Below are 144179 nucleotides of genomic sequence, written 5' to 3'. Positions count from 1 at the left end.
TGTTATTGATTTCTAAGCTCATGCCATTGTTGTCAGAGAAGACACTTGCCTTCAATCCTCCTGAATTTGCTAAGACTTGTTTTGTGGCCTAACAAATAGTCTATCCTAGAAAATGTTCCATGTGCACTTGAGAAGAATGTGTATTCTGTTGTTGATGAATAGAAAGTTCTGCATGTGTTTGTAGGTTCATTTGATCTATATAGTGTTGTTCAAATCTGTTTCCTTATTGATTCTTTGTCAGGATGATCTATCCATTGTTGAGAGTGGGGTATTAAACTCCCCCACTATTATTGTATTGCTATTTATTTCTCCTTTTAGCTCTATTAGATCTTGCTTGGGTGAATAAATATTTACAATTGTTATATATTTTTGATAGATTGATATCTCTATTATTATATAATGAACTTCTCTGTCTTTTTACCATTTTTAGTTTAAAGTCTATTTTTTCTGTTATAAGTATAGCTATCCCTGCCTTTTTGGGGGACTCAGTGTTACTATTTGCTTAAAATGTCTTTTTCCATTTTTTCGCTTTCAGTCTATGTGTCTCTTTAAGTCTAAAGTGAAACTCTTGTAGGAAACATATGGGTAAATCTTGTTTTTTAGCTATTCAGTCAGTCTGTACCTTTTAATTGGTGAATTTCACCAGTTTAAATTTAAAGTAATTATTGATAGGTAAGGACTTATTGTTGCCATTTTGTTGATTGTTTTCTGTCTTTTTTTTTAAGCATTGTTTCATGTTTCTTATCTGTGTGTGTGTGTGTGTGTGTGTGTGTGTGTGTGTGTTCTGATGTCTTTTGGTATCAATATGCTTTGACTTTTTATTGTGTTCTTTCATGTAATTACTACAGAATATTCCCTTGTGGTTACCATGAGGCTTACATTAAATATTTTAAACATATAACAGCCTATTTTAAACTGGTAATTTCACTTTAATAGGATTTGTAAATATTACAGTTTTACTTCTCCTTACCCTCACATTTTCCGTTATAGCTGTTACAATTTACCTGTTTTTTTTCATGTTGTGTAATTATTAACAGATTATTGTAGTTATAATTATTTTTACTACATCTGTCTTTTTTTGACTTTTAAACTAGAGATGTAAGTGAATTATATAACACTATTACCATATTGCAGAATATAACTAGGACTATATATTTACCATTAGCAGTAATATTGATGATTATTATGGGCAAGCTTTTTCTAAATCACTAAGAGTAGTGAACCATCAGATCATTACATATTTTCTCATTGTATAGGCCACATTCTAAAAACATCAGTTTTCTTCATTTTGAATCGGAAATAAATTTTTTAAAAGCAGAAGAACCAGCACAGGAAGTATTTTGAGAAAATTCTTCAAGGCTTTGTATTTACTTCTCACATCTATAATAAAATGAAAGCATACTATAGTTTTTTTAATCATCATTTCCATTTGGTTTTTTGCAGTACATAAAGTGTGAAGCTAAAAAGACTTGATGTATCCAAATTAATAAAATAAGAAAATTTAGTTCCTCCAGGAAAAAAATTACATTTTTTTTCTCATTTCCAAAATTATTGCCTAAGACTAATGATTCTCCAAATCTGTTCTCTGGACCAGCTGCAGAATTACCTTAGTACTTGTTATAAATGCAAATTCCCTGGTCCCACTCAGACCTATTGAATCAGAAACTCTGAGAGTGGAGCCCATCAATCTGAGTTTGACAAGCTCCTCATGCAATTATGATGCCCACTGAAGTTTCAGAACAACTACCTTGGACTATGGAACTTGAATTAACCAAGATAAAATAGATAGGCCTGAATTTCAGAGTAGTATATTATGAGTTATGAGTACTTGTTCTACAGGTCAACCATTTGCTACATCTTCAGCATAGACTGTGTGGTTATTCCTGTTGCCTGTTTTTGTTGACCCTGCTTTCCTGCTTTTCCTTATAATTCTACTAGCTGAAGCTGCAAAGAGCCCGAGAGAGCATCGATCAGCGACCAGAGTAGCTTATACATGAGTTGCTCCCATTTGAGGAACGTTTACATTCAATTCAAATATCATCCCACTTTATTTTGATTATTAAATACTCCACGACTCATCTCCTTGTTCTGTCTTACCACTTTTTAATCCATTCTCTACATTATAGTCAGTATTATTTTTCTAAAATGAAAATCTGATGATGTCTAGACTCTTAAAAATGGCCACTATTCCCCAAATTTCTTCTATGCAGTAGCCATACTAAATGTTTAGTTTCATATGTTAATTTGAATCCAGTTGTTTCCTCTCTTCTCCTATCAGCGGAACACATGTTATTCTTCCTGCTGGAACACTGGCCCCTGACAGGTGGTCCCCTAACCATCACTCATTCATCCAAGTCTTTGACATGATTTCTTTCAAGAAAACTTAAATGATCGTCCAATCTTTAGATAACACTCTCTGCGGTATCTTGGAGTCTTCCTTATGACACTTTGTTATAGCTTACTTACTTATCTGAAATTCCCAGTGGGTTGGAAAATTAAAGGTATTGTTCATATAGTAATTGCTAAATTTTTCATTCCTACATCTAGCACAGACCCTATACATAATATGTTTTCAATAAACTTTTTTGAGTAAATGAAAGGTTAAATTTAAAATAACATAAAGACAGATGATACAAACAAATAGCAAATTGAAAGTAAATAAGAAATGAACCTTAGAAAAAATAATAAGGTAATATAGAGTCAGGAGTGAAATTTGAACATTAAATTTGTTGTGATAGACATAGGGGCCAGAGAACAGATCTCCTAGGTAAAGTTCCTTTTTCTTACACCATAATAACACTTGAAGCCTTTTCTTTCCATCTTGTGTGAAGTAACTATCTTCTGGCAAAACATTTCAGAGATGCCATTGTCTTATTAAAGGGAAGTCTATATCTCTTAGTGTGTCATAATTTCCCATACCATTAATATGTTCCTCAAACACTAGATTCACAAGGTTTTTAATAGACATTTCATATAAAAATGATCTCTGGTTAAATGAGTTTGGAAGTTACTAGGTTAAATTAAGTTAGGCAGCTTTCCTTAAGTATAGACACATCCAGGACCTTTATTATGCTAATCTACTTTGTAAATCTCTGGAGAAGAAAACAAAATAGTAAGAATTTCTTTGGAATTTTTTTGAGCAACATATTACATAATTAATTGTCAATTTACCAAAACAGTTTAAGAAACATTAGTTTGAAAGTATCAGTAAATTTTTCACTCCAAAAAAGTTGAAGGAAACAAGAGAGGAGATGTTGCAGAAAGATTTCCTCCATTTCTTCAAAAACCAATTGAACAGAATTTTTTTTGAACTACGGAACTTGGTGAGCTCAATAACAGAAAATCTATATATGAAAAGTGACTAAGTTATGTATTTTCAAGGCTACTTAAAATTATGCATTCAATGCGTACAGTATTCAACATGATAAGTATAAGATCTTGATCATTCTATAACTACACACTCTTGTTGAACACAATTCACTGTGTTATATAGATGTTCTGAATTGCAAAGACTACAAAAGCATAACAGTTCAGAGAAAAAGTATAGCAATGTCGGCTGAAATAGACAAGGAAAACATAAAGATACAGGGATCAGGGGGCTGAATTGGCTCTAAGGGAAAATAGTATGGGACCTTTTTGGAGTTTTGGAAGTTGGGATTCAGATTACACTGAACAGTGGAATGAGCAATATTCACTTCCAGCATGAGGCTTTGGGTGTAACTGAGTGGATTCAGTGGGCACCCCTACCCCACATACCCATTTATATTTAGGACTCTCCTAGGAGAAAACGCACTGACACCTTGATCACTGACATTTAAAAGCATAAAACCTGTTTGATTGTCCAGAGTGAAACTAATGGAGTGAAGCTTGCTTTTCCCAAGCTCAAGTTCCTCAAACAGAAACTCACTTCAGCAGGGGAAGCTGGACCGTGAACAACACTTAGTACCAATGTCTAAGTTCACTGAGGAAAGTGACTTTAGGCACATTATACGCTTAATTCCAGCACCTCTCAAAGCAGCCATCCTGGCACTGAGGGAAAATTTACAGACTGACTGTTTCACAGTTTTGTGCCATAAGAAAGTGGCATTAAAAGCTCTTACACATGGGGACATGGAAGTCTTTAGCATGGGACCCCCAATAGCATTTACTTTAGAAGGGCCTAGTGTTTGTGTGCACACATGAGTTCACTCTTCATCACTACTGTTTCCATTGGGGAAATGCTCCTCTTCCATTCAATGTGGTTCTGAGAGGGCCTGTCAATCACACAGTCTCACTGTCACCTAGCCACAGGGCTGGGCCCCAGACCAGGCCGAGCTCATCAGGATAAGCTGGCTCCCTAATCAATGAGTGTGATAGTCCAAGGGGCGGGCATGCGACCCAAGCAGGACCTGTCTGAGTCCTTCATGAGATTAGATATACCACGGGAAAGAGAGAGGCTTTCTTTCTTTTGGTTCATAAACTATGGAGATACTGACCTGAGGCTGACAGCAGTCATCTTTCCTACCATGTGGAAAAGCTTGAATAAGAATAAAATTATCACATAGATGGAAGCAGAGCCCCAAGATAGAGAAACTGAGCCTGACAGCTTTGTTAGAGACCCTGGATTTCCCAGGTGTATGAGTCAATACTTTATTTACTTATTTGCTTACTTAAGACAGATTGAATTTGGTTTCTTTTAGAGAGAGGCTTTTACTAATGGATAGATCATCTTTCTTTTCACAAAAAAAGGAGCAAGGGATGGATGAGGGCACTGTCAGAAGTTTTCATCAGGACCTTGGGGAGGATGGCACTGGGGATGGGGAGAAAGTGACTGATGGTTAGTGAGCCACACACTTGAAGACTCGTTGATGCTTCCAGCAAAGTTAGCAGTGATAGTCGAGGTCCAGTTGTACCACTGGGAAGAACAGTAATAAATCACTGGAAGTGCCACATGGGCCATGGTCAAGTGATGGAGGAAAGGGGTTGGGAAATGGAGTTTGACCTCTAGGAGCTCTATCTGAGGTATTGCTTCCTTGGATTCTGACAAAGATTTCATAGTTCATCACATGCAAATGTTGGAAATTGTTAAAAAGGAGAAATCCTTACAAATACTGGAATCTCTCTAAGCAAGGTTGGTGGAGGCTTATAGCTATTGTGATTTAAGGTACAGTTTTAAGTATAACCTCAGGCTACATATATTAAGGAAGAAGTGAGGAGAAGTCATTCCAGACAAAGGGAAATATTGACAATGAAACTTTGACATATTTATAAGGCTTTGAGAAAGCCAGACTGACAAGACAAGGTGAAATTTTGGAGGGGATTGTGAGAAATAATGCTGAGTAGCTATAGGAAGGCTGGGTTAGGGTGACGATTGTCAGAGTTTCATTTAGGCTTAGTATGAAATAGGAAGAATGAGGAGGGTTTTTATATCACGGAATAATATGAATTTAGAATCATGTGTTTAACATGTTTACAATATCAATACAATCTTACTTCTGGTCTCCAGTTAGTTGAGTTTTCAAATTTCCTTGTACAACCTAAGGTCCTCTTTTTCTTTTTCTAAGGTGTGTCCCTACATTCCATCCTTAACTCCACACTGGATTGTCCCAGAACCAGGGTTCTTATTCAATACAAAGAAGATTAGCTTTGCTTCCAAACCTCAGACAAGAAGAGAGGACTATAAAATCAGATTGGCCCACATCCTCCAGTTTTTGGTCACAGGCATCTCACACAGAGGATGCTTCTCCCTTCCTGCAGAGATGTCCTTGCTGGTCCAGATACCTGCACAGGATACCTTCAACTTGAAGGGTACAGATGTTAGGTAAATATTTTCTCAGACATTGTTTTCCAGAACAGGACACCATACCACAGTGGCTGGGTGTGAACTCACGCTGACTCACAAGGAAGCCAGAGCACAGAGATGTTCTTGGAGGGTAAACTCGAAATTCCACAAGTTCTGCTTCCCAGCAGCTGATCATGAGTAAACTTCACTGCCTTGCTGCACATTGGCTACAAGTTTAGCAAAACCAAATGTTCTTGAGGATGTGAATAAACTGCAGTTTTATAAAATGCTGGTAGGAGTACAAATTGCTACACCCACCTTGAAGAAGTATTTCACATCAAGATGTGAATATGCTTGTACTCAATAATTCCACTCCCTAAGATCTGCTCAAGATGAGCATGTTCATGGCAGTATTGGCAAAAGAAGGGGAAATGATTGCAATGTCCAGCAATGGAGAATGACTGCGTAAATTATGATATCTCACACAGTGGATTAAAATTCAGCCATTAATATAAACGAAGAAGAGCTACACAAGTCAACATGGATAAATCTCACAAACAATGATGAATAACAACAAAGGCCAATCATAGAAAAACACATGCAGTGTGTAGCCATATATCATTTCAAAAATATGAAAAACTAAACAATATATAGATAAAGGGTATGTACATATGTGGTAAATTAACAGAGAAACATAAGAACATGATAAAGATGAACTTTGGGATCCTGGGTACTTCTGGAGGGGAGGACAGCTATGATCAGAGACAGGCACATGAGGGGTTCCAAAGGTATTGTTAACTTTCTATATCACAGAAATCATAAGTATTTGCTTTATTCTTCTTTAAACAACCCATAGGCACGATGTTTTGTGCACACCTGTCTACATACAAACACATACATAATTTTATAATTGATTATTTTAAAGAATCATGTAAGTGGGCTCTGTAGTTATATGAGTGCAAGTCCAGTCAGTAGCCCTTCATGGCTCTCTCTTGACTCCCTTGCTTGCAAAACCCTGGGGAGGTGAAGAACCATTTGCATACGAATCTCAAGGGATTGCCTACAAAGACTAAAATACCAACCTCTTCCTAGCTGTTAGGGACACAGTAGTGAACAATATAGACTAATTACTGCCCTTATAGAGCTTTCAGGCGAGAAAAATTTATTAGAAATTAATCACCTCTCTCTTAAATGTGCTTAATATAAAAGTAAAATAAGGAACAATTTTAAGGCAAATTTAATGTAATCTTAGTCCCCATTCCCACCCCCTCCAGTTTTTACAACTCTATTCAAGTAAAATCCTGAATTACTATTTGAGCTCCCCATTTTACATATATATATATATATATATATATATATATATAGAGAGAGAGAGAGAGAGAGAGAGAGAGAGAGAGAGCGCGCAAAGGGAAGAAAAAAGTCATCATATGATGAAAATTCATGTTGAGCCTTCGATTCTGTTAGTACCCAGTCAGACATCCCTCTTCTGTTACTAGGAGTACGTTGTATCACCATGACATCTAGGTTTTTAATTATTATATTTGCATATTGTGACTTGATGTTCTATGCAAACATGATTCACATCAACTATGAAGTAACATTACCATCTTATTGAGAATATAAGATTTAATGCAGCTGATAAAAATAATGTTGGAAAAATGCTATAACCAAATCCCATTAATAACTAAAGATCTGGTATAATAAGAATGGTTAACAAATAAAGAAAATAATTATGAGTGATAAAAATAGATTATTCAGAGGTGAATCATTAATACAAGTGCTTGAGAAATTTGATAAGCCCTCAAATATATGATTTTCAGAAATACCTCTTTAAGATCATTTCATAAAAGCCAAATATGAAGGCAGTCATACTCACATTTTTTTTTGAAAAATACTATACCAAAAGAGTCAACTTGCTTTGCTGTTTGTTCAACAAATTAGAACAGGATTGAAATGTAGTCTGAATTTTGTTCAACATACATATGTATGATTATAATTTTAAATTTTATTTGTCAAGAAAACAGTCAAACTTGTTTGTTATTATTCATTATGGATTTATCTCCCTATTTTAAAGAAATTTATTTTAAAAGCCTTTTCCATTGTCAATTATTCTCAGATAACAAAGATTTCCTACACCGGTATTCTCCTAGTTTAAACATACATCTAAAAGGCACATTGAAGTTTGGAACCATACTTTCTCAGTAAATGAATTTCTGATTTTAGTTTTAGAAATTGTAGCTCGCTGATTTATCCATGTGCCTGAGATTGTTAAAACACTGAATGTTTCATCATTAATGAGATAGTATCTGGCTCCAAGCCTATGCCCTTGACACCGGAGCAATGCAAACAGTAAGTCTCTGTGGTAGGCTGAATAATGGCTCCCAAAGATATCTGTGTCCCAATCCCTGGAACCTGTGGATGCATTCGTCTCCATGAAGTAAGGAACTTTGCAGTTACGGTTACATTAAGGATCTTAAAACACCTGGATTACCCAGGTGGGCCCAATGTATCACAAGGATGAGAGGCAGGGGGCTCAGAACATTTATAGAAAATGTAAGGATGAAACCCGAGGTCAGAGAGAAGAAATTAGGCTGCAGGTTTTGAAGATGGAGCAAGGTGCCATGGGACAAGGAATGTAGGCAGCCTCCAGAAGCTGAAAAAGGTGAGGAAACAGATTCGTCCCTAGAGCCTCCGGATGACATGTCGTCCTGAGACCCATTTTAGATTTCTGACCTCTAGAACTGTGAGAGAATATATTAGTATTGCTTTAAGCCACTGACTTTGTGGTAATTTGCTACAGCAGCAGGAGGAAACCAATACAGTCTCTTTTGGAATTTTTATGTTTTCTCTTCTGTGGAAAATTCAAGGAAAACTTAGCACTCCCCTGTCCAGTTTCCTTTTAGAAGGAGCTTGGCAAGAAGCAGAGATGTGACTTTCCTTTTCTAACCATTCCTTTTATGGGTCAGTTCAAAAGTGTTTTCCTCCGTGAGGCCTGAAGGCCATCATCCCCTGGCCTCTCAGATCAGGTTGCTTTTATCTGCAGTGACCATAGGTCAATTCTGAAGGTGCAGTGGGATGAAATTTATAAGTATGCTGGGAAAACAGAGATAAAGTGGAACTGTGCTGGGACAGGTGGCCACCCTACTTATATTTCTACTGCTGTGCTCATCTGGTTTTGCCTTCAAATTACAATTAAACACTGACATGGTGTCTCCCATATCTCCTAACTCCTTTGCCAGAGGTAAGAGATAGTCCGCTTTGTCTTTATTCTCCATAATATATTCATCACCATCATCACCATCATCACCATCGCTCCCATGCTCATTATAGTAGCTAAAACTTCCATCATACTTAATATGTGTCCGGCACAGCATGCACATTATGTATAATAATTGACTTCATCCTTGCAACAACTATAGGAGGGTGGCACTAATGTTCTCGTTTTATACTGAAATTATTGAGGCACCGACAGGCTGAGTAACATGCTTAATGTCACACAATGGGAGGCGGCAGGACCAGGATCTGGGTTAACAGTTTGGCTTCTTTGTCACTATTGCCTCCCCAAACAGGACTTTTCACAGAAGGTGTAAATAGCCTTTTGAAAAGTAAAGGACACTTAGGTTCAAACACTTAAAGCCCTAATTAAAAATATTAATGGAAAAAGCATTTAGAAAACAAAAAATAATTTCAATGTAATAATTTTCCTACACAATATGTTGCCCTTAGTCTTTTGGAACCTATATTAAAATTGTTAGAATTGATTGGGGAAATAAGAGTTATGGGAAGGAACATACGCACTTTTATTTATTTTATTTCAAGTTTTATTCAGATGTATGTGATTGATTTCTAGTACTATAAGTTTAAGGTGTACAGCATAATGATTTGACTTACATACATTTTGAAATAATTATTATGATAAGTTTAGTTAACATCCATCATCTCATATTGAAACAAAAAAAAAGAAAAAAAGTTCCTGATGAGAACTCTTAGGATCTACTTTCTTTTCTTAACAACTATCAAATGTACTACACAACAGTGTTAGCTATAGTTATCATGTTGCACATTACAACACTAGTATTGACTTATGTTATAAATGGAAGTGTGTGCCTTTTGACCACCTTCATCTAATTTCCCCTCCCTCCAACCTACCTCTGGTAACCACCGATTTGATTTTTTTCTATAATATTAGTTGGGATTTTTTGTTTGTTCTAAGTTTGTTTGTTCTAAGTTTGTTCTATGTTGAGTAAGAGTAGTGAGAGTGGACACCTTTGTTCCTGATTTTAAAAGAAAAGCTCTCAGCCTTTCATTATTGAGTATGATATTAGCTGTGGGTTTGTCATATACGACTTTTATTATCTTGAGGCTGTTCCTTTTATACTTAATTTGTTAAGAATCTTTATCATGAAGAGATGTTGAACTATGTCAAATGCTTTTTCTACATCTATTGAAATGATCATATAATTTTTTTCTTTTCATTCTATTAATGTAATGTGCCACATTGATTTGCATATGTTGAACCATCTTTGCATCCCTGGGATAAATCCCATTTGATCATGGTAAATGATCTTTTTAATGTGCTACTGAATTCAGTTTGCTAGTACAGTTGGCCCTTGAACAACATGAGTATGAATTGCATGAATCCACTAAAACTCAGATTTTTAAAATATGCATTTAAGTGAAGACACACAGTTCAAACTGACATTGTTCAATGGTCAACTGTATTTTCTTTTTTAAAGGTTCAACTGTATTTCAATCTGCAGTTGTGAATCGACATATTTGGAGGGATGGCTTAAGTTATAACTGGATTTTCGACGGTGCAGATGGTTGGTTTCCCAACCCCCATGCCATTCAAGTGTCAGTTGTATTTTAATGAGAATTTTGGCATCTATATTCATCAGAGATATTGAATTGTAGTTTTCTTGCTTTATCGTATCCTTTTCTGGCTTTGCTACCACGGTAATGGTGGTTTCATAATATGATTTTGGGAGTATTCCCTCCTCTTCAATATATTGGAAAAGTTTGGAAGAATTAATTATTCTTTAAATGTTTGGTAAAATTAATCAGTAAAGCCATCTGATCCTTGACTTTCCTTCATTGAGAGATTTTTGATTACTTATTCAATCTCCTGATCAGTAATTGTTCGAATCTCTATTCCTTCCTGATTCAGTCTTAGTACATGGTATGTTTGTAGAAATGTTTTCATTTATTCTAGGTTGTCCAGTTTCTTGGCATATACCATGTTTGCCCGAAAATCAGACCTACCCAGACAATCAGCTCTAATGCATCCTTTGGAGCAAAAATTAATATAAGACCCGGTCTTATTTTACTACAATATAAGACTGGATCTTATCTAATGTAATATAGTATAAGACCGGGTCTTCTATTAAATTTTGCTCCAAAAGGTGTATTAGAGCTGATTGTCCGGCTAGGTCTTATATTCAGGGAAACACGGTAGTTATTCATAGGAGACTCTTAATAAAATCCTTTCTATTTCTGTGATGTCCTTATAATATCCCCTTTTTTCATTTATAATTTTCTTAATTTGGGTTCTCTCTTTTTTCCCCCCTTAGTTAGCCTAACTAAAGGTTTGTCAATTATATTTATCTTTTGAAAGAACCAACTCTTATTTGGTTAATCTTTTCTATTATTTTCCTGTTCTCAATTTCATTTCTTTTCTCTCTCAGCTTTATTATTTTATTTCTTCTGCTAACTTTCAGCTCAGCTTGGTCTTTTTCTAATTTCTCGTGGCATAGATTTAGGTTTTTTATTTGAGATCTTTCTTGTTTCTTAATGTAGGTATTCATTGCTATAAACTTCCCTCTTAAAACTGCTTTCACTATATCCCATACGTTTGGGTATGATATGTTTCCATTTTTGTTTGTCACAAGATACTTCTATATTTACCTTTAATTTCTTTTTGATCCATTGACAGCTCAGGAAGCATTGTTTAATTTCCATATATTCAGTATTTGTTTTCCACCTGTTACTGATTTCTAGTTATACCATGGTAGTCATAGATGATACATGGTATTATTTCAGTGTTGTGAATTTACTAAGACTTATTATGTGGCCTAACATATGCTTTCTCCTAGAATATGTTCCATGTTTCATGAGCTTGAGAAGAATGCATGTTCTGCTGCTGTCAGATAGCATGTACTGTGTATGTCTGTTAGGTCTATTTGGTCTACAGTGTTAGTGAAATCCACTGCTTCTTTATTGATTGTCTGCATGATCTATCCATTGTTGAGAGTAGGATATTAAAATTCCTAAATATTATTGTAATGCTGTTTATTTCTCTTTTTAGCTCTGTTTCTTTTTGCTTTATATATATTTAATGTTGGGTGCATAAATATTTACAATTGTTATATCTTTTTGATCGATTCATAACTTTATCATTTTTAATGATCTTCTTTATCTCTTTTTACAATTTTTACTTTAGAGAGTCTATCTAGTCGATATAAGTAGAGCAATCCTTACTTTTTTTTTTATCATTTGCTTGAAATATTTTTCAATTCCTTCACTCTCCATCTATGTGTACCTTTAAGACTAAAGCGTCTCTCTTGGAGGCAGCATATCGTTGGATCTCGTTTTTATTCATTCAGCTATTCTATCTCTTTTGATTGGAGAAATTTGAATACATTTATGTAAGAACATCCTATTGCCTATTTGTTAATTGTGTTCTGTTTTGTAGATTATTGCTTATTTCTTATCCTGCTGTCTTATTTATGTTTTCATATTTTTTGGTATCAGTATGCTTTGACTACTTTATCATAATCTTTTTTTGTAATTACTACATGTCTTTCCCTGTGGTTACCCTGAGTCTTAAGTAAAATATTTTAAAATTATAACACCTTATTTTAAACTGATAACTTCAATAGCATTCCTAAACTTTACAATTTTACCTTTTCTCCCCCTCACATTTTAGGTTATTGCTATTATAACTTATGTATTTTTTTATATTGTACCCAATAACAGATTGTTGTAGGTATGGTTATTTTTACTACATTTGTTTTTAACTTTTAAACTAGAGTTGTAAGCAAATTATGCACCACTACTACCATATTACAGAATCTACCTTTGACTATATATTATTACCTGTGATTTTACACTACTTTCTTATGTTGTTATGAAGTTAATTAGCATCATTTTACTTCCACTCAAATAATTTACTTTAGCATTTCTTGTAAGGCATCTCTAGTGATAATTAACTCCCTCACCTTTTGTTTGAAGAACAATTTTGCCAAGTATAGAATTCTTGGTTGCATTTTTTTCTTGCAATATTTTTAACATACGATTCTATTCACTCCTGGCCTAAAAAAAAATTCTGCCAAGAAATCTGCTCATAGTTTTATGGGGATTCCCTTATAAGTAACTTCTATTTTCTCTTGCTGCTTTCAAAATTTTTTGTCTTGACATTTGACAATTTAATTATACTGTGTCTTGGTATAACCTTATTCAGGTTCAACCTATATGGGGTCTTTTGGGCCTCATGGATTTGTATGTCCTTTTATTTCCCCAGTATTGAGATGTTATCAGTCATTATTGCTTTAAATACACTTTCTGTCTCTCTTGTTTTGGAATTCACATAATGAGGATATTGTTTCTTTTGATTGTGTCCCATAAGTCCCATAGACTTTCTTCATTTATTTTTTTTCATTTTGTTCCTCTGACTGGGCAATTTCTAATATCCTGCCTTTGAGGTTACTTGTTCTTTCTTCTGCATGGTCAAAGCTGCTTTTGAAGCTCTCTATTGAGTTTTTCAGTTCAGTCATTATATTGTTCAGTTCTAAGATTTCTGTTTTGTTTTTGATGGCTTGTGTTTTTTTTGTTTGTTTGTTTGTTTTTCTTTTTGGTTTCTATTTCTTTGTTGAGTTTATCTTGCCATGCACATTTTCCTAATTTTGTTTAGTTGTCTGTCTGTGTGTTCTTGTAATTCACTAAACTTCTTTAAGAGGATTTTACTGAATTCTCTGACAGTTCATGGATCTCTGTTTCTTTAGTATCAGTTATTGGAGCTTTATTGGTTTCTTTTGGTCGTGCCATTTTACCTGATTTTTTTGCAGTCTTTTCTTTTAGACTTTACAGGTTCACTTTGGCAGAGATAGTTCTTCATCAGTGAACTCAGTTTGCACTTCAGGATATATCTATTTGTAATGCTCTTGGGCAGGTGGAGCTTCCTATCAGGGTTCACTTTCAGGTAAAGCCACTGTCTGAGCTCTGAGGTTGTTGGGAGGAGGGAGTTGTGAGTGCTAATGTCTGAGAATGGTTGGATAAGATTGCTGCCTTTGTTCCCTGCCCAAGTGAGGCTGTAGGATGCGTCCCACAGTTGCCTGGGTTCAAGGTCATGTTTACTAGGTGCTTGGGACTGGGTATTACACTCAGTAGTAGGCAGGGATATGAATTAGTTTCCCTGCTCTGGATGTGGCAGAACAGGCCCAAAGGCCTGCATGGCTTATTTTTGGGGTACCTGAGTCAGGCAAGACTATGCACTGAATTCCCTGACCAGATGGGGTCACCACTTTTACTCTGCAAATGGGGAAAGCCCCAGGCTGTGCTATCTGTTCAAGTACCACTGTCAGCAGGGATGTTGGATGAGTTACATAGCTTCCTGTGTGTTCTAATTAGGTTCCCTGCTCAGGAGGGCTGTAGGCTGTATTCACCAATGGGCAGGTCTGAAAATTACGTTTTCTCCCTAAGCTAAGAGGAGTAACTGGCTCCAAGACCAGAAAGGCTCTTTAATTGTGGTCTTAACTCAAGCCGACCTGTGACCCAAGTGTCCTGGCAAAACGGGACCACTGGCTTTGCTCTGTGGACAATAAGTTCTGCCTAGCAGATTCTCTGCTTAAATGTTACTGAGCTACACAGATTTCCAGGTGTTTCAGCCAGGCTTTCTAGTCAGGCAGGGCTGAGATCTACAGTTAGCAATGGGCTGAGTTATGACTCAACTGTCCTGTCTGGGTGGGGATACCAGTCTTCAGGACCACAGGATCTTTATCTGAGGACCCAAATCAGACAGACCTGTACCCTGTCAAGTTCCCTAGTCAAACTACACCACCATTTTGGCTTTACCTATGAGCAAAGGTGCTATTTGGGACTACTACTTGGGCATTGCAGGTAGGAACTCAGTCTATCAATATCCAAGTGCTGGTTGTTGCAAGCCCCTCTCCTCTCCTCCATTACAATCAGATTCCCCGTGGTAAAGCCCTGTAGTTCCCCTACAATCTCTCTGAGGAAAGATCAGAAGTGGGGCTGCGAAGAAGAGCTGGATGTGTACTCTGGTTTTTGTTTTCCACCAGAGGAACCGTACGCTCAGGGGAGACCTCTCAGCATGGTGCTGCACTGGCCTGGGGGAGAGGCAATGCCATCAGCACGTAGCTGCTCCTCTTATCTTTCTAGCACAGTCTTTCTTGTTCTCTGTGGTACAGGGGGGTGCTTTAGCACCACCTCCGTGTTCCAGGATCTTCTCAGTGCTCTCTTTTCCATGAATAGTTATTAGTTGTTCTTGTGAGGGAGAGCATAGTTGGGAGTGACCTCTGTCACAATCTTGGTGACATCACTCCTGAATTTTTAATTTGCTTTTTGATTAGAGATTAACCACAATGTCCATTAAGTAGAGCCAGAAGCTGTATTTTCCTTAAGAGGTCAAATGCTTCCCAACTGTCCTTGACAATAACTACACAGAAAGGACATTTTTGCCAAAGGCTTAAGGAAAAGAGGGATAATATTTAATTTAAAAATAATGGAACATTTATATGACTTACTAAATGAATTTTTTTTACCACATTTGAGACAAACCGTGTTGAGAAAGATCCCTTGGTTGGGACTGACAGCCAAGAATGTGAAGTCTTCTGCTGCTTAGTCAGCAGAATAACAATTGATTTTGATTATCGGCACACTTATGCCAAGAAAATTCAGGCCTGAAAGATAGAGTTGGAATCTAAGAAATCAGGTTGCATGATTAAGACAGCTTCTTCTCCATGTAAAAGTACTACTCCAATGTGAACTATGACGTATTAGAGTAAAGGTGGGTGCATTCTACTGATTTAGTGATATGAGTGGTAGAAACAGGTAGAATTACTGGAATGAAGATAGGACTTGTATTAGCATTAGTATGATGATTTGATTTAAAAAAAATTGATTCCTTCAAATATTAGATTGTTTGATGTAAAAATACATGGATATAAATATACATGAATCTTAATGCCTTCATTGGACACATAATCATTCAATCAAATGATAATTAAGTCAATAAAACCTAGTCTTTGTCTTCTTTATTGTTAAAACTTAAATCAGCTTTAATAATTTAGGCTCTTCCAAACTTACAAAAGAAACTAGCCATATTTCTAAAATGTGTCTTGATAATTTCAACTACAAATTGTCTTTATAATTTAATTATAAATGAAATTACTAACTTATCCCAAAATAGTTAACTTCTATGTAGTGCACATTGTGCCAAGCAGAAAATCATCATATTTGTCATGGAACAATTTTTATATGTACATATATTCTAATGAGAAGCAGAGCTTGATATGTACATATAAAATAGCCTTTCTCAGATTGATAATATTAAACTAATGAACTCAAATCCTTAGGGAATCTAGAAAGCTTAAATTATACAGATAAACAGATGTGATTTTATTAAAATTTAAAGAACAGATGTGATTTTATTGCTGTCTTCTGCCTTTATCAAAAAACAAAATATAAATTTAAGGCCTTGGAATATTTGATATGTTATCCTGACTCAGTCCTGCAGGATATAAAATTCCTGTCCTCCTCCACAGCTCCGGAAGCTACCCTTTCCGAAAAAAGTTTGGAAGCTTCTTTAACGCATGACTGTGCTCAGCCCAGTCCTGTGGGAGGGATGGAGGAAGAAAGGAATTTGGCTGGAGGAATTGAAACACATTAAAAAACAAAACACAACACAATAACATTGAAACAACAACAACTAATCTTGTGATTTGGATAAAGAACACTAACAAGATAGTTTGTAAACCAGGGCTTAGCAATTTTCCAGTACCCTGGTGGATCAACTCCTATTCCATGTATTGGAACTAAAAATAAAAATACAACTAATTAAAAAACTCAGTTTTAGAGCATGTATTTTAAAGAGTGTATTGCTTTCTTTTATTACAGCTGACGTATTTGAAGTAAGAATGAAATAGCCTCCTCCCCGCCCTCCGCCCCTCCCCCCCACACTCACACACAGTAAAGGCCATATTACGTCAAACCAAAGTATAGATTTTTGGAACTGGCACAGTCTTCAAATGTTAGCTTTTTATCCATGGTATCTGCTTCTCTAAAACTTGGGAACTCTTCCATGGAATGCAAATAGAGCTGTGGGGGGGGGGAAATGTTTTGCTTTTCAAATAGAAACATAATGCAAGATGCTTGAATATTTTATATATTCCAGTAGTTACAATGTAAGAAGACACACGTGAAATTTTAATGATGTATTTAGTTTAACTCAATATATCCCAAATGTTAGTTTAACACGTACATTCTTTTTGTGTATAAGTCTTTGAATTCCTGTGTGCATTTTACACTTGCTTGCAGCCCATGTCAGTTTGGACTAGCTGCATTTCAAGTGCTCTGAAGTCACATAGGGGTAGGGGCTGCTGTGGTAGCTCAGCTCTAGTGTTTGCAGAACAGAGGGTTAACACACATCGGCTTCTTTACTGCAGGATTTTCCTACCCACTGACATGCTCTTATCCACTGACACACTTATTAACTTCTGCTTAGGCAACACCATTTGGGACATGCTGAGCTACACCAGGTGGCACTCTTATGTACAACTTTAAGTCACTGGATTTTGAAGACATGGCTAACAAATGATTTATAGTCCTGGAGTTTACTACCATCTCTGCCCCTAACTAGGTAGTCAACATACAATGGATATTTAACCTTTCTTAATTTGTCTTCTTATCTGAAAAATGGAACTTTTACTGATAACGTTGCAGGACAGCTCTGATTACTAAATGAGAGCAGTAGAAAGCACCATGAGAGGTGTCTGGCACATAATAGGCACTCAGTAAATGTATTATATGTACATTTTCTCTTTATATTTATGATATTAGAAGGGACAGTTTATCTGCAATAAGAGATCTGACAATTACGTTTGTGAACTTGCCACCATGCGCTTACATTGGCAGTTCTGTACAAATAGCTCGGTAAAATTTCTTTCTTTTTTTACTTAAAGTTTACTGGGGTGATGGTTGTTAGTAAAACTACATAGGCTTCAGGTGTACAATTCTGTGATACATCTTCTATATGTCACATTGTGTGTTTACCACCCAGAGTCAGTTCTTCCACCACCATGTATTTGATCCCTTTTACCCTCATCTACCAACCCACTACCCTCTGGTAACCACTAAACTATTGTCTGTGTCTATGCGTTTTTGTTTCTTCATTTGTTTGTCTTGTTCCTTTGTTATTTTCCATTTTATACCCCACATATCAGTGAAATCATACAGTTCTCGACTTTTTCTGACTTATTTCGCTTAGCGTTATAATCTCAAGATCTATCCATGTTGTCGCAAATGGCACGATTTCATCTTTTCTCATGGCAGAATAGTATTCCATTGTGTATATATACCACAACTTCTTTATCCAATTATCTATCAAAGGACACTGATTGTTTCCATGTCTTGGCCACCGTAAATAAAGCTGCACATATATCTTTACAGATAAAAGTTTTCAGATTTTTTGGGTAGATACCTAAGAGAGGGATTGTTGGGTCATATGGTAATTCTATTTTTAATTTCTTGAGGAATCTCCACACGACCTTCCATAGTGGCTGCACCATCTGCATTGCCACCAACAGTGTATGGGGGTTCACTTTTCTCCACAGCCTCTCCAACACTTGTTACCATTTGTGTTGTTGATGATAGCCATTCTAACTGGTGTGAGGTGATATCTTATTTGGATTTCTGGTTTTTATTTGCATTTCTCTGATGATTAGTGATGTTGAACATTTTTTTTCATATGTCTATTGGCCATTTGTACGTCCTCTTTGGAGAAATGTATATTCAGGTTTCATAACCTTGGTATAGCAGTGTCTCACAGCTGTGTTCGTGTAGATGTATGGCGGTGTCTTGCTGAGTGGTGTTCATTAATGTTGTTTTGTGTTTTTGTGTGCCGTCACGAGAATGTCTGAGCTTGAATTAGAGCAATAAGTAAACATTACATTTCTTGTTAAAAACTTGGCAGGAGTGGAAGTGAAATCAGGAACATGTTAGTCCAAGTTTATGGGGATAATGCCAGAAGAAAATGGCAGTGTACAAATGGATTAAACATTTTTCTGAGGGGAGAGAACACATCACTAATGAAGAGAGATCAGAGTGGCCAAAATGAGCAAAACTGACAAAGACATTGCAAAAATTTGTTGAATTGTTTGTCAAAATCATTGGCTGACTGTGAGAAGCATAGCAGACAAAATAAATATCAACAGAGAAACAGGAAAATCTTAACCGAAAATCTTGACATGAGAAAGGCATGTGCAAAAATGGTCCTGAGGAAGCTCACTGATGAACAAAAGCAAAGGAGAGTCAAAGTTTCCAAGACTTTTCAGAGAAGCATGACTATGCTTTGGGCCGTGTTATCACTGGTGATGAAACATGGGTGTACCAATACGACCCTGAAACAAAGCGTCAAAGTGTACAATGGAAGTCAGCCAATTCTCCATGACCAAAAAAGTTTTGTCAGTCCAAATCAAGTGTCAAAACGGTGTTGCTAACCTTTTTTGATATCAGAGGGATTATTCATTATGAATTTGTACCAACTGGACAAACAGTTAACCAAGTTTACTATTTGGAAGTGCTGAAAAGACTGCGTGAAAAAGTTAGACAACCTGAACTTTTCACCAACAATTCATGGTTCTTGCATCACGACAATGCACCAGCTCACACAACACTGTCTGTGAGGGAGTTTTTAGCCAGTAAACAAATAACTGTATTTGAACACCCTCCCCACGCACCAGATCTGGCCCCCGATGACTTTTTTCTTTACTCAAAGATAAAGGAAATATTGAAAGGAAGACATTTTGATGACATTCAGGACATTAAGGGTAATGCAAAGACAGCCCTGGTGGCCATTCCAGAAAAAGTTCCAAAATTGCTTTGAAGGGTGGACTGGGTGCTGGCGTTGGTTCATAGCTTCCCAAGGGGAGTACTTCAAAGGTGGCCGTAGTTATATTCAACAATGAGGTATGTAGCCCTTTTTTGAGGATGAGTTCGCGAACTTAATTGAGGATGAGTTTGCAAACTTAATTGTCAGACATTGTATATTTGAAATTATATATGATTTTCTGGTTTTGAATGAATCCTACATTAGCAAAACTTTTCAAGTAACTAAATTTAGAACTATGTCATTTTAAATCTTCACATAGAAGCCTTAGGTTCAGGAGGTCATAGGTGGCAGTCTCAGAGGGAGGAAAGGGCACTTTATACTGTCTCTACATTTTTTCTCCACCTTGAGTCAGAAAAACTTTTTAATTATTAGTCTTTAGATGAGCTTCCCTTTCAAGAAAAAAACACAGTTAAAATTAATTGGTATATAAAAATGGAGTGAAATGTATGTCTAAGCCTGCAAAAAGTTCTATTTATTAAAGGTCAATTGCCTTGTGAAGTAGGTTACTATGAGAAATGGTGACTTATACTGACAGGTACTAATGCTTGTAAAAAAGGAAAACATGTTATAATCCAGTCGACAGCTACAAAACAAGTCCTGCATAAATAAGATAAATGAATTTGTTCCTGTGACGGTCTGCATTCTGCAAGCTACAGAACTGGTAATTCAGTACTATTAATTTTTTGCTTAAATGAATATATTTTTATTCATAGAAAAAGAGAATTTTAAAGCTGAAAGGACCTCAGAGAGCTATTCCCTTTTCCATTTATATTTTTATTGAGATATAATTGACATATTTTTGTTTCATCAATACAACATATTCAATATTGGTATATATTCAAAAATGATCACAGTTTGAGGTGTTACCAAAAAATATGATGAATGTTTAAATTTAAAAAAATAAAATTACAGTAAAAGCACATTGCCATTAATCCCTGTCAATATACTCCCCCTCACTCCGAAGACACTTATCCCATCTTTCTTGCCACTTTCTGAAGCAGTTCTGGAAGTCCTCTTTTGTGTCTTTACTTCATCCTCCATCATGACAATGCTCCATGTCACACATTGCTTCTGGTGTGGCAATTTCTGTCAATAAAAACATTACAGTGTGTCCTCATCCACCTTATTCACCAGATCTGGTATCATGTGCTTCTGGCTCTTCCCCAAGGTCAAAATGACCATGAAAGGTAAATGTTTTGAATCAATTCAGGACATAAGGCAGCCATGACAGCACAACTGAAAACACAAAAAAAGACTTCCAGAACTGCTTCAGAAAGTGGCAAGAACGATGGCATAAGTGTGTTCACAGTGAGAGGGAGTATTTTGAGGGGGATTCATGGCAATGTGTCTTTTACTGTAATACATTTTTTAAAAAACATTCATCACATATTTGATCACAACTCGTTAAGTGTAGTTAACATACATACATATTTTTTTCTCATGAGAACTTTCAAGATTTACTCTTAGCAGCTTTCAAATATGCTATACAGTATAATTAACTATAGTCACCATGCTGCACATTGCATTCCCAAGACTTATTTTATAACTGCAAGTCTGTACCTTTTGACTACCTTCACCCATTTCGCCCAATCCCCATCCCCAACCTCTGGCAATCACCGATTTGTTCTCTTTATGAGCTTATTTTGTTTTTTAAGATTCCGTATACAAGTGAGATCATATGGTATTTGTTTTTCTCTGACTTATTTCACTTAGGATAATGCCCTAAAGGTCGATCTATGTTGCCATAAATGGAAGGATTTCCTTCTTCTTCTGTATTACTGCATATAGAATATAGAAGTAATTACTGCATGTATTACTTTACTGCATATATATATATATATGTATGCCCAGGGGTGCCAAAAAATGTATAAGTGGACACAAGCAGTTTGCCATAATCAGAAGTGTCTGGATGCTGATGGTCACCACTTTGAGCACCTCTTGTAACTGCAGAAGTCAAACCTGACTTATTCATCTTTTGTTATCGGTATATATTATTAAAATTTTAATAAGTTTTCCTTTCTTAAAATATGTATACATTTTTTTGGCACCCTCTGTGTATCATGTTCTTTATCCATTCATCCATTTATGGACACTTAGGTTGATCCATGTCTTGGCTATTGCAAATAGTACTGCAATAAATATGAGGGTGCAGAGTTGTTGTTTCCTTCAGACATATTCCCAGGAGTGATTTTACTGGATCATAATCATACAAGTTTGAATTTTTTGAGGAACCACATTTTTTTCCATAGTGGCTGCACCAATTTACATTTCCACTAAGAGTGCACAAGGGTTCCTTTCTCTCTGCTTCCTTGCCGACACTTACTGTCTTTTTGATAATAACTATTCTAACAGGTGTGAGGTGATAGCTCATTGTGGTTTTGATTTGCATTTACCTGATTAGTGATGTTGAAAATCTTTTTCATACAAATGTACCTGTCAGCCATTTGTATGTCCTCTTTGGAAAAATGTCCACTCAGATTCTCTGCCCATTTTTAAACCACGTTGTTTTCTTTTGCTATTGATTTGTGTGAGTTCTTTATACTTTTTGGATATTAACCCCTTAGCAGATATATGATTGTCAAATATGTTCTCCCATTCCGTAGGTTGCTTTTTCATTTTGTTGAAGGTTTCCTTTGCTGGGCAGAAGACTTTCTGGTTTTACCTACTTATTTTTGGTCTTGTTGCCTTTGTTTTTGGTGTGAAATCCAAAAAATCACCAAGACTGATTCTAGGAGTTTACCACCTATGTTTCTTCTAGTTTTATGGTTTCAGGTCTTATGTTCAAGTGTTTAATCCATTTTGAATTAATTTTTGTTTATGGTGTAAGATAGTGGTCCAGTTTTTGCAACAGCATTTATTGAAGAGACAGCCCTTTCCCCATTGTAAAATAATTGGTCATATACGCATGGATTTATTTCTGGGCTCTTTACTCTGTTCCATTGATCTCCATGTCTGTTTTTATGCTGATACCATACTGTTTCGATTACTGTAGCGTTGTAATACAGTTTGAAATCAACGAGCAGGCCACCTCATTTCGTTCTTATGTAGTTTTACAGTTGACCCTGAACAATTCGGGGATTAGAGGTGCTGACACCACCGCAATTGAAAATCCACATAAATTTTGACTCCCCAACAACTTGACTAAGAGCCTATTGTTGATCAGAAGCCTTACTGAGAACATAAACAGCTGATTGACATATATTTGCATGTTATATATTATATACTGTATTCTTACAATAAGGTTAGAGAATAGAAAATGTTATTAAATTGTAAGGAAAATACATTTACAGTCTTTATTGGAAAAAATCCACATATGGTGGACATGTACACTTCAAACACATGTTATTCAAGGGTCAACTGTAATCTAAAAATGTATTATGGTTCAGATAAAGTCAGAAGGTGAAACGGGGGGTAGACTACGTACTCATTTTCTGGAAATAAGGCAGCATTCTTTGGAGTTCTCAGACATGAAGTCAGAAGTCATTGGTTTGAAAACTTGATTTGATCTTTCTCGTTAATTATCCTCAATGGGCTTCTTTTCATCTCACAGTTACTGTTGGCTTTCAGTAAGAACATATGACCTTCATATGAGATTAAGAGATTAAATCTGAATAATTAAGTATAAAATGAGTTTTTCAGAGGGTATGGAAATGAAGGGAATCATAGACATCAAAACAGCTTTAGGAACGTTAGGAATGGGGTCGGGACAATGACTGGTTCTGTTCGGGTCCCTTGCCCAGTGACAGAGGAGGACTGGTGAGGCCGAGCCTATGGCCAGGGAGGTGAGAAATGTGACTGGCATTCCTACCAGAACCATGCGGTTCCCAAAAGGGCAGACTGAAGGACAAATGCCAGTTGAATTTACGCAAGATACCACAAAGTACTAATAAAAATGGTGACAATGGACACTTCCTCCCACGTTCTGGGCATTGTTTTAAGCGTATCTCAGGTAGTATAACGCTTGGAGGAAAGCCCCCAGCTTTGCACAAAGCACTGTTAGGATGTAGTGTGGGAGAGGAGTGGGAATGTAGTGAAGTAGGCTCAGATGAACGGGAGTCTACGTTATTAGGTTGCTGCAAAAGTCATTGAGGTTTAAAAGGTTAAAAATAATTGCAAAAACTGCAATGACTTTTGTACCAACCTAATAATTTTATTGAGAAAGAGCCAATGCAGGTCAATGCACAGAGAAAACAGCCACAATTCTGTATTAGGATAACTAACCTGGATTAGAGAAGGGAGAAATGGGGGGTTGGGTGGGGAATATCATCAATAAGTCATTTCAAGTGAAAGTTAAGCAAAGACCTGAATTCAGTAAGTGGTCCTGGGATAGAAAGGAAAAATAAAACAGAAAAAGAAAACCGTAGGTGAGGCACTGGACAAGTAGAATTGTTAAGAAATGGTGGTTTATTAGAGATGGGTGAGGACTAAGGAGAGTTGTAAATGGCTAGAAAGCTCCCTACTGAGGGATTAAATGAATGATGGCACTGAGTGGCTACAATGGCAGTCAGGGGATTAGAACCGATTTAAAGGGAGAACGATGATGAATTTGGTTTTGGGCATTCTGGGTTGGAGCAGTGATAAATTCTCAGCAGGAGATACCAAGTAGGAAATTCCAAATGTGACACCATATCTGATGAGAAAACTTGGGACAGGGAACACTCCATCTTCTACAGTAGATGAAACTGAAATGAGACAGCACAGGTAAAGAAGAAATGAACATACTATAGACTGATACTTAAATCCTAATGCAAAATGTGTTTAGCCAACAGGTTTGTAAAATTTTAAAAATGTAAATTTATTGGTATTTATTAGTAACACAATTACACAGAATAAAGTTCAGAAATTCATCAATGATGATAACCAATATGTGCTTCTTTGTGGCTTTTAAATCCGTATTTCTTATGATTCAAATTTATTCTTATAGTTGAATTTCATACATACCTTTACAATATGGATATTACAGGTCTTCAATTGGTAAAATTAATGAAAACATATCCTTCATGAAAGGCACATAAATAATCTAAACTAACACATTTAAGAAATTTTGATAATTTTGAATTTCTTTACATTACAAAGAAAAGCAAATCCCCCAAATGAAACAGATATAAATGTCGTTTGTGTTTACCCACCCACACATATAGACATACAGTAACAAATACACGTCAACAAAATTCAACAAATGACAGCACGTAGCTAAACTTAAAAACTACTTACCCACGAAGCTTACTGAAAGGCTAACTTTTTCAAGATGAGTGAAAAAGGCAAGTAGGGTGAGGAGTTTTGATTAAACAAGGTCACAAGACACATCGTGAATAATCAAAGAAAAATGACTATCGAAGTTCAGTATCTAGCTGATATGTAACACTTATTTGTGCATACATAACAATCACTGACTTTATTAAATACTATTACTAATTTTCTAAGTGTAATTGCCTGTTTCATTCTCAGAAATAGTATAATTTAAAAAGAAATTTAAACTCAAGAAAGTGGAGGAAAGTTGAATAATGTAAGGGAAAAAAGTAATTTAATATAGTGTGATAATTAAATTTGAGACTAGTTACACAAATTAAAAGCTTGCATTATATCAGGAGCAGAATAAAGATCTTTCTTGTTATCTTCCAAACAAAGAGCTATCATATATGCTAGGTACAAGGGATTTCCCAAAGGAAATACACAAATGAATGTCTCCAAATTCATTATGCTGACATATTTTTTTATCCCTAAAATCTCTCACCACCCACCTAAACTTAGTTATAAATAAAACGGCAGTTATTTAAAATATATAAAAATTAATCTGGCATCACCTTTAAGGTAATGCATGAATACCATCCAAATATTAAAATTCAAAGTGAAAAGAAACCAACTGAATAAAAATTAAGTATAGTAAGTATAAGATAGTATATCCTCAAAATATGAAAATTTAGTTTAACCAAATCTAATGTAGAATCAGATCAACATGCACACTTAAAAGAAAACATGAAATGCACACAAGTTTAAATAACTGATTTGAAGGCAGGAATCCTCTTTTTAAACATTAAATTTGAAAAACAAATCATGTTATTAAAATAATCTGTGCAATGTTTGTACAAATAACATTTTTATGATTACAAGTATACATATAATCAAGACAAGGGCTGCAATGTGTCCTAATATTAATTACTGTACTTAAAAATTTACAGGACATGAACATAAATAAAGCTGTTTGAAACTGGCACACATGGTAATAGTCTGTCATTCAGTACAAAGTACTTAGTATATCTGTTATTTCCAAAATCATCACACTAGAATTGTAAGTTGCCACTCTTAAAACCTAAAATAAAAGTAATGTGGAAAAGTAAAGTTATAAATACATGTATACATACATTTGCATATTTACACTTACGCAGAAATCATCAATACACTAGAGCCTAGCTTTAACACTGTCCTGGTTTCACACTACCGGACCACCTTTCACATTTAAGAAAGGTCCTTCTGTTAATTTTCAGTCAAAAAAACAAAACAGAACAACTTTGGTCAGGTCCCAGATACATTTGCCGTATGCTACATTCTGTGTTGCTGCAAGACTCTAGTTTAGGGAGATCCACATATAAGTACTCATTTGGTTTGAAAATGCATTTTCCCATTAACTGCAAAATTCAGAAGAGACCACAATCTTTTAGATTATTTTTTATGATGACATCTGTTACAGCATCAAAAACAAACTGCACATTCTTAGTATCTGTGGCACATGTGAAGTGGGTGTATATTTCCTTTGTGTCCTTTCTTTTATTGAGATCTTCAAACTGACACTGAATATATGCAGCTGCCTCTTCATATGTGTTTGAGCCTGAGATGGGAAACGGAAAGAAACATAAGGAAAAAAGTTAAAATGAGTATATAGCTAAGCAGAGTAAACCTTAAAATACTGAAATCATCTTCATACATGTAAAATACGTGGACTCTGTAATTGTAGTTTCCCGTCTAGAATGAGAGAAACTATTTCTTCTAAATGAAAAATACCCAATGTTTTTCTCTATATGTATCTCTGTGTCTATTTGTTTTGCTGGATGGATGGGAGAGAAGGTGAAGGAATTAGAAAGTACAAATTGCTAGTCACAAAATAGTCACGGGGATATGAAATACAGTATGAGGAATATAATTGATAATGTTGTAAAGATTATGTAGGGTGTCAGATGGGTATTGGACTTATCAGGGGGACCACTTCATGGACTAGATGTGTAGATGCCTGACCACTGTGCTGTACACCTGAAGCTGATGTAGAGTAATACTGAATGTCAACTACAATTATATACATATATAGTCACAGGATGCAAAGTACAGCATAGGGAAGATAGTCAATGGTATTGCAACAGCTATACACGATGTCAGAAGGGTAGTAGACTTGGGGGAGAGGGGTTATCACTTTGTGAGGGGTGTAAATAATAAAAGAGAGAGTAATAGAAAATATTAATCACATTTGTCAGGAAAAAAAAAGAAAAATACCCAATGTTAACTAATTTTAATGACTATAAGTTACCCTTAAAAAAACTCCCCAAACCAAAAAATATGGTATTTCATATAATCTTTGTTTTTGCCTCCGTCTCCCAAAGTCTTTTTTCCTCTCCTTCGTACTTCACATCCCAGCACTGACCCACTCAGCTCTCTGACGGTGTGGCATGGTATTTCAGTTCTAGACTAGCCATCAAAAAATGCTGGCTGAATACTGATCTGTATTTTTCATTTGTTTTCCTATATGCACATTAATTAGCATTTCTCACTCATTTTTATTAGAAAATTGTACAAGCGTTTAAAATGTGGTTTATCGGCTATGAGGTTACAAACAAGTGAATGTCACGCTCCTGCTTTCAGGGAACTGACTAAAGACTTCTGAGTACAAACACTCCAGAAATTGTCTGGCACTATCTAAAAATAATCGTGCGCATACTCTGTGACCCAGTAATTCAGTTTCTAGATGTGCCCTTGACAGAACTATATACATTTGTTCACCAGAAAACAATTAAGACTCTTAACAGCAGAACTTCTAGTTGTGGAAATAATCCAGCTCAATAAATTCCGGTATATTCATGAAACAAGCTGTTCTACAGTAATGAGAATCAAAGTACCATGGCTACACACAATAACACGGGTAAGTTTAATAAACATACTGATGAACAAATAAAGGCAGATACAAAGAGTATATACTGTATATTCAGCTGATGTTTAGAAAACAGAGAAGTGTGAGAAAGTTAATCAATGAGGATAAGTCCTAATAATATTTACTGTGTGAGTGTATGTGAGGGGTTTGGTCAGTCAGACTGGGAGGGCCACGATGGAACATCTGAGAACCTGGAAATATCCTACTTCTTGACCTGAGGGGTGAATATATCAGTATTTTCACTTTTAAAAATTCAATCAGATTTATATTTGTGTTTTTTTGTGTATGTATATATATTATATATATATACATATATAATACTTCAATCAAATGTTCATTTGAAAAAATGGGTAAATCCCTCTTTTGCAGTAATGACACAAAATCATTTGTCTGGCTTCCAGGTCCTCTAATACTCAGCCTATTGAGTACAGCTGCTCCGAGACCCTCTATTCTACATGTGAGACTCATTCCATGTCATGAGGACGCAATATACAAACTGCCACCTATGATAGAGCAGTGCTAAGCTAGCCCTCCATTCAGCTCACTGGTTGTTTTCATATGGTGGCTACTGCAAATAATGCTGCAATAAATGTGAGGGTGCAGGTATCAGTTTTAGTCAGTGTTTTTGTTTTCTTCAGATAAATACGCAGAGGTGGACTTGCTAGGTCATATAGTACGTTTTTAATTTTTGAGAACACTTACATTGTTTCTACAGTGGAGTCACCAAAATTACTATTCCCACCAGCAGTGCACAAGGGTTCTCTTTTCCCCACATCCTCCCCAACACTTGTTATTTGTCTTTTTGATAATAGCCATTCTAGCAGGTGTGAAGGGATACCTCATTGTGGTATTGATTTGTATTTCCCTTATGTTTAGTGACATTGAGCGTGGACCTGATGTTTACGTGGACCTGATGGCTATTTGTATGTCTTCCTGGGACAATGTCTACTTAGATCCCCTGCCCATTTTGTAATTGAGTTTAGGTTTTTTTTGCGATTGAGTTGTATGAGCTCTTTACATGTTTTGAATATTAACCTCTTAGCAGATATACGGTTTACAAATATTTTCTCCCATTCGGGATGTTGCCTTTTCATTTTGTTGATGGTTTCCTTTGCTGCGCAGAAGACTTTTAGTTTAATATAGTCCTAGTTGTTTCCTTTGGTTTTGTTGCCTTTGCTTTTGGTGTCATTCCAAATAGTCATCCACAAGACAGTTTTCAAGGCGCTTACCACCTATGTTTTCTTCTAGGAATTTATGGTTTCAGGTCTTTATGTTCAAGTCTTTAAAATTAACTCCATTTTGAGTTAATTTTGTGTATGGTGTAAGATAGTGGTCCAGTTTTCTTTTGAATATGGCTGCCCAGTTTTTCCAACAGTATTTATTGAAGAGACAACCCTTTCTCCACTGTATATTCTTGACTCCTTTGTCATAAATTGACTGTATATGCATGAATTTATTTCTGAACTCTCTATTCTGTTCCACTGATTTATGTATCCATTGTATGACAATACCATACTGTTTTGATTACTATAGCACTATAATATATTTGAAACCAGGGAGCATGATGTCTCCAGCTTTGTTCTTTCTCAAGGTTGCTTTTAGCTATTTGAAGTCTCTTGTAGTTCCATACAAATTTTAGGATTATTCTTTCTGTGAAAAATGTCATTGGAATTTTGATAGAATTACACTGACTCTAGATTGTTTTGGGTAGCATGGGCATTTTAACAGCATCTTTCCTTTATTTGTTCTTCTTTAATGTCTTTCATCAGTGTCTCACAGTTTTCAGTGTAGAAGTTTTTCACCTCCTTGGTTAAATTTATTCCTAGGCATTTTGTTCTTATTGATGCAATTGTAACTGGGACTGTTTTCTAGATTTCTCTGATAGTTCATTACAGTGTATAGAAATACAACAAGGTGAAGGAACCAAGATGGTACAGTAGGTAAACACTGTTTACCATCTCTCACAACCACATCAAAATTACAACTAATCTACAAAACAACCGTTATCGAGAATCGCCTACAACCAAGCTCAACTGAAGCCTTTCAACTAAGGACGTGCAGAAGAAGCCACCTCCAGACTGGTAGGAAGGTCAGAGATGTAGAACGGGCTGGTCCCACACTTTCGTGTGACCATTAAAGGTCGGGAGGGCTATTTTGACTGTGGGGGTCCCTCCCCATCCCTTAGAAGGGCAAGAGATCCCAGCCCTACTCCAGCCCAGGGTTCCAGTGCTGGGGAGACAAATCCCCATAATTTCTGGCTGTGGAGAGTGTAACTGAGACTGAGTACAGCTGTATTCACAGGCGCTCCTCTTAAAGAGACTGTGCATGGGCTTACCCACCAACGGATTCATTCACTCTGAGCTCCAATGCTGGGGCAACAGCTGGAAAGGAGGCAGGGACAGATGGTGGGGAATTTAGTAGTCTGGCTTGGGACGGGGGCTGGAGACGCCACTTTCTCCTGGATGGAGGAAATGGTGGAGGTCGTTGTTTCTTTGTTGAGCCCTCCCCCTTCCCTGTGTGTAGACGCAGACAGCTGCCATATCTGAATCGTGCCCCCCCCCCATTAGTTTGCCCCACCCTGGCGATTTGAGACCAGGCCCTGCCCTCCTTTCGGGTACACACCGCTTCCAGCAGCTTTTTCATGCAGACCGTCTGCCTTGGCTTAAGCTGCAAACTTTCCTAAGGTCTCTCAAAGGTTTGCAGAACCCAGACAAGCAGCATCTGGCTTGAGCGTATCCTGTACCTCTGGCTCAGCAGCCCTAAGCTGGCACTAATAGCAGCCGGCCTTGGTTTGCAGCTTGGCCTCTCAAAGCGCTTTCAAGCACAGCACGGGTGGCAGCCATCTGTGGATTTCTTTCTGGCTCCCGTTGGGTGGCCCCAGGTGCGGTACAGGCTTTGGCTGAAGTAGACCTACAGCGGACCCCCTCCAATGTGATCATGGGGCTGGCATCCCCAGTGGCAGGCTTCAAAAGGAGCTGGAGCCATAGGGTCAGCCCCTATACTACTATTCCACTGTAGTCAAGGCCAGTCCTCACAACCAGTGAGCCTAAGGGTCAGTCCCTCACATGGATACGCAGTTATCAACCAAGGCTCAACTACAAGAGGAGGGCACACACAACCCACACAAGAGACACACCTGGAGTGTGTGTCTGGCTCAGGTGACCAGAAAGACTGCGCCACTGAAACCCACAGCACATCTACTACATAAGACCACTCTACTAAGACTGGAAGACATAGCAGCCCTACCTCATACATAGGAACAAGCACAGGGAGGCAGACAAAATGGGGAGACAAACAAACATGTCCCAATTTAAAGAACAGAACAAAGCTCCAGAAAAAGAACTAAGCAAAACAGAGATAAGCAATCTATCAGATGCAGAGTTCCAAACAATGGTCATAAGAATGCTCAATGATCTCAGGGAGAACTTCAACAGAGAGATAGGAAGCATAAAAATAGAGATGAAAACCATAAAAAAGAACGAGTCAGACATAAAGGGTACAATAACAGAAATGAAGAATATATTACTGGGAATAAACAGATTAGATGAGCATAGGATCCAATCAGCAAAGTAGAAGATAAGGTAGCAGAAAACACCCAACCAGAACAGCAAAAAGAAAAAAGAATCCAAAAGAATTGAGGAGAGTTTAAGGGGCCTCTGGGACAATATCAAGCATACCAACATCTGCATCATAGGGGTACCAGAAAGAGAAGAGAAAGAGCAAGAAATTGAAAACCTATTTAAAGAAATAATGACAGAAAACTTCCCTAACCTGGTCAAGGGAATACATTCAAGCCCAGGAAGCACAGAGAGTCCCAAACAAGACGAACCAAAAGAGGCCAACACCAAGACACATCATAGTTAAAATGCCAAAGGTTAAATACAGAAAGAGAATCTTAAAAGCAGCAAGAGCAAGGCAGTTAGTTACCTACAAGGGAGCCCCCATACGACTGTCAGCTGATTTCTTAACAGAAACTTTGCAGGCCAGGACTGGCAGGAAATATTTAAAGTGATGAAAAGCGATGACATTCAACCAAGATTGCTCTATCCAGCAAGTCTGTCATTTAGAATTGAAGGACAGATAAAGAGCTTCCCAGATAAGAAAAAGCTGAAGGAGTTAATCACCACCAAACCAGCATTACAAGGAATCTTAGAGGATATTAGCGTGTCAGTGGGTAGGAAAATTCCTGCAGTAAAGAAACTTATGTGTTGTAAAGATCATGTAAGGTGCCAGATGGGCACTGAACTTATCAGAGGGATCACATCATAGACTGTGTAGATGCTGACCAATGTGTTATACACCTGAAGCGGGAAGTAGAATAATACTGAATGAATGTCAACTATAACTAAATATATAAGTATATATAGTAACATGATGTGGAATACAACATAGGGAAGACAGTCAATGGTATTGTAACAGCTATATAAGATGTCAGAGTGGTAGTAGCTTGGGGGGTGGGTTATCACTTTATGAGGGGTTTAAATGTCTATTATGTTGCTTTGTACTCTTGAAACTAATAAAAAAAGGAAAAAAAATGCAACAAATTTTCGTATATTAATTTTGTACCCTGCAACTTTACTGAATTAGTTTAGCAGTTCTGTGGTAGAGTCGTTAGGATGTCCTATATATAATATGTCATCTTTAAATGATGACAATTTTTCTTCTTCCTTTCCAATTTGGATGTCTTTTCTTTTTCTTGTCTAATTTCTAATATCGGCTAGGACTTCCAATACTATGTTGAATAAAAGTAGTGAGAGTTAGATTCCTGATCTTAGAGGAAAAGCTTTCAGCTTTTCACTATTATGATGTTAGTTCTCAGCTTGTCATATATAGCCTACTATATTGAGTGTTTATCATAAATGCGTGCTAAATTTTGTCAAATTATTTTCGTCAAATGCTTTTCTGCATCTATTAAAATGATATTTATATCCCACATTTTATTAAGGTGGTGTACCACACTGATTTTCAGATATTAAACCATCCTTATCCCTGGAATAAATCCCACTTGATCATGGTATATGATCCTTTTAATGTATGTGTTGTTAAATTCGATTTGCTAATATTTTGTTAAGAATTTTTCTATTTGTGTTCTTCAGGGATATTGGCTTGTAATTTTCTTTTTTTATGATATCCGTATTTGGTTTTGGTATCAGCATAACGCTGGCCTTGTAAAATGAGTTTGGAAGTGTTCTGTCCTCTTCTATTTTGGAAGAGTTTCAGAAGAACTGGATCAATTCTTTAAATGTTTGGAAAATTCACCAGTGAGGCCATCTGGTCATGAACTTTTATTTTTTTGGGAGGTTTTTGATTATTGATTCAATCTTTTCACTAGTAACAAGTCTGTTCAGATTCTCTATGGCTTCATGATTCAGTCTTGGTAGGCTATACATTTCTAGGAATTTATCCATTTTCTCTAGGTTGTCAAAACACATTTCAACTCTTTTACACATAAAATGTTACTTTTTTTATTAAATCATAATAAGGTTGGTGCTCTGAAATTCTAAAGCAATAAACACTGTGTTCACACAGAAGCTAATGCAACCTCTATATTAAAAATATATTTGGGGAAAATAGCTATCACTGAGTGCATAGCTCAATTTCTTGTATATGTTCTATCTAATTATATTACCTAATCCCAAGAGCAACAAGATACATAAATAAACTAATGAGCACATTTCTCAATCTGATTTTGTCTTAAGAAGAGAATAGCAAGGATGGGGGTGGGGTGAGATGTGACAGATATTTCCCAACACATGAGAGAACTGTCCTAAATAAAGGTTAAGTATAGATGATAACCTGGTTCAAGAATAGAGATTTGGAAAAAAAAAAAAAAGAATAGCAATTTGAGAAGAAAAGTATCAAGGGTTTAGTTTGAGTTTCAGGTGCTGAAGAGCAAGTACACGTTCAATAAGTAGCTGGAAATGTAAGCTTGATGTTCTAGCGAGAAATCAGAATTGACAGCAGAATGTAACATGGTGAGAATAAATATGACTCTGAAAGGACAGAGTGCTTGCTAAGATTATAGGACTGCAGATGGAATGTGGTGAACTGCCAAAGTTTAAAGAAAAGGAGAATATAAGAACAGGCAGAGGTAGGAAATAAACTGAATGGTTGGAGACTATGTAGGGTTCTTTTATATAAAGCAACAGCCACAGGAATTAAGAGTTGAGGCTGAAGCAAGAGGCAACTCAATCAATAATTAGGGCATGCAGTGAAGATTAAATTATAATCTTAACACCAGGAATGTGAAATAATTATATGATACTCTCTTTGTTCAAAGATTCTGAAATCAGGGATTCCTATTAACTTGAAACATAAGGAAAATTCTGGTACACACTAAATACCTGGCAAAGAAAGAGCTAACAAGTATATTCTTGCTTGCTCTGAAATCCTTGTAGGTATGTGATATTTATAGAATCATTTGGGTACTCTAGTAATATTCACACAAAATGGCTCTTTCATAATAGAAAATGACAGAAATAAACTGAAAGACAGATGAAAGTAAAGGCAAAACTGAATCGCCTTGAGTCTGGATAACTTCAATTTTAGAATTAGAACTATAAATAATTTTATTCGTAATAAGCACTAAAAATATTCCTGAATAAGGTGACTTAGGATACTACGACTTTCAAAAACAAAACAAAAGTTTTAAAATAAGCAATGGCGTGAAATTATTTTTAACTGGCATATAACTTTGCAGTACACAAAAAGGGCTGTAATGAGTAGTGTGAGTATATTTATTGAAGGATCTCCCTCACCCCCGGGTTCCCATAAGAATTTAATTAAATGTAGTCTGGTTGTTAATGGTCTAGGTGCAGGACTGAGAAAGACTCAGGTCTGGATTTGGACTCTGTTACTTCATTAAGCCCCGATGTTCTCACTAATATGAGTGCGAAATAAGAGCACTGATGTCACAGGGTTGTTTTAACATCACATCTGAAAAGGCAGTAAATACTCATTGTACAATTCACTCAATACAAGAATGACTGAAGTTTTGTTTATAATGAAACAAATTTTGGGGACTTTTTTTAAACAGGAAGGAAAGAGTGAGGGCAACTTCTGTCAAATTAGCTAAATTAACCAAACTCCTCAGAATATTTAGATTTAGAGATCATATAAACGAGTGGTAGTCAAACTCTCTCTCTTTTTCAGGTACAGAATTTTCTTCATTAAAATAAAATCTTTTTCAGAAATCCAATATGTAAAACAGATGAAAGCTAAGTTACTCTGCTTTAATGAGAAGTTGTGTGAGTGTGTGTGGGGGGTGGATACGTATGTACCTCTGTTCCTGGTACCCATTTTCAATAGCAGCTCAGGCGCTGCTCCGTTTTAGCCCAACTTATGATTTTACAGATGGGATACTGAGACCCAGGTAATTTAATTGCCCTGTTTAAGATCAAAGAGTTCATTATGGAGAAACCAGGACTGCATCTCAGGTCTCCTTTTCTCACCGCAAACCATTTTCCACAGTAATAAAATTAAAGTACCACTAATAGTCCCATTACCAAAGTTTGGATTTCCTGCGAAACCTTCCCCGACTCCCCTGAGTTGTTAGCTAATTCGCAAATTCTTTCTTGATATTTTTCCCCTTCCATGTTCATGTTCCTCTGTAGAGGCTTGTTATACACTGCTACTATTTGGTTACGAGTACATCTGTCTCTGAGATTAGAACAGCGATATGTCTTATTTATTGCGCATCACACAATACTTGACACGAGATCTGATAACCAGATGAAGAAATCAGCATTTTAAGTTTATGAAGACTTGGAGTCAGCACAGAAAATTATTCAACAGCTTTTCCATAAAATGAATGCTATTTTGAATAATCGAATCCAAACCTCAATTAACGACTTGTGCCTGAATGTAGTCCGATCAGTAATTTCTCTTATGGTAAGAATTACTAAGCTAAGGGATTCAAATCAACAACTGAAATCTTGCCTTACGGGAACATTCACTTAGAAATATGTGACTTGACAAGTTATCTACAGAAAGTAAAATACCTGCATATTCTGGATAGCATATAGTGAGAGGGCTCTTTTTGATTTTTTCTTCGAAGAGATCCTTCTTATTTAGAAAAAGTATAATAGATGTATCCGTAAACCATTTGTTGTTACATATGCTGTCGAACAACTTCATGCTTTCATGCATTCGGTTCTACAACAGAAAAGAATACAACCAATTTGTCATAATGGCAAGGATTTTGAGAACTATAACTTTTAAAACATAACAACTGTTGTAACAAAACAGAGCTTAGTCAGATGAAAAACAGATAACATACCACAAGAGTACATTTCTGGCATACTTGCATTTTAGGCGAGACTAAGTGTCTACATCACTCATTACTCTTTGCATTCAACCGGTACTAGCTCAGTGTCCACTATGTGTCACTGCCTGGGACTATCCTGGGGAGGACCTTGCAATCTAGGGAGGCCAAGTGTGAACATTTGAAAGGATCTCATTACAGAGTTAACTCTAACTGAAGTTTCCATTAGAAGTAGAGGTTTTTGAAAGTTAATAAATTAAACGGAGCAAGCTGAAACACAATTAGCCCAACACCCTAAATACAAAGTTATGTTAGGGAAGGAAACCTCCAATCCTGTTTCCTGCCCTTCCAGTATCCATGGTTTAAAAAAGGGCACAGATGTATGCTAGAGTACCAAAATGAGACAAATGAATGTATGATGGTGCATTGCATCTATTGCACTATAACTGTATATTCCTGATTAAAAAACAAAAAAACCTGACATTTCTATGTTTTCCATAGTTTGTATTGAAGTTAATTTAAAATGAAAGTTTTAAATTTCGACTTAAAAATATTTCCTTCAGATTAATGATGTACAGGAATGCATCTGAAAATTACATGGCAATCACAAAACATGACATGGATCAAAGATTACGAAGCTGGCAGAAGCAATAAGTTAAGAAAAAGAAGCCATGGACTATTATGGAACTAACTTTATTTTAATTCAGAACATAGATACTACCAGATATAGAAAACGCACAGTTAAGCGCACATAGGATCCATCTGTGTTTCTTTAGTATACTTATGTTTTAGTATGGAAACAGAAAAGCTGAAGAGCCCAAACTTTCAAATAATTCAGACATTAGCAAGAATTTCTCAAGAATTTTTCTCAGAAATATTCTTGGCAATGTCTTCGGCTCCTCATATTTCATGCTCCATCTTTAATTAAAAGTGGTTCTACTTGCCATTTCTTCATCTTCAGCCAGGACCAGGTCATAGTCACTCAACGCCACACAGAAAATGATGGCGGTCACTCCTTCGAAGCAATGAATCCATTTCTTGCGCTCAGATCTCTGTCCTCCCACATCAAACATTCTGTAGAGAAAAGTAATGAGTTTGAAATCACATTAAATGCCCAAATGCTCTGAGGAGTTCTACAGTATCAACAAGATGCTCCAAACTACCAGGGAGATGTGAGATGGGAAGAAAGGAAAAAAGGACTTTATGGAATGAAAATAATGTCAGAAATTGTTTTTCACAAATGGAAAAAAGTCTGGTTTTTTAAAATGTTTGATTATAGGGAGAGTATTTCAAAGCAAAACCCACAAACCCAAAATACCTTCAAAAACAACACCTGCAATAACGCATGAGAACTAAGTAGAACTGAATATTAAAACGAATACAAATGGACTGCACTATGTGTAAACACTGAGAAATCACATGAAGCAACCAGGAAATGCAGCGAGAGTAGAGTATATTCAATTTGCCAATGTCATGAAACATTAGGGTCAGAGGATATGGTCCCCTCTTCCCACTATAAAATGTTGTTTTCTCTCAGAGGCAATAGAAAGGACTTTGATGTGAAGGGGAAACTATTCCAGGTAACAAAAAGCTGAGCAAGCAAGTCATATTCAGATAGGGACCAACAGGTTGCCTAAATTAAAAAGTAAAATCACAGTATAAAAGAAAATGTGAGAAATGAAATATAAGACAAATGGGTGGCCCTAATGAACAGTCTTATTTTAGAGTGAAAAATACTCAATGTTTATGCGATATACAACAGTAGACCATTGTAGGTTAGTGTACAGTGTAGTAACACAATTAACAAGTAGAAACACAATGACCTTTCCTCTTTTTCTTGTAAGAGTTTATTAAGTTAAGCAAAAGTTGAAATTTAGAGTCCATTATGCAACCTAGAAATAACCACTTATATAATGGAAACACTATGCAAACTGGTACATTTTTAAAGGCTCCATTTATCTAGATGGTGCACTAATTAAAACAGTACTTATTTAATTCTTAGGCAGCAAAAAGAATTTTCCCTGTAGAGTAGTATTGGCCTATAAACCAAATCTGAGGCCATCAACTAGTATGTTCACTTTTATCATCATTTCAGTGATGGCTTAGCTAGTAAATTGTTCATTACATTTAAGAATACCACATAACAAAATGATTCTACCACAGAATAAAAAGAGTAAGACACTAAAAGGACAGCTGGTAATAAAAATCAAACAAGAAAATACATTAAAATGATTACATATATGTTAAATTGCCAAGGAACACAATTTGAAAAGAACTTTACCAGAGAGATATTTTAGGTAACGTCTCTGATCGAACATCACATACATCCTGACCACTCAATGTAAGATAACCAAGCCCACCTTGTCCCACATTTTCCCTCTGTACTAGTTTGATGTGTTGATTTGACTGGGCTATCATATGTAGTTATGTAATCAAACGTGAATCTAGGTGCTATTGTGAACGTACTTCAGAGTTGTGATTCAGAGTATAATCAGCTGACTTTCAGTAAAGGAGAATATTCTTGATAACCTGGGGGGACTTCAATCAGTTGAAAGGACTTAAGAGCAGAAACAGAAGTTTCCCAGAGGGGAAAGAAATTCTGCCTCAAGACCGAAGCATCAGTTTCCGTCAGAGCTTGCCCTACAAACCGTGACCTGTCAGCCCCCATAGTCATGTAAGCCAATTCCTTGAAATAAACAGAACCTTCTGGAGAACGCTGACTGATAACAAATTTTAGTACCCAGACTGGGGTCCTGGTGTAACAAATACCTAAAGACGTGGAGGTGGCTTTGGAACTGGGTAATAGGTAAAGACTGGAAGAAGCTTGAGTTACTTGACAGAAAAAGCCCAGATTGCCATGAAATGATGGTTGGTTAGAAACATGGACATTACAGGTGATTTTGGAGAGACTGAGATGGAAGTGAAGCTGCTGCAATCTTAGAGAATACATACATCATCATGAACACAATGTTGGGAGAGAGATGAATGTTCGATATTTTTATGAGATCTCAGAAGGAAATGAGAACCATGTTTTTGGACACTGGAAGAAAGGCAATTCTTTTTTAAGTGGCATAAACTTTGCCTAATGATGTTCCCCTGCCGGGTGTCAGGCAGCACTTATACGAGAACTTAATATTCAGCTGAGGAAGTTTCCAAGCATAGTGTGAAAGGTACAGCCTTGTTTCTCCCTGCTGCTATCAGAAAATGCAAGAGGAAAGGGATAAACTGAGGAATGAACTATAAAGCAAAGAGGAACAAGACGCACACTGGGAGGAGGAATGTGACAAAGACCAAAAAGTGGCATGACATGGCTACAAGCCAAGGAGACACGGACTGCCAACACCACAGAAGCTGGCAGAGGTAAGGGAGGGAGGATGCTTCCCTGGAGCCCAGAAGGAGCACAGCCTGGCGGACATATAATTTCTAACTTCTAGCCTCCAGAACTTCCAAAGAATAAATTTCTGTTGTTTTATGCCACCTAGTCTGTGGTAATTTGTTATAGCAGCTTTATTTTTCACTATACTAATTATCATCCCCTGAATATTAAATATTTATTTATTTCACCACACACATACACAATGTAAAGATACAAACTTTGTTTATTTGGTCACTTTATATCCCCTACACTGGACATTAACAAGCATTTAATAAATATTTGTTGACTGAATAAATGAACTGTATCTACAGAATATTTTAAAACACTTTCAAACAATAACAGACTAACTTTACCATGTAAAAGATCTCTATCAGTTATGGTGTGGGAATGTTAAATATTGAGCTTTAACTTGATAATTAAGTAATTTGACAGCAGAAAAAGAAATCTCTTCAATTTACTGGACTTAGAAATGTGTGAGGGTCATTCATATATTGGTCATAAACAAATGAACTTTTCATCTAAGCCAGTGCTTCTCAAACTTCAGTGACTACCAGAGCCACCAGGTGAGTGAAGGAGATGCTGCTGATGTGGGGACCGTACTCTGTGACTCAGTGGTCTACTTCATAAGCCAGGAGCGAAAGTGACTAAGAACCAATACTGCAAATGACTGGACTGTGCACAGAGCATTATTCATTGTTTCACACATGTTAGTTATCTTCCAATTCTGAACATTATTTTAAAAAATTAACCTAAAACAGCACAAAATTATATATTCTCCTTCATATGAAAAGATGAGACTTTTGACTTGCATCCAATAGGGAGTGATTTTGAGTTCTCTTAGGGGTTTCTTTTTTAAAGGGAGTGAGGCAAGGTGGAAGGGGATACTACTGGAAATCAAGAGATGTGCTGACTTATCCTCAGACTATCGTCTGATACCACCAAGACTGATTAGTATAAAGTTAGTTGACTATATATGGAAATTAACCCCATAAATATGATATTGCACTCCAAAACCTATTATACTTTCATATTACCTATAGAAAAGAAATATAAGTGTCTTGTATTATGATAATTTTACAATAGAAGGGACACTATGATTCTATATTCAGCGAAAACTATCATAGTAAAATAAAACTTGATTCTTTAAAGCAAAATAATCCACATAGACACTTTCCACAAATGCCTACTCACAGAGGTAATAAGATATAGTCTTAAAGTATAATTTATTGCTTCACTTTGAATTTAATTCCAATCATACCACAAAATAAGTGAAATTGAAATTTTACATCACCAGTTAAAAATCAGACAATGAATTATAACACAAAACACAAAAAATGATAAACACACTCAAGAGTTCCCAGTAGAATTATTCAAAACACATTTCTGCCCTAATTCTTCTGAGGCTCATTTAACATATAAAAAGCAAATCTGGAACCATATGTTTGCAATGATAGTAATTTAAAATAATTCAAATCCAAAATAAGACAAAGTTTATCTGAAGTTCCTGACAAACCTACATTTATCTTTAAGTCAGCAAGCAAAAACAGTTACCTAAATACATACTGTGAAATGCTACCTCACCCGAGGAGACTAAACAGAGCAAGTTAAGTGGGCTTCCTGAAGGCATCACGTGAGAGACCACTTTACTGAATCCCAGTACTTGCCTGATGTGGAAATGACACCTCGAGAAACCTAGACTGGCAGTGAAAAGGACCCTCTGGAAGTGAATGTTTAACGTGAAACTAACCAGACTGAAAGTGAATTTTACATAGATTGCCTTAAGCAAAAATGGCCGAGTTAGCATTTACCACTGCCATTTCTCACCATTTACAGAGCTCTCAAGTCTACACATTTCCTTTATAGGCAGTAACTCATTTTATATTTAAACCTCTGTGAAGGGCAAGATGGTAACACTCTCTGTTAAGAATCTTCACTGAGTTTGCCCACTTACCTAATAGCGACCTAGGTCTGGAAGCCTTACTAGCTTTCCCCAACAGCATACATTTTTTCAAGCTCTGCAGTCAGAATAAAACCTGAACATAACAATTTACTGAACGTATCTGAAAAATTACTGAACAGTTATCTGAACATAACAATTACGTTTGCTATAGAATATGGTCTTAAAGCAAGGTAAATAAAAAGCAAAACATCAGAATCTAAGGAGCACTAGGTTAAAATACAAACAAACCTTAAAGCCTCATTCTAACAGTGAACTTCCTTATAATTAAATCACTTCATAATTTTCTCAAATAAGACAACAGATTTCAAATAACAATATTTTAATATTCTTTAGTCATTTAATATTCTAAAAGTAGTAAGCAGACCAAGTGAAGGTAAATTATTTCAATAAGAGAGAATGACAGCAACAACAACAAAAAACGTCCACTGATAGCTTAAAAAATAGTGAAAACAGAAAAAAGAAAATTAAAAGCAGGTGAAAAACCACACCATGTATTAAAGCACAAAGTTATATGGTCATATAAACTAACTATAATCTGTATCTCTGTTTAAAAAGCAGGGCGATGTTTGTTTTTTGGAGGGAAGCTACTATGGAAATTGAAATTAAATTTCAGTTTTCTGGAAAACTCAATGATATAAACCACTGAATGTGGGATAAATTAGTGACAAATGACAATAATAAATGTATTTAAAATACCTACGAAGGGAATTAGAGGTATAGTTGCATATATTTAACTGTGCTTCCCACATTCATAATTGTTAAGCTTCTTTATGACATAAGCTGATGCTTATTTGTTTTTGTTGATATTTGACTAGGAACCTTTTTTGAAGATGCTTTCAGAACTTCTGTTTTATTATCTTTACTGTTTCAGAGCATTAGAGTTAACTGGAGCAAGGTCTGGCAGTTTTTTGCATACATTGAAAATTGTTATTTATTGGAAAAAGAAAAAGGTAGTTCTGTAAATCTGAATGTACTGCTTATCTGAACTTCCCTGAGCCTGATTCACTATAAAATGAGCAAATGGGACAAAATGAACTCCAAGATACCTTCATTCTGAAAGCTACTGCACTTCAGTGCTTCCCTGATCCGACCTCAGGAAGTTAATAATCAGTACACTCTACATTAAATGAACTTTTTTCATCAGTTTGCATGAATAAAAATTTTCATGACAAACTTTAAAAAGGTACCTTTCTTTTAAAATAGGTCCATAAATAGGAAATGTCCTATCAATAAAACTCTCTTTCTACTTAAAAATGGATGCAATATTGCAGCAGTATTTTCTATTTAGAAATAAAAGCCAAAAACTATTTTATGTCAATCGCTGTGAAAAATATAGGCAAAATGAATTTGCATGGCTATTTTTCCTTAAATAAAGATATAAATATTACTCCTAAGAATGTTTCTTGCCCTCTTTCACCCAAAAGATTCTTTTGTCCAATTATCTGAGACAATTTTTTTGTAATTCTAACTCTAAATTTCTTTAAACTTTTATTATTATGCTGTTTTTCCTACACAACGTGTTTTATATGTAAATTTATAAATCATATGCTTTGAAGCTACTCACTTAAAATGAAGATCTTTGAAAGTAAAATGGGTTTCAACAATTCCTGTAGTTTTCACTCTGGTTCTGAGAACATCTTGTTGAGTTGGGATGTAATTTGGTTGTGCTATTCTGTCCAAGTCATTCAAATAGCTGAAAAACAAAACAACAATATGCTAACAGTTAATATAGCCAATAAAGATCACTTAAATTAAAGAGTAAGACATTCTGAGGCATGCAATATTCCAAGTTACTGGAAGTTTTTACCGTTTTGCGTAATGATATAATACAACCAATTTAAGTTTATATCTTACACAAATCCCACTGAAATGAAAATATTTATACTTCTGTAACCACAAAAGTATTCTACCATTTTAAAAATGGTATGTGATTTGTTTCTTAAGGACAGTAGTAATGCTCGTTGTTGGGAAAGAAAACTGATTGAGAATAACTTCTTTAAAAACACCCAAAATAACTGTACACCATGTGTTTGTTTCTTAAACTTCTTTACTTCACCTTTTTTTTTTTTTTTTTGATGTAGCACTGTGTTTATGTTCCAGACATTATTACTCTTTTGTTGGGGATTTAGATATTCTCAGTTTTTGAGAAGGTAGTGAGGAAACCTCTGCCCAAAGGCTGAATGGGATTGTTATTCCTTTTCAACCAGCTGTAAGTTACATACAGGAAACACTACACATGATCCTTTACTCTGCATTTTACTGACTCTCTAAATGAATATTTATATTTTCCTTCTCAATGGTTTTTATCACTCATTCATCACTCTGCCGATGATGCCAAACGTGCTGCGATATAAAAATGTGGTGGTGCCATACCGTGCAATGATGTTGTGTAACTCTGTGTCATCAAGAGGAGAGTCCATAATGGTACAGGAAGTCGAGGTATGGAGAGATTAATGTGAACCTGAGCAGTTAAAGATTCATGGATAGTGAGGGGTGTAAACAGAAATGTGAACGATGGGATAGAAAAAGGAATGTCATTCTCACTGGAACAAGCAGTGACACGGGATGGAGGCAGGAACAGTCACATCTTGTTTCTCAGAGAAGCACCAACTATTGCAACTTTAATTGACGTTTTCTCTGAAACTGTTCCTTAGCCATTTAGAATGAGGTTCTTGCAAACAAAAAGGGCTCAATAAATATTTGATTTGTTGAGAATGGAGCTGGAAAACTATCCAAGCACTGAATCAATAACCCAAAATATTTTAGACAGGTAAGTATAAGTATCTGCTGTTGACACACAAGAATATACAGAGAGATAATACCTTGAGTTATCTGTATTGTACTTACTGAATTACAAAGAATGTTATTATCTTATTATTGCATTGGTAATAATTCCCCAGTATTTTTAATTACACATACAAAACGTTATACCTTATTATAAGAAAATCTGATTTAATAAACTAAACAGGCCATGCCAAGATTTTACTAACTGTCCCTACGTAATAACTACTTTTATTTAAAATATGCTCTGGTTACTCATAAATACATTTCTTTGCTTAAAACTGCTATGGCTCTAATAGATTCTAAAAATAATGCACATTTATGTTTCAACGGGACAAAAAAGAAAAACAGGCATTGTGGAAAATTCCAATTGTTTTAAACGATCAGAAATTTAAAGTGTAAATTGGTGGTTGGACAGTCTTAATGGGCAACTTGGCAGCACCCCCAACTCCAGTCAAGAACTCAGAAATCAAAATGCCCTGGAACCACTACGGAGAAAGAGTTCTATGATTTCCTTCATTCTTGAAAAATGGCTCCACTATTTCCATCTTAAGGTCAGAACTACTAACAATGAAATAATGAGGAGCTAAAGGGATGTATTTTTCTCCATGTATTTCCAAAAACTGCACAGGAGAGAGGATATTGGTCAGCAGACGGAGGGGGGCCAGGAAGTCCCCCCACATGGGGAAACAAATTTCAATCTACTGTCCCTGAGACGTATTCCTTAATTATTGAAATAGCTCCTCTTGCTGGAGGAGCTCATAAAATACATTATGAGTTCATAAGAGGGAAGCAAGGACCTACTCGGTGAGTCAAGGAATATTTCCTAGTAGAAGTAATGACGCCAGATGGAGAGATGGGCTACATATTCAATAAGAAGATGTTATGTATAAATACATAAACTACGTATGTAACAATATATATGGTTTTACTTGGAAAACATTAAAAATACAGATTAAATAATACAGTGTTATAAAAACTGCTATGAGTTATACAGTAGCGTGTGTTATTTAGTCATTCACACTAAATCATTCATGTCATACATACCGAGTACTCTGATGTACAACAAATGACATGCCATATGATAATCACTCAGTATGGCCCCTGAGGCCAGGTTTTTTACTGTGGCAAAGTGTGTGCATTTACTAGACCTCGAACAAACTTGAAAAGTAAACTGGGTGAACAGCACATTTTAAGACCAATTAATGCTACTCATATTATATTTGACATATCTGAGTATGTGTACCAAATTATGGAAACAAATACTTAGTTTTTTAAAAATTCTGTATAGATCACCAAGCAGAAACTCCCCGATTAGGTTTTATCACAACTTGCTTTACAAACTCTCTAGACCACTGTCTGGAAAATCAGGGCAGATTTTTCACCCGAAAAACTATACGTAGATATCTGCAAACAATGTCTAATGCAAGAGAGCATACAAATTGACAATTTGCAAGTGTAGAGCTATTTTACTCAGTGAGAAAATGTCCTGGGCTCACCATGTGCTCCTTCAAAAGGGGTGCACGTCATTCCAAGTATTTGTCACTGGACAGGTAACTCTTCTCAGGAACCATTAGTATAATGAAAAGAACCCAAATTACTCACACTCACTTTTGGGCCAGTCCCAGGCAAACTAGAAATACACCCCCATTCAGCACGAACTTTGGGAAGTTCCAAGTACTTTCTTGGAAAATACTGTTAACAGTCCCATGCTGCACGTTTCAATTAGAGTTACATAAGCATGACTCTCTTGAGACACTTTTGAACACAAAGAAAATAACAACATTGCTCTCTACCAACACACACACAAAAAGACAAAGTTTTCAAATACTGTCATCCTGAATATCCTGAGTTGTACAAGAATGTGTCAGCCGACTCTGCAATAAAATTGACTTGGAGGTATATTTGACTTGCAAGTAATTATTCATGGTAGTTTAGTTCTGAAGTTATGATTACTTACTATGCTGCAGAATCATTCAGCTGATACTCTCGGGATCTGTTGAAACAAGCTTGCACACCACTATCTCTCCACAATCTCTTTATAACTCCAGCAAGTTCTGCAGTCATAAAACCTTCTTCAGCAGCTCCGGCGAGCACAAAGAGTTGGCGGGCATCATCCTGAACATTCAAAGGCCATGTTTTAAAAAAGTAAAAAGACACAGACAATAGTTTAGTGGTTGCCAGAGGGTAAGGGGGGCGGGGGGTGGGGGTGGGAGATGAGGGTAAGGGGGATCGAATATATGGTGATGGAAGGAGAACTGACTCTGGGTGATGAACACACAATGGGATTTATAGATGATGTAATACAGAATTGTACACCTGAAATCTATGTAACAATTGTAACCCCAATAAATTTAATTAAAAAAAAAAAAGTACGAAGCTGGGTATTACAGATATGAAAAAGTGCAACAGCGAGATTCCCTTATGTTTTTTTATTAGTGCCATAACTTTTATTTCTCTAAAGCACCACTTTAAAAGGTTGGTTGACCCAAAAGAGCATCATCTTAAATCATGAGTATGTGTTGTGGGTTTTGTAATAGCTATCAAGGCGCTGGAAGAATTACATTTAGAGATTCTAAGGGGACATACAAACCAACTATTTACTGACTGACTGTTGTACGCTGAAGATGATCACCTTTGAGAAAACAGAAGGGAAGTGTATGCCTTGCCCCTCCCTTCCAAAAATTTTTCTAAGAAACACATTAACACCGTTAGTGATTACTTGAAGATAGAATCTAATTAAATGTTAGCTTTCTGATAGTCTTTATAGAAGCAAAATAAGTTCAGAGATGGGAGAAATCAATAAACAAGAATAGTTTCACAGAATGATCTGACATTTTCAGATCACTTTAAAATGTGTATAGTGTGTAAACCCCTTATCTGCAGTTTCCCCTTCTGCAGTTTCAGTTACCCGTGGTCAACTACGTCCCAAAAATATTAAATTTCCCCATCCATCGCCATCGTCTGCTGCTGACATCCACCCATGACACGGCCCTAGCTCAGTGATCCAGGATCACCCCTATCAGAGGATGCGCCTTCTGACAAACATCAAAAGGTCAGTGGTAGCCTAACGCTACGTCACTATGCCTACGTCATTCAGCTCATTTCATCTCAGCACATAGGCATTATATCATTTCACATTACCACAAAAAGGGTGAGTAGAGTACAGTAAGATTTTGAGAGCGAGAGAGAGAGAGAGAGAGAGAGAAAGAGAGAGACCACATTCACATAACTTTTATTATAATTGTTCTGTGCTATTATTAATTATTGGTATTAAGCTCTAACTGTGCCTAATTTGTAAGTTAAACTTTATCCTAGGTATGGATGTATAAGAAAAAATATAGTATATAAGATTTGATACTATCCTTGATTTCAAGTATCCACTGGGGGTCTTGGAACATATCCTCCACGGATAAGGGTGGAGACTGTACATTGAAATCAATGGGCCAGGAGGTAGAGGCAAGTGTTTGTTAATGCAGGTATAGGAAACAAAATAAGCGCGGCTTTGGAATAGAAATAACCATGATGCATTCAGAAGACTGCATGCCCAAAAATTTAAATAATACTGTATATAAAATTAATTAAATTTTCCCTAACTTTATAGGCTACAGATATTTACAGCTCTGATCCACAGGTCATCAACCACTCTAAGTCAGTGCTGTCGAAAAGAAATGTAACATGAGCCACTGATGAAATTCTAAATTTTCTAATAGCCACATTTCAAAATGTGAAAAGGTGAATTTAATTTGACATATTTTATTTAGCCTATTCACATAAAATATCATTTCAACATGTTATCAATGTAAAATAATTAATGAGACATTTGATTATTTCTTTTTCATACATAAACTTTGAAATCTGGTGTTTATTGTATACAAACAACACATCTCAATTCAGACGAGACACATTTCAGATACCCAGTAGCTACATGTGAGTAGCAGCTGCAGTCCTGGATAACACAACTCTAGTCCCTAGGTAATAACAGTCAAAAACATGGGAGATATGAGGGTGCTGTCTTCACAGAGATTCTCTTTAGCCTGACCCTTGTAGCTTTGTAAACTGGGTGGATAATCTCTAACTTTTCTCAAGGGACATTTTCCCAACATATTATAGTAGATGTTTATAAAGCGATGGCACACATTAGGATAAGGTATACAGAAGAGAAGCATTCGGTGACAGGCTAGCAGAGGGCACAAGCTAACAATATAAATTAATTCTGCTGCCAATTTGTAAGACATTTTCTTTTCAGATGAAACCATCTGAAATATAATTAAGTCTCCCAGCATGAGAACATATGTTCCCCTTTTTAGGAAGTCACATGAGAATTGCAGGCAAGCAAATAACACATGTACAATATCCTTAATAAATCCCAACATAACATGATTTCAAGTCATTCTTAGTACCATTTACCTAATTCCAGTAAATATTCACTTTTCCAAATAATTACCTATACATGAAAAATTTCTAAATTTGGTCATTTTTATTAAACAACATCAAACGTGATCTTCTCCATCCATTAAAAATACTTTTCACTCAGGGAGTTTTCGTCTTGTTCTTTTGTTGTTTTTGGTTTATATACCACATATCAGTGAAATCACATGGTTCGCTGCTTTTTCTGTCTGACTTATTTCGCTCAGTATTACTCTCTCAAGATCCATCCATGTTGTCACAAATGTTCCTATATCATCTTTTCTAATACTCAGGGAGTTTTCAAATGAGCTTTCATTATATTTGTTCAATTGCAATAAAAGTTCTTGATAGAAAAGACTAATATCCTTTGGTATGGGTCACAAGATCACACTGTCTTCACATTTTCTAGGAAGGAGCCTGAAGAAAAGACATGAGAAACTTTGGAAGCTGTATTTATAAACTGTACTCTCTATGACATTAAAAAATGTCTCCTCTTCAAGAAATGTAAAATAGTCTCTTTCTCTCGAAAAACTAATTGGAATATTCATTTCCATGTCATTAGCAGGACATTCAGATGTCTACAGATGAGCATTAAGGTAATACATTTAAGCAGGAAGGTATTTTAGAAATTATTCTCCCTAATTTTTGGTTTTGTATAAAAAGAATCCAAGGCACAGAGAGGTTAAGCATCTTATGTAAAGTTCCCCGGCTAACTAGTCACCCAATCACACATATATGTCAGTCAACAATTAGTAACCACTGCCTCAGACAGGATAAATTTAAAAATTGCAGAATGAAAACAATGATCCTAAAAGTATGTTACTTAGGAACATTTAGAAAGATAAACATGAGTGTGCCAAAACAGTATGACACAGGGTAGAAAAAGAATAGGGATTACTGAAAAAAGACTGGAGTTTAGTCAGAAGGGCTACAAATTAGTAAACCAGTTTAAAGGAACACTTGTGATGTTACAAAGAAAGGAATGTTATTTGCAAGGCAATTACTTTTGAGTAGCAAGGAAAATCCTTGGAAGTAGCCAAGTTAATATGTTTTCAAATTACTAAGATCTAAATGGTTTAAAGAATGTAAGTTCCAGTTCATATAACTGTGTGCTTTGAGAACTCTGAAAGGAGATAAAAATGCTAAGGTGTCAAGAGACACATAATATGGCCTCTTTTCCCACTGACGGTCAAGGAACACTTGACATACTCTATTTATTTAGTGACAGCACATTCTACTTGAAGCTGTCACCACTTTATGAGAATTCAGAAGCGTCTGGCCAATATGGGAAAGAGAAGACTTTGAGGGATCATAATGGCTGTTTCCTGTCATAAAAGTCAAGACAGAGCAGACTTTGTGTTAAGGAACAGAGCAGAAAAAGGAGAATTCTTAGGGCAAAAGATATCAGACTTCATTTCCATAAGAACATTTTTAACAATTAAAACCATCTAAATAAAAGGGAGGACGAGTGAGAGATTGCAGTTCTTAGTACAGGCTACAATTATTATTTACTGGGAGATAGCAGACAGATTTATGAAGGAGATTAAGAGCTTAAACAGAAAACCAGAAAGCCCTTTTACAACAGAGACTAAAAAATGTGATAAAGGAGTCTTAAAACTAGAGACACCTATGAATTTTTGGCCCCAGGGATGATATTGATGTCATGGCTCGTGTATGTATGTATAGAGATCTTTGGTTTCAATGGTTTAGCTCAATTATTTCATTAATAACATTAGCCAACAATACTGAACACCACATATGAGAACTATTTATATATTTAATCAAAAACATTTCTAGAGCATATAAACACTCGTATAAATTTAAGACAGCTACACTGCTTTCATCAAAGTTAGTGTACCCTTAAAGCAGGGGTGTCAAAACTGCGGCCCGGGGGCCAACTGCGGCCCGCAATCCATTGTTAATTGGCCCGCAGCAAATTCCAAAAATATATTTAGTTTACTTAAATAAACCAGGTGAAGCAATACGTACTTCACTTCGAGTGAGTGGCCCGGCTGTTTGTGTATTTTACCGCATATGCCCTTGGTAAAAAACATTGAAAAAAGTTTGGACACCCCTGCCTTAAAGAAATCCTGAGAACTTTGGTGGAGTCCTCTGTCCCATGGCTCATGGTGCCTGCCAATCCCAAACGTTAAAGAACTGCTCTGCTCTGAATAAGAAATACATAAATGTGAAATATTTTTCTCTAAAAACACAAATGTAATCAAAATAAAAGTGACTGAGGCAAGGAAACAGGAAGTCATTTTTCCTTTTCCCATAGCTCTGCTTTTTAAAAGGAGGAAAAAGCCTAATAATAAAATAATCTAATTTTAACTACATTGCAGACAGCAAAAATTTCGACTAAATTGCAGTGAGCATGAGCTTCACTATGTCAAGAAGGGAAATAGTGATACATGCGTGACTCAAATATAACTTTTATGCATATACTTATGAATCTTATAAATGTATATATTTTCATTTTCAAGTTAATAAAATAAAAAATGTTTAAGCGTTTTTTGTATGGACAATAGACCCTGTTGTCAAAAGCGATACAGAAACATGGGACAATCAATACATGAGTTGAGGGAAATAGAAAAATACTGTTCTGGAGGAACATATTATATTCCAAATGAAGGTTAATATCACTTTGCCACATACATCTATCAAAATATTTCTCGGACTCAAAAACAATATAATCCCATAACCTTATTTTAGTTTTCAACCATAAACCACAATACAAAACCAATTCAACATTCATCTCAAAAAATGACAAGTAGAAATAACTAGGAACATTTTTAAAAAGAATACTGGAGAAGGAGGGCTAAAATTATCAGATATTAAAAGCCTGTGATATGTAGAACAGTCTGGTATGAATGCAGATCAACAGGAAAAAGATCTTAAGTCTGAACTTATTATATAAAGGTGGCAAGGTAAATTAAACGATTAGATAGCCCTCTGAAGAGGAAGCAAATAATGTAGATTATTACTCCACGCATACAAAATAAGTAAATTTCAGAGGGATTAAAGAACAAACACAAGAAACAATGTTAAAATTCACTCCCCTAAAATACTTTTAAAATGGCAAGAGTATTTGGTAAATCTTTGGTTGAGAGAAGATTTTCTAAGTTTAAACATAGTGGAAGACATAATGGGGTAAGATGTAAAAATGGAAACCAATGATTAAAGGCAACAAAATGTGAGAGAACATTTATATAACTGGACAAAGGGTTACTACATACTGGTATGTACATAAAAACAAGCAAACAGATAATGGATACAGCAAGACTCCAACAGGTAAATAAGGGATAAAACAGCCCACCAACATAGAGAAACAAAAATATAGTCAATAAAGATGAAAAACTGTACAATTGCACTAAAACTGAATATGCAAATTAAATTAAAATAAAATTTACTAATAAATTTACTAATAAATTAAGTCAGTATTTTTTGGCTACCCAGAGTGCTAAAAAAAACTGCTGCTTGTAAGGTAAATTGATACAACCTTCCTCAAAAGCAATCTGGAAAATCTGGCAGACAGACATAAACTAATGGAATCAATTACAAAATTAAAGGAACAGAATAGTGGCCATTATTCAGGAGCATGGTGAGGCTTGGAGGAGAAAAGGAGTTTAAATCAATTCAAGGCAACAATTCAAGAGACACAAATAACACTTCCAGGTGGGTGAAGATATAAATCTAAAGAAATAAAACTATAAATATTCTAGAAAAATAAGAGTAGTTTAAAAAATAATTGTAAGTTGAAGATATCTTTCTAACAAGACAAACACAGAAGTCAGAGTTCGGTAACTAGAAAAATACTATTCAAAAAATAAAGGAACTATATTAAGCAAAAATATTTGCAAAATATAAAAACATCCCTAATATTTAAAGAGACACACTGTGAACAGGACAAGTAATTTAACAGAATTGAGTGAAATATACTGAGGAGTGCACAAAAATACAAAAAGCTAAAACATTCTCCAATTCATTACAAATCAGGAGAATATAAAACTAAAACAGAAAAAAAAAGAATATTTTTCACTTGTGAGAGATTGAAAATTAAAATGTTAGTATCTACTTTGGTGAGATTCTCGTAGACACTGGTGCAGTTGCTAGAAAAATTATTCGCATCACTTTTCTTCTGAAAAGCAAATCTGAGGTACTTATCAAAATTAAATATCTGGTTACCCTTCAACTCAAGGAAGATACATCCAGGAATTGGTACTTAAAAAACAGAAATATATTCACCCTTTGACTATATTGTTTATTACTCGTAGAATGCTTTTTCCTTGTTTTTGTCTAGAAAATTGTTACACGTTTCATTACCAAGCTCCAATGTCCCTTCCTCATGTTCAGGCCATGTTTAATTCATCTTTGTATTCTTTAGCACAATTCCAAGAGCCTCCTAGTATTTTAAAGCTTATGTAGAGGCAAAGCAACCCAAGCCACAGAGTAGACTGATCAAAACCAATGTGGGAGCATAAAGACTTTTGCATGAAGGAATTAGTAACAATGGCTAAAGCAAACAGAAGTTAATAGGCTGATTACTAGGGTACAGCTAGAGAGAGTCTGAAAACAGTAAAAGATTACAGTGAGGGCAGTTGTTCCCCATCAGTCCTGAAACTAAGTCCAAATTATGTTTTTAAAAAAGCAAAAGGTGGCAAAATTCCTTGAGAAATATGAAAAAGAAAAAATAATTCATAAAAACCTGCTTGTACCTTTCATTACCTCCTAAAATGGAGGCTACAAAACCTTTTTCTCTAATCACATATAGGATATGAATGCAGAATACTGTATGTGAATTTGATAAAAGGTTTAAATTACCATAATTGGAATTGGTGTAAAGCACAATTTATATCAATTCTTTCTCTTTTTTCTAAGGGTGGTTCTCTTCTGTGTAAGACTAAGAGCTCAAAAAGCATTTGTTGAATGAATAAATTATAAGTAAGTTACAAACTGAATGGATAGTAGATAGGCAAAAGATGTCTAGATATGATGAAATCTTGTTTCAGAAATGACAATTTAAAAAGAATGTTATGAATTATCATTAGAAATGATCTTGAAATCTATTTGAAAACTTGAACTCATTATATTAAGCTGTTAAACCCTTGTTTAAAAGTAAAAGCTTAAAAAAAAAAAGTAAAAGCTTAAGCAAATTAATATAGCCCTGTAACATATAAAGAAATGTTAGAGTAACTTACAAAAAATAAACCGGGTTTATTTTAGATTTCTCCAATGTATATTTTCTAATGTGGCCTTCATTCATTTTTTTTTTTTTTAAACATTATTAAGCATGAATTGAGGCTCCATTAAAAAAAAAAAATCAAGCAAATACTAAGGTGACAAAAAGGAAAAGTTACAGTTTCTAGACAAAACTCTTCACAGTATTAGTAAAGAGGCAGCACACACACACATTGAATACATAAAAATACAAAGGAATTATAAAAAAGGGGTATTAGAAACAATACATCTACTGAGTATAAAAAGAATAAAAAGTAAGTGGGAGATTCGGTTAAAGGTTTCTGGGAAGGTTAAGTTTTACAATAGTTATTAAACACAGAATCAATGAAGAAAAAACTACACACACAAAATAAAACTTACACAGATTAAGCAAGCAAACAGAAGCTGGGTGGAAAAAAGAAAAGCGTCATATGGACTAGGCCAGGGCTGCTTCCAATCAAAACCTAGAGCAAGTTATTGGGCCACATAAGTAAACCCTGGTTCCCACTAACTGTGTGGCAATCTTTTGATCACGGAATCTCCTGGGTTCCAGGTTTTTGGCTGGCAAAATAGAGGATAGAACTAGCTTATCTCCTAAGGTTCTTGTCCCTTTCGCACTGAAATTCTGATCTGTGTTTCTGAATAGCCAACATGTTTCTATTCTAAAGACATGCAAACTTTTATTCTGTTCTCATTATATGAGATGAGACTGCTTTGTACTCCGCTTTTCAGCATTCTAAATTACGAAAAATTTTGAAGCGTGTTAATGTAAGGTAGTTTACTAAACTCAGTAGTACTGACTAAAAATTGGCATGGAGATAGGGGGGACCCCAATAGCACATATTATATAGAAAATATTGCAATGGTTATTGAGTTGTCCAAATCATCTGATGGATAAGCAAAGTATTCTAGCTATAAAGAGAAGATTACACAATCCTGTGTATGATTTCACTCACTTCTAAAGCTTCTGACTCACTTCATTCACTATCTTTTTCAGTCATTTTATAAGATGGCCCTGAGATAGCTGATATATCTATGTCATGTAGTATGGTATGATCAGGCAAGTTATTCTTTTTTACTCATCAGGCTGTTCCCAAAAATTCGATAACTTACCGCCCGAGCTGAGTCACCGAAGTCGATCTTCAACCTCCCCATGGCCCTAATGATGGCGATAATGGACTGAATGGTGTTACTGTAGACAACTGCTTTGTACTGTTTACATTCCTCTTCTGAATAACCAGCTTCGTGAATAATTCTACCGAGACAAAAAGGAGAAAGAGAACACTTACTTCCTCTTATGGAAGGATATACTTAAAGAACAAATTTAATGTCCTACATCTACTTACTTCATTTGTTTCACAATTGTACTTTTCCCAGATTCACCAGCACCTAAAAAAAAAAAAAAAGCAAAATAGTATATAATAAGGGATTGCTAACTTCCTTACATGTATATCCAACTCCCACCACACACACACGTACACACTTTATTTCTCTCTCTCTCTTACGTTGAATTTTGTTTTATATCAAAACTATCTTTTTTGTCTTCCAAACATAGAAAAATTCTCAAACATAAGTTCCATCTGTTTATTACTTCATAATACTTAAATCCAATAAATAAAACTCAACTGAAAAAATGCTTTCATTGTTGTTTGTGTATATTCTCCAAAACATTAAAAATATCAATATTCTGTAACTTGAAACACTATAAATTAGTTTTACTCAATATTTTGCTTCTGACTGGAAGATGCTTTAACCGTTTGGCCAGTTATCATAATTTAGTATTTGCCTCTTGTAAAGTTGATGGCAGTAGTGATAAGACACATAAAAATAATTTAGAATATTATATGTTAAAATAGCCACATCGCCTGTAATGCATGTTCACTCACCATTATTAAACTGACACATAGGCAACACGATCAGCTAGCACCAGGAGGCAATGGTATGCAGGACAGAAAGATCTCCCCTTATGTTTTTCTAATGTTTTTCTAGCTTCCCTGTCATCCAAGTGACAGAAATCCATTCTCAAAGCTCTCCTTCACACTCTACATAGACAGGGTCTTCTCACATTATGCCATCGTAACATGAAAATATCACTAATGAAACGGCCTTTTACAAAGTAGAGCCCTTTGATCTTTCACACTTAACAACAGCTACTATCTTTACATAAATTTGATCAATTATTCGTCTGGCTCCTGCTACTTGGCAGATATTGAGAACATCTGTGTATAGGACATGAAACAAGCAAGATTTGACATTTGGCTTCACATTGTCTTTGGCCAGAGCTGGAGATCATGGATGTATTTATTGCTGTTTGACAGGGCTCAGGACTTTTATTACCTGGGCCCATCTTCCCATTTTCCCAGAGCCATTCCTACAGTACTTTATGCTCCCAGCATTAGTGAACTTAACAGTTCCAAGAACACCTACTGCTGATCACGCCACAAATCTTCACATACCGTTTCCTTTGCAAAAATGTAATTTGCTCTACTTCCTCTTGCCACCCTGGTGATCCTCCATCAACCACCACTTATCTCCATCAACATTTCCTGACCCACTGCCCACGTGATCCTTGTTGCCTCTGACTTTGCACATTTCAATTTGAATTCTCAGAAGTTAACTTGCAACAGACATACAGTTAACCAACCAGAAATGTACTTGAATTTATTTAAGCTATTCATGACTGATACGATTAGATGGCAAACTTCTGAGCTTCAGTCCCTTTGCACCTTTCCTCCTCTAGCTACACACATCCAAATCATCAGAAGCATCTGAGAACAGGTCATAGCTAAATGTCCTACTTGAAAATGGGGGGTGGGGGACAGGGGATAATGCTTAAATTTTACTTATGACTTGATATTCAAGAAAATTTCCCCAGACATCGGCACATTAAGTAGAAAAGCAGGAGCTGAACAAACAATGAGAACATTCTTCATTTACAGACAGCCTTTGAATCTTTCAGGGTGTCTGCCAATAAAAGCAATTCCAAGATAAACAACCCATTATTTGTTAATCAACAACAGCACACTTGGCTTTGTGAAAAGCCTAACTGTAGGCATCATGGCTCACACATTCCTCTGATTCCAGAGGTCCACCCAAGCAACACACCCTACGCAGCATCCAGCAGGGCTATCTTCAAGAACCCCTGCATTTCTCTAGCACTGCAGACTGGGTCTGCAGCAGCCTGCTGTGAAGATGGGGCATTCTAAATCCCAGCATCCACACTCAGAGGCACCGTAAGAGTCAATGAACAGCCACCCATGGTCCATTCTACTAGTGAAACAACTCAAAGGCCCAGAGAAGGCTCACACGATGCAAGCTAGTAAGGTCTGAGAGCCATACAAGGGCAAAAATCAGAAATCATGAATATCATTCTTACCAGTTAAACTATGTATACACAGGTAAGAATTTTAAAATCTTAATGACAAAGTTTTTTTTTCTCCCGATGTTAGACATGAACTTTAAATTCTAATTCACTTCATATCTCTTAAAATAACTGGTGGCATGGGACACTTAGTTACTTTGCAATGAGCATCTCGTCAATGGCTTGTGGATCAAAAAATCCTGAAATCTGTTTAACGTTAAAGAGTGGGGAAGGCTTTCTTACTAATTGAATTTCAACCTAATTTCTTACTAGTCACAAGATACTCTGAGGAATACATACCGTAGAGGGAGAAATGTTGAAAAAAAGAAATCTTTCAAAGCTTAGTAATTTATGTAATTGGTTTTCAATTCTCACTTCCATGTAGACAGTCCTAATAGAAAAATTACAAATGTTGCACCGTTATGGTTCCAACATTCTAAATATCGATATTCTTTCCACATAGGTGTACAGAGAAGAGTTAAAGGGTGTTCTCTACAAATCAAGTCTGCACAGACATGTTTGAGAGACTGGCAGGAAGCAGTATCATAAAAACAACAACAACAACAACAAAACCTCAAAGTTAGTGGAGGGGCAGGGAAGGGAGAAAAGGGTTCATTTTCCTTACAGTACTCAGCTAGGCAGCTACAGCTTTTCACCTAAATTCAGAGGCGGGATTAAAACGGTAGGAGCACCCTCTTTCAAGAAGAAACAAAGAATATATAACATGTATTGGTCAGGAAAGATCAAAGTGCGTGACCACTGCTTGGTCACAAGGCCAGGCTGGTCAAGGTGACTCAGTGGCCTGTAAAGTAATTGCCAACAAGCTGGTCACTGTGAAATGAGTGAGACTTTAGGGCAGTATAACTCCCAAAGAGCCAAGAACGCGTGGAGTGTGGTCAGGGTAGGCCCTTAACTATAAAGACACGGGTGGGGTCACTGAGGGGGTCCCCTCAGGCTTCTCTCTAAGGAGGAAGAGGCTGATAGAAAATTGCATCTCTGAGAGCAAACATTTAGCCCAACAGATGTATGAAGTGGAGCTCAGCATCTGATGAGAAGGCACCGCACAGAAGGTGGAAGGGCAAAGGAGAATTCCACAATAACAGGGAGCAAGCACTTGTATGCAGTTTGAGGTCTCATGGACCCGGAAATGGAAATTTCATTATACTCAGACAAGGGGTGGATACTAAAAAGGTAAAGTAACCCTCGGCTAGGTTCTACTTCCTTGAAAATAATTATGCAAGTTACCATTATAAAAATGTTAATCAAATCCTACCTGCTCCTGATTTTGTTGAGAAACAGTATAGGAAATTTCAAGTTTTAACTGCTGGCAAAGTTTAAAATTAAAAAAAAAGAAAACTTATGATTTTAGGAAATACACTGTTTTTCTCTAAGAAGATTCTTTTTCTAATTTGCTGTTTAGGGTCATATTTATACCATTTAATGCCTGGCTTCAGGGCTGTAAACTGCCCAAATTCACAGGCTGCTCGGCAGCTATTAAAATGCTGATTTAGTCAAGTTATCTTATGCTAAATTCCTGACACTACTACTCTATATTTAAGAAATCCTACTTTTTATGTAGAATTTAACAGTTTAAAATTTTTACATTGAATAAAACTAAATTACAATTTAAATTGGAATAAAACCAAATTACAAGTGCATTTATAGTCACTTCTGATTACAGTAGAGCTACTGTAAGATTAACAAGATCAAGATCTTTATATTTAAGACAGAAGCAAATAAAGAGAGTGTAAGGGCAAATATAAATTAAAAATAAGAGGCTTAATTATCCCTGTTGAAAGGAAAAGATTTCCCTCCCCTTTTTCTTAGAGCATTTATTTGAGAAAAATTACAATTGTATGTATTTTCTCACTCTCTTTGAAATATATGTGTGTTCCACACTTTTGGAAACTATTTAATTTTAAATAGGCCTTTATTTATTTATTTTTTTGGTCAGATTTATGACCCAGGATGTCTTTCTAGAGGACGTGGGAGCCATTTCTTTGAAATGTAAATATCACTGAACAAAATATTTTACAAAGTTTTTTTATATATATATATATATATATATATATATATATATATATATAATATATATATATATATATTTACAAAATAATCACTTCGGATACAGTGATCCACCCCCCTCCCACGCCAAAAGAATGAGATCTAGGCACCAATGAAATCTGGCCTTTTATGTGAACGCTATGAAGGAAAACCACAGCACTGAAAGGATGATGTGAAAGCTGGCCCACAGAAGCCACTTTCCATGATAATATCATGGAAGAAACCACTGAAAGAGGGGCCAAAAGAGGGAAGCAGCCCTGAGAGACTGAGAAAGCCAGGCTTAGAGAATCCTTAGGACACCCCTTGAGCGTTGCGATGAAGTCCTACTTAGGGAGAACACTTACAATTTGCCATCCTAATCGGAACACTTCTGAGAGTTAAAGCATAAACCAGGCACAAGCATAAACCAGGATTGACCTGGGCAAAGCAGGAAATAAATATATCACTCTAGCCATAATCGAAGACAATTTCACCTTGACGTCCAAGCTATGAGAGCCAGGTGTGAGCCTGCTTTCTGTGACATGGATCCAAAAAGAGTTTGGACTAACCCTGGGCCAAGTAGTATTACTTTAATTATCTTGAGCTAATGAGGGAAAAACAAAGGAGGTTAATGATGCATTTAGACTAAGAGAAGGTCAAATGATAATTACTGTATGCTTTACAAAAGGAAGTTACAGAACTTTAGAGAAAAGATTGGGAAAATTAGACATTATATAGCACACTGTAGAGGAGGTATGCTTGATCCAAAAAGATCATTCTGCAAGTGCAATTTATTGTGGCTAATGTATCATTATTTATCATACTAAATTAGTATTTTTACTTTTTAAGTCTATATATATATAAATTTATAAAATTGTTGTTTTAAAGTTCATATACGTCTTATACACATAAGGAAATGATGCTCCCAATGACAGTTATATACATTTATGAAAATAATTTAGAATCACACAAGGGGACAGTGTTCTCCTTCATAAGGGAACCAAACCATACATTGCTTTGCCTAAAATTCAAGTCCAATTGTTCTCATGTTTTTTTTGCTCAGCTTGTTACAGTTAATGACTAGTAAATAATTAACATACACAAACTTTGTCAACTTTTCCTATATAGACCTACAGTTAGTTCTCCATAGGGCTCTTTCACATTTCTGAACATGTGTGAGCAAAGGCACTGATTGCCTTTTGTCTCAACCATCTTTTTCAAGGATGTTTATATAGAGAACAGTCTTAGAAGGCAGTGTCTCCAATTGGAGCAGAGGGCAGGTCTGTTTACTGTCCAGTATATTCAAGATAATGTATCCTGTGGGACAAAGGTCAAGCAGGCTTACTGCACATTATGAAAAAAAAACTGGGGAATCCCTAAGTTCAGGGTTCCTCTATTGCAACATAATCCACTGCTTGTGTAGCCATCACCTGGCTCCCTTAGGGTAGCAGGTAAATCACCATAAATGCTGATGCTCTAGCAACTGCAACTGTAATAAAGTTCTTTTTGTTTCTGAACCAAGAATCTCATGTCTTCTTCCAGCAACCATGAAACTGCGGTAGATTAACTTGCTAGCTTGTAAACAGAGTACAGCCTTAGACATTGAACAGTTCTTTCATGCTCTTTTGCTCAATTTATAATTAATTCCTAAATTTCTGGCAACTACAGACACTTCCAGCCATTGTTCCTAAACCTGTACTTAATCTTTTTTTTTTCTTCCCCCAAATGGCAGCTCAAGGTTTGTCCAATAAATCCAAAGAAAGAGAACAGTGGTTCTCAAAGTATGATCTGAGGGCCAGGAATAGCAGCAACACTTAAAATATTCTCAGGTCCCATCCAGAATTTACTGAATCAGAAACACTGGGAGTAGGACCCAGCAATCTGTGCTCTAACAATCCCTCCAAGGGATTCTGATGCAAGCCACAGCTTGAGATAGAAGATCAACTCCTTTTTTTGTTGATTAGTGATCAGAATAATTACTCATTTAGGTGTTGGCTGGCTATAAAAAATATATCACTTTTATGAAATAATTATATTTCCCTCCTCTCCCCAAAAAGTGAGACAAGTAACATTGTTTTACATTTCTACAAATAGAATATTAAAAGGAAGCTGGATTCTCATATCTACTTCTGCCTTTAATATGGTGCAATGTATTACTTTGGTTGAAATATATGAACAAATCTATTTTAACATAATTATGTAATTAGGGAAGCAAGAGCATTTCAATAGCATTTTCAGATAACTGTGGATAGTCTTAATTCTATAACACAATTTTAAAAGACTAGCTAAAAGTTTGGTTATAATGCATTTTATATTAACCTTTTATACTCTGATACTTTAAAATCAAATAGTCTTTTACTTGGAATGGATCCTTAACCCATGTCTGATCTAGAAATTAGTTCACTGATTGCTACAGAATTGAATATTGAAGCAATTTAAATATACAAAAAAATGCCTTTTAATATTATCCATAATTTCATCAGAAGTCACTTTAGGTCTTGGGAAGATGTCGAGCTCTGGTGTTAGAGACAAGTTTTCTAAACTTCAAATTTCTCTGTGTATGAGCAAAAGCACAAATTTTATTATTGGCAACAAATACTGTTAGCTGTTTTCCTTAAAGTGACAGACTAACTCTGTCAAATCCCCAACTTGAACTAATCATAATTTATCATTCTTTCACGTAAAAATGGAATTCCAGGAAAAGAGCAACTATTCAATTCACAACTCAATCACACCATTGCTTTTCTTCAAGCTAACCAACACGCTTCGGGACACACAGAAGTATTTTGGATGTATTTCCCATTTGGTCACACAGAATATTGAAGAATTGTGTACCTAATGATCCAGATGTAATAAAAATAACGACTGATGACTTCTGAGTTTTTTATCGCAAGTGCACAGCAGCGAATACAATGACGACTAGTACAATTGGGTGCTGCTGACTTGACTCAGCAGTTTGACCCATTATCACTGGGGTACAATCAGAGTGAACAACAGAAAAGGCAAACAATGTCATTGTATTATTATGACAATGGTCTCAGGGACCTCCAGGGTCTATGGGTCACTCCTAGAACTGCTGATTTAATGTCTTTCTCACACACTGGAGTATAAGCTATGAGGGAAGTATCACCATGATATATCCCCAAAGCTTAGTCCTATACTTAGCACTTAGCAGGAGAGCAATAAACATGTATTCACTGGCTGGATGACAGGGAGGGAGGACAAACCATGAAAAAACAAAGAAAATGTTTAAGTGAATATTTATAGGAACTGGGGAAGAAGGAGACTTTTTCAAAAGACCACGAAAAATAAAGAAAAAGTATGGTGGAAGCTTGTGATTGCCCATAAAACAGGTTCTCCCTTCTACTGTAGTAAGAGTGGTGGTTGGCAACATGGCAGCTAGAGACTACGTTTCTCGTCCTCCTGTGCTGCTAGGAGTAAGCCACATTACCACTTTTCTCACCAATGCCATGTGATGTGTGTGTAAAAAGAAAACACAGCCAAGGATTCTCTCTCCCCTGATCCTTCCTATGAACTGGAAAACGGGAGAGCCTACGGTCTTCTTCCAACAATGCACAGGGCACAGTGGGGTAATGAGAAGGCAGACACTTGCTCCCAGAATGCCCAGGTGAGGCACAGCAACCCAGCACTACCTAGCCTTAGATTTGTTGCACAGGAGAAATAAACATCTATCTTCTGAGGCCATGATCAGGTTAGGTTTCTTGGACACAGAGCTTGGCCATTATGTTGACAAATTTTTGAAAAAGTTGTCTAGATTAAAATATACAAACATATAAACATACAGATATATAAACGAAACAATCTCTAAAGTGCCAAAACGTAACAAAGTGGAAAGGCAAACTACAGAAGAGGGAAGACTATTAGCAATTAATGAGTATCAAAGTGTAGATTTAATTCATAATGAAGTAACATTAATTGACAAGAAAAATACCAATATTCTAAATGGTAAAAGACACAAACAATTTATAGAGAAAAAACAAACATATATAGTATTTTAAAACTATCCATACAAATACAGTTGTTTCTCAGTATCCATGGGGGAATGGTTCCAGGACCCCATTTCAGACACCAAAACCCGAAGACGCTGAAGTCCCCCATATAAAATGGCCTAATATTTCCATATGACTTGTATTTGCATACAGGCTACCGCAGAGTAAGCCCATACATCACTTCATTTGCATGGATTCAACATAGTGCTCAGCACATGGCAAATTCAAGTTTTGCTTTTTGGAACTTTCTTGGATTTGTTTTTCCAAATATTTTTCATCCACGGTTGGTTCTCTGTGAATGCAAAACCTATAGATACGAAGGGCTGACTGTATACATATATTCATGCAGAAAAACCTAACAAGTACAAAGAAATACACTGAAAATTAAGTGTTCATATCTGAGTAATGCAATTTTATTCCTCAAAAATTTCTGTAATTTCCAAATTTTTACATTGTACATAAGTCTGCATCAACATTATGCAATTCATTTAGAAAAATTTGGTCATAACTTTCCAATGATTAAAGCTGAATAAAGCCATCTTTAATCTCGTTTCCTTCAACTCATGTTCCTATCTCATTACTCATGCACATAAATCTCACATTCCAAACACAACAAATTAGTTTTACTCCGAAAAGTTTCATGACAGTTCTTGCCTAATTCCTTCCCCCTACTTTCTCCAAAGTGGAGCCCCTTATCAACATGGGCACTAGAAAGGACCACACATATGTAGGCAGGGGAGTACCTGGGGTTCAGCTTTCCTAACCAAAGCCCTTCCAATTTTCAGGGAGTGTGGAGACTGAGAGGACAGACACTGGGCCTCCTACTTGGCCCAATACAGCAGGTGGAACCACCACCAGGATCATAACCCCAGAGACGTAGGTGAGAGACTGTGAGGTCTGCACTTAGAGGCAACTCCCGTAGGCGGGCTCTGAGCAAGCCCTGCGTTCTACACCAGACAGACACTTCAGTGGTGCTGCCAGGAGCACCCAGGTGGGAACCAATGCCCTGAAGGTCAGAGGAGGCACACAGCGCACATCACATCTAAGAGACTAGACTCCGTCCTTGCTACAGTGTGTTTCAGTAAGTCACTGTTCCCCACACCAATTAAGGAGAACAGCAGGAGGGAAGGATGGCAAATGATGAAACATTTTTATCTGAATGCTATATAACTGGACTATTTAAATGATCAGATTGGACTAAATAAAGCTTTGGCAATATTTTGTAATTCAGAACATTTTGTAATTTTTCCCTACTAATCAGCAGGTAGGGGTTCAGCAGGAGGTCGGTTGATTTTAGGCTAAATTAAAAACAGTGTAAAATAACTCTTGTAACCTTCACTATTAACACATAAGCAATGAAGCAATGACTTCGAACTATATTTAGAAAGAGATGGATATTATACTTTCCCCTATCAAACAAGTTTTACATACTACCCTATTTCCCCGAAAATAAGACCTAGCCAGACAATCAGCTCCAATGCGTCTTTTGGAGCAAAAATTAATATAAAACCTGGTCTTATATAAGACCGGGTATATATAATATAATATAATTAATATAATATAATATAATATAATATAATATAATATAATATAATATAATATAATATATTAGACCTGGTCTTATAAGTATAGTAAAATAAGACCGGGTATTATATTATATTATTATTATATTATATTATATTAGACCCAGTGTTATAATAAAATAAGACCAGGTCTTATATTAATTTTTGCTCCAAAAGACGCATCAGAGCTGAAATGTCCGGCTAGGTTTATTTTCAGGGAAACACGGTATCTCTATTACCTGCTCTGAGGAATTATCATACCAGCCTTGGAAGACCACGTGTTGCAAACCTGATGTGAGCTAATATTATTCTCGCACCACTTTAAACATTTCCTTTCAGTAAGTAGTCCAATGCATATACAGGAAATCTCACCGACTGAATGAAACAAAGTTCTTCAACAGCCCCTCTTTTATTTTCACCGACTCATATTAAATCAATTCTGTGCAACGCGACACTTTCGGCGTATACAACTATACATGTACCTGAACAGTTTTAATTAGATTCTGATTCAGGCAATGAAAGTAATTTAAACAAGAGAGAAAGAATGCTATCTCTCCGTCACACAGCAGTCTCAGTGTGAGCCGTCCGGGGGTAACGGTCAACTTGAAAATGTCAGGGATCCAAGCGCTTTCATCTTGCTGCTCTGCCATCTTCAGGACATGGCTTCCAACTCAGGTGTAGACATCTACTGGGATCCCACCTGTACATGAGCCTGGCAGTCAGTGGGAAGGAGAATAAGTTTGGGAGGTGGAGGAATGTGCTTTCCTTTTAAGGGTACAACACAGGAGTGGCAACCATCGTTTCCACTCACATCCCCATAAGCAGAATCTGGCCTCCCGGCCTCACCTGGCTACAGTAAAGCTCAGATAGAGTCACTAGCTGTGTGGCTATGTGTCCACATAGGTACCGAGGGACACTGGACACTGGGGTATAACCAGAAGTCTCTGCTGTACTCCATAGCCTATTCTTTCCTTCCCTTTGCTGTCTGTTCCACCTTTGAGTAAAACAAAACAAAAACAACAACAACAAAAAATTGTTAATGAAATATTATGCCAATCAACGTATACAAAATAAAAAAGTTGGGTTTTTTTTTTTTTTTTTTTTCATTTTTATTTTTTACTCCAGACAACTAAGTTAGATGTCTTGGAAAGACTCAATAAAGCAAGCTGCTAAAAATGACTATTGAATTAGGTAAGTGTAAGACATTATTAAATAGAGGAGAAAATGATTTAAAATCTGAAAGGATTATTCAGATTTCATTGCAGATATCTTTCAATTCTCTCTTGAAAGAAACAGAAACTAAAATTAAGGGGATAATTTTGAATATGCAAAAATGACAACTCTGAATTAATTAATCATGCTAAAAAAATGGCAAGGATCCTATATCAAAAGATTGCTGAATAAAGTATACTTACATATTTTTCAACTAAAAGAAAATATTCAAGGTATTTTTGTCTTTTTTTTTTTTTTTTAGGATTTCCCCTTAAGGCAAGTAGTTTTTAACGATAAATTCTGATCCCATCTATACAGAGGAAACTTCTCCAGGCACAACAACATACTCAAGATATATTTAACGTTCCAATTTTTATGCTCCTCCCCAAACTACTTTCTAAAATGTTTAAATTTGTATCAGCTCTTCATTGCAAATTTCTTACCATGGCATTCAAAGGATTTTAGGTTTGGACCCAAATGCCTTTTATCTCACCTCTTTTACATACCTGCAATCATTCTCTAGCTATATAAACCTTCAAAATAATCTATCTAATCACACAGCCAGAATGCTGGCATCTTTGTGTCAACCATTACATTAGACAATCAAGTCAAGGTTAAAACATGGGTCCTGATTCTAGGAAGTTATATCCAGAATATAAGGAGAGAATCAAGGAAATGAACCATCACAACATTTTTTCTTTTATTCAAAAAATATCTATGAAGTACCCACTGTTTAGCAGGCACAACACTACACACTAAGGACAGAACGAGTGGGAGGAAGAGTTGTGGTCTCTGGTCTCATGAGTGGGAGGAACAGGTGTCAGGAAACACTTCAGATTGGGTGGGAAGGAAAGGCTACTGCAAAGAAGTGATTAATACACGCAGACAGTTTACTTAACATGCTACTAACTCATGTTCCTATCTCATTACTGCATTAGTAATGAGGTGCATTAAAAGCACCTAGTAATTCACCGGAAGAACTAAATTAGAAGAAAGTGACAGTAAAAGATTACAGAAAAGCTAATACAAACAAAATGTGCACAAGTACATGTAATTCCCAAGTACAAGAACTACAGCCCTGTTACACTTTGAATAGGTCCACTAACGTCTAAAATACCTTCCTGAACTATTCTTCTAGGAAGGACACTGATAAGTGGGAGCCCGGCATAGCGGACTATAAACTACTGTACTGCATTTGAACAAAGGCCGAAGAAGGGAGGAATGCTAAGGAGAGAAAAAGGCTAGGAGAAAATATAATGTCTAATAAATAGCTGAAGAGCACTGTCACATGGGAAGAGAACATACACTGTGTGACGCTCAAGAAGGCTGAATTAAGATCAATAACAGAAATTACATAGAAGCAAATTAGGCTCAGTAAAAGGAAAAATGTATCCATAATCTGATGCCAGAATCTATAAAACATCATCTGTCAATAGGATTGTTATACCCACCCCCCCACTCCCGTTCTCTACTCTAGGAGGCATACATATATAGTTTCACTAGATGTCATTTTACATCACTAAGATGTAAGTTAAAAAAAAAAATGGGGCAATTCCCCATTTCCCACAGTTAACAATACTTTGACATACAATTAACATTGTGTTAATAGGACAGATCTCATATTAGGTGTTCTTACCACAATAAAGTGTTGGGTGGGAGGGTGGCATGGAGGAAAAGAAGAAAGAAGGGAGAAAGGGGATGAGGAGGGAGGGAGGAAATGGGGCAAATACAGAACTCTGGATTACACTACTGAAAATTGTTAAAGTTATTTCTACTACCCTAATTCATGAGTTGTGTTAAAATGTAGGTTTCCTATAAGCAACAATAATAAAAGACAACACTGAATTCATACATTCTAAACACAGCCAGTTTCTGCAAAGGGTCAAAGTCCCAGGAAAATAAAAGACAAGTCTTCACTGCTTTTTCTCATCAGTTCTCTCCACCAAACAAGAGTGCATCTGAAAATGATAAATAAAACGGCGGCTTTAACTAAATCCCTGCATTTCTTCATGCAAATTTACACACAGAAACTTAAAAGTTCATAAAAAAAGAAATTAGGAAAAAAATTCCTGAATAAATATCCAGTAAATTGATTTTTTACAAGGAAATAGGAATTATTTATCAAAACCCAGGATAAATAATGCACCAAATCCCTCATGATTGGCCAGGACATGATAAAGTGGGCTGGCCAGTACTGGCACACCAATCAGAAAAGGTTTGTGTAAGCAAGAGGCCATCCATCAGAAGTTATTTAAAATTCAATCTGAGGACCTGGAAGAGGAGGACTTATTTGGTCCTAATTTGAACACTTTAGTTTCTACTTGAACCATTGCTCCAGGACTATGGAACCAGAAATAGTAAACTTCTTAAATGCCAACTGGATTTTTTTTTCAAACTATCTTTATGAAAGCACTACTATACTCACTATAAGATGTGCTAATTTCACTGATGTTCAATGTGAAAAATGTATTATTTTAGAGTTAATGAAATATATGTCCCCTTAATTCACCCTCACTAATGGATCTAAATGCCAGGTTAGGGCTTCCATTAGAGATTTAATATACTTACGTTTTAAGAGTTAGTGAGACTTAAAAAGCAACTCAGTACTAATCATCATTAGGGAAATGCAAACCAAAACAACAAAAAAGATACTGTACTTCACACCTATTAGGATAGCTAAAATCAAAATATCAGATCATAAAGGGTACAGGGTTTCTTTTGAAGGTAATAAAAATGTTCTAAAATTCATTATAGGAATGGCTGCACTATAGTGTGAATATACTAAAAATCATTGAATTGTACACTTTAAATAGACAAATGCTATGGTTGGTGAATTTCACCTCAATGAAATTCTTTTAAAAAGATAATAAAAGTTTAGTGATCAATAATTATAATTAAAATTTAAGAATAATATAATAAAGGCCTGATTACAGATATTCCATTTACCTCCTTCCCATGAAATAAATTGTCCTGAAACTTTAACATTTGATTCCTTGCTTAGATAAGACCAAACCTGTTCTTTTTTAAATAAACACTAACATTTACTGAGTGTCTACAATGTGCCACAACTTTTTGCTTGCTTTTTTTTTTTTGACGTTCAATATTTTATATTAATTTCAGGAGTACAGCATAGTTATTAGACAATTAGGTAATTTACGAAGTGATCCCCCTGACTAGTCTAGTACCCACCTGGCACCATACATAGTAAGACCAAACCTTTTCTTACTGAGGTTCTAAAATGGAACCTTCATTGTAGCTCCCTTCTACTGTGTAGCATTTCTGACTACACAGTTTGCTGAAAACTAGTGATTTTATCTAAAACAGAAGTCCAAAGAGTTTATACCTAGCAGACAGGTGAGGATTGTTATAAGAGAATAATATATTTCTACTAGTTTTGTGGAATTCTAGTACTAGTAAAATAGTTCCTCAGGAGGAAATTTTTGCCAGTAGGTCTTTGGACTTGCAAAAGTTAAAAGAATTTAGGCCATTCACACAGTCAATTTAGAGCTTCATTAAAGAGGAGCCAAGAGGGCTACCATATTGGCAAGTGGATAGAAAAAGTCACCCCTAGTGCTAGATGTAAGACGTGGAACCTTACGAAAATTGTTATCGCTCCAGTCATGATTCTTGCTCCCTATTTTAAATCCGGTAATATTTTACAAGAGGAAAATTACCATTTTTTAAAATTCTGACAAATAGTGAAAATAAAATTAAAAGAATCAGGAAAAGAACTATAGAAAGAGGGTAATGATAAAACTATTATTTAAAATGGGTAAGATGAAACCAATATAAACCAATACAGAATAAGGATAGAACAAGCAACAATAAGGAAACAAAAATAAAGCACAAGAACTGGCAACATAGGAAATACACAAACCTTCAAACATAAAAAAATAGTCAATTGGACTCATTACCATACTAGCCAAACCAGTACGGTAAACCATACAAATGGTGTGAGAGTGTGAGTACACTCACATACTGTTACTCAGAGTAGAACTGTTACAACCTTTCAGAGGGCAACGGACAATGTATTTCAAAAGCCTTAAAAATACCCTAAATCCAAAACACTATGACTTTTTTAGAGCTCTATCATAAAACATTTATACATTTTAACAGTACAAAAACAGTATAGTCAATGTAAATGTCCAGTAATAGGGAGTTCACTAAACAAATTATAAGATAGCCATATAACTATATTTTCATGTAAGTTTTAAAATTATGATGCTCTCCAGGAGCCAACACAGAAAAGTTTACAGGATACCTTATGCGAGAAAAAGCAGGCTATGAAAGTGTATGGACAGATGAAATGCATATGCATGGATATACACATATACAATCAATTAGATCTGGAAGGATATGCACCAAACTATTATTCCTTGAGGACAGGATTATGAGTGTTTTTCATTTTCTAATTATATATCATTTTTGGTAAATTTTTTCTATAATAATAACATATTTATACTAAAATAATAATAATCTTACAATGGAAAAACAGCTTTCAAACCAAGTAAATAACATATCAAATGGGCAGGTGCAAAAAGAGATGACATATGATGGTTAAAAACTGGAAAAACAGAAAAAGCAAAGTAATATTTAAGAATAAAAATGACTGTATAACAGAAATTAGAAAATAAGTAGACAATATTAAAAATGTAGAAGGAAAAAACGTTATATGTAAAAGGAGATTTAAGACTTAATAGTAAGATAGCTAGGGCTATGAACAACAGTTTTGAAAGTGAGAAGTTAAAAATCTAGTATCATAAATTAGATATCCACATGCAAAAAATAAAGTCGGACCCTTATCTTACACCATATACAAAAATTAACTCAAAATGGATCAAAGGCCTAAACATAAGGGATATAATATGAAACTAGTACAAGAAAACACAAGGGGAAAGCTTCATGGCACTGGATTTGGCAATGTTTTCTTGGATCTGACACCAAAAGCACAAACAACAAAAGAAAAAAAGTTAAACTGGGCTTCATCAGAATTTAAAACTGTGTATCAAAAGATACTAAAAAGAAAATGAAAAGTCAACCCACAGAATGGGAGAAAATATTTTCAAATTATGTATCTAATAAGGAATTAACATCCAGATATATACAGAACTCCTACACGCAACAATAAAGACAAGCCAATTAAACATGGACATAGGACTTGAATAAACATTTCTCAAAAGAAGATACACAAATGGCCAATAAGCATATGAAAACATGCTCAACGCCACTAATCCTTAGGGAAATGCAAATCAAAACTGCCCGACATTACCACCTCACACCCACTGGGATGGCTACTATGAAAAAGACCATAAGTAACAGGTGTTGGGAAGGATGTGGAGAAATAGAAACCCTTGTACACTATTGACGGGAATATGAAATGGTGCAGCCACTACTGAAAACAGTATAGCAGTTTAAATATTCTAAAATATAAGAATTAAAAATAGAATTACCATATGATCCAGCAATTCCACTTCTGGGTTTACAACCGAAAGAACTGAAAGCAGTCTCAAAGAGATATTTATACACACATGTGCACAGCAATATTATTTACAGTAGCCAAAAGATGGAAACTGAAATGTGGACGAATGGATGAATGGATAAGCAAACTGGTATATAGATACAATAGAATATTATTCAGCCATAAAAGGGAAATTCTGGTACATGAGATGTGAATGGACCTTGACGACAGTATGCTAAGTGAAACAAACCAGACAAAAAGACAAATATTGTATGATTCCACTTAGGAGATACACAGAATAGTCAAACTCAGAGACATAAAGTAGAATGGTGGTTATCAGAGGCTAGAAATTGGGAGTTACTGTTTAATGTAATGGTACAGAGTTTCAGTTTGAGATGATGTGACACTTCCAATGACAGACAGTGGTGATGGTTGGACAATAAAGTGAATGTACTTAATGCCACTGCGTTACTTAAAATGGTTACACTTAAAAATGGTTCATTTTAAGTTATGTATATTTTACAATAAAAAAACAAAAGTGTATCCGGCATTTGTATGTATAGGAGCTTTGTTTCTAATAAACAGCACAGTAATCTTAAAATCCAGTAAATTAGTGAAAGGGGTTAAACATACAACTAGAAATGTCTTAGAGCACCTTTCACCTGCATAGGTTCGTGTAAGTTTTTTGACCTAAGGTAGAGCCTAGGGCCCCAAGTCGCTGGTCAAGTTCTGCTGGAGTGGGCACAGGGCCGTGATTCTAAAAAAGGATGGTGCCGCTCCATGGGCAGTGTAATGGAAATGTATGAGAACATATTTGGCTGTTGGAGTGGCTGGGTGGATTACCACAACATACGAAGCGACCCCATCAATGATGCATTGTGCTGTGTCCTGCACAATTTTCTAATGACCCTCTAGACACTCCTGTTGTTAAAAAAAAATGTTCATAATCTGAGTCTAGAACCAATTCTCATTTCCCATATAAACACAAAGACCTTTTGCGTGGCTTTAACATATACTGAGTTTCCCCAGGAATGCAACTACTACTACATAAGTGGAGAGAAGAATATATCTTCATCAGTCAGAAATTTCAGAAAAGATGAGCTTCATTTCTGACAATCACATTCTCAGTGGCATAGCTACTGCCATTGGCACGTGTAGCAAACTACAATGATTCTACAAGTAGAAATAAGTATCTGACTTTTATAATGACTTTTAGTTGAGCATTTACATACTGAAAAACAAATTACTTTCTTTTATTTCCTCTTAATGCATTACAGTTAAGGTGCTATATTGATTGCTTCTTTAATAAGTACATAAAGATAGGTTATTATCTACAAATTTTGTTTGTATATTATGGGGCACATTAAAATTATTTGCTACCAAATGGGGCATTGGGTCTGATAAGAATGGGAACCGTCGCTCTAAGGCAAGTAAAATATGGACCTTTTCCTTTTACAAACCCGACTCCATCTTCAATTCAGAAACCCAGACCTCCTCCTCAAACACAGAAAAGAGAAGCTAACTCCATTTGTCTTTGCTGATCATTACAGACATTTCCCACAGAACGCAAAGCATTCAAGAAAGAATTTTCTTCTCTTCCTCCCATCCATCCAAGTACAGTGCTCAGAGGCGGGATACCCACTAGCCAAAGACATGGAATGACAAGATCATCCTGAAATTAACTGTAAGGCTGGACAAGCACCACCTCCAAGTTTCTTTCCAACTCCAAGAAGCCTATGCAACTATCAATGGTTCTCAGGTGACTTTAGATTATGGAACATCCCAGTAAACAGCAACCCATTAACCCTCTCACACTCACTGGTTGTTTACAATGCCATCGACCTCACTGGCTCTCACAGGCAACATAAAGCTCCAGGTGATTTACCCCAATGGTCACATGCACCTGTCACAATAACCTTTATGGGCCTTGTCAAACTATAAACCTGAAGACTAAGAGTTAAAGAGCACCTGGAACCTGCGGAGGAACTGTAGCAAGTCACTTTTAAGAACCACAGGTATATTTCATGGAGCGTTATTTTCATCCCTAGCCAATGAAATTAGGAATAGTGGGGGAAAAAATAAAATTGAAAATAATTTCATATGTATTACTGTCAAACCTCCCACATAGTTTAAAAGGACTAAAACTAAATTATAATATGCAGAGTTAAAAAAACAAAAGTAGAATGAAAACTCAACATAAGTAATCATAAAGTCAACTTAGAATATTAAATGAATATAAATATGCAAATATTCACAATGGGATTATCTGTAAGACTCTTCACTTTCTCCAACAGTGCTCTATACAAAATCATTTATAGTAAAGCAAATGTAAAATGTATCTCTAACGATATGATTATCTATTTTGCAAAAAGAGAAATGATGTGAATAGCACCCTGCACTCTCAAAAAAAAATTTGGAAGTCTGTTTTTCCCAACGAGCAAGTTGTTATCCAACTACATTTTCTGAAAGATTTGCATTTCTATGATCATGCTTTTATCATAATTACTTGTTTCTCATGTAAGTATGAGAGTTCCCCTCAGAGCAAGAGATAATACTTTCATTTTTACCTGCTCAGTGCCTAGCATATCTAGCGAACAATAGCAAGCACCATGTTTTTGTTAATGCACAAAAACAACTACCTTTATAGTTCTTACTATGTGATAAGCACTATGCTAAGCATTTCGCATTCATTTTTTCCATCAATCTTAATAAGCGTTGTGTCATTACCATGTTATACAATAAATGGTAAAACTGAGGCTTAACAAAGATTAAACAAGTTGCCCAAGGTCACACCATTTGTAATCAGAGATCCAGGAGTCACAGGTTTTATATTAATTTCAGTAAATTAACTACTTCTCAGTAAAGTACAAAATAATGAAGGTCAAAGGGGATGAGACACTGCCCAAGGGGTGCAGTAAGTCTTATGAAGACATTTTACATATTTACCTTAATTTTTTTTTATATCTATGATTTATTTCCAAATCAAAAAAAAAAAAAAATTAGGTATGAGATTCCCAAATAGCATTTGTTCTTTTGAGATAGATAACATGAACTGCTTGATAATACTCTACTTTTTAAAAAGTACTATAGTGAAAAATACCTGCAGTTATAGAATAATTTAGCTAAAAGAACTAGTAATGAAATATTTAAAAGAGAAAGCAAAAATAAATGCATGACATATTCAATTTCACAACAGACAGAAAAAATGCTCTGCCAAAACTATTAAAGCAAATTAAAAATAAAGATTGCCATTAAAAAGAATTTATCAAGTATCTCCTGCTATTTAAATTACTGAGATAGTATACAAAGTATCCATGTTATGTATAAACACACAGAGTTTTATTTTTTAGACACAGTAGTACACTAACCTGCACAGTCACTTTTCCATTAGCACATTCATGATGGAATGTTAACAGCACTTTAAATCACAGAAAGAGAAGGCATACGAATGACTCTAATACAACAGATCTGTAGATGTGGAAGTGAGACTTGTGAAAAGACAGAATTACTTAGCAAGAAAGGACTTGCAAAGGTCATCTAGTCGCTTTGTCAGCCTTTGGGAGCACTATAAGACTACGCCATTACTGAGATGAAAATGTTATTTTTAGACTTTAGAGGGAGGAAAAAAATCCAACTTCCTCTATAAAGCCATTCCAGAGACAAACAATATTTAGAATCATAAAATTCCTATTTATACTCAATACAAATCCTCAAATAGTTCAGCTTAAATCCATTTCCTTTTGTTTGGTCTCTGTGGAATGTGCAAAACAGTTGATGATTACAATACATCCTCACATATAAAGTCTTCCGCTTTCTCTTTTTTGGGGGACAAATACACCATCTTTAGCTTTGCATAGGCTTTATTTTCTAACCTATTATAAATCCTTTCCTCTGATGCCTCTCAATTACTCTTATAAGGCCAAGTGAAAAAGCAGGTGGTACGCTAATGCTCTGAAATGTCAACCAGCTAGTAAGTCATCATTCTTGTTTCTCCAATTGACGGTATTTTTGTAAAGTCATCCAATGAAAGCTGAACAATCATGGAGAATGTTAGAGAAGAGATGGGCAAGGAGGAGTGGGAAAATCAGGTAAGCATAAAATCAATTCCTGACAATTTTGAAGACACCTCATTTAAAGGTAAATTGTAAACACTCAGAAAAGAAATCACTAGCATGAGTAAGTACAATAGATTCACTAAAAAAGGTCCGTCTGGTTTTGGTAAGATTATTAGACAGGGAAAAAAGCATAACTATACCTGAGACCTACAGTAGCTTAATCTCAGCAAGGCTTTAACAATATATCCCATGATATTCTTGTGCTCAATACAAGAACACAATGCTAGACTAGCTCATTTAGGTGGGTTCCTATCTGGTACCTATTAAAAGAATGATTAATGAATTACTATGAGTGTGAATAATGTGCTACAAAATGCATACTTTAATCAGAGGGTGGACAAAAAGACAGAAGGAAAACCACTATCTCTAAATATATCAAAACTCAATAATAATGAGCTAGAACAAATTATCTTCACATACGTTCAAATGGACATAAACTACAGAACTTAGATTCAAAATGTCCATTTCTCAGTATGTTATTGGTTTGTCCTAAACAGATACATAATGAATTTCAGTGGAATAAACTGCCAACAGCGAAGTTTGCTAAACACAAAACAGAGTGATGGAGAATCTACCCTAAACAGACTCTATTACTGGAGGACATGTAGAGTTCAAGCAAAGTCTAAGTACTTGCTGTTGTGCAAATACAGCTGGGTTTCTTCCTAATAGTTATGGACACACACACAGAGGGACCCAAGGAAGCAAAGGTGTCTGGGGTGTAATGTGATAAAGATGATTACAGAACTACAACTATTTAGCCTAAATTAAAGAGCGAGGGGTTCTACTGTCCAAACACCTAAAACATTTTTAGATGCTCTGTAAAAGAGAACTGACACATCCAGAGGAAAATGCATACAAGGGCCACAGAGACAAATGCAACTGAAATGTGTCCGCCTCCCTCGGGTGGTCTCAACGAGGCAGCACTGAGTCTCCCTTAAAGCTGTAGTCAGTACTTTGGCCAATCCCTAAAATAAATCCAGCTTCACAATTTTGTTTTTAAAAGTCTCATGAACATTTTAGGGGAAGACAAGGAATAAGATTCACAGCACACCATGCATACTAGAAACGTAACACTATTACCCCCACACATCCATTTTTTCTTCCCGCTTCTCTTCACTGAAAGTCACCTCAATGCTCTTCTATTCTGTTCTTAATGGTGTCTTAAAAACGATCAACCATACTCAGCTACACTAACTCCTAGTATGTAGCTGAATAAGGAACATTTATCATTTCTCCCAGGTATTTTAAACATCTCTCCCCCAACCTCTAGGAGCTGTTCGAAGTATTCCTTCAATCCAAGAAAGGTTTCTTTTTAGGTGGCGAGATTTCCCACTGCTAGTGAAATGGTAGCTACAAGAGTAAAACCTCTTTGAAAACACGAACCTGCTGAAAATTCCACTGATTTTGCTTGTGCAGCACCAACTCTGGAAGAAATATGTAGCACAGTTCTTCTGCTGATGTTATATTAACCTGAACATATAGATGTGTACCCTTAGTCTGAGATGCTGAGAAGAACACCGTGATTTCCAGTCAAGATGTTGGAGTAGATAAATGCTGTGCGTGCTTCCTCTCGTGATGACATCAAAACTACAAGTAAACTACAGAACAGCCATCATTGAGAACTGCCTGAAATCTACGTGAACCGAAGCCCTACAACTACAGACATACAGAAGAAGCCACCTCGAGACTGGTAGGAGGAGGGGCAGAGATGGGATGGGCTTGTTCCACACCCATGTGTGGTGGTTAAAACTCAGGCTCCACATCGGGCTCCCCAGTCCAGGGTTCCAGTGCTGGGGAGAGAAGTCCCCATAATTTCTGGTCGTGAAAACCAGTGGAGACTGTGGCTGAGTGAGACTAGTGAGGCCACAGCTCCAGGCGATGTTCCTCTTAAAGGGCCAACGCACAGATTTACTCGCTGTCAGATTAACTCGCTGTCAGATTCACTCGCTCTGAGCCCCAGCACTGGGGCAGTAGCTTCAAAGGGACATACAGAGAGGAACTAAATTGTCTGTCTTCAGAGCGAGGTCTGGAGGAGCAGCTTTATCCTAGACAACAATGCTGGCAGAAAGTATCATTCCTTTGTTGAGCCCTCCCCCAATCCAGCTGCATGTGCAGACTCAGGAGGCCTCCAAATCTGAGTCTCCATCAACATAGCAACTAATACCATTTGTCTGCCCCACCAGGGTGAATCCTGAGACCCCACCCCACCCAACTTTCGGGTACACCCAAGCCACTTCCAGTGGCTTTTCCATACAAAAAGCCTGTCTTGACTCATGCTGCAGACTTTCCTAAACTCTCTCAAATGTTCACAAAACCCAAACGAGCAGCATCCGGCTTTAGCGTCTCCCACACCTCTTGCTGAGTAGCCCCAAAGCCCGGCACTAGTGACAGCCAACCTCAGTTCACAGCTTGGCCTCTTGAGGCACCTCTTGAAGCCCAGCTCAGGTAGCAGCCATCTGTGATTGCTTTGTAGCTCATGCCAGGTGGCCGCAGGCAGGGCACAGGCTGTGGCTGAACTTGGCCTGCTGTGAGGCCCATCCCAGGAGGCCCCAGGGCTGGCTAACCCCGTGGCCAGCTTTGTATGAAGCCAGAGCACCACTCGGCCACCTCCAAGGACAATGTACCCAAATGGCAGGCACCAGAGCCCTGCTCAAGTGAATCCTGCTCTATAGTGCCAGCCCCTGCACAACAGCTTCTCCACTGTAGTCACAGCCAGTCCTCACAACCAAACAGCCCGAAGGTCAATCTCTCCCACTGATGTGCAAATGGCACCTGGGCTCAATTACAACAGGAGGGTACACACAACCCACACAAAGGACGCACCTGGCTCAGGTGACCAGGAAGACTGTACCACTGGGAGCCACAGGATACCTATTATACAAGACCACTCTACTATGACCGGGAGGCAAAGCAGCCCTACCCAATACATAGAAACAAAAACAGAGAGGCAGCCAAAATGGGGAGACAAAGAAACATGTCCCAAATAAACATGTCCCATGCAAGGACAAAGATCCAGAAAAAGAAGTAAAATGGAGACAAGCAATCTACCAGATGCAGAGTTCAAAACCCTGGTTATAAGGATGCTCAATGATCTCACTCAGTGAGAACTTCAACAAAGAGAGAGAAAACATAAAATTGGAGTTAGAAAACATAAAAAAAGAACAAGTCAAAAATAAAGAGTAACTTTTTCTTACCTTTTTTTAATGGTTGTTCAAATCTATACATAACGTATTGCTCTTAAGACCTAACTTGAAACTTCACAGGAAGTCTTAAGCCAGCAGTCCCAAAGCAGTGACACTCCCTAGTGTCAGAATCCTGACATGCGTTCAGAGAAACTGCTGTCAAGGCAATAAAAGGCTTAGAGTTTTCTGGCATTATTGTTCCCCATTGTCTGTGTCAATCAGTTCACCCCTGCCAGATTCTGCATGGTCACCCCCCACTGCAGAAGGTAGTTCCCTGTGCGTGAAAGTAAAAAACTTAAACGCTGGGGCCTTCTGGGATGCAGTATCCCTGGGGAGAGCACTCTGTTCAACACTGCAGTGAGGCACTTGGAGTTTTGGTGAGTGTGCAGAGGCTTTTACTCCTGGGCTCACATCACCATCTAGAAACTAAGACTGTGGTTGAGACTTGCTGTAGGAGATGAAACCAGTTCCTCGTTTTCTGTCTTGGTGGGTTGGACTCTGTACTGTGCAGCCTTAGGACACTGAGCTGAGTCCTGCTTGTCTTTTGGGAAGACAGGACTTGCGTGAACACTTATTTCTGCATTTCATCTTTCATATGAAGCTGTGCACATGCTTTGTCTCCAGGTGAGATGTTTCTCCCCCTCTGCTTTGTAGGCTTTTGCTAAACAGACGTCTGGAGGGCCTGTCTCCTGGCTAGTCTCTTTCTCATTCTGTAACAGGGGCTCATTGAATCTTTCTGTAGAAATGCATAATAACCAACTAATTGTCCCGTATGTGGTTTTGAAAAGGGTGGAGTAGGACGGGGTTGGAAGTGGGTGTGGATAGTAAGTTACTGGAATGCTGACCCCTGTTCAGACTCTAGAACCCCTTCTCTTCCCTAATGGGGCTTGGGCACCTTCCTTCCTGCTTCACACACAACTCTTGGGGGCCCAGGTCAGTGACCACCAGCCTGTGGCACCCGGGATCAGGGATGCGCTCTGTGAGCTTTCCTGGACAGTACTGGAAAGGGGAATGCTATTTATTTTTATATTGTGTGTGTTTTGTCATGGTCTGCTGAGTCCCTGTTTCACTTAGAGCGAAGCTTACCTCAATACTTAATTTGATATTGTGTGTTGGATAACTTTAAAAGAACTTTTTAAAAAGCTTTTTGATCCTTGGAGGTCTGTATTTTATTTCCATATGAACTGGTTATTTTGTATAAAGTACGTTCTTAAAATAGCAATAAATAAATAAATAAATAAATAACAAATGAAAAATACATTAGAGGCAATCAACCGATTAGATGAAGCAGAAGATAGAATCAGCAATTTAAAAGATAAGGTAGCAGAAACCGAAGAAGAAACAAGAATCCAAAAGAATCAGAATAATTTAAGGGGCCTCTGGGACAATATCAAGTCTGATAACATTCACATCATAAGGGTACCAAAAGAGAAGACAGACAACAAGGAATTGAAAACCTACTTGAAGAAATAATGACAGAAAACTTCACTAACCTGGTGAAGGAAATATTCAAGCCCAGGAAGCACAGCGAGTCCCAAACAAGATGAACCCTAAGAAGCCCACACCAAGACACATTATAATTAAAATGCCACGGGTTAAAGACAAAGAGAGAATCTTAAAAGCAGCAAGATAAAAATAGTTACTTAGAAGGGAGTGCCCATAATACAGTCAGCTGATTACTCAACAGAAACTTTGTGGATCAGAAGGGACTGGCAGTAAACATTCAAAGTGATGAGAAGCAAGGACCTACAACCAAGCTTACTCTCCCCAGCAAAGATATCATTTAAAATTGAAGGAAGGATAAAGAGCTTCACAGACAATAAAACACTAAAGGAGTTCACCACCACCAAACCAGTATTACAAGGAATCTTAGAGGGACTTATTTAAGACAAAAAAAAAAAAAAAAAAAAAAAACCATAAAAAATATGAATGATAAAATAGCAATAACTACTTGTCTATCACCAATTACTTTAAATGTAAATGTATTACTGCTCCAATCAAAAGATAAGGTGGCTGAATGGATAAGAAAACAAGACCCTTTCATATGCTGCCTACAACAGACTCAAGATCAAAAGACACACACAGGCTGAAAGTAAAGGAATGGGAAAAAGATATTTCATTAAATGAAAATTTAAAAAAGAAAAAAGAAAAAAATGTTGGGGTAGCAATACTTATACCAGACAAAATAAGACTTTAAAACCAAGGTTATAACGAGAAAAGAAAAGGACCCAGTAATCACACTTCTGAATATTTATCTGAAGAAATCTAAAATGTTTCTTTGAAGGGACGTGTACATCCACTTGTTCATTGCAGCATTGTTTACAGGGGCCAAGATGTGAAGGCAGCCTGGGTGTCTGTCTATGGATGAATGGATAAAGAGGTGGTGGGAAATATATACAATGGAATATTGCTCAGCCATGGAAGGGAATGGGTTCTTGTCATCTGTGGTGGCATGGATGGACCTGGGGATATTGTGCTGAATGGTGTCAGATAGAGAAAAGGAGATACAGTGTGATTTCACTTATATGTGGAACTTAAAGAACAAAATAAACTAAACGTAAAAGAAGTATCTGTTTACTCATATATAAAATGAATATAATAATACAAACTTCCTCATTGAGTTGCTAGAGGATTTAATAAGATACCTTAAAAAGCCAGGCAAACTCCCTGGCACATTAGCAGACACTCAATAACTATTAATGAAAGAAGCTACTTATAGGTCCCTTAGGATACTGCCTGGCAAATGGTAAGCATTATATAAGTATCTGTAAATACATAAAACAACTGAGCACCTTTCCAGTGACTTTTAACCATGCTATACAATTCCATGATCCAGTGGGAATGTCACAGAGACAATTTCAGCTTTTTTGACAGGATGGACTAAGGGACACCAAAAATCTCTTTTGACTCAACTTCCTATCAGTTTATAACTCAGAGTATTTTGGGTTGTGGAGCTTACACTTTAGAAACAAACACAGCCTGCCTTCACAAATACTAATAGTATAGATTAATCTGTATTTTTAAATTTAATAAGAACCAGAGTTTATACTGCAGAGCCATAATGCACTTCTAAAAACATGACATTTAAAGAAATTCTTTCTTGTTGACACAAACATACTAAGGAGTGGAAAATTTCACTAGCATGCCTAGTGGTAAACAGTTGACATTCTTAAACTCTCATTCTCTAAATCAATGTCTTCTAACACATTGTTCTTTTATCATCAAAGCTGTACTCCATTAACTTCTCAAATACTTCTCAAAACCACATTCTGTTGCTGATTTAAGATCTAATTTCCTTCTCTTCATAAACTAATCTCCAACTAAGTAAATATGTGTCTTCATAATGTAGCCACAGTTTCTTCCAACACTCATGCACCTGACCAGTAAAACAATACCTAACAAGCTTGTGAGAATTAAATGAGGTATTAATGCAACATTACTTATTAACTGCAAAGTACTATACATGAACGAGCTTCTCCCAAACTGGATCCTTGGAACACTAATATTATGAAGAACGCCAAAAGTGTTCCGTGACTATCAGCCTACATAAGGTGTGTACTAGCCTTTCTTTTTGAGGATACACAATGCAGATTACCATCAAAGGTGTCCTACTTTAAAAAAAGTCTACTAACATTAACTCAGCGCTTCTTAGATGGAATTAACTGGGGAGCCATTTTGCTTGATTTTTGGAAATCCAGTTCTGGAGAAAACTGGAAGATACCCTATTGCACAATATCAACTATTATGTTAGCTATCAAATTATTTCTCCTGAAAAATAGTATTACTAAATGGAAAGACTATAAAAATGTACTTCCTGCCTTCATTAGGACATATTCAAATTGTTTTACTAAGACATAATCTTTAAGAGATTTTCACATTGCTCTCAAAAATATTTGCTATAACAATTCAAGGTAATATTATTCTTTTTAAAAGTATTAACTGGTAAAATCACTCCAGGTAATACATTGGTAAATAACTTGAAGTCTTTGATTTGCAAATGGATAGCAGAAATATTTATTTTCAAAATATAATGAGAATTTTTTTTTTTTTTTTTATAATGAGAATTTTTGAAGGCTATAACCAAAAGGGGCTGGAAGCTGTCTGATCAACTTCCAAACTCCAACTTTGTACTGAGTTTCTCCTGAACATTTAACTTATTCCATGATGGGAATACCAGGATAAATCCTACGTATATGCAAACCACCTCTCTAAAACACAATGTCCAGCACAGTAGTTCTTGTCTTACAGAAAAACAGACTTTTATTTTTTAACTTGAAAAAGTTCTTACAAGATCACCTGGTTCATTCCTCTCATTTTTCTTAATCAAACTGAGGTCCAGGGAACTACAGAGAGGTTGGGCTCTGTGTACTGTTGTGTTTTAATCTACACTTTGCTGACTGCCACATGCTCACATCATAAACCATCCTAATGTTTCCCCAATTTTAAAGAAAAACGGTCTGCAGTGAGCTAACCTAAAAAAGGGGGCTAGCTATAATTTGTAAAAGTCACTTGTGGGGTGTTGGAGGGACCATTTAAAAGAGAAGCAGTCATCTTCCAGAGGCCACAGGGAATATCTGCTCGATAGAACTGTGTCTAAGCACAGATCTATGACGCAAAGCAACAGAAGGGATTCATTTATGTACTGACGGTTAATAAGTGATCCAACCAATCCAGGGAGGTCAACATTAGCTATCACATAATGAGCACCCGACAGTGCCCAGCACCTGCCACATTTCCTCCAAACAGTCCCCATGAGACAGATGTTTTCTGCCCATTTCACTGATGTGGAGATTCAGTTCCCCAGAAATTCAGAAGAGTGCCATGGTCATCCCACCAGTTAAAGTGTTGAAATTGAGATTCAAACAAAATTCTGCCATATCAAGAGTACCGTGTTTCCCCGAAAATAAGAGCTAGCTGGACCATCAGCTCTGATGTGTCTTTTGAAGCAAAAATTTATAAGACCTGTTCTTATTTTAATATAAGACTGGGTCTTATATAATAATAATACGATATGATAGGATATAATACTGGGTCTTACATTAATTTTTGCTCCAAAAACTGCATTAGAACTGATGGACCAGGTAGGTCTTATTTTCAGGGAAACACGGTAGGATCTTGGGGTGGCTGGATGGCTCAGTTGGTTAGAATGGGAGCTCTTAACAAGGTTGCGGGTTCGAATCCCACAGGGGCCAGTGAACTGCGCCTTCCGCAATTAGATTGAAAACAACGGCTTGAGCTTGGAGCTGAGCCTCCGGTGGGCGGCCAGTTGGCTCAGTGCTTAGAGTGCGGTGCTCGTAACACCAAGTTCGCCGGTTCGAGTCCCACATGGGCGAGTGATCAGCACCCTCCACAACTAGATTGAAAACAAGGACTTGACTTGGAGCTGAGCTGTGCCCCTCACAACCAGATTGAAGAAAAAAAAAGACAACTTGACATGGAACCTGATGGGTCCTGGAAAAACACACTGTTCCCCAATACCCACCCCCCAAATAAAAAGACTACGATCTTTTAGCACAGAAAAGTGAAACAGAGAAAATCTACACAGAGATAACCACAACAAAGATTCTTAGCCATCCAAATAGGAAATAAAGTGTATTTCAAAACATTAACAGCTGAAAAAGACGACTGTAACTAGAAATGTCTTAAGTGTCTGCTATGGAACACCCACTGAGCATACCGCTTGAACTTTGAGCTGTAGTCATCCAGGATTTAGGTTTTTCTAGACATTTAAAAGACAGTATTTTTAAAAAATAGGGGGTGAGGAGGAGTCAATCTACACAGTCTGGATCAAAATCAAAGGACCAGCCTCAGAGCTATGGTTCTTAGCACGGTGTCCATCAATCAAGCCCACCCGGGCCAGAACAGGGCTCCAGGGCACTGCAATAAAAAAGTAAGTAAAACCTAAAAAGAACTGTTTCACAAAAGCCCCTGTGGAACAGAGAGGACAAGGCACCAGAAATGGTGCCAGCAGCTGTGACCGAGGACAGTACCCTAAACTTGACATGGGAAACATCACAAGAGACTCAGTGAGGCCACAAGCCAGGCACAGCGAACTCACACCTGGGCGCCGGCCTCCCAGCACGTCCGGGGCGAGCAGTGACTGAAGCTAGGCCACCTCCGACCTCAACAGCTTCAGAAGACATCACACTGTGCCACAACAAGAGTGGAGGAAAAGGATGGAGTCCATGTGAAAGCCAAGAGCAAACACAGCTTGGAGATTCCCCCTAACAGATCCCAAGATGGACTTGGAGCAATTCGAAAAGGATGCATTCCTGAGGGTGACAAGAGTAGCCTGGTGCACAGTGAGAAAATAATGTTTCACCATTTGCACTGTTACATTTTATTTAATGGTCACACTCTTTGATACAGCAAAAATTAACTACATATCCAGAAACATTGTTAAATATTGATTTACTTATTTATATACTTAAGCATACTAATTAAGTGTGAAACACCTCAGTAAGAGTTTCAGAAAGAAACGATTTAATTTCAGTACTCAAAAGTCCTCCTTTAGAAATAAGTGTACTGTTAGATACTTGGGGAACAGTTTCACCTTACAGAAGGAGCCCTTAAATCTCTCACTCACCATTAGATCCAAGGGATAAGAACCTCCTCTTTCCTGGTCTTCTTCCAACAGGATGCATGACAGATGATAAGCAAACAGTAAGTGCTTACTGAATGCAACCAATGTATTTAAGACGGGAAAATGGGAGAATTGTGTGAATGAACCTGGCATCCTCCACAGCTAAGGCCTGCTCCAACAGCTCTTTTAAATGTCACCAGGAAGAGAGGCAGACTTGCCTTTTCATATGTACATTAGCTTCCTAATAGTCTGCTCAGTGACACACCAAATTTTTTTTCCTTAAACATCTACGTGCATAACTGTTATCATTCTTTCAGGAATGCCATTGCTACTTAAAATTTCAAAACCTCAATTATAATCACTGATCTTTAATAATAAAGACACCAGCCTACTCACTGACTTTGACACCTAAATGACTAAGAGAACAAAGTCTTGAAAACTAGACTACAGAAAATGTATTTAAAGAAAGTAATCACATAGTTTTTGTTTAACCATGATGAAATCATTTGATTTCAGAATAAAAACAACACACCTAAAACCAAATTCTGAAATCACTAGTCTTTGAGTATTAGACCTAACACACCAAAAAAACCCAAAACAAAACATTTTTATGTGTTATACATGTCTGATAGAAGTGTAGAATTTGAAACTGATAGTAATACTGTCAAAGAAAATTTTGTTTCCTTTTTTCAAGAAAAAACCATTTATGATTAAAATATAAAAACACACACAAAATAATCCATACATTTCATTAATATCAACTCTGAATGGTTTTTCCTTATTAATGTAAGGAGACTTTATTAAAAGCATTTAACTTTTACTAAGCTCAATAATTCGAAGTTGCATATTCCCACTTACTGAGTCAATAATTTAGTTCGAAATACAACATTTATAGACAATCCACTTAAAAATGAATTCAAGAGCAAGCTGAAAGGCAATCAAGAATAACAAATATATTATTTTATTTTTTCCATAACATGTAAAAAGGTATTTTTAGTGCAATAATGTTTCTCATTAAAGATGAAACTATATTTTATAAAAATAACCTACTTTTCAAAATATTATATCTGTAACCTAGCAAATTGCAAATCCAAGTCTTTCACAATTAGACCCACATATAATTCTGGAGCACAGCCCAGAAAGCTATTGCTGGGGCCAAAGCTCTAGTTACAATCATCAAAATCATTCTAAGTTCTTGCAACATGGAGAAAATACCATTTTCAAGAGATAGTTATACTTTCTCTTAAATGTAAAATGTACCCATCATTTACTTTACTATAAATAAAGAAAACAATCCTAAAAGTGATTTAATAACTGAGCTGTTATTTGTCAACCATGAACCTAAATAAAGTTCCTCTAGTAAAGAATATAAATTATGTAGAAGCTTGTTTATCCAAGAAGTACCCAACAAAAAATAAAAGCTGCAGATAACTTCAGTCTAGAATTAATGTATACACAAGAGTTCACAGAATTGGGATCTATCACCCTATCCCCGCCACTCTTTCCAGGGCAAACTTCCAAGAGTTTGGGGAAGATTAAAGCTTTATTTTCAAGTTCTTCTGCACCAAGTTCAATCCTAGTTTATCATAACTGCATCAAGTACAAAATTCACCAAATTCGCAGAGGTTTAAAAACACACCCTTAGCAAAACATTTACAATCCAGAACTCAATTAATTAATACAAGACATTATAACCATATACAACAATTAAAATAAATGTGCACCTCCCTACTTTTCTTTAAAAAATCAGTTTAGTAAGTATATAAACCTGATTTCCACAGTGACTTATGTAAGCTAACCACCTGAAATATTTCTAGAAATTACACTAAAAGAAACAAAGTAGAAGTCACAAAAGTTAAAATTAAGAAAGCTAGACAATCTTCTAAATGCACGACAGAAAAGGATTACTTTCAGTTCATTAAAAACTGTTTCCTCTCCTTGGCCATGCACAAATAAATGATGTAGCTCTTTTTCAGGGCTTCTGGAGTAAAGTATCTAGGGCCATATTTCAGAATATTTAAGACCGTCAAGAAATATGATTCCTCAAAATAAGCTGACCAAAAACACTCCTTTGTATATTTACAATATTTTAGCATTTTGGTAGGAACGAGCATCCTATCCCAGGCACCTCTGATTTGTTTATTAATCATGTTTTTCTTATACAGTACCAGAGCAAAAATACCCCCAAATATATTACTGAATAACCTGTAGAAATGGAAATGGTTTTAATTCCAATTCAATAATTAGACATCACTGTTCAAATACATTTATAAAGTTATTAATACAAGCATTAATTATAGCTTACAAATTTTTACGATATACATTTATAACCCAAATTAGGGTTGTTAAACCACGTACTATGTCTATATCAAAGGAAAAAAGAATGTAAAGTTAAAATGAATCTTTTGCTTCTTGAAGAGTACATTAGACATGACAAGCTTGATTAATTCAATCTGTGCCCTTCATCAGGCAGAGCAGCCATGTCAATGACAGGGGTAGATTTTACATTGTATAATATTCTTTCAAAATTACTATTTCAGTTACCTTGGTGAATGGGAAAGTCACTGATGTAGAAAAAAGTCTTTCTAAAATATAACAGTGTACGTTATTCCTTTGGTAAATATAGCATAGCAAGTATAATTAACTCTTCAAAGATTTTGGATATTTAATTGCATCAGTTTTTTTTAAATAATTTTATTTGAAATACTTCAGCCCTAGACATAACAGATGTAAGAGGTGTGAGAACGAATCTATACTAACCCCAGATTATATCCTGAAGTTGATCTCTCCTACTCATTGTTTTAAAAACACAAAACACTCTTTTAATGTATATGTGTGTGATTTGGTCTCCCCTAAATCCAGTTAAAATACCTAATTATGTATATCAGTTAATATTAGTGTTTAAGTTATTCTTTCAACATAAGATATAATTGTTAATTAATTTATTCAACCAATATTTACTGAATGTATACTCTTTACCAGGCCCTGTCCTCCTAATAGGGAAAATTTCACAAATGCAAAAGCCCAAGTGAAATAACGTAAGGCTAGACCCTTACTTTTTAGATCCAAGCGTAAGAAGGTACTGACAGGCAGTATATACACCAAGAGGGTTAAGAACCTGGAATTAGATGAGGAGATATACAAGATCCAGCCTGGCCACTTCCTAGTCGTAGATCCTTGAGTAAATTACGTACCTAAGTCTTAATTTCCTACTTTGTAACATGAGGTTAATATTACCTTCCTTAGTTCTAGAAAATTTAAGGAAATTGGGTCCATGAAAAAGAAATGGTAAAGGTAATGAAAGGAGAAAGAACAGCATATATAAAAGGAGAGAAATCAACTCAAAATAAACAGATTGACCTAGTCTTCCTGCTTGTGCCCTTGAGTAGCTAAAAGGCTGAATGGTTGACAGCTCTGAACCTGAAACTGCCTAGTAAGTTCAAATCCCACCTCCCGCATTTATCTTTCCCATAATGTTCCCTTTTGTTTTATTTTGCCACTAATCTCCTTGAGGGCAGGGTCCATGTTTGATGCATATTTGGACCCACCTACTTGACACAGCCCATAGCAGATAATAGCTCATTTAATACTTATTGAATGATAGCTCCATTTAGGTCCAGATATATATATATATATTTTTTTTTTCTACATGTAAAATCAAGCTACTTGGTGGGAACACTATTGAGCCTTATGATTCATATTACACACGACGCCTCAATGACGCATTTATTCCAATGAAGATGGGAACACCACAGGAATGAGGGTTTTGCAAGAATTCAATTAGAGAAAGGGGAGGAGAGAATTGAGACATCTTATGGCATTTGGCTGTGTAGGCATACCAAATGCAAAGGCAGTCTATACCTGATTTATATTACAATCAGCACAGAGCAAGACATGTTAATGAAAACTATAGCTTGTAGTTTTGTTTGTCATTTTTTGGCTTTGTGGTTGCTTAGGAGTAAGAAATGTATGATTTTTAGACCTAATTATGTGTTTGCATAATTATATATATGTAAGTGATACTGTAATATATTTAAATCAATATTAGGAATTTATAAGAATTGTTTTCTCTTTATTAAGGATCCAGGTATTATTCAATTTTGATAAAAACTGTCCCAAAGTCTGCTCATAAACATACATGGGCAGGGCTGGAAATAAGACTGGAAGGGTATTCCTGGAAAGAGAAAGGGCATGAGCACCACAATAGGAAAGCCCCGGAAGTACTGAGAGCTGTCAAGGGACAGTCACGGGAAACACAGAAGGACAGGGTGGAAGCCCAACCAGAGGCTCTTGAAGAGCATGTTAACAAACAGAGATACTCTGAACTTAATTGGAACTACCGCAGATTTCTGAGCAGTTACTGGTAAGATCAAAAGTGTCATTCAGGAGGATGAATTTAGAATGAAGAGGAGAAAGTGTGCAGGTCAGACCACGTAGGAGGGAACTACAGTAGATAACGTGAACACTGAAAGAAGAGGATGATGGACAAGGCAAAGGAAATGAGAGTAAGCAAAGCTTGGAAAATGACGGGATGTGAAAGCACAAAAAAAGAATATCCCAAATTGACATGGATTAGCCTACAACAGCAAAACTTGTTTACTTATGAAATAGTTCAGTCTTACAAAAATATCTAGAAAATGAGAGAATAAACATCTGTGTACCCAGCACCCTGGTTAAGAATTCAAACACTAAACACCCTGATATTTCTCTCCCTCACCCACTTCTCTCTCTGTCCCGTCTCAGAATTAACCAGCACTGTGAATTCGATGTTTACCCTCCCCATGCATTTCTTTATACTTTTGCTCTATATGTTTGTACCTATAAACATATGGCATAGCTTGAAGATTTTTTTAACACATTTTTTGCGGGAAACGAGTAAACTCGTCATATCATTTTGGAACCGGCAAAAATTTTGCAAAGTAAATAAATAGAGACCTCTTTTTAAACTAAAACACTGAAAGTTTCATAGAAAAATATCAAATAGATCGAAAGATATGAATATTTTACAGAAAGTCTAATTTTGGCGAGAAAATGTCAAAAAAGCCCCGCGTTACGATGCGATTTGGCGGGAAAATGCCCGCTTACAAAGTGTTAACTTTATATGAATATGTCATAGAGCATATTCTGCGAAGTGCATATTAAACCACATGGTCACTGAGATTTACCGTACATTCACTTTCTCTGTGTAATATTTCATTTGTATAGTTGTATATAGCATTTCATTTTTAATCTATACTCTTATTTATTCTCTCCTGATGATGAATGATTTAGATTTCCAAATTTTGCTATTACTAGTAATTCTGCAGGAAACATCTTGCTTGGTACAAGTGCAACACTTTCTCTAGAGTTTGAACCTAGAAGTGGGATTGCTGGGTCCAAAGGATGTGTATCTTTACCAGATATGGACAAAACATTACTCAAAACGGTTCTACCAACTGATGCTCCCACCGCTAGTGTATTAAAGTTGTCCAAGTCAGAAATTCGGTATTGTCTGATTCTGATAAGTGTGAAATGGTATCTCATTTATTTCGCACTTCCATGACAATTGGTGGTATATGGTATACGGTACACTTTCTGCCCTACTTGTTATGGTGCATATGTCATCAATGTTAACATGAATTAATCAACCTTGTTGATTATAGTCTGCATTTTTTTCCTCTGGTTTAAGAAATTCGTCTCTAATTCTGACAAAAACGTTCTTAGGTTGTATATCCTGAAAGCATGTATAATTAAGTGAATATAAAAATATTATTCGTTAAAATCACTCAAGGCATAGTTATATAAGCCAACAAGTAAAGCTGTGTGTCAAAAAGTAACTAAATCAAGAAACACAGAAGCGGGGGAAAATATACACAAGAAGGCAAAGTATTACAGGACAAGTTCTGATGAATCTCAAAATGGACCAGATTAATTTCTTTAGAATAGAAAGTCCTTATACTACCCTTTAGCAAATCCAAGATTGCAGATTAGAATAACAATGTGAAGCCACTTTACCCATCAGTTCAGTAAACATAATTACAAGAACACTGGATGCTAATGAGAATGAGGTGAAAGAGCAGCCTCAGTACCACCTGAACATTTGAGGAAAGCAAGCTATCTGTACCCATAAGCTTTAAAACACTTCAAACCTTTAACCCAGTAATTTAAGCAAATAATCAGAATACAGGCAGTGGCAAATGCATAAAATATGATCATCGTAGCATAATATATAATTCTAAAACTGGAAGATCTCAATTTTCAACATCAGTGTGACCAATAACTTATGGCACACCTATAAAGTGGATTACTATATAATCACTAAACTTGTGATTTACAGGAAATGTTTAATAACAGGTAAACATTTAAGCCAAAAAAAAAGTGCAGTTACATACATACACAGTATCATGTCAACTACTCAAAATGCATAGAGAAAAGAAACTCAAAGGTTTATTTTCCCAAACGTCCAAAGTGCATAGATAATACTTTAAAATCAGAGCATCAACACTTGAAAATAATTAAATACTACAACAAAAGAGAGCAATACCTATAGGTTCTTCCTATGCCCCATTTAACTAAGGATATTCAAGTCAAACTAAGATATTAACGCCAGTAATTCTTGGATCAGTCTCAAGATTGAACAACCCAAAACATATGGGACAATGAACACGTACATCATCACGAACAGAGTAGTTTTAAAAAGCCACTTCTTTGTTTAAAAGGCAGTAAACTATTTTCTGATCCAGGATATATAAGGGATTTGAAAGTGGCATCAGACTTTAAAAAAACAGCCTGACAGCCCTTTCCTAGGCTTTTCTGAGGAGCAGGCTCAGCGACCCTACGCTATTCTCCAATCACAGCTGTCCCAACCAGAGAGGACTGAATACTTGAGCAAAAGGTAGCCCAATTTTCACCTGACAACGACCCAGGACTCCATAGCTTGGAGCAAAAGTTGAGACGGGCAGTCGGATTTGTCTGATTTTGAAAAACTAAAGAGCTTAAGGTAGTGAGTGGCATGTCAGCTTCAGGTTTCCGCGGAGCCTTCTGTGTACTGCCCTCTTGGCTACAGCCAGCTTGCGGAGCGTGGCTTCCTAGCATGGAAAGAGCCCTCCCTAAAAACAGAAGTGCTCTGCGCACATTTACTGTTATTTACCATATCTACTAGCACAGAAGCCAATTCATTAAGAGAATGACATATAAACAATAAATATAAAATTAGCAAAACAGAGATAGCTAGATGGAAGGAAAACACTTTGTGAATATTTTATGCCTAAGAAGGTTGCAGAATGTGTCACTTACGAAGTCTCTACATGGAAGTTGTAACAGTAGATTGCATTAAAGTAGGAAACAATCTTGGATCTATACTCTATGATCCATTATTAGAAGAAATATATTCAGATGATTGCTATACGAACAGAAATGCTCTGACTGAATGCTTCAATTTCAGGAACACACATATCAAGGTTTAGAAACTCAGAGTACACTAAATCTTAAAAATGTAGCAAATGTAAATGACACATACATTATCAAAAACCAACCTTTCTTCAATCACAGACTACAGGTATTGGAAAAAATGACAAGTATGTTACACCTCTATATTGTTCCTCAAAATGTTTTATCAAATAAGCTGGCTATCTTGGTTGAAAATTTACCCAAATATTAATTAAAACTATCATAAATCTAAATATCTAATCTTAACTGTCAAACATACTATTATGTCAAATGATTTCTAGAATATAATTCTAAAAATATTAAAGTTCAGCTCTCAACCTATTCCCCTGTGTATATGGATTCACTGTAGAAATTCCTCATGGCATTTTGTACCTTTATTCAGAAAAACTTAAATTGCTTATATGACAGATTCATTCTGATGCTTGATTTTCTAATGTTTTGTTCTTGTTGTTTTAAATAACATGTGTGCACTGATGAACAAAAACATCCAAAAACACTTAATCTAATTCAAAATCTACGCCAAGTCTCTGAATTATAAAGCCTTAGTCTTACTGACTGATTCTCCAAAGGTAGCCACTATTAAGAGTCTGTTAACAGTTTTGTATTTCTCAGAATCACTGTCTTTATATTAGTTACTTTTACATTAGAGCTTAAGTTATTTCAGATGTGACTACCAGGGACCACATTTCTCGGCTGGTGACTTTTTAGGATATTCGTCCTGAAACACTAAGCATCTGCACGTGCAGAGCCTAAGCTACTGCACAGCTCATTATTTATTCTTTGCTCTGAAAGTTTTTGAACAGCTCTTGGCAAAAAGCAATAAAATTCAACCTAACATATAAAATGCAATCATCCAAAACAAAGTTAAAATGATCTACTACAAAGGCATACTAAGACAAATGGGAGAGAGAAATAAAATCCAGAACCAATTTTTTGTACTTAAACTTATAACTAAACAAGCCAAAATAACCATATTGCTTTTATCTAATGCTTAAAAAGGGTTTTTTCCTATTTGAATTAATATCAGTTTCCCAAAGATTGTTCCATTCCCAAATAATGCAGGCCATAGGGCTGGAATTCTACAAATATTTGTTGAATGAATTTACACATTTCATAAGAAACAGATGTCACAACTCACTTAAAGTAAGCCCAAGCAGCTAATGATACTATGATGGAAGCAGAAAGTAAAGAACATTTATGCTGTATTTAATCACAAAAGTATTTCATACTGTGAAATGGTTTTTAATAGTGTATCATTTAATTTGCTGCATTTTCAAGGTTTAGTGTACTATACGTTTCTAAACCTTAATATGTGTGTGCCTCACACTGAACCATTCAATCAAAGCATTTCTGTTCTTACAGTAATCTTCTGAATATATTTCTTCTGCTAATAATGGATTATAGACTATATATCCAAGATTGTTTCATACTTTAATGCAATCTACTGTTACAACTTTAGTCTAGACTTTGTAAATGACACAAACTATTGCATATTTTGTAGGTACTTGTCAGTAAATAGTTACGTGAAGGACAGTTTTCTAAGATCAGAATTCCCTTTAAAGGCAACAGAAATTCTGCTGTATGTGCATATAAATTAGGAGAACTGAGGTTATATAAAAATAGCATCATCAATTATTTCAAGTCCAATGATTGTAAACTTTCTAAGAGTTTGCAATCACTTTTTATTTATTTCTGACAAAGGAATTTCATCATGAACATTACCAGATGAAAATGTTCATAAAAACATTATTATAAGGTCACACTGAACCTGATCTGAATAATCGTATCTTCAAAAGAAGAAATGCACTTTAAAAACTCTCGCTACATACACAGGTGATCGATCAATAATCAAAGTTTGATCACTCTCCAGGAAGCACGTTTCCATGCAAGATAATGAAATAGTTTAACGCACTATAAACAAGATTCCAGATGAACATTTAAGTTGTTTATATAATAATGTGCTAGGCATTACATACGTGAACGTGTAAAACATAACGAGTGCTTACTTCATACAAGGCACTGTTTTGAATATTTTATCAATAAGATTATGGGAGGCTTCATGAATATAGCAAAGATGAGATACGTCTTGAAAAATGCTCACGAAATGGATGAACGGGAAAGACCCAGGAAGATCACCTAGTCCAGAGCTCTGCCGCTGGCATATGGACCGGCCTGTGGGTCAGCAGCAAGGGCATCCCCTGGGAGCCTGAGAAATGCAGAACCTCAGGCCCACCCAGACCTACTGAATGAGAAACTCCATTTAAAAAGATTACAACTTATTCCTGTGCGTATGAACATTTAAGAGCTGCTTTAGGAAAATGAGGTGAGGACATGTGGAGTAGCAAGAACATACAATAAGGACAATTATGAAAACAATGTAACTTCAGAGCAGAAATGTAAAGATAACAGAGAATGCAATGCAAGGAATATTTTGAAAATTCATGTTTTTTTTTAATCCTCTGCATTTACATCAATAATGGGAAAAGAGGCAGATAGGGTGCATTAGTGCCATACAGATAAAAATGGACGAGTACAGAGGCTTACTTTCCTGGTATCACATGGTCAGCCCGTAAATCTGGCAGCCACAGAGTAATCAGTGGTCCAGCAGAAGCTGCAGAAGGCAGATGGGGATAAGGCAGGCAGGGAGACATCCCTCTCCTGATCTCCTCTTCTGGACGATGCTTCAGAGGTGAATGGCATGCCAGGGAAAATGAAGAGATTGCTAAAGGCAGAGGGTCCTATTTGGGATCCTGGGAGAATTGGTGGAACGGTGTGGTTAAGCGGAGGGAACACCTGAGCTCCTCTCTCCCCAGCACCCTGGCACCACCGCAGAATGGATGCAACATATAATAATTTTCCATTTGCTGGAGGTGACCGGAGAAGGCAGAACACTCAAGATAGCTAAGAGCTTGGCTGCCACATACTGTCTCTTCAGCAAAGGGCTGCCAGGGAAAACAGAGACTGGGAAGTCCATAGCATCCATGAGAGACAAAAAAAGGGTCAAGACAGTAAGAGACATGGTCCTTCATGGACCAAGAAGGATACTCACACTTAAGCAGTAGATGCCAGCAGGCAAGAAAGTAGCTGGCTGCCAGGGAAAAGGCACGATGGAAGTCAGTGAGGATGCCCAGAACACGACTGGGAGACCCTCCCCCGCCACACACACACACACACACACACACACACACACACACACACACCATATGAGCAAAGATTGGAAGGCGGCAAAAAATTGCACAGGAACAGAAGGAAACAGTTACGTTCAGTGTCACTGGATGATAAAACATGAGGCAGGAAAATAAGTAAAATACTTAGAAAATGAAGTCACTGGAGATTATGACAATTGTGTGTGAAGGCAAGTAAGTCAAGGATGGGTGGTGCCACCAACTAAGAAAGAGAAAACATGAAGGAGCAAGTGGTTGAAGAAGGGGGTGAGAGATGATGCCTTCAGTTTTGGAATAGTGTGTTAGTTAAGGTAAGTTAGAAATAAACGTACCCTCCACCCTCAACCCTCAAGACTGAAAGGAAAACTGCAGTTGACTTAGGGTGGGCAGAATTCCCTCAGACAATGTGCTGGTTAGTATATGCTCACAAGAAAAAGTTACAAGAGACACAATCTACCTACCATGAGACACAGTCAAGTAGCAGTACCCCAAAGACCTCAAATAATAAATTTTTCACAAAAAGACTGTGCAATAAGTATGGTATGATGAAAGTGAGTTTTGGTAAAACCTAGAAAATATAAAAATAAACAATTTTTAAAAGAAAAATTAGAAATACTTTCTAGAAGTAAAAATGTCACCATTAATTAAAAACTCAATATATTAGGGACGGCCCGGTGGCTCAGGCGGTTAGAGCTCTATGCTCCTAACTCCGAAGGCTGCCGGTTCGATTCCCACATGGGCCAGTGGGCTGTCAACCACAAGGTTGTCAGTTCGATTCCTCGAGTCCCGCAAGGGATGGTGGGCAGCGCCCCCTGCAACTAACATTGAATACGGCACCTTGAGCTGAGCTGAGCTGAGCTCCCAGATGGCTCAGTTGGTTGGAGTCCACAAGGTTGCTGGTTCGACTCCCGCAAGGGATGGTGGGTTGCGTCCCCTGCAACTAGAAAACGGCAACTGGACCTGGAGCTGAGCTGCGCCCTCCCCAACTAAGACTGAAAGGACAACAACTTGAAGCTGAACAGAACCCTCCAAAACTAAGATTGAAAGGACAACAACTTGACTTGGAAAAAAGTCCTGGAAGTACACACTGTTCCCCAATAAAGTCCTGTTCCCCTTCCCCAATAAAATCTTAAAAAAAAAACAAACACCTCAATATATTAAAGCCAGATTAGGTTTTCACTAAATAGAGAAAGTGAACTATAAGCTATGTAAGTAGCATGAAAAGACAAGGAAATAAAAAACTGGAGAGAGGTTTAAAGATATGTATGTTAGAAGGAGAAGCCCGCCCTAATTATAAAAAGAAACTCCAGAAGACAGAGAACAGCCACAAGATATTATCTCTGCAAAAAAATAATTTGGTGTGGGTTACATGAGTGTATATTTCTCAATACATCTATATCATTGAAAAAGTCCAAATTTTTAAAATAAAAGGCAATTTAAAGAGTGAAAAGTGGAAAAATAAAAATGGGAACACAAACTAGTATTTTTAGAAGTTTAGCTGAAAAAACGGAAAGATTAACAATTATTTAAGGAGAGTATGAACAGTTTTGCTTGGATTTTATTATTGGTAATGCCAGGCACTACTTAATGTTTATGGACCAGGACACAAGAGTCTTTAAAGAAGTGAAGGTGGTAAAGAGAACCAGGGTGGGCGGAAAGGTCCTGGAGGCAAGAGGCTGAATGAGGGGAGCAAGTACTCAGTGCTGGCCTTGAACTTGGGGAGCACCATCCGGCAACTTTGCTGACTAGCATCACGACTTTTTGCAATCACGACACATCCCATGCACACATTTCTGGATCTGGTTGCTGATGACATTGCTGTGCTCAGTTTGTGTGAACTTGGTGGATCAATTTTAAATTGAATAGAAATAAACGTAATTCTTGAAATTAGATTACCTGCAGAACTACTGATAAGAAGGCAATTTTCTTCTAACTCTTATTATATTGATTTTAAGTGCAGTTTACTTACAGGTTTAACGCCTGTTAAATACCTAGGAAGGCTGTCGTCAAATAAAAGGCCACGTGTCAAACAAGAAAATATGTAATACAGATAAGTAAATTTACTTATTTAAAATAATTCTGGACTGGTCCTTAAAAAGGCAAGGTAAACAGAAGGAATTCCAGGTAATTCAGGTCTAAGTCTTCAGGGAGTCCTTTGAAAATTATTAAGTCCTTTGAATATTATTACAGATGGAGTGCTTTGCAGTTTCTATGTCAAGGTTACTGCTCCTTTTCTAGAGATGCTGCTTCTCTCTTACAAGTAAATTCATGGTAATTCTGGAGTTTTATTAGGAATCTCTTTGAGTCATCAGTACAGGGAATTTCAAAAGGTTTTAAAGTTTGTGGAAAGTAATCATAAATTCCCTTGAGAAATGGCACATTCATTTCAATCAACTCAAATAATGTTTCATAATTTACATACCAGCTTTGTTTTAATTTCAAGAAAGATAAAAGGAAAGTTTGCAGGAAATGACTGCATTTATTCTAAAAATGAGTAATGAAATGGAGAGAAAATTACTTTTAAATCATCTGTGAAGTTTTTCAGTTACTTAAAATTCACTCTCTCTAGAATTCCTACCACAGCACACATATTTAGCTGGTCTATTCCCAGTGGGGACAGTGTTAACAGAAATCCAACTGGTATGAGGAAGCTATGGTGGGATCAGAAACTAGAAATTAAGATTGATTTTGTATTTCTTGAAGACTTTGCTATGTACACTCTTTGCTAAGAAGAGCCAACAAAAGGATTTAATATCTATGACCATAAATGGATCAAATCACAAGGAGGCAGAGAAGGAGGGCTCACCCCAAAGAGCCTCTAAAGTATTTATAATAACAGCTTATATTTGTTAAGAACTTACGTGCCATGTCCTGTTTCTAAGTACTACAGATGCATTAAATTCCTTTGTCCCCCAGCCCTATGAGGTAGGCACATTATCCGACATGTATAGAAAAGAAAACTGAAACTTAACACATTGCGTACGGCGGGGTTTAAATCCCTCGTGAAAATTCTCGTGATCCGTATGCAACGTGTTAAAGAACTGGGATAAGATGACCAAGGTCTCAAGGAAAACATTTTATTGCCAGAGTTCTGGGTCAACAGCTTTTCCCAAACTGGAGAGTCTCTCTACAGAGCTAAATAAATCTTGGAGGAATAAAATTCCTTATACATAGAGAATGTAAGAAAACTAAATTCATAGATAGCCAAGTCTCTTCTAAATTGTAAGTTACTATACAGTAAGAATTTACAGCCAATCAGGGTCGAAAAGTAAGCTCAGAAACACATGAAGGAAACGGAACGATTTCTAACCACCTCTGAGAGGCGTGCTCCCACCCCCCTCAATTCACAAGATCAACAACTGAGACCCCAATATTAGAGGTCCCTTCCCAGTATCTATTAAAATACCACGTCTTCCCTCTTTGCCAATAGGAGGAATTATTTTTGTGTATATATCTTGTTGCCCTAAGTAGCTTGTAAATTCTCTTAAGGTTTTCATAAACCTAAGGCATAACCTGACACTAAGAATACAGAACACCCTTTGCAAATATCACCAATGGTAATTCTCACCACATAAGGACAAGCAAGACATAAACAAACACTGTGGTGAGCTTCTGAGCACGCTGCGGGCTCCCAAAAGCCAAATTTACCATCACATCATCATCCCATGGGACAGATAACTGTGAGAATATATTTAATGCCTCCTTCTGTTACCATTTGCATTTTAAGAAAGCAATCTAATAACATGGAGTAGCACTGTAACAATCTTGTTGAAAACAAAGTGTCCAGAATATTGAAATATAAAAGTGACATTTCACTCTATCATTTAATTTACCAAGACTCACAATATTTTTCTGATCATGCAACAGAATTTAGGCCCCCCAAATTAATTCCATTTTTTTTTTTTTTTTTTTTTTTTTAGAAAAAAAATGTGTTAGGAATAATGTTGATCTTAGTTACTCTAACCAGCAAGATATAAAAGAGATACACTGGGATACATTGGGCCAGAATTCACTAAAATTACCCAAGGCACACGGGAAACTTTTATCCTTTGAAGGCCTACTAGTCAAAATTAATGCACATTCACTGAACCTGTCATTCATCTAATCAACGTTTATGAAAGGACAACTATGTACTACCCCAGTAAGTGATAAACAAGTCAGACAGATTCATGCTGAGATGGAGCCAACTCCACAGACGCAACAGACAATAAAAATGTAAAGGAACAAGATTTCAAAATGGTGTAATTATGAAGGGAGAGGAAGGAAGACTAATTCAGACTGGATGGTCAGGAAAAACTTCACTGAAGACAAAGAACAGTCTTATTCTTTCACACTACGTCTCAAGTGAAAAACACATCACGAATTCAATGTGAAGCATCAGAAACTGGTAATTTTGCTGTTAGCATGATGGTCACAAAAATTACAAAGGATTGAAGAATACAAAATTGCAGTCATTACGCATTCCCTAAAGTTACCCATGAGATATTAATAAGGATATCTGCAAATGGGATGCTACTAAAACAAACATTAAAAAATATATGTATGTGGAAATGGCTTTGGAATTATACAATGGACGAAAGAATTTTGAGGAGCAGGAGAAAATGCCTAGAATGCCTTGATACACTTTTGGAAATACAGATGTTAACGTCTCTCCTAGTGAGAGCTCAGAAGGAATTGAGAAACATGGTAGAGAAAATATATATGATCTTAGGAAATATCTAAATTGTCATGAACAGACTGGGAATAGATATGCGAACTTTGAATGTACTACTGGTGAGGGCTTGGATGGAAAGGAGGAACATGTGATTAGCAACCAGAGGAAAGATGATCCTTGTATACAGAGGCAGAAAGTTTAAGTGAATTAAGTCCTTCAGTTGTTTAAATGAAGAGATTTCCAAGAAAACTGTAGGTGTGACCTGTTTTTTTATGCCGGTTATAGTAAAATGGGAGAGCAAAAAGATAAATTAAGAGAGAACAAAAATGAAAAGAATGCTGTTAAATCACCATAATTCTACAGACAAGAAAGAGGCTAACAAAATGACTCAGCTGCAAACATGTGCTACCTTTCATTAAAAAGAAAGGATGACTCCCAGGGTGGAGTCCACGGCCCAGAAAGTGGGGCAGAGTCACAGAGGCTTATTCCCAGGCCTTGAAACCTAATGTAGTTTGGAAAGAACATGAGACTAATGACTCCTTGTTCCTTTCCACTTTCTCCCTTTTTGAACCGAAATGTCTATAACTGCCTGTCCCATCATTCTATTCTAGGAGCAGATAACATGTTTCCTAGTTCCATTGGGTTGCAGATAAAGAAGAATTTTGCCCCAGTATGGATTACACCCAGAATCTCACCCATAACTGAGTAAGATCATGAGAGTTGGATGAGATTTTGGGCTTTGACTTGATGCTGTAATGGGTTAAAACTTTTGGAGACATTGATACTAGGTAAATGAATTTTCCTTGCAGGATGGACATGAATCTTTGGGAACCACAGGGCAGATTGTGGTAGGCAGAATAATAGTCCCCAAACATGCCCGTGTCCCAATCCCTGGAACCTGTGAACATGTCACACTACATGGCATAAGGAACTTTGCAGATGTGATCAGAGATAAGGATCTTGAGCTGAGACTTATTCTGGATTATCTAGGTGGGCCCAATGTCATCACAGAGTCCTTGTAAGTGAAAGGGAGGCAGGAGAGTGTGCTACATGAGAAAGAGTCCATCAGCCATTGCAGGCTCTGAAGATGGAGAAAGGTGCCATGAGCCCATGAGAGCTGGCAGCCTCCAGATAGAAGTTGGAAAAGGCAAAGGAAGGGATTCTCCTCTAGGACCTCCAGAAGAAACTATCCCCTGCTGACATCCTCATTTGACCCTGCGAAACCCTTTCTGGACTTCTGGCCTCCAGAAAGGTAAAAAAAAAAAAAAAAATTATATATATATAGCATTGTTTTGAGTCGCTAAGTTGTCATAAGAAGCATTCATTTAAAAAATATCTCTGCCCTATTTCTGTTAAGGTTTTCAACTAGTATTTTACCAGATATGAGAGAAAGCAGCCCAATAAGCACAAGATTAGGTGCAACCGACCTTACTTCATTAGGCTCAAATGCCATCTGGGATCTGAGCTTCACCAATGTCACACTCTGGGAAGTCACACATTGGGTAACTACATTCCACAACATGTGACCAAGAAATATGTGACCTAGAAATGTGACAAATACATTCAGGTCCTCCCATGTGAATTTGTGGTATCTTGAATTTTCCAAAGCAGAGAGATGTGTAACAAAAGAAAAATTAAGATTGTGGTTGGGTATTTAATTTTTAAAAAATTACAGCAATCTTTTTCAGGTTTAAAAATATTATCTCCTACTAACTCCTATAAAATAGGCATTATATTCTCTAAGCTCTTCTACTAAATCCTATAATATTGGCATTATATTTCCTATCATGGATAAATTTAGCAAAGCTCACGCTCTGTATTTACATGTAAAAGAGACCAAAATAAAGATCAGAATGTGAGATGTGTCCTAACAAAAAACAGTTTCAAGGAATAGCACTATAACGGCAACAAAGCACACTCTTCCAATGAAACAGCCATTGTCATTTTCTCTAATTCATCTAATTTATCATATAATAGAATGACTGTTAAAAGTTCTCATAAATATGGAAAAAGAAATTTTAAACCAAACAATTTGCATTTAGATACCATGCACTTATTTTGGGCCATAATAACACTATTACCATTCCTTTTTTGTTTACGTTGTTTGGGTAGCTATTTATTCCCATTGACACTGAAAAAGACAAATAATAAAGTTTATATTCTAGGTAAGTCCTAATTCTACACAAGGTATTACCACAATTAAGAACCAATGATGCAAAGTAAATGGGTTGTTAGGGATACAGGATGACTTATAAAGACTCTGCCCCTAACATGCTCACACTAGTGGGGGAAGCAGGCAGTAAGACTAAGCAACACCAGAGTCCAAATCTGCTTTACCATATGCCAACTGTTACTATTTGGAGGAGGAGAGCGCCCTGAGGAAAACAGTGTAAGGACAGAGGGATGCCAGGTCTAGAAAAAAGTTTTTATTCTGTAGGCCATGGAGAAATCAACAAAGGTTTCGGAGCAAAGAATTATCATGGTACCTATGGTTGAAAGAACAGCTGGAAGCAAAGAGCAGCAGCAGGACAGCCAACCTGGAATGAAGCTGCCAAGCAGACAAGAAGTTGGAATTGTAAATGTGAGAATGAAAAACAGACGATACAAAAAAAAATCAACCCTCTTAAAACATACTTTAATACCACCTGTAGCTTCTATCAAAGGAATTGCTAATACAAGATGGTGAGTGAGCAAGAAGCACATAACCCATGTTGAAATCCTAGGTTCATTTATTCAAGAAAAACAGGCTTTCTGACATCTAAGATCCTGAGCCAATTCTAAGGAAATAGCTCAAGTAATGCAAAACCCAAAATCCCTGCAATTCCAGAATTTCTCAACCAAGGAAGTCATAGGGCAAGTATAAAGGGAGCAAAAAAAGATTAATGATGTAGCTTCTCAAACAGCTGGTTGGTGGCAGTAATGGAAAAATATTTACCAAGCAAAAGAAATCTAATCCCTCATCTCACTTTCACTCCACCTATAATATTTAAACCAAGCTAAAGAAGGAGATAAGGGTGTCGATTTTTATTTGGGTTTTCTTGTGAGGATGAGTGGAATGCAGGGAAGGATAATGAGCTAGAGTGAAAGAAAAGTTCAAAGCTTTAGAGTGAAATGACTTAGGAAGAATTAATTCATGAGATTTTACTCATTAACTCCTTACATCTTTGAAAATTATAATATCATATTTAATAAGTACCCATATGTATGATATAGTCTCACTGAATCAACAGGCTAGGCCTCATGATACTTTCCTTAGAAGGATGATAAATTGTAACATCCTCAAAGATATAACAATGAAAAAATGTTTTCACCTGAGGGAATTAGCCATGCATAATGGAAAGAAAACTTTCCTTTTTAAAATAAGTTTCTCTATTTACTACTGTTTTCCTAATGCTAAAATCTAAAAACTAAACCTAAAGCCCTGAAACACCCAAACCCTGACCTAATTTCCTTTAGGTCAATGATTACATTAGGTCCTTTCTTTTTAAAGGCCTAATTCACTGGATAGGAAAATACCTCAGACTGAAAAAAAAAAAAAAAAGTTATCATAGACACCGTGTACCAAAATCTTTTTACTAATAATGTGCATCTTGTACCTGAATCTCTGAACTCAGATGTCTAAAAACATAATAGGTCTTAAGAAAAAATGTAATATGATGAATTACTTAATCCACTGTCTTATATGCACTTTGGAGGCACTGTGCCTTAAATAAATTTTTTAAAAAAAATCATCTGATGAGAAAAACAATGAAGAGGAAGAAGACCTAATGTAAATGGAATTGACATTGGTTGTGCGTTACCTAGAGACCATTTTATATTTCTAGTTGATTCAATTGCTGTGTTTTGTAGGGAATGATTTTATTGAGCTGCTTAAACATCCAAAAAAAAAAGAACCAAAGGTCAACACTTCACTGCTAAAGTCAAAAAATAAATGTTTTCAAACATTCCAAGGATTAAGATTTATGAAATAAGTAAGCCAGCATTCTGTTTATAGGAACTAGGGTGTTGGAACTGGGCAAAAGGGTAGAGTAAGACAGATAAAGAGGGGAGGAAGAAGAGTGCTGGGCCAACAAGACAAAATTTCTGTAGAAAAGAGATGTAGGAAAAAACAAAAAGACTAAAGGTAGAAAAGACAGCTGAAGGAATTCTCTTACCTACAGATTTTAAAAACCATTCTGAAATATTTCTAATGTCACTGGTATGGAGAATCAAAAAATCCGTTATTTCTTCTGAAAATCCCTGCTCTGCTACACCTCTCACAACTCTCGCTATTGTTAGCTGTAGAGATGCAACTTTTGGTTCTACATTACACATTCAACTTTATTTAATTGTTAATCTAGAACAGTGGTTCTAGGCCTGAGGTTAATTTTTGCTCCCAGGTGGCTTTTGGGGGACTATCTGGAGAAATTTCCGAGAGTTACAGGTTAAAGGGGGCTGCTACTGGCATCTAACCAGGTAGAGGCCAAATATACTGCTGAACAACCAACAACGCACAAGACAACGTGCGCATCAAAGAATTATCCTGCCCAACATGCTAATAGTGCTAAGGCTGAGAAACAGTGATCTCTTCTGAATATGAGGAAAAGCCTACTCCTTGGACCTGTATCCTAGTCATCTCTCTCTGACATACATGGAATTAAAGCACAGACCACCACCAGAGGACTTATTTTTCAATTGCTTTAAACATGGTAGATGGCTGGTTCAAACTACAACACACTGAAATGATATTATCAGGAATGCAGAAATGCAAGAACTTTTTAATCCTCCTTTTGTTTCATTTCTGTCAAGCACAGCACATTCAATTCATAAAAGGAGAACCTACATGTTTCCATACCAAGGTGTTTCTCTTCTGCGCTCAATGTACTAAAACATACACTGACCTTGGCAAAATAAAGTATTTCTCATGAATATATAAACTTAGTAAACGGCATTAAGAAAGATTTACGTTGGGAGTGAGGATGAAGAAAGCCACCCAGGTCTTTAAAATGCAAAGTTATTTCACAGTTTGCTTGCAAATGACTCAGAGCATTATTACTTTTAGTCATGCCAAGTTTGCTGCTTCTAAGCCTACAAGTAATAGAGAGAGAAAAAAAAACACCATATTTCCTGCAGTCATTAAACCAATGAAACAGAAGCTTACTGAAAACAGATTTGTGCCGTATTTCTTTTTTATTATAACTGTTACAAAAATAAAAGCAATAGCTCGGAGTGCAAATGAAGATTCTGAGAAACCTTTCATCTACCTAAATACCTACAGCGTGTGCGGGGGGGGGGGGGATACGGGGGGGGGGGCGGGGGACAAGCAAACAAAAGGAAAACCTAACTCAGACATCTACAAATCTTTCGCTGTCAATATTTTCCTAATGTACCCCTCAGTCAACACCCTGGCTTTCTCTTTCTGTTATCTCCCTTGAAACAACCGGAAAAGACCTCCACACAGCGTTTCACCAAGAGCACAATACTAAGAACAAATAAAAAGCCTTGGCGTCGTACCCAGAAAATCTCCTTCATCAGAAACCATGGCAGCGGAGAGAGAACCCCGTTGTCCGGCGCAACCCTTTCGTACCTTCACATCGGTTTTGACCGCTCGAGTTCTCTTACTAGAGCAAACGTTACCCAACTTTGATGGTTTCCCGGTCCCCACAGTAACAAGAATCAAGCATGCAGCGTAGTAGCCTACCTACCTCTTCACGCAAATGTCATCAGGTAAATGTTACCAGTGTTCCATCAACACTGAGTCGCCACAGGAAGTTAACAGGAAAGACATTTCAATCCCACAGAGGCCCCACAAAAGGTGCACTGATTTCACAAAATGTGGCACTCTTGACGTGGGAAAACGCCAACCGCGACACGACACCATGTGCGAAGGGTTTCGGGGTGGGAGGTGCTTTTATTTTCTCGTCACGAAGGCCCCTTTATCTTTATAAAGCTAAGCTAACTTCAATGAAAAAGGGGCTCCTCAAGCTCCGCTCCTCGGCTCCCCGCGGGGTCCACACCAAGGCACGCGCGGGAAGCTCCCGCGCCACGGCCGGCGAGTTCTCACCGGCCAGGAGGCGGGAGAGAGGCAGCCGCCCCCGCTCCGCACCTCCCAGACAAGCTCCCGCTGGGGAACCATCCTGGGCGCTCGGAGACGCGCCCTCGGCCGCTGTGACACGTCCCCTCCCGGGTTCCGAGCGCCGAGGGGCCCGCAGCGTCCCCCGCCGCGCGCCGCGCCCAGCCCGCCCGCCCGACCCCCGGGGCCGCGGGGCGCCCCGCCGCCCTCACCGAGCAGCAGCAGCTTGACCTCGCGCGCCGCCTTCTCGCCATCCTCGCGGAGGTTCCGGTCAATCATCTTACTCCGCTCCACCGCCGCCTTGTCCTCGGCGCTCAGCGTGCAGCCCATGGTGCCAGGAGCGAGAGCCTGCCGCCGCTCCCTTCAAGTCCGGCGCGCTGTCTCGAAACACAGGTGAAAGCTTTCTCTCCCGACGCCGGCCACAACACTCCCACCCACTTCCTAAACCGAGCGAGGAAAGCGAAGGAGCAAACAGCGCCGCGCGGCTCTTCCCCACGGCCGGGTTCCGCTGCTGGCGTCCCTCAGCGCCCCCGAAGTCCCGGTTTTGAGGCTCTGGGCACAGCGGCTGCCACCCTCTCACCCGTAGTCGCGCTGCAGCCTGGAGAAGCCCGGCAGAGCTCGGCGTCCTCGCGCCGCCGCGGCCCCGCCTCTGCCCGCCCCTCCCGCCACCGCGGGACCACTCCCAGAGCGCGCTCCCGCGCACGCACGTGCCCTCGGACAGCGCCCCCTCCGACGGGCGCGCGCGCTCCCGCGGGTCCGCTGACTCCCGCGCCGCGTCGCTCGGTGGTCACCGCCGCGCGCGCCCCGTGGCAGAGCCCGCGGAACCTCAAACTGTCCACGAGCTCCCCTACCTCGCTCCCTCCGCGGGAGTGGGATAATTTCTGCCCGTTTACTCACGCCCCGGGATCTGTGCGGACCCGCTTGCCTCTTCGGGTTTATGGGTGGGAGAGCTGCCAAAGTTTGGTAGCCGAAAAAAAGCTCGTCTTGGGCGTTTGAGCATGCCCAGCTCCGGCAGCCACGCAAAGGTTCTCGAAATGTAAACCTCTGTCGGCTGGCCTTCAGGACTGTGGGAAATAGAGGGAGCTGGGAAGGGAATGGAGCCGTGGCGGAAACAGAAAGCAGAGATGGTTAACACTGGGAATCAGGAGAGTGGAGAGAGGATAGGAGGTCACTTCCTTCAGTTTGTCTTTCCTTCGTTCTGTTATCCCTCCCCTTCCATCATTCCCTCCTTCCATCCTCACATTGCACAGGCAGAGAACATTTTGAAGGATTTCCTCATAACCTGAGAAAATGTGAGGCAAAGTATCAAAGAGTATATTTTAAAATGACAAGGGGAATAAAACACCTACGCAAATAAATCTGCCCTACACCATAACCACCCACTTCTAGGGTGTCCTGTAAATTTCCAAGCCAAGTTTTGAACCAATACTTATGAATATGTTAATAAATCATAAGCCACTGGGGATGTCATTTCTTTTTGTAGGCCTTAGCTTCCTCGCCCATAAAATGATACGGCGTTGATCCACGCTATTGCTCCACCCTTTTAGCTCTAACTGGTTTGGGGAGAAGCTTCTGAGGTTGCAGATGCATTTCACCCAACAGCAAATGAATAAGCTGTAGGTTTAAGGTCTGGTTCCTGTCAGTTGCACTACACCTTTCCATTACCGTCATAGCAGAGAATGTTGGTTGATAATAAGATGGGGCTGGTAGTAAAGAAAAACATTTTCTTTGATGTGTTAAAAATTAGAAACTTGCTCTTTGGTTCCCATCTGGAACTCTTGTTTTCTAAAAACAATTAGTAAAAACTGTTTCCACGAAGGTAAGGCTGAGCTGATGCTACAGCAAGTATAGCTTTAGAGTGAGTCACATAAGCCAGGCCTGTGGCTTGCAGAAATTGCCAGTTTCCTCTTCATTGGACATGTCCTTTCCTGTTCTACAAAAGTCAAACCTGCTGGGCTCTAGAGATGCAACTGCAAGAACTGCCTCAACTTTTCCTATGACCTTCTGTAATGTAACAACAAAAGGAGCAAGCCTAAAATTGTACTTAATCACCTTCTACCCTCTTTTTATTGCTTGGCCATCTAAATGTTGGCGTTCATCAGAAACTCTGGACTTAAACTTGAGTGAATTTACAACATAGTCCTTGTGTATCAGCCATATTGGATTATCTGTTATTGTGAGTCTTTCCTATAAGCTTCAAGGCGTGGAGAGTGTGGGACCAACAATTGTGGGAAAAGAGGAAGTAATCATGACCGAGTACTTATTGGTAAATGACTACAAAACTTGTACTTTGGAGAAAAGAAGGTGTAACAGAATTATACACATTACCCCTCTCCTTTGAGAAACTTGTCAAGTAGGTGAGGAGTTAAAATATAATACATGGGTGAATAAGAACTGAAAAGTAGCTTTAGATGAGAAGATGCAGTGTATGCAGTGAACAGTATGGGGAGAAATTCCAAGAGAAGAAAGTTTTTAAAAAAACTTTTGAAGGAAGCCATGACTGGGGATTGGTGGGGAGTTTCCAAGGGGTATGTGTACGTCAGCTCACAATGCCATAACAAAATACCATAGACTGTGTCGCTTAAACAATAGGAATTTAGTTCTCACCATTCTGGAGGCTGGGAAGACCAAGATCAAAGTACTAGCCCATTCAGTTTTCCGGTGAGGATGCTCTTTCTGGCTTGCAGATGACTGACTACCTTCTTGCTGTGCCTTCACATGTAGAAAGAAAGAGCTCTAGTATGTCTTCCTCTTATTATAAGGACACTAATCTCATTATGGGGAGAGGGGCTCACCTTCATAACCTCACCCAAACCTAATTACCACCCAAAGGCCCCACTTCCAAATACCATCATATTGGGGTTAGGGCTTTGACACATGAGCTTGGCAAGGGAACACAAACATTTAGTCCGTAACGGTACTTTTCGTTCGCGAGGAAAAAACAGCTAAAAGGGTTAATATGCAAAGTGCATGTTGGAGAAAGCAATTGTTTTATAATTGAAATGAAGCTTAGCTGTGAAGAATGGTAGGAAGCCTAGGACAAAGTTGGAAGGTAGCTTTAAATATTAAGGTGAAGAGTTGGACTTTATAAAATGGGAAGAAAATGTTCCTTTCATTCTCCTGAGTTGGGTAATAGGTGTTTAAAAAAGAATCTCTTACCCAACAAAACAAATGAGTTACCAGCAAGTGGATTATGTTAGTAACCCAGATATGAGGTGTAAGAGTCATTCAAATTAATAATTTACATAATTATGATGTTTGCAAAATGTGATTTAACAACCTTGTCAAAGAGGTGGAGCAGATATTTATAACTCATCTGTTTTCCAGAGAGTGAAACTGAAATACAGAGGTTAAAGCAACCTACTTCAGATTACTGTTTGATTCTCTTCTGCACGTCATGTTTTAAACAACTATATTGAAATATAATTCATATACTGTATAATTTATTCATTTAAAGTATACAATTCAGTGGCTTTGGTATATTTACAGAGCTGTGCAACCATCATGACAATCAATTCTAGAACACTTCATCACCCCAAAAAGAAGCCCCATACGCCACAGTCATTATCCCCCAATCTCTCCAGGACATCCACCACCCCCCAAGTCCTAGGCAACCACTAATCTACTTTGTGTCTGTTTAGATTTCCATTTTGGAAATTTTATATAAAAGGAAACATAGTATGTGATCTTTTGTGACTGGCTTCTTTCACTTGGCATAATGTTTTCAAGGTTCATCCATATTGTAGCTTGTATCAATACTTCAGTTCTTTTTTATTGCTGAATAATACTGAGCGTCATATGCTAGAGAGTTAGGGACATATGTTAAATCACAAACTGGGACACATTCAGCTCAGAGCATCCAGTACTTAAAGTAACTCCAAACTGAGTCATGAGAAATAATTGAAGAAACTGGGGATATTTAATATAGGAATTAGAAGCTACAAAGTGACATGACAGATATTTCCAAATGACTGAAGAGACATCCTAAATCAGAGGGATTAGACATTTTCTGTCTGGATTCAAGGTGGTAGATTTAGAAGTGTTGGAAGATAGCTATAGCCAACAAATTTTTCCTTGATGTGAGGAAAAACAGTGTATAATCCACCCCACCCTCCCCACCCCCAACCCCGCCCCAAAGAGAATAGGGAACTTCAGAAACATAGTCATTCTTGACTAAGATGTAAAAATCTGGACTGGATGATCACATATTGGGAATGATCTAGAGATAGGTGAACTTTCAGGATCCCTTCCAACCTTGAGATTCTATTATATATTATTCAGAAGTTCATGGAATTAGTCTCAGACCAGACCTGAGATAAAAATTCAGAAACTTCTTCTGGCCTTCAATTTTATCCCTACAAGTAAAAGCCAGAAAGAAGTGTGTACCTGAGATGTGTTGGCTTGGTGTGTTGATGGATTAGTGCAGGGAAAGGAGGAACAATAGAAGAAGACAGAGTGAGGACAACATGTCAGAGAGAAAGAGAGCGAGAGAGATTATCAGAAGGGAAGTGTGTATTTTCAGCTGGCTCAGTTGGGAGCAGATGTGGCATGTGGACACCTGTCTGTTACCTACATTGAGGTTTCTGTTTTCTAAATCAGGAGAGAGTTTGGTTTGGAGAGAGGACAGGAATAATTAGAAGAATAGAGAGGCTAGCATGGCATCTTTACCCTTCTATAGTTATAGCTATAAGGGCCCCAAACCAAAACCATTTTGTGAGATTGTGGGTGAAGGTTAAAAAAAAAGCCCACTGAATTATTACTGAGAGATATTATAAGGCAAGCAGCACTCTTTGAGTGTGCAGGTTACAACATTGTGGGACTGAGATAAGGTAGAGGTCATGGTCTCAGCATTAAACTACCACCAACCCCCAACCCGGACACCAGAGCACTGACTGATTGAAATCATCTAGAGACAGAGCTTTGGATATGGCCACCCGCATTCTCCTGAAGGGCAATGCACCTTTGGCAATACTCAGTCTTCCTCAAGTAGCTTCATAGTGCCCAGGACAAAAGGTAACTGGAAAAGAAGAAGAAAAACATGGAGGATATGAGGCAGTGGCTTCAACCAACAGACTGGTTTGTGAGCACATGTGACTTCGATGCCATCTTGGGGGGCTCTCGGAAATATTTGGAGAACATTTTTAGGAGGCTTAATTTCCCGCTGATGCAGGTAAGTCTTGAAGTCATTGATGGAGCCAGGGGGCATTGAGGAATATAACAGAATGTAAGTAAAGGAGGTAGAGGTTTAAGAAAAAAAGGGTAATATATGATTTCAAATACATCAAAAAATATCCCCACAGACAAGTATAAAGAAAACGAGAACTGGCAATAGCAGTATGGTGGAAGAAGCTCTAGGCAGGTAGTCAGATAACCTTAGACCCATTCAAAGCTCTGTTTTCACCCACCTGTCACTGTCTTTGAAAGCAACTTAACATCTATAAATTGCAGTAACCCTATCTATAAAGCTGAGTGTGTTCAATTAGACTGTCCACAAGGTCCTAATAATTCTGAATTCCTATGAGTCTATCAAGGAACCCAAAGGTCAGTTTGACTGAAGTGTGATAGTGAAGATGAGAGTGGTAACTGATAAGAGAGGTGAGGGCTGCAAGGCGGGCGGGGGCCACATCCTACAGAGCTGTGCAGACCCTTCTGTGATAGTCAGAATTTATGCTCATTTTATTCTAAATTGGAGTTTGTAAACCTCAGTTTCTTCTCCAAAACTGGATATATCATCAAACATGTTGCAATGATTAAATAACATTACGCATCACACAGTTCCTGGCATATCGTGTGCTCATATTTTTGTGACTTCTGCCTTGTCTTTTCATGGTTCTCAATCTTCCTACTTTTCTTTTTGTGAATAAACTGAAGAAGTAAGGCATACCTTTTTTCTTCCTCTCCCATATTTGTTTGACTACCAAAATTTCAAAAATCCTAACAAAGGATTATGCAAACCTTGGCCCAAGCTTGAAGCATGTTTTTCTCTCACTGTAGCTTTCTGTGTAAGCTGTGAAACTGACATGTGTCTCTTGTTCATCTCAGCAGGAACTACAACAGAAGGACTGATCCAGGATAGGGGGTAGAAGCCAGGCCAAAGGGATTCAGGGAAACACTGAGTACTTTCCTGCGTTAATTACAGCTGTTAGCAATATTGTTCCAAATAATGGTAGTAATGAGTTTAGCAAGCATCTGTTAACTATCAAGACCTTGTCAGGCTATGTATAGAGGAGGTGCTAAAAGGGGCAGAATATGTTTTATATTAAGGTCTTAAGAACTCTTCATAAGAGTTCAAGGTTATCAAATGGGGGGAAATCACATATGAGGAGATTTAAGACGTGAAATGATCTGGATTTTCCATATACCCAACCACAGAAGCATGCAAAATGGAGAGTCAATCAGTCAAATGATGAAGACCAGATCCTACATCTCCTGTGAGAGAAGTGAGGGGGTAAAATACATGCATCAGCAGAAAATCTTTGGTCACATTTCCTTTGCCTGGCCCATTATTCTCAGCTCACTGTTACTCTCCCCCTAACATCCAGGAAGATAAATTAAATAATTTGAGTAGTCCAGAGGCCTAGACATGGAATGGGTTCCAATATACTGATTTCCATTTCTCGGCAGGCTCCCAGAGTCCACGCTCTCCTTACATATCCTGCTTCTAATCTCCACAGGGTAGGCAGATGTCGGCAGGGACTCTGCAGAGATTCTTTCTTCCATTTGATGCACTAGGGTGGGTCAGTGGGCTCATGACCTGCCCAGGGTACACTGTTTCCACAGGCAAGTCTGATCTTACTAAACTGAACCACTAACAATTGCTTTTTCAACAACAAAAAGTTCATTCTGAGAACAGTAGTTGAACAGTTCATCTTCCATAAGATTATTGAGACTCCTTTTTAACATCAAGTAGCTGATTAGAGGACATTTTGGATAGCATAGGAAAACACTGAAAAGGAAAATGTAGCCATAGAAGTACTGTGAATGCAGTGTGCTTAGTGTTCATTTTGATAGTGATTTTATTGTCCTGAATTTATAGACAAGTAGAAATGTGATGTGGCTGTTATTTTTCTTTTTATTGGGATATAATTCATGTATAAAATTCAACATTTTAAAGTGTACAATTCAGTGATTTTTAATATAGTTGTAAGATTGTACAACCACTACCACTAATCCCAGGACATTTTTATCACTCCACAAAGAAACGCCAATCCTTTAGCAGTCATTCCCGGCTCCCCATTCACGCCAGCCTTTGGCAACCACTAATCTACTTTCTGCCTTTATGGACTTAAACCTATTCTAGGCATTTTATATCAATAGAATCATACTGTATGTGGCCTTTTGTGTCTGGCTTCTTTCATTCAGCATTGTTTTTAAGCTTCATGCATATTGCAGCCTGTATCAGTACTTCATTTCTTTTTATTGTTGAATAATATTATTCCCTTGTACGGATATGCCACATTTGTTTTTCGATTCATTGGGTGGTGGACATTTGGATTGTTTCCCATTTGGTACTATTGTAAATAGAGCTGATATGAACATTTGTGTACAAGTATTTGTCTGAAAACCTGTTTTCATTTATCTTGGGCACATACCTGAGAGTAGAACTGATGGGTCACATGGTAACTTGCTGTGTAACTGCCAAGTTATCTTCAAAGCGGCTGCACCATTACATTCCCACCAGCAGTGTATGGGGTTGATAGGGTTCATTTTGGATTCTTAACTATTCATTTCTGCTGCTTACACCAGATCAGACTTTGTGTGACACTGCAATTTCAGAGTACAAAAAAAGAAATCAAGAACACTTGTGAATTGCATGGTTCTCCACTACACTTTAGTTTTTTTCTCTCACAGGTTTTTTTGTTGTTTTGTTTGTGTGTTTTTAATTTTTATTGGTGAATATTAGGGAACAGTGTGTTTTTCCAGGACCCATAAGCTCCAAATCAAGTTGTGATTTTTTTTTTTTCCATCTAATTGTGGAGGGCGCAGCTCAGCTCCAAGTCAAGTCGTCATTTTCAATCTAGTTGTGGAGGGCACAGCTCACTGGCCCATGTGGGAATCGAACCGGCAACCTGGGCGTTATGAGCATTGTGCTCTAACCAACTGAGCCAACCGGCCGCCCCTCTCTCACTGTTTTAAGATTCACTGTGGTCAAAACTATTCTTACTCATAAACAAAGAGCTATCACCTGTCACACGGCTGGTCATAGAGCAGGAGTTCAGCATATATATATATATATATATATATATATATATATATATATATATATATATTAAATGAATGGATAAATGAACAAAAGGTAATCTTAGTGGTTTCATTAAAAGCATTTCATTAAAAGAAACGTCTTCTTGATTCTTGCCACTAAGGTATGCTACCACTGTTCTGTGGTTGTCATAACAGTTGAAGGAAATAAAGTAAACATAATACAGTAACATGAGCTCAGGAATGAGGAGATATACAGGCTTTAGTTCTGCTCTGAGGCTAATTTGCTGTAAGACATTGGGTAAATGATTGTCTTCAGTTTCCTCATTTGTCAAATGGTAATGATATCTGTTTTAATTACTTGACAGGTTGTTGGGCAGATTATAGGAAATAATGCATTTATAACTCTGAGTCAGCTGTGGCCTCCCTGCCCTAGAGATCCTGGCTAGTTAGTGCATGCTCTGCCTCTGCTTTTGCTTTCACATATACATCCTTTGTTCTGTGCTGATTCAGTCCAGACATACTCAATTTACATATACACACACTCTTACCTCACTTACATAATGTCCACAGAGTGGACATATAACCTAAATGATACAGAAACAACTAAAAATCATGTATTGGTTATTTTTCTTCTTTAAATTTTTTTTTGGGGGGTGCAGAGGGGGCTGGGAGGATCTTACCATGGGGAGATTTTTAAAAATTCTTTACTCCATGCAGCTTTGATGCACAGCATTTCTTGGTTTCTTTGCCTCCCAGTCTCCTCTTTTCTTTTTCCTCTCCAATCTACTTAGGGACAAAATCCAATGCCTTTCATTTTCTGAAGCAGAGTACCCTTAAACACGCTTTTGTTTTTGGGATTCAGCTGGCACCCACACCCTCAAGCTCTCACTTCTCTTTCAAATAGCTTGCCAAGGTGTTTTTCCTCCTCAACAAAAGCAGCTCCATCCCTCAGAGAAATTCTGTTTCTAATCTGTTAAGATAATACTTTTTTCATGCACATGTGAAAGTGCTTTGGAAAGTTAAATAGACTAGCGGATACTTAAGGGATTTTATATTCAATAACTGCTTTTCTTGGGAGGGAAAAAGGGTCTCTTTTTCCTACCTTTTGAGAATAGCAATATTCACCAAACAGCCAGTTTGTTTATCTTGTCCTTGATCGTTCTTCACAGTACAGGACTATTCCCTGTGAATGTGTAGGCACATTTCCCTGTGAATTGGTGTTGGAAATGAAAGAGATATTTGTGTCTTTAGGTGTCTGGATCTATAAAACATATGCTCTGGATTTACGGGTAGTCACAGTTACAGTCAAGGAGAAGCAGAAGAAATCTATCTTTAGATATTAAAAAAAAAAAAATGCTTTGGTCAGAGAACAAATAGAAGAGAAGAGAGGGAAGTACCTGGTTCTAATCCTTTCCAGAGACCTTGTTGTCCTTCTGGTTTCAGATACCAGGGGATGTTTTAATATCCTTAGAACGCAATCCTTTCTCTACTCCCCGCACCACTCTGCTTTAGCTACTTTAAGTTGATTTCTATTGCTTGCAATCATAAGATTCCTAAGAAAGTAAATATTCACAAAATGAGACTTGTTATTGTTATCACTGTTAAAATTTTTCTAAGCTTCCAGAAATATCTTTTGGCATTCAAAATGTATTTATATGTTTTAGCTTTTTTGAGTCTCATGATAACCCTGTGACGTAGGTAGTAAAAGATTTATTGTCCCCATATTATGTATGAGGAAATTGACTTTCGGAGGGATTAACTGACATTGCCTTGATAAAGTATTAAGTAAGTGGCAGAACCAGAATGAGAGGACAGAGCTTCTAGGTGCTCCTTCTATGACAGTATAGAAATGAGGTAGAGAGGAGTGGTTTCTAACTGCCTTTCCAATATATGTATATACAAGGTATAACTGTTAGAAATTTAACAATGCTTAGATCCACTGATCCACTTAACTTGTTTACAATTGTAGGAAAATTTTAATGTAGGACATAGGCAGCAAGACCCTTGCTGATGAAGTGAACAGACAAATGAAAATGACTCAACTACACTGCTTTTAACTAAGAAAGTAATACGATTTTATTTGTATGATTGGTAGCATAACTGGTTCAAAATTTAAAAGACTTTCTAGCAATACTAACTATGGTATTTATATTTTATTTCCATATACTGACATAAAATATTTCGTTTTCTGTACCCATAATTTTTCTACATTAAACTTGAATGTTTTGCTGTCTAGGAACCTATTAGTGGCAGGAGAACACTGGAATATGTAATTCACACAGTACTGAAACAGAGCATGTAGTGTTTACGAAACACTTGAAAAAGCAAGATAATCCTACCCTGGTTATTTCCCCTAATGTGGAGTATATTGTAAACTCTCTGGAGACAACATTGTTTTCGATTCTGGACACCTGCAGTGAGTCTAACAAGTTGGAGCACTGAACTGGTCTAAACAATTCCAGTCCACATTCCTGAGGCTGGCCTATATGGGTAAACATCAGAACAGAGATAACACACACTTTCTCAAGAGGGCTGGTCTGAGTTACTTGTCCAGGTAGGCTCTTTGTCTTCTGAGATTTTACTATACTCAGGGCATCGTCTCAGGTAGGCAAAAATGACAGATACAAGCCAGAGCTTTCAGCCCCTTATAGCCACAAGCTTGTGTTTTATTATCTTTTAAATAGCAGTATTTCATTTATCCCAAATTATAAGTGTTCTCAAAGAGGTGAAATCATCATATATTTTCCCAGAATATTAGAACCGACTTGATCATAAGGTTTTTATAAAATTTAATTGTTGATAGAAATCTTTATAACATGTTATTAACTTTCTGTCTTAGTAAACAGAAGGTGTGAAGCATATCAGATCTTTTGTTTATTATCCTAGGAACATACTTCTACTACTACCACATGTATAGGAGTTGGGTGAGCTCATTTGGATCAAATGTCTTTAGATAGCCCTGATGTCCCTGATTTTAGCCACTTCTGTCTTCTGTTTGTCACTGCTCCATTGTCACTGAAAACTATTCTTGCCACTTCTTGTGCTCCTCTTTGGAACTCTTTGTGACTGATTCTCTATCCTGTTCTTTTACCTTTACACACAATAACCTACTATTGCTTTTGCTTTCCATTATTCTTATTACTTTAAAGATTTTCTAAAAATTTCCTTAGGCTTTCTGTAATTCTTTTAAAATTTAACAGAGAAGATAGTTGGCCTTTATAACCATCCCTTACAAATAAAAATAACCCTTAATGTGTTTGCCCTAGCATTGCATAGAAAAGGAAAATTTTGAAACCATCTAAATGTTCAGGAATAAAGAATGTATCTAATATTCCTCACAGTGAAGTACTGAACAATCATGCAAAAAGGCTAAATATAGATGTATATTTATTGACTTCAAAGGATGTTTGTACAGTATCACTAAGGAAGTAGTTTATAAAAGATTATGATTTATAAGAAACCTATATATGTGTGTATGTATATAAATGTATAGGTATAGAAATGATATTCAATAGAAATATAATGTAAGCCACTTATGTAATTTAAATTTTCTGATAGCCACTTTAGAAAACATAAAAATAGATTAAATTTATTTAGTCCATGACATCTAAAATATTATCATTTCAACATGTAATCCATAAATGTTATTACTAAGACCTTTTGCATTTTTTATATTATATCTTACAGTACATTTCAATTCAGACATTATATTTTCAATAAACCAAAATGTGGTCATACCAAATAATAAAGTGGTGTTTGAAAAAAATGCTTTATGCTACTTCAGTTTTAATTTTAATTTTATTAAAAATAAATACGTAATTAAGAAAACTAAAGCTTCAGTTCCTCATTTGTATGAGCTACAAGTGCTCAATAACCATATGTAGATCTCCATGAGAAAAAGTCTGGAAACTATGTGATAAAATATTGAGGTTTTATTCAGTTGTTAGGATAGCAGGTAACCCTAGATTATTTTTTCTTAGATATATTTGCTAAGATTTCTTTAGTTATATATACATTCCTTTATAACTTTTTTAAAAAGGGGAAAATGTCCCTCTAAACTTAATACATTTGTTTTATTTTTATTCTCTCAGCTCTGCTGTTGCTCTATGTCTTCTTGGACTATTTATACAGTTGACTTGTGAACAACATGGATTTGAACTGCATGGGTTCACTAAAACGCTGATTTTTTTCAGTAAATGCTATGAATGTGTTTTCTCTTCTTTATGATTTTCTTAACACTTTCTTTTCTCTAGCTTACTTTATTGCAAGAATACAGTATATAATACATATAACATACAAAATATGCATTAATCAACTGTATTATTACTGGTCAACAGCAGGCTATTAGTAGTGTTTTGGGGGAGTCAAAAGTTGTATGTGGATTTTCGACTGCATGGGAGGTGGGCACACCTAACCCCTGCATTGTTTGAGGATCAACTATATGTTGTGAATTTTCTAGACAACTAACGGTATTGGATCACTTAGGTTGGGCTATATTGTGATGCCATCCAATTCCATAATCCTTGACCTTTTTCATATGACAAATATACTTTACAAATCATCTATTCATTTAGTCATACATTTATGCAACAATTAATTATTATCAAATGCTATACAGGGCCGATACTGGCTTAGGCCTAAGAAAAAAACAAAATTGATTTAGAGAAACAATGTCTCTGTCCTCCAGGAGCTTCTATTCCAATGGACATTCAAATGGATAGATACCTTGTTTTCCCAAAAATAAGACCTAACCGGACTATCAGCTCTAATGTGTCTTTTGGAGCAAAAATTAATATAAGAGCCAGTCTTATTTTGCTATAAGACCAGGTCTTTATAACATAACATAACATAACATAACATAACATAACATAACATAACATAACATAACATAACATAACATAACATGATTGGGTCATATTAATTTTCGCTCCAAAAGACACATTAGAGCTGATTGTCTGGCTAGGTCTTATTTTCGGGGAAACACAATAGTGAACAAGAAACCAAATAGGGGGTGGGGATAAGTGTAGGGTAAAATAAACAGAGTGAGATGATAAAGAGTAGCAGGCAGAGGCCACTTTAAATGGTATGGGGGAGGGGAGGATTCTTCAAAAAAGTAGACATTTGACCTGAAATATGAAAGATGAAAATGAACCAGGTAAAGGGTAGGGGAGGGAGGAAGATCATTTCAAGCAGATAAAGGGAACATGCATACTGGAGGAGCAGGATGGAGATCAGGCAGCTGAAGCATGCAGTGTAAGCAAGAGGTGAGATGGAGGACCTGTGTTTGCAAAGGTAGATATGACTTTGATCATGGAAAGACACAGTGGGGAACAATTAGAGGAGAATAAACAGAGAAGTGATGTGATCTTATTTATTTTAAAAGATAATTCTTACCACAATTTGGAGAAAGGGAGAACTGTTCATGAGAGTGGGGATTATATAAGATCTCTTTACTGTATTTTAGGAAGCACAGGAAGATAACTTAGAACAGAGCAGGTACAGTTCAGAATTAGAACTGACTTCTTGTAGATAAATTCAACAAATATTTTAGAATTAGACGAATAGGACTTGATAATTAAATGTGTGGGATGATAGTGTAGAACAGAGAAGAATCAAGTATGATTTTTAGTGTTTTGTTTTTTTTTGTTTGTTTTTTTCTTGAGTAACAGGCAGAGTGGTTGCAAAAAATGGGAAAACAGGAAGAGAAATAGGTTGGTGGAGAGAATCATTAGCTACTTTTTGAAAATTTCAACTCAAATCGGCGCATGTAAGAGTGGAATTCATGAGTTAGATTTCAGATCTAGGAAGTACGTCTGATACAAAGAAACAATTTGGGGATGTGCGAGCACAGGAATGCTATCTCAAGTTAGGAGAAAGAAAAGATAACCCAGGAAGATATGGATAATAAAGAGGAGGAGGCAAACACATCTTGGGGCTGAAGTAGCAGGAGGAATTAAATTAGAGATGAGTTTGAGGAGATAGTGAGGTAGGAGGAAAAACCTGAAACTATTAGGTCAGTGAATTCAGCAGAGAAGGTTTCCAGAAGGTAAGCATTGCCAACTTGTTGAATACTGTCAAGAGGCCAAGTAGGCTAAACAGAAAAAGTCCTGTTGGAATTGGCAACTCTGAGGTAGTTTGTGACCTTGAAAAGAACACAGTCAGTTCTTTGAAAAGAACAGAGTCAGGGGAATAAAGCCAAATATGTGTAGTTTGATGGATGAATTGGAGAAAAGAAGTTGGAGAGAATAAGTAAAGCAACTAAATAAAGAATGTTTGCTAAGGAGAAGAGCAGAAAACTAAGACAGTAAGTAGAGGAGATGACAGGTTACACAAGGGATTTAAAAATGGAAATAATGTAGTAGAGAATATCTGCATGCTGACAGAATTATTCCTGTAGAGAGGAAGAGACTGGTGATGAAGAGATGAAAATATAGAAGAAGTAGGAGAGAGGAGACATGGCGAAGGAACTGGAGTCCTTGAAAAGGCAAGAAGGAATGCAATCCAGTGCATATAAGAGTAGATTTGATAGGACAGTTAGTTCCTTTGTACAAGGAGGAGTATAGAGAAAATAAATAGATTTGATGCTAGGAACGAGAGGGAGTTCCTCTAGTCACTTTCTCAGTGAACCAGTGAGGTTGGGTGTGCATCAGCTGAGTGTTAAAGACTGGCTGAGAGGGGACAAGTATAAAGTAAAAGGACAACGGGGGCAACAGTTAACGGGATGGGTGGGGGTGCGAACATTCTCACCAGGAGCATAAGGAGATGTTTCTGTTGTATTTTAAGGTCATAACGAATGAGTTACTTTTCAAGACATGAAAGATGAGGGCATCAAGCAATATGACTGACATATTTCAGGAAAATAAGGCCCCATGTAAATTTTAAAATTAGCTTTATAATAGTGATTAGAATCTAATTGATTTTGTTTCCATTTAGTTTATTTACTTTCTGTTCCGCTTTTAGTGACGTGAGAAGCAGTTACTTTCTACGTTTACTGACACCTAGCCAGACTAAATATCTATCTTCAGTCCCTCAAATATAATGAGCAGTCAGAACTACCATTTACTGTTCTATAAATTCAGACATTATATTATTAAAAGATTCTACATTGTATTTGCCACAAAGATTTTCCAAAATATACACATATGCACATTCATGAAAATTTCTTTCCAAAGTATTCAAATAAATGAATAAGATAAATTAAACTATAAAATAATTTGAGAACTTGAAGGATAGAAATCACAAAAACAGATTTGAGTAACCATAATAGTGTCTTACTAAATATATGAAATGAATAAAATTAGCCAGGTTAAAATTTAAGTCTTTTTTAACCCTTTAAAATGCCAAATTACCCCAGCTTTGTATGCTGTATCTATATATTTTCAACTGGGATATTATATGGGCTGTGATTTCAGTTCATGTATGTGTGTGAATGTTTCAACATGACAAAACTGTGTCATTTTTTCATGACCATGTAATAAATCAATAAAGAACGCAAATACTCATATATTAATTTTTAATTTTCTTAGTACACTGTATTTCAATGGATTTATTGTTTAGTTGAATTATACATTATGTTTACTGGGTAAATGGCATTATAAAATTACCTTTCTCTATATTATGTTATTGGGTTCTTAATTGATTTGCTTTGGTCTCACACAAAATTAAAATGTGACAATAGTGTTTTTCTTTCTCGTTTATTAACTTGTTACTACTGTATAACCATATTCCTGACAGATCATGACAGAAGCTGGAAATACAAAGAGTAGATCTTACAAATGCATCCCTGATTATTTTAATATAAATATTAATACTAACACTTTGATAAAAATGAAAAATCCTAGAAAAATGCTAAGTAGGTATAAAGGAGGTCTGTTCCAGCCAAACTGGGACACACACACACACACACACACGCACACACACGCTGTAGCAATAGACTCCTAATTGAATTGGCCTTCCCTCAAGCTATTTTTCCTTCCAATTCCAAGCATTTCTCCAAAAGAAAGGAAAAAATAAAAGGAAGAACCAGAAAGCCAAATAACAATAAAATGTCTCTTGTATTGATCAGATGAAGGTTTGCCATGAACCCAGAAAAATCATGTATCTGTTCTGTGGGTTTAGTATACTCTTGTGGTACAAAGCTATGTATCAGTTTTTCAGTCTTGATGGCAGCAGCCTTATGATCATCCATCTCATGTCTATAGCTCACAATAACTTTCCGATTATAATATTGCTTCCCACACATATTTGCCCCAGGAAGAGAATGTGCTGATCAGCAAACATGAGTATCCTTTCTTCTTGATAATGTAATTCTGATTTTGAAATAAATTGTCTTTCTGGTTCTATAAACAGTCAAACAAAAGCACTTGGAATGTATATTCTTTCTGGACATTGCCCTATATATTTTTCTGTTACAGTCGATCTAGAAAGATTAATCTTTGTCTCTGATTCATCATCAATTCATTCATTCAGCAAATGTTTGTAGAGGACTCAATACGTAAAAGGAGGAAACCATCTAGCACATACAGTTAGTGAAGTTTCAAAATACGACCAACTCCTATGTTGTTTTCCACTTTATACAGGTTCTCTAGATTTGGAAATCTTCAGGTCATTCAAAGAAAGTGAATACAGTGCTCAATCATTTGTATACTTAAGGATTTTTACATTTGGCTCAGTGACATATTGAATATTATCGAAATTATGATTTTAAAAGATAAAGGAATTAACTAGAAAAACATATCACTAATACTCGAGATATTTTTCCTTTTTCTATTTTTTTTTTTTTTACATTTTCCAACCTAGCATATTATGCAAATAAACTCTCTTGTTTCCACCCAATTCTGGACTATTTGTTTAAACTGACTCACTCAGAGGCCCAATTGTAATATATTGAGTCTAAAGAAAATCCAAGCTATGAAAAAGTAAATTTGAATATAACTGAGCTGTATTTCCTTGGAATGTATTTTCCTTCCACACTACCTGGGAACTTTAAAGCTTCTAGCATACTAGGTTTTTACTCCCTTGAGCATTTCTGCTCACACTCTAAGGTGCATGCAAATCACCTGAGGATCTTATTAAATGAAAAATTATGATTCAGCAAGTCTGGGGTGGAGCCTGCGAGTCTCCATTTCTGACAAGCTTTCTGGAGATGTAGATACATTGCTGATCCAGGGACTAGTCACCTTTGAATAATAAGGCCCTAGAAGACAGACCAAGATTCTGATAACTTGTAATGTTTTATGAAGAGAATTCTTACAGATTAAAAGCGTACAAATTGTGATAAATAATCTTGATACTATATCCTGATATGTCCTTAAGTCCTAAGTAGTGGGCCCATAATTGCCTGGGGAGACAGAGCCCAAAATGAGCTTTTCGTTTTAAACACTGAAAGTTTACCTTTACCTAAATTACTACAAGTCAGTAAGTTAATCATGCTACTTATTATCAGAAATTTAGGTATGGACAACCATGTTAATCAGTATAAATGATTAATGTATAGCTTATCTAGGATTCTTAGCTGCAAACACAAAACTCAGTTTGCCTACCATGCTTGTGGAAATTTTTTTGAACATGGAGAATAGTCAAGAATTCTAGAACAATAGCATTATTAATGTCTTAGGTGTGTGCTCTTGTACTCTTACAAACTATTTATCATCTTACTATTAATATTTGTTACTTCCCCCCTGGTTTAATTATTATGTATTTAAAAGGAAATTTCCATTTTGTAACATAAATGTTTAAAAAATAAGTGTTCTCCTTTTAAAGGAAAATAAATGTAATATAAAAGTACAAAACATAAAATATCATGAATGTAATGTTTTATTATAAATTAATTATGTTGAGCAAAGTGTACGAGATCTCTCACACCACATACTGCTTCTTCTGCTTCTCAGTAAACCATGAAATGCCTTGGTAGTGCCCTGATGTAGTAGGATAAAAAGGGGGCATTTATCGAAAATGGAACTACCTAATGACCTAGCAATTCCACTCTTGGGTATCTATCCAGAGAAATCCAAAACACTAATTCAAAAAGAATTAGGCACCCCTATATTTATTGCAGTGCTATTCACAATAGCCAAGACATGGAAACAACTGAAATGCCCATCAATAGATGACAGAATCAAGAAACTGTGGTACATTTATACGATGGAGCGATGGAGTATTACTCGGCCATAAAGAAGAACGACATCTTACCATTTACAATGATATGGATGGACCTAGAGAACATTACACTAAGGGAAATAAGTCAGATGGAGAAAGACAAATACCATATGATCTCACTTATATGTGGACTCTAAAGAACAGAATAAATGAGCAAACTAAACGGAAACAGTCTCAGAGATACAGAGAAAAAAACTGAGGGTTACTAGATGGGAGGAGGGTGGGGATGAGGGAGAAGATGAGGGGATTAGAAAATACAAATTAGTAGTTACAATATTGCCACAGGGATACAAAAGACAGTTTGGGGAATATAATCAATAATGTTGTAAAGATTTTGTAGGGTGTCAGATGGGCACTTGTTTTATTAAAGAGACACTTCATGGGTGGTGTAGATGCCTGATCACTGTGCTGTACACCTGGAGCTGAAGCTGAATAATATTGAATGTCAACTATAATTATATATATATGTGCAAATAAAATCTCTTGTTTCCACCCAGTGTGCGTGTGTGTGTGTGTGTGTGTGTATTCACGGGATGTGGAGTACAGCATAGGAAATAGTCAATAGAATTATAACAGCTATATACAATGTCAGAGGGATAGTAGATTGGGGGAGGGGATTATCACTTTGCAAATGTCTATTACATTGTTTTGTACACCCAAAACGAATAAATAATTATATTTGTAAGCTAATTTAAAAAGCAGCAATTACACCTAGATATATTCTTAAAAAGGGGGGAGGCATTTAAAAAATGCAGTTACTCTATTTCTAGGGTAATCAGAAACCTCAATTTCTCTCTGAGTTTTGAGTTAAAACAGTCTCATTTACATAAGTGCAATAAATGCTTTTAAGTGTGGCTAGGATCATTTCCATAATTCTTTATTTTTTATCTTAGTTTTCTTGAACCTGACATTGTGTGAAAATTTACAAAACGAAAATCCATTCAGAAATAAAAATCCTTGGTAGAAAAGGTAAAAACCAGAAAGCCAGGTACTACATTTAATGCAGCTTTGCTCTTTTATCATTAACCCATTGGGCAGGAAGGAAAGCATCACAAGGTAGTTCACCATAAGGGCAGGATTGATTAATCTGCTAGAAAGAGACATGGTTACCACCCAATTTAGATTGACCCATACCAAGTACCGTGTGATTTCACTTGGAAATGGAACCAGCTACAAGTAGCTATGTGCCTGAGCTAAGTACAGGAATTGTATCTGTGCCATTTCTCCCCCTTTTGGCCTAGAATACTCTTATAAACACAGTGATAAAATCAAAGAGAAAAGTTGCAAATATTAGCAGCAATGCTAAAATACTTTAAATTTTTTCCTTGAATTTGTGTGCTTCATAAATATGTCTGTAAATTTTTTTTCAAACATGAATCTTATTTTGTGTGTCTCTTGGCATTCTAGCAAACATTTGTGTCATGTTCGATTATGAATGTGCTCATTTGAGAGGATTGAATAAATTATACGTTTAGCTAAAGAAAGCACTTTCTTTTCCAAATAAGCAGACTGACAATACTTCATGAAGTCACTTATCTATATTTTACTGATTTTTAAATTTGTGTCAGGAACTTCCAGTTTATGTACAGGAGCTACACACTTATTTACCATTTATTTTTTATTATTTTTCTGAAATAAGGCAGTGTTACCAGTTGAAGTCAAATAAAATTTCCGTGCAGCTTTTTCTCACACTCTGAAAAGCAAGCACTTAGGCAAATAAAGTAGAAGTGTGCCTCACAAAGCCACATCCTCAATGGATGCCTTTAAGAGGAAGCACTTTTTTAATCGAAACAGGATACTTAGAGCCTTCAGAGATAAAATAGCTGAATCTACCAGTCTCTTAGCATCTGAAACCACAGTCTGAACCTGTCATGTATTGTTTTGTAAATGAACTAAAAATAGAAGACTGATGGGTTATGTGAAATCCATAATTTCTGTTAATGGCCTATTAAGAAGCCATGTGTTTAGGACATTTGATGTTACTCAATGATTCTCTCTCCATGTTGTTTTAAAGAGACCTCTTAGATCACTTGTTTATTTAGTCATATTTGTTCCTATTTTGACTTTGAAGTAAAATAATAGCTTTAGTTTACTATGTTTAGTTTCTCTAAATACATGATTTTGTATTTGTTAAAATCAGCACTTGATTTTGCTTTCTAACATCACAAAAAATCAAGAGTTCTCAATTTCCTGTCCTTACCCACTTAACTCCCTGAAAAAATATAGTGGCTTCTACCACATGTATTTTTCTTTCTAGTCTCAGAGGCTGTGCTTATGTCCAAAGCTAACGCTAACACATATTGTTGTCTGGATATTAGTGCCCCCTCTTGCTCAAGAAAATATCTTGACTAATTATCTTCTCTCTCCCTCTCTTTTTCCCTCTCCCTCTCCCAACTCTCCGTCCCTATCTCTGTCTCATCTCTATCTGCCTCTGTCTAGCCTGCTTTCCTTTCAGACTCCTTCCCTTCTGAATATCACCACTCTTTTTCTCTTGTTCTGAAATAATATCCTGTAACTGCCCCTCTGTTTCCTTTCTTTCAAAACCAAACTTATTGATAGAGCAGAGCACTCTCCACTCTATTTCCTCACCTCTAATTCAGTCCTGAGCCTACTGCAGTGTGGCCTCTGCTCCAGAACTTCTCAAAGCCCCCAAGATGTCAAGAGCTCCCTCCACACAAAACAGTTTCCAGCCAGTACTTTACTCAGGGTCTGTGGTACCTGACAGAGTTGACTCCTCCTTTGTGTAACACATCCTTTCCCTGGCTTGTCTTCTGGTTTCTACATTTCCTTCTATCTCTGTCGAGTCTTGAACCAAAAATATTTAAATAAAATGATATTCCGAGCTGAACCAATTTTTAGGTATGAAAGAAAGGTGAATGCCAATCTGATTGTACAGAAAATGGCATCAAACTGCCCAAACCCTAAAATTACGTATGAAAAGCATCCATTATCTAATTAACTAAATATATAAAACTATAATTTTATCTTCAGTTACCGCATAGGATAAATTGTTTGGTTCTCCACACTTACCATGGGTGCTTAAATGACGTCCTTCAACATGGTATGATTATACGGAATAGGTGTTAGATTCTGAACTGTCTGGGTTTTCTGTTTCTCAAAAAGGAAGGCTTAGCAGGTACTAATGTGAGACAACTTTTTAAAAAGCAACTTAGTCTTTCTGCTCCTGCTAAATTCTACACTCATCTGAATAGGGAAAAATGTATTATAATAGTTGAATACATTTAATAGGGCTGCTGTATCAAAGTACTAAAAACTGGGTGACTTAAAAGAACAGAAATGTATTCTCTCACAGTCTGGAGTTTAGAAATTTGAAAGAAAGGGGCCAGCAGGGTCACATTCCATCTGAAGGATCTAGAGAAGAATCCTTCCTTATCTTTTCTAGTTTCTGGTGGTTGCTAGCAATCCTTGGTGGTCCCTGGCTCTTTCACTTATCACTCCAATCTCTGGCTCTGTCTTCGTATCCCTTCTTCCCTCTGTGTGTGTGTGTGTGTGTGTGAGAGAGAGAGAGAGAGAGAGAGAGAGAGAAAATTCCCCTCTTCTCATAAGGACACCTGATATACCGTATTAGGCCTATCCTAATCCAGTATGACTCATCTTAAATTGATTATATCTGCCAAGACCCTATTTCCAAATAAGGCCACATTCACAGGTTCTCAAAGAACATAATTAGCACTGTAAATGATGTCTGTGTATGTTTTCAAGAATCACCCTTGATAGTGCTAATTGTGTGTGTGTTTTAATTTCAAAAGATAATGTTATTATGTTCTTTTGTGGCTTCTTATTTTGTTCAAAGCTGATAGTGTCAGTTTACCATCTGGGACCCAGTAAAAGTAAAATAATTTTGCTTTTCAGGGCCTTTACCTGCTGCTACATTTTTTTTCTAGTTGTTCCTAAGAAGGGGAGGTAATTTCAGTGCAGTCAGTGTAGGAACGTGGACATCTGTCAGTCCTTGAAACTGTGGAAAGACACAAACATTCTGCCTCCTTCCCAAAAGAATGGCAGCCCTCCTTATGTGTGTGTGTGTTCTTGTATTTAATTACCACAGCTCCATTCACATTACCCCGTCTTGGTTTTTTTCCTGTCCTTTAAAATTCTGTCTCCTTCACTGTGCTTTACCTCCCTAGTCTGATTCTGACATCCTAATGCTGGTCTGAACCTTGCTGGCCTTTGGAACCTTTGGGGGCAAACTTGCCATAACTAGTTTAGACAAAGGAGGCAAGGACAAGAGGGACAGTGCTGACTTCTCTCAGCCTTACCCAGTTTAGTTCCGGTGACATTTATAACTACCAGGCAGCTTTTACAACATTCAGTAGGGTCACATGTTATCTCTTCCAGTCTATACCTTTTTCTAGTTTTGTGAGGTCACAAACATTCCTCCATAATCATATCGTATGCTGGAGGGCCTGTTGACATAACCAGATGTTTATCTATAGTCAGATATACTCTGAAGCTATGGCAACTATCAAACAAATTTGCAACAACATGGATGTACCAAGAGAACATTATGCTAAGTGAAATAAGTCAGACTGGGAAAGACAAATACTGTATGATCTCACTTATATGTGGAATCTAAATAACAAAATCAATGAGCAAACAAACAAATAGACACAGAGATATAGAGAAAAAAACTGATGGTTGCTAGATGCGAGGGGGGTGGGATGGGGGAGAAGGTGAAGGGATTAGACAGTACAAATTAGTAGTCACAGGGATGTGAAATACAGTATGGGGAATATAATCAATAATGTTGTAAAGATTATATAGGGTGTCAGAATGGCACTGGACTTATCAGGGGGATCACTTCATGGACTATGTGGATGCCTGACCACTGAGCTATATACCCGAGGCTGAAGTAGAATAGTATTGAATGCCAACTCTAATTAAAAAATACACACACACACACATACACACGCACACCCATACTTGTGTCTGTGTGTGTTTGTGTATATATATATATATATATATATATATATATATATATATACATATACATATATATGCATATATATAGTCATGGGATGTAAATGGGATGTAAAGTACAGTATAGGGAATATAGTCATTGGTATTGTGACAGCTATATAAGATGTCAGAGGGGTAGTAGACTGTGGGAGGGGGTAATCACTTGGGGAGAGGTGTAAATGTCTATTTAGTATGTTGCTTTGTACACCTGAAACTAATAAAAAAAAAGACATAGAGATGTTTTTTAAAGGATATCAAAGGTCCTTTCAAATAAAGGAAAGCAAGGATATGTATGGTTAAATTGGTCATCAGGTTTGCATGTTTAGTCATTCCACAGTTATAGTGTACCTATTATATGCCAAAGTCATAATTTTATCAGGTTACTCAGAGATTATTAAGACCTTGGGAAATTACTTCATATGAATCAGCAGAGATGAATAAAATAAAATGTAAAAGTTTTAATTGGCCCATTCTGTAAATATTATTTCCTTCAATCCAGGTCACAGCTTGGGGAACTAGGTAACCCCCAAAGGATGGAAAACAACCCAATAGTAGAATTAATGATGGGACAACAGATAATACAGCCAGATCTAGCTCACATTCAGTTTATTAAGAAATAAAGCTGCTAAACACTCATATTTTAAGAGTGTTCATCAAGAAATTTCATATCATTCAGATAAAAGTTAAATATTCAGACAGGATTGCAATAGATCAATACTTTGCCAAGATTGCATTATTTGTAATATATAAAATGATAGTAAAGAGAGCTGAGTGATTTTAGAAAACAATGTCATCATACTACTACGTCCTAAGTCAGCTATTTACTTCTGTTAGTCAAGGAAACCGTGTGAGAGGTATGAAGATACAATTACCAAATCAACTCACTGCTTCTTTTTTTATAGACTCCATGAAATTAATATCCTTGTGCTATGACAATAGTATTTTGAATATTTAAATAATTAAATTAGTTGTCTAATAATCAGATAATCGCTTAATAGTCAACATCAGTTTTGGAAAACTTTTTAGTTACTTTAAGAAATACTTGACAGACATTTTAGATTTGGGTGTTAGTGCCAGGCAGGCAGCTTGCAAGGTGACTGTCATGATCTATACTTGATCTTCACGCCTTTGTGCAATCGCCTTCCCTTAGGTGTGGGCTAGACTTAATGATACACTTCTAATGATTAAAATATAGAAGAAATAATAGTAGGTCACTTCTGAGACTGGGTTATAAATAGACTGTGGCTTCTTTCTTGGGTGTCCAATGTCTCTCATTTTACTCACTCTCAGAGAAGCAATCTACCATATGATGTGCATTAGTATGGAGAGGCCTATATAGTGAGAAACTGAAGTCTGCGGCCAACAGGCAGAGAGGAACTGCATCTTGCAAACAACATGTAAATGAACTTGGAAATCTTGAGATGACTGTAGCCCTGGATGACGTGGTAACTATATAGTAACTGCTGTGAGAGAACCTGTTCCAGAACCATCCAGCTAAGCCATGCCTGGATTCCTGACATTCAGAAACTGAGATAATACATGTTTGTAATTTTTTAATCTGCTAAATTTTGGGGGTAATATGTCATATAGCAATAGATAGTTAAAAGAGTACCTTGTGTTATGACAATAATCTCTTGAATTAAAAAAATAATAATTAGATGACAACTTATCACACATCAGTTGTCTAATAAAATTATAGTTTATTAGTCAACATTAGTTGCTGTTATATTACCTTGTTATATTTGGAAAAACCTTAGGGTATTTAAAGGATTACTTTATAAATATTTCAGAAAGTGAAAACTCATCTATTTACAACTTTCCACCAAATTTCCATAGGTATTGAAATTTCCATAGGTATTCCATAGGTGCTCTATGCCAGAGCAAAAGAGCACCAACTCTACCCAACACTAAGAGATTGTAGTAAAGATTTTATTTAGCCTCTTTTGGGAGACCAAATAGAGTCAGCCCTTAAAACTTAGCATATAAATAAGAAAAGGGTATTCTGTATTTGGATATCAATGGGTTGGTTACTTCTGAAGATAACCTCATGCTCCTTAGTTTTGACGTGTGTCCATTTATATCCAATTTGGGGTCAATGTCAATTGATGGATTAAAGAGCATTGATTTACAGACATTTTCTTACATTAATTTATATGTGATCCCATTACTAACTATCTGTAAACCATCATGTAGGAAAAGAAAGTATTTTGGAAGCAAGCAATAAACCACACTTTAGAAATGCTTACACAGCCATCTTATTACATATATTCACTTACGGTTTCAGCTTATAAATCCTTCGATTATTGATCAATGATGGTTCAGTTTATCAGCCAAAGATTTATCTTGATAATGGTAAATTGCTTTATCACTTCTTTCAAATATTGTATTACTTTAATTTTGGTGTGGGTTTGACTAACCCCAGGCAAAGAAATATACTAATTTTAGAACAACAATATGTCAATACTGTATCTCAATTTAATATATGACTTTAATAAAAGAAAGGAATATAAATTAGAGATCATTTATATAATTTAATGAGTTTTTCACAAAACAGTGGCACCTAGTGGTCTATAAAAATCCTCTTCCTAGCTATTTCTAACTTGTCCGTTATTAGTTAGAATTTGGCAGTAATTGCCAAAAGCTGGTTCAATTGCTAGTGCAGTTCACTAAGATCTGCTGATTCAAACTTTTGCAATATTAAATTGGTGTTTTATTTAGCAGTTGTGTACTTCGCCTAATAAACACAGTGCTATTCTTCTCACTAAAGAATTTATTCTAATATAGATCTTTTTTGTGTAGATGGTGCTAAAGAGTTACTGCTATTAAATTAGAGAAATTACTTTTGAAACATCAAACAAAAGACTACCTTAGAACAAAGGGCTATAAAAAGAGATTCAACTTTGGAAGTAATAAAATTTGCCTTTTTTATTTCTGTAGCAGAAAAGTGTCATGTAAGCTTTTTTTAATCACCACCAGGCATTAATAGTATATGAGTAGTCTCTCATCTATTGCCTAAAAGACTGTAAACCTGACCACAACATACTCATGTTTTGAACTTTCTTAAATACTGCTCATTAGAAGAAAGAAGGTGACATTATCTTTTATTTGTTATGACCAAGTGTGGTGTGCACCAATTTGGTTTAGGAAAGGCTTAATTAATAACAATGGAATATTTTTATATCTAAGAGATATTTATATATGTTTATCTACATGATATAATCAATAAAAATGTGAGACTGCGTTTAAATACAAGGATTTCATTTTTTATTGAGAATGTTCTGTTCACTTATATGAACATTACATGTGAAACTATCACATAGTTTATCTAGTTTATCACACAGATTGTCAGATCTTACTATCACTGTGCTCTAACTCTAAAAATGATTTTAAATAATTCTGACTGGAAATAAACTCGGAAGTGTGTTGATGGCAATTATCAATTTAAACAAATTTATATTTACATCTAGTTCCACACTTACTGTATAAAGCAAAGAGGGACTCTATAATACTCCCTTTCTTGAGCTGGAGGCTGTTTACACTGGTATAAATTCATTGAGATCTATACTTATCATATGTATATAATATGCATATTATATATAAATAAAATTTAGATTAAAAACTAGAAGAAGCAAAAATTGATATTTTTAGAAAGCTCTTTTTTAAAATTAATTTTTAAATTTTGTTTTATTAAAGTATAGTTGACATACAATATTATATTAGTTTCAAATGTACAGTATAATAATTAAACATTTTTATATCTTTTAAAGTGACCATCATAAATCTAGTCACCATCTGTCAGTGTACAAAGTTATTATATTATTGACTATTTTCCCTAATCTGTACATTACATCCCGGAACTAATTTATCTTGACATTGTAAGCACTATTTAAAACTTGAAGGCCTAATAAAGGACTTTTTGATTGAAACAATTATTGCAATCTCTTTTAAAAATTAGTATCAAATTTTCCCTGTCAGTAGAATTTCAACATATATTTATTTTTATACTTTCCTTATAGGTAATAACTCAATTATTTATATGGAAATAGCTTGTAGATCTTTTAACATGAACCTATCCCTAGAATTTAGAATTACTCATGTAGCTAACATTGGGTTGTAACCAAAGTTGGAAGTTTTAAGTTCCTTAGGTAGGCGGTTTTATCCTTGAAGTAACTTTAAGGCAAGTAACATTATCACTCAGTAGTAGTAGGCTGCAGTAAAATTTATTGCCATAATAAGTTTTCTAACGGTGATATTTTATTTGTAAATCTGTGTAGATCTCACAACTCATTTACATAAACATATTCTTCTGTCCCATTGGTACCAAAAATAGTCGAAACAGAGTTCTAACTGAAAACTTTATGAGGAAAAATATTACTTTATGATTAGATATTAAATATTCATATGAAAAGATGCTCAATATTACTAATCGCTAGAGAAATGCAAATCCAAACCACAATGAGATATCACCTCACACCTGTCAGAATGGCTATTATCCAAAAGTCAACAAATAACAAGCATTGGTAAGGACGAGGAGAAAAAGGACCCCTCTTGTCATATTGGTGGGATTGTAAATAGGTATAGTCACTAAGAACAGTATGGAAGTTCCTCAAAAAATGAAAAATAGAACTAGCATATGATCTGGCAATTAAAAAATCAGAGAAATGAAAAGATCATCTACATAGATACTGCAATCCAATGTTGGAGAGCCTGACAATGATCAAGAGTAAATGATCCTAATTTCAGGATAAGGTGAGATGAGCTGACCTTGGGAGTCACATGACTGCAGCCAGGACATATAATGAATGGCGGGTACAAACTGATGACACAAGTTTGAAAGCTGGGAGCTTTTAGGGAAGAGGAAGAGAAAATGGCAACGTGGCAAAGAGGAGCAAGGAGGATACCTACCACTTCAGTAGGCCCACGTTAAGAAGAGAGTGGAAATCAGCCATTATTTCAGAAAACTATAAATAAAGAAGATCCTCAGGGAAAAAAATAGTTTTCCTTTGAAGCAAGGTGACAAAGTGAGCGTTCACAGAAGAGATTTAGGCTATGGAACAATTTGTTAATAACCTACCATGAATTTCAGTGGTCACAGTGAGAAGAGATGGGAAGAGTAGAATATAGGGTCAGAAAAGGCACCAGGCAGCACTGCAACCCAGATAATCTAGGAATATTGCGTTTCTTCTGGTGATTGACATCAACTGGTATAAGAGGATTAATGCGTTTAGTTTTAATATTTCCAAGACAGTGGTGGCCAGGCTGTGCGTAGAAGGAGTGAGAAAGGCGGGAGGTCTTCTATGAGGAAAATGACTAGTTCTGGACTCCCACTTTTCTCCTGCCATGGAAGCACAGATTTCTGCAGATTAGGGTCCTACTCCCAGTGCAATCTATTCCTCTTGGGTTTTGTAGAAGGGAGGGTCCCCTCTGGCAGTGCAGCAGTCCCACCTGGAGCACGGGACATCCACCTCCTCTGACTGCTGTCAACGACAAACTACAGAGGAGTGGTCTTCTTTCAAGCACACAGCCTCTTTTTTTTACTTGACCTGAAGGAGGCCCAGTCAAAGAACACAACACTCACAAGAACCAAGAACTTGCTTGTGTGATGAATTTAGCAAGATTTCCCTTTTCTCTATTTCATGCAGTCATGATTTTCATCTGCAAAAGTCTAGAAAGTTGGGCAGGAGCTCTCTTTATTCCCTGGAGATCTTCATTTTGATTGTAGCATTATGCACTACAATGAAATTATGATTTAGTGAAAATTCAGAATATCTTTTATAATTTATTATACCAGGATTTATTAGACTTTCAATGAGTTTTGACTGAACTTTTAATAAATATGTCTATTGGAGTACATTTTCACTTTCTAAATTGATCTTAAGCACCTGTCATATAACCAGTCACTGGGGCCTCAAACTGGAATACACTCAAGGAACTCACAGTCTAATGAGAGAGATTACGCTTTAAAAGATAATTTCATTCATCTTATTACATGATGGAGAAATGTACAAGGGTCTATGGTGGTGACTAGGTAAGATAGGGAACCCGATTTGAGACGTTTTATTTGAATCTTTATAACAATGATCCTCATACTATTTTCTGCCCCAGCTCGTTTGAAGGATGCACCATGTTCTCTTCCTATGGCAGTGGCTTTCTATTAAAATGATTCTCAGTTAAGTGGGATGGTGTCATCCTATAGGGAATGATCCAGAATATTCAAGTGGGGAGGGGACATAGATAGTTGGAAAAACCTCCACCTCACAGATGAGTATACTCTGGAGACAGTTTCTCCCACCCTACAAAGTTAGAATACTGCTTTGTAGGTAAGTAGTTTTAGTTAGAATTGGAAAAATGCGTTTCGGGGATATGGCTTGTGAAAAAAATAGGGAAAGCTGAGGTGGAGTGCACAGATTGGGCGGGCACGGTGGCAAGAGGTGAGATGGGAGAAATAGGCGGACACTAGAATATAATATGCCTTAAATTGCATGGTAAGCAGGTTTGGATTTATTTTTCTGAAGGTTATTAGGAACTATTGATTTAAACACAATGGAATGATATAATCAGGCATAAATTTTCAAAAGTACATTCTGGTCATAGAGTAAAGGGTGAAGTGGAGAACGTTGAGACTGGAAATTGGAAGACTAGTTGAAGATACTGCCAATCCAAACAAGCAACAATGAATGACTAATCTAAGGCAGTGGTAATAGAGATGGAAAAGAGGAATGGATGTGAAAACATACAGGAAAAGAGACAGAGGGCGTGATGAATGGGATGTGTGATCAAGGAATAGAGAGGCAGGGCAAATTAGTATTTTTTGAAAGCCTACTATGTGTTTCTATGGTAGGTACTTTTGTCTATGTTACCATTTATTTACTCTTACAAATCTGAGAATTTGGTGCTGCCTCATTTTGACAGAAGAGAAACTTCATGATCAAAGAATATTTTTTACATGCCAAAGATTACGAAATATGTTTTAAAAAAGTTCTTACCTTTTAAAGGTAGAGTGGGAAATGGGTGAAGGTATACATGAAATAAGACTGACTATAAATTAATAATTGTTGAAACTGGTCATGGGTGGTTCATTATATCAATCTTGCTTAAAAACAATAACCACAACCCTAAACATTTAACAATATGGCTTTGATTAAATAATTATGGTATAACCATGACATAAAACAACATGCAGCCATCAAAATGTTCTTTATATTATACATCATGTAGAATGTTTAAGAATATTCAGGCATTCAAAATGTTCATAAAATATTAATAAATGTAAAAATGTTACACAGCAGCATGCAGAGATTTATCCCATTTAAATGTATGGAATGAAAATAGACTCCCAAATTAGCAGTAATTATCTCTGGGGGAGGAGGGGAAACTTGATTGTGAAGGGAAAGACATATAGAGGGAAATATAGGGCCATGGGACATTTCATATTTTTAGATAGGAGAACCTTAAATATTATTTTACTTATAGTTAATTTTTATCAAGGACTTGCTATTTATCACATGTTGTGCTAGCACTTTACAAACTTATGGAGCATGTATGAGGTAACTAACCCTGTTTTTAAAAGAAGGGAAATAAAGTACAGGAAGTTTAAGACACCCGAGTTAACTAGCTAGAAAGAGAGGCAGGGCTAAACGCAGGCGGACTGACTCCAGAGTCTTCATGCCTAACCTTAGGCTCACTGCCTCTTGAGGAAAAGTCAGAAGAGGCGAAGCCTGAGGTCCTAGAGGGAGAAATAAAAGTACTGGAGTGAAAGCTGAAGTGCCGAAAGGGAGGCGCCTGGTCCGGAGGGGAAGTGGAGTCCTTTGGCTGCAGAGGGAAGGGAGCCTGAGTGCAGTGAGAGATTGTAGTCAAGTGGAAGTTCCTATCTAACTAGAAAACTGTTTTTCTTGCACACAAAAGGTCTAATGTAAATATGTAATTTTTTAAAAGTTTCATTTTTCCCAATTTTATTTATTTTATAAGCTATCATTTTTCCTTTTGTAGAAAATATGTTTCTATATCCTAAATACTGACAAACATTACAGAAATTCTGCATTTTCTATTGTTCGGGCGATGTGTCTGTTCATGTATCATACCACATTCTATCAGTTCCTGTGGCTTTATTTTCTGTTTTTATATTTATCCATGAAACAAATATTGAGCATCTACTACGTGCCTGGCATACTGTTTAAATTCATGGTGAGTGACACCTATTGTCAAAGCATCCCTAGTCCTCAGGAAGTAGAGGGATCAACAAAAATTCTCCATAAATAGTAAATATCTTAGGCTTTACAAGCCACTGTGTCTCTGCTGCAAGTACTCAACTGTGCTATTGTAGCTGAAATCGGCCAAACAATATATAAATGAAGAACATGCTGTGTTCTCATACAAGTTTATTTACCAAAACAGGGAGCGGGCTGGATTTGACCTGATAGCTGCAGTTGCCGAACCCTGTTCTAGTCTGGCAATGCAGTCCTTTGGATGATAAATTAAGTAACAGTGAACAAAATATTTTGGAAGTGACAATGGAAATTTAAGAGACTACATTTTGTTTTTAACACAGCTCTAGTCACATGTTTTTTGGGGTTGAGGTAAGCTGACATACGTTCTTGTTTGCCCAGACAGTTCAAATTTATACCTGTTATGCTGGTATAAAGAGAGCCCCCTCCCCCTCTTTTTTAACTCTTGTACCCCGGATCTAGTGGTGAGTGAGAGACTTAAGGTATCCTTCTGTAAGGTGAAACTACCTCCCAAGTATATGTTATAAGTACACTTACTCTAAAGGAAGGCTTTTGACTGCTGAAATGAAATCATTTCTTTCTGTTTCTGAAACTCTTTACCTCTCTGAAGTGTTCCAGTTAGGACAGTAAACTGTATGGTTACCCTAAGTTTAGGAGCTAAAACAATGACCTCCCTTAATAGAAGAAGGAGTCAGATCTCAGGGCAAAACTATGGCAGGAAGATATAAAGAAGTTTCCTTTTTGGAGGAGGTTTTTCAGAGGGTATATCAGGACAGGACTGGGAAGGAGAAGCGGAATTCTTAGTTAATGAGATCTTAGTCGGTTTGGGCTGCTATAACAAGTACCACACACTGGGTGGCTTATGAACAACAGAAATGTATTTCTCACAGCTCTAGAAGCTGGAAGTATAAGATCAGGGTTCTGGCATGGTCAGGTTCTAGTGTCAGCCCTCTTTGGGGTGGCAGACTGCTGACTTCTCAATGTGTCCTCATAGGGTAGAAAGACCCAGAGATACCTCGAGGCCTTCTTCTTACAAGAACACTAATTCCATTCATGATGACTCTCTCATGACCTACTTACCTCCCAAAGGTCCCACTTCCAAATATGGTCACATTGGAGTTTAGGTTTCAATATATGAATTTCAGGGAGGACACATTCAGTCCACAACAAATAATATGTATTAAAAGGGAAGGAAATAGTTGGAGCATGGGAAAATATAGACACAAACAGTAAAGGAACGAGAGTCTGGGAGGGAAAGTAAAGATACACTGATTTCTTTGGTCTATATTACAAACTACATTATTGATAACTTGTGTCTTCTTTTTAAAAAAATTAGCCTAGATTCGTGTCTCATCCTTACTATGAAGCAAGGCAAGTATTCTTCAGGCAAAAGTTCACAGAGGAATTAATAATCTAATGAAGAGTCTATTCTCAGAATATTTACATTCCTCTTTGCTAAATGTAGTTAGTTTTCAGAAAACAGCTAGAGTTGGGATGAACATTCAAATTCAGAGTGTTTATCCACACCAGATATTTAAAGCTACATCCATTACAAGTGTTTCCTGTTGATTTTTAAGACCAATGTTTTCTCTCTACCTGCTGCCTCCTCTCTGCCTGCAAGATCAAATATTGCCTTGGTAAAGTTTTCCTCTTATTCCCTCAGGGAGGATTAGTCATTCTAAAGTCTATTGTCCCTGATGACTGCATTCATACATATACCTGGAAGTAAACTAGCTGTGAAGAGAATGATGCTTAAGTTTCAAGATGAGCCTCTTCTGAACCAAAGGAAGGCCCTCCCACATGTTTCTGTGGTTGCATGTTTTTGTGATATTGGCAAATACAAGATTTTTTTAAAACTCCATTTGGACAAATCACATCTCTTTTCACTCCACCTTCTACTTGCACTTACTTCTCTAGTGTCTATGGTTTGGGGGAAGCTACAGGCATTTCTGTGATCTAGCTAAGGGAATATATTGAGTCTGCAATTAGTAGGCTATATTTATGTGCTTCAGAGTCATTTCCAAGTGCAATTTCGTATTGTTAGCCTAGTAGTTCCATGTAAAAATAACTTCCAGCTGCCTCTGGGGTAGACTTAGCCAGTCTTGAGAAATACCCCAAAAGTGCAGCTCAGAAGAAATATGGCGGTGTGTAGGTGTCTTTTGGTCAAGTCTATGTGTGTGGAAGAGGAAGAAGGACGCATACAGGGTCCGTGTGAAATTTAGTCAGCAAATTGTGTTGGGGTTTCAGCACACACATAGATAGATGCTTTCTCAAAACAAACTTCCAAACAGTTACAAATTATGTAATAAGAAAAATTCATCAACCTCAAATGGTTATAAGTGACTCCTTACAATTAAAATCATACACAATCATTATTTAGTCTAACATTTGCTTTATTATTCAAACACAAGCTTTCTACCAACACAAATATAAACCTAAGCAGGCTCATCAAACAATTACATAGAAATATATTATGATCATATTTAGTGTCTTGTAAATATAAATACTGAATTATATATTGACTAAAATAGAAAATATGGAATACAAATACATAATTTATAATAATATTGTCAATATGTTGGCAACTGAGGAAGGAGATTTAGAAGTGTATAAAATTATATCTGACTAGACATCCCTTCAGGGCCCAATTAATTTGTTTTTTGAAAGAACATTACAAATTCACAAATGAGATCAGGTTCTATTGACTCTTCCATTTTCAAGTTCAATTTTAAAAGTATAAATTCTGCCATATTTAAAACCTTTAGTAAAAAAATTCTATTGTTTTCTGGACTTTAAAATTAAATTTTATAATGTGGGAAATTGTTTATACTGAGTATTTTATTAATATTTTACAATGTTAATGCTTAAATTTTCCAATTCAAATGTTTGAAGTCTGACAATAGATTTTAAATGATTGATGTGAGTAATTTTAAATGATGTGTTTGATACTTTAAGGGGGCTATTTATTCTTCACAATCCAGCAATGTGCATGGGTGGTAATTTGTACAATTCTTTCACATTGAATGGAAGAATAGAGTTCTTTGTGTTCAAAAAGATATTTGGAAGCCTGTTCCAAAGATACAAAATTGCTCGCAGAAAACACTAAGAGAAAACAGGCTGTATTGTTCTTCCTCAAAGAGTACAAAAGGCAATCAAGTAAGTGAACTAGAGTATGGTAATTACTGGGAATGTTGATGGTACGCTTATGGAGATTAAGCCACAGAAGACAAATGCTTTTCTGGGGATGAATCTTCTGAAAAAAATCTATTAAGGTGAGGGTGGGGAGAGGATGGGGAAATTCTGCTTCTACCTCACACAAAACAATCTATTTGTGTAATCTACCAAATCATACTTCTTGATTTAGTTTATAGAGCATGGAAGGCACAATTGATTACTGGAGAGACAACAAATAGAAATGAGAAAAAGGGAAAAAAAGAGAAAAGACAGGTAACATGAAGTTTATAAGGCGCTATTACCAGAAGAGCTCCGCAAGCAGGGATTTATACATTCCATTTAGTTTACAAGGAGGCCTCCAACAATGAAGATGAAATAGTCTCAGGAAACAAATGCCGTTGGTGTTAATTCACTTACAGTTATCTTTGCCTTAGAAACTTGTTGGAGATTGGATGGATATGATCTAATCTTTATTTTCATGTTTTTATAACTTTAAAATGAATTTCTCTTTGCTGATTCTCAGACACTGACAACTAAATCCATAATGGAAATACTCAGAATGATAGATTTTGAAAAAAAAAAAAAAGAAACAAAGCAAAAAGCCTTATTCTAGATTTATATATAATCAGTAATTGTAATGGCTAAACAATCACATTAGAATTTATAATTGCAGTTTTAGAGTGGGGGACAGCTTGCAGGCATGTGAAGTACCCTCGCGTTAGCCTCAATGATATAATTTTGATGACTGTTATTAATGAAAAGATCAATGTGGCTGGCTTTTCACTGGGTTATATAATATTGGGACTATTTTAAATTACCCTGATTCTTTTTTACTTTTCCATCCCTCCGTTTTTGACAAAACCATGTACTGTGATGTGAAATTTAACCATTTTACAGGAGGCTTGGCCATAGACTGAGTGTATTACCTGAAGTGAACAACCTTCTGCAGTAAGTGGTGAGTCTTAGAACCCATGGGACAAAAGCTATGCACAGAGTCCCTACCTACAGAGTGAAGATCAGTTTCCACCAGCGTGAAGCTGCAGACATTTCTACATTTTACAACCTAGGCCCACCTGCTCTTTGGACCAGAGTCCAATGCCCATCTGAGAGGACGGACAATAGGCCTGTCCTCTTCCTTTTGAGGAATGTAGTCTTACCATTGTGACTTGATCAACACACACGCAATGACTCACATCACACGTCCAGAACCCACATTACACAACTTTTAATAACACTGTTCTTAGGACAAAACCCACTCACTCTAGTCAGCCCTTCTCCAAATCTGGTCCAATTCCTTGTTGCAATATTTTCTGTTATTGAGTAGAAAAGAGTTCTCTTGTGCATCTAATCTATTATAGATTTATACCAATCTATCTTTTGAGGAAACTCTTGGGCAAAAACACAAAGATGTCCTAAGAATAAATAATGATCATCAGATATAGGTCAACCTAAATCCAAATTTAAGTAAAAAATACTTTCTAAATATTCAGGGCACATGTAATTTACATCATTTTGTGGATTCAAAGCATCCAATTTGAAATCAGCTCACCAACAATCAGGACTTGTAAGAAAAATGCATAGGGAATTGCTTTACCATTCCATGTCTAAAGGATATCATCAAAGGGTCATTTTAAAGAACTTCTCTAAAGATATTTTAGTATCTATCGTAAGGTAAAAACTACTTATAAATTCCTCAAATCCCATTTTTTCCAGTCCAGATCCATCAAGTACCTGATAAATCATATTTGACTCTACACAACTGAGCCACTTAAAGCCTGAATTCTTATTATCTTTGTGCTCTCACGTCTAGTCAGTGCCCAGCTGAAATATTTTATAAAAACCTGAGTGAAGAAATGAAAGTATTATTATATTTATCATTTAAAATTCAACCATTTAACAGCTTCATGACAAGCGTCAATTATTTAGCCAATTAAAGGCTCAATGTCATCATCGATACATTTTTAATCCAATACTACTTACTTGACAAGTTGTTGTGAGAATGTTTAGCACATTGTAAGTGAAAGCTATTGTTATTATTGTTGTTTTAAATAAATGGTATGAATCTGATTAGAGGTAAATTCATAAGGTTCCAGTCAGGCAACAGAGAAAGCATCTAGGAAATCTGTAAAATGACTTACTCGTATTGAAGAAACCATAGGCAGGAAACCCCACAGACATGATAGCAGGCCCTAAATGGGACTGTACTGAGGTTAGCAGGAAATATCATTATGGCCGATAATATCCAAATACATGATCTTTGTTATTATTGTATAACAATATGTTTATCCTTTCATATTAGTATACAAAAGACATGTTGGGGGCTCTTTTAAATGTGGACCTATAAAAAGACTTTCACTTGCAAACAAGCCTCCAATCCCAGGTCTGTCATAATCTTTCAAAATTTCAAGACCATTTTTTTTCAGGCCAATTTTAGTCAAAATATTAAAATTTCACAGATGGTAATATATTAGTGATAGGTGCATGCTTTTAAAAACACATGCTGACAAGAAGATTTCTTTATGTCAAACATATAACTTCCTTCCTCTTCCAACCTCATTCCAGTTTTCTCTTAGAAATGTCCCATAAACATGT

At 36.6% G+C, this 144179-nt stretch overlaps 1 protein-coding gene across 2 annotated transcripts; it reads right to left on the bottom strand.

Annotated features, from left to right (window-relative positions):
* Positions 1-24656: 24656 nt before the first annotated feature.
* GNAI1 (G protein subunit alpha i1) lies at positions 24657-107764 on the bottom strand. 2 transcript variants are annotated; one of them, XM_019713052.2, is made up of 8 exons: positions 107064-107764; positions 55374-55416; positions 55141-55282; positions 46361-46518; positions 43184-43312; positions 37228-37357; positions 36021-36174; positions 24657-26712 (listed from the first exon to the last, which is right to left on the bottom strand). In XM_019713052.2, the coding sequence occupies exons 1-8, from the start codon at positions 107179-107181 to the stop codon at positions 26522-26524; spliced, it is 1065 nt and encodes a 354-aa protein (XP_019568611.1). In that variant the 5' UTR covers positions 107182-107764; the 3' UTR covers positions 24657-26521. The 2 variants fall into 2 exon arrangements, with proteins under 2 accessions (XP_019568611.1, XP_074196756.1); XM_074340655.1 differs by lacking the exon at positions 107064-107764 and adding an exon at positions 106484-106572 and having other exon boundaries at positions 26376-26712.
* Between the last annotated feature and the right edge of the window lie 36415 nt (positions 107765-144179).

The sequence above is a fragment of the Rhinolophus sinicus genome, linkage group LG09 (assembly GCF_036562045.2).
Source record: "Rhinolophus sinicus isolate RSC01 linkage group LG09, ASM3656204v1, whole genome shotgun sequence".
Classification (NCBI taxonomy): Eukaryota; Metazoa; Chordata; class Mammalia; order Chiroptera; family Rhinolophidae; genus Rhinolophus; species Rhinolophus sinicus.
Note: the sequence above shows the minus strand (reverse complement) of the source record. Positions and strands in the feature narration are given on the sequence as shown.

Coding starts and splice junctions, on each gene's coding strand:
- GNAI1 (XM_019713052.2), bottom strand. CDS start 107,181: ATGGGCTGCACGCTGAGCGCCGAGGACAAGGCGGCGGTGGAGCGGAGT. Junction 37,358..43,183: donor TTCAAAGATCTTCATTTTAA/GTGAGTAGCTTC, acceptor TTTTCTCTACAG/AATGTTTGATGTGGGAGGAC. Junction 26,713..36,020: donor ATGCTATCCAGAATATGCAG/GTATTTTACTTT, acceptor TTCCCATCTCAG/GCTCAAACACATATGAAGAG.